Source organism: Martes martes (assembly GCF_963455335.1).
Source record: "Martes martes genome assembly, chromosome: 7".
Taxonomy (NCBI): domain Eukaryota; kingdom Metazoa; phylum Chordata; class Mammalia; order Carnivora; family Mustelidae; genus Martes; species Martes martes.
In genome coordinates, this window is record NC_137894.1 from 60,251,075 (window position 1) to 60,395,253 (window position 144,179).

The following is a 144,179-nucleotide window of genomic DNA, read 5'->3' on the forward strand; positions in this document are numbered from 1 at the left end:
GCGAGATCCCTGGGTTTTCTATTTATCTTGTGTACCAGGTTTGGATCTGAAGAAGTTGTCAAACTTGAAACCAACGGGTACAGACAAAAAAGTCCCAATGAAAGTCCACTTTTTTAAGGCAAAGAACCAGGAAAAGGGCAGCCTGGCCAGACAGAAAATTTTTACACAATACCACACTCCAGCCAAATAACATGGGAAAGAAACTATGGCCTAGGCCACATCCATGCCAGCAAAGTCTGACTTGGGGAACCTAGACTTTCACCCTTGCAATCTATCACAAGGTGTCCTAACACTTCTATGAGATAACATCAAAGAAAGCAAATTAGAGAGCCAGGACATTCATCCAATCTTGGGGTAGTGAGGACTCCTACCCCAAGGCACTGGTGGAGACCATGTGGAGATACAGAACTGAAACCTCCCATCAGCCTAACAGGGAGCCCCCACATTCAGATATCAATGGAAACCAAGTGAAGAACCTGAATTTCTTTTTTTTTTTTAAGATTTTATTTATTTATTTGACAGAGACACATAGAGAGAACGGTAACACAGGCAGGGGGAGTGGGAGAGGGAAAAGCAGGCTTCCTGCGCCGAGCAGGGAGCCCGATGTGGGTCTCAATCCCATGACCCTGGGATCATGACCTGAAGCTGAAGGCAGACACTTAACAACTGAGCCACCCAGGTGCCCCAGAACCTGAATTTCTACCTCCACTTGACAGCAACATAATGGCACATCCCCCTTCCCTTGCTAGAGTGCTGTCAGAGAAGGCCAACTAAAACAGGCTTAAATAAGACCCCAAATCATATTTGAAGACACAGACGAAGATGTCCAGGTTTCAACAAGAATCACAAAGAACCAAAATCTCTGAATGAATGGGAAAAAGGGACAATTAATAGAGCCAACACTAAAATGACAGGGATGACACATTTCCTATTCGGGAAAAATAATTCAGATGACAATTAATTTCTTTTTTAAAAAATTTACTTATTTATTTTAAGTAATCCCTACACCCAACATGGGGCTCAAACTCAACCCTGAGAGCAAGAATAACATTCTCTACTGACTGAGCCAGCCAGGTACCCCTAAATGACAGTAAATTTCTTATCAGAAACCATGGAGATAGGAAGAGAGTGGCACAATATTTTTCCAGTGATGAAAGAACTGGCAACTCAGAATCCTATAGTCAGTGAAAATATCTTTCAGGGTTGAGGGGAAATCAAGGTATTATCAGATGAAAAGAAATTAAGAGACCATGTAGTCATAAGACCTATCCTACGGGCGCTTGGGTGGCTCAGTCATTAAGCGTCTGCCTTCGGCTCAGGTCATGATCTCAGAGTCCTGGGATCAAGCCCCACATTGGGTTCCCTGCTCAGGAGGAAGCTGCTCCCCCTGCTTGTATTCCCTCTCTCACTGTCTCTGTCAAATAAATAAATAAAATCTTAAAAAAAAAAAAGACCTATCCTAAAAAAGTAACTAAAGAAGTTCTCTAAACAGAAAAGAAATTATAAAAGAAGGAAACGTCAAACATCAGGAAAGAAAAAAGAACATGATAAGTAAAAATGTATGTAAGGTAGGGGCACCTGGGTGGCTCAGGTGGTTAAGTGTCTGCATTCAGCTCAGGTCATGATCTCAGGGTCCTGGGATCGAGTCCCACATCAGTCTCCCTGCTCAGTGGGGAGCCTGCTTCTCCCTCTGCCCCTGCAGCTCCCCCTGCTTGTGCTCTCTCTGTCTCTGTCAAATAAATAAATAAAATAAATAAATAAAATCTTAAACATATATATATATGCATGTATGCATGTATGTATGTATATGTACATACATACATGCATATACATACACACACGTAAATATATATATGTGTGTATATATATACATATATATACATATATATGTATACATATATATATATTTACGTGTGTGTATATGGTTTTCTCCTCTTGATTTTGTTTGACTTAGTGTTTGTGGTATGTTTGTCAAACAGATTCCTCCTGATTCCTCCTGATTATGTTTGACAGTTGAAACAAAAATTATAAGACTACCATGGGCTGAATGTTGTGTCCCTCCAAAATTCATATGGTGAAACCTAATGCACGGGGTAATGGTATTGGGTGATGGGGCCTTCGAAAGGTGATTAGGTCATGAAGCCATAGGTCTTATGAATGGAAGTACTAGCTTCATAAAAAAGACCCTCTAGAGCCACCTAGTCCCTTCCACAGTGTGAGGGCACAGTGAGAATCAGTAATCTGCAATCTTCACCAGTAATCTTCACCAGAACGTGATCATGATGGCACCCTGATCTTGGACTTCCTCCAGAACTATAAGAAATAAATTTCTGTTGTTTAGAAGCCACCCAGTCTGGGGCACCTGGGTGGCTCAGTCAGTTAAGTGACTGCCCTCGGCTCAGGTCATGATCCCAGGGTCCTGGGTTTGAGCCCATGTCAGTCTCCCCACTCAGTGGGGAACCAGATTCTCCCTTTCCCTCTGCTCCTCCCCACCCTGCTTGTACTCCCTCTCTGTTTCTCAAAAATTAACAAATAAATAAAATCTTAAAAAAAAAATAAAAACCACCAAGCCTATGGTACTTTGTTATAGGAGTCCAAACAGACTAAGAAAATCACTGTCCGATGTTCTAAATATAGGTAGAGGAAATATTAAAGACAGCAGGAAAAAAAAGCAGAATCCTGGCAGTTCTAGAAGTACTTTATGGCAAGTAAGGGAAATAAAAGGCATTTGAATTGGAAAGGAAGAAATAAAACCATCCTGTTTGCAGATGACATGATTGTCTACATAGAAAAAACAAGGAAAAGAATCTACCAAAAAAATTTAAGAACCAATATGTGAGATCAGCAAGATCTTAGAATATAAGGTAACCATATAAAAATAAACTGAATTTTCATATACTAGTAATGAACATGTGGAACTTAGATTAAAATATAATACCATCTAGATCACTCAGAAAAAAATATTTTTGTATAAATCTAGCTTGTGATCTATGATGCACAAAGTTATAATTTTGATAAAGTCCAATTCATATATATTTTTATTTTTTTTTATATTTTATTTTTAAGTAATCTCTACACCCAACATGGGACTCAAACTCAACTCTGAGATCAAGAGCTCCACCAACTGAGCCAGCCAGACACCACCATGTATATTTTTTCTCTTGTGGCTTGTGCTTTTGATATGATATCTAGGCAACCATTGCTTAATCCAAGGTCACAAAGACCAGCTGAATTACAAAAGAAAATCATTATAAGAAAGATAACCTTTCCAACAAATGGTTCTGGAGTAACTGCACAGCCATAGGAAGAAAAATGAAACTTGACCTAAGTCTCGCACCACATCATGAATTAGCTCAAAGTGGATCATGGACTTACATGTAAACTGTAAAACTACAAAGCTCTCAGGAAAAAAATATAGCAGAAAATCTTTGGGATATAGGACTAGGCAAAAAGTTTTTAGACTTGAAACCAAAAGTTTTATCTATGAAAATAAACTGATGAGTTTTACTTCATCAAAATGAAAAACTCTCGGAAAGTCTTTGTTAAGAGGATGAAAAAACAGACTACAGACTGAAAGAAAGTATTTGCAAACCGCGAATCTGTCCAAGGACAAATATTTTAAAATACATTAACAACTCTCAAAACTCAACAGGAGCCTTTTGCCTTGTCACAGCCATGAAAACAGGATGGGTCACCAGCAGGTCTAATTTTTTTTTTTTTAAGATTTATTTTATTTTCTTTATTTGAAAGAGAGAGAGAGAGAATAAGAGGGGAGAGGTCAGAGGGAGAAGCACACTTCCTGCTGAGCAGGGAGCCCGATGTGGGACTCGACCCCAGGACCCCAGGATCATGATCTGAGCAGAAGGCAGTTGCTTAACCAACTGAGTCACCCAGGCACCCCACCAGCAGATCTATTGAAGCACTCATGGGAATTCAGCCAAGGTGCCTACTCTTTGCCACCTTTGCTCAAATCTGCACAATCTGGTCTGGAAATAAGGGCTCAGTTAAGTGACAGCAATGTTTGCATGAGTGCGCAGAGGGATAGGCTGCATCCAGTTGGACTAAGTGATACTCCTTGAATGGCTCATCCAAGACATCTAGAAACAAAACAAACAAACGAAACAATACCAGCTCAATGAGAACAACAAACTTAACAGTAAATAGGAAACAATCTAAATAGCAAACAGCCCAAAAGCAAAGAATCCATAGACAAAAGACATGAAAAGACATCTCAACAAGGAAGATATACAGATGGCAAATAAACCCAGGAAAAAATGTTCAACATTGTTAGCCATTAAGGAAGTGCAAAATAAAAGCATGATGAGCTACCACCTCACCCTACTCACACTGCTAAAATAAAAAAATACAGATGGGATGCCTGGGTAGCTCGTTCGGTTGAGCATCTGCCTTCCCGGCTCAGGTCATGATCTCAGCGTCCTAGGATCCAGCCCCGCATTGGGCTCCTTGTTCAGCAGGGACCCTGCTTCTCCCTCTGCCTGCCTCTCCCCCTGCTTGTGCTCCCTCATTCTCTTTCTCTGACAAGTAAATAAATAAATAAAGCAACAAAAGAATTATAACATTTTAAAAAAATACAGACAGGGGCACCTGGGTGGCTCAGTGGGTTAAGGCCTCTGCCTTCGGCTCGGGTCGTGATCCCAGGGTCCTGGGATCGAGCCCCTGCTGAGCAGAGAGCCTGCTTCCCTTCCTTTCTCTCTGCCTGCCTCTCTGCCTACTTGTGATCTCTGTCTGTCAAATAAATAAAATCTTTAAAAAAATATACAGACAATACCAAATGCTACTGAAATTTTGAAGAAAATGCATTGCTCATGCATTGCTGCTGGGAATGCAAAATGGTAGAGCCACTTTGGAAAATCCGATGGTTTCTTTAAAAACTAAACATGTAACTATCATACAACTCAGCAGTTGCACTCCTGGGCAGTTCTCCCAGAGAAATAAGGGAATAGGATCACAGAAAAACCTATATATAACTGTTTATAGTAACTTTATGCATCACAGTAAAAAACTGGAAACAACCCAGATGTCTTTCAACATATCCATACCATGAAATACTACTCAGCAAGAAAGAAAGATTGCTGCATGCAACATCCTACATGAAACTCCAGAAAACTAGGCTGGGTGAAAAAGCCAGTCCAAAAAGTTACATACCATATGGTTCTATCTAGATAACTTTCTTGAAACGACAAAGTTATAGAAATGGAGAATAGAGAACTGCTTTCCAGGATTAAGAAGGAGATAGGGTGGGAGGGAAATGAAGGTGACTACAAAAGGGCAACATGAAGGATCCTGGTGATGGAAATGTTCCATACCTTGACTGTATGAATGTCAATATCCTGGTTTTGATATTAGGCCACAGTTTTGCAAGATGTTACCAATAGGGCAAACTAGGGAAAGGGTACATGAAACTCTCTCTGTAATATTCCTTAGGACTGCATGCAACTCTATAATTATCTCACATTAAAAACTTAGTCAGGGGCACCTGGGTGGCTCAGTGGGTTAAAGCCTCTGCCTTCGGCTCAGGTCATGGTCCCAGGATCCTGGGATCGAGTCCCGTATCTGGCTCTCTGCTCAGCAGGGAGCCTGCTTCCTCCTCTCTCTCTCTCTGCCTGCCTCTCTGCCTACTTGTGATCTCTGTCTGTCAAATAAATAAATAATAAAAATCTCAAAAAAAAAATTAAAAAAAAAATAAAAACTTAGTTAAGGGACGCCTGAGTGGCTCAGTTGGTTAGGTGTCTGCCTTTGGCTCAGGTCATGATCCCAGGGTCCTGGTTTCGAGTCCCACACTGGGTTCCTTGCTCAGTGAGGAGCCTGCTTCTGCCTCTACCATTTTCCCTTCTTATACTCTCTTTCTCTCTCTCTCTGACAAATAAATAAAACTTTTAAAAAAAGATTAAAAAAAAACTTAGTTAAAAAATAACTTGCCTAGGGGCACCTGGCTGGTTCAGTTAATAGATATGTGACTCTTGATCTCGGGGTTGCAAGTTCAAGCTCCATGTTGGGCATAGAGCCAACTTAAAAAAAAAAAAAGTAACTTGCGTATATTCTTTCAAACAAAGTCAATGTCATGAAATATAAAGAAAGATTTAGGAACTGATCTAGAATAAAGAAGACTAAAGAGACAAGACAACTCATAATCTTGGATTTTCTTTTGTTATCAAGGATATTATTGAGGTTACTGGCAACATTTGAACAAAGTCTATAGATTATAAAATCGTATTGTGTCCCTCTCATCCCCCGACTTTGTTAAATGTATGCTAGTAGTATAAGGGAATTTCTTGTTTTGTTTAAGTGATATATACTAAAGTATTAAGGAGGAAAAGGGCATCATGTATGCAACTTGACATAATTCAGAAAAAAAGTAGAGAGGGCAAGAGATAAAGCAAGTGTAGGTAAATGTTAACAATTGGAGAATCTGCATGAAGGATATCCAGGAATTCTTTGTTCTATTCTTCTTCATTTTTTAAAAACATTTTATTTATTTATTTGACAGACAGAGATCACAAGTAGGCAGAAAGGCAGGCAGAGAGAGAGAGAGAGAGAGGGAAGCAGGCTCCCCGCTGAGCAGAGAGCCTGATGTGGGGCTCAATCCCAAGACCCCAAGATCATGACCTGAGCCGAAGGCAGAGGCTTAACCCACTGACCCATCCAGGTGCCCGTCATTATGCTATCCTTATAACTTTTCTGTAATCTGAAATTATGTCAAAATAAAAAACATTCAAATCAAAAAACATAGGGACACCTGGGTGGCTCAGTTGTTAAGCGTCTGCCTTCAGCTTAGGTCATGATCCCAGGGTCCTGGGATTAAGCTCCCCATCAGGTTCCCTGCTCTGCAGGAAGCCTGCTTCTCCCTCTCTCTCTGCCTGCCTCTCTGCCTACTTGTCATCTCTGTCTGTCAAATAAATAAATAAAATCTTTTTAAAAAATTAAAAAACATACACTGTGGCATATTCTTCAACAAAAAAGAGCAAACTATGTGTAACAACATGAATAAATCTCAAAAACTACACTGAATGAAAGAAGTCCTACTCAAAAGGTTACATGCTGTTACAAATGACCGATAGACACATGAAAAAATGCTCAACATCACTTGGCATCAGTGAAATACAAATCAAAACCACCATGAGACACCACCTCACACCAGTCAGAATGGCTAAAATTAACAACTCAGGAAAAAACAGATGTTGGCGAGGATGTGGAGAAAGTGGGAAACCCCTTACATTGTTGGTGAGAATGCAAACCGGTACAGCCACTCTGGAAAACAGTATGGAGGTTCCTCAAAAAGTTAAAAATGGAATTACCCTATGACCCAGCAATTGCACTGCTGAGTATTTATCCAAAGGAAAAAAACATAATGATTCAAAGGGGCACATGCACCCCAATGTTTATAGCAGCAATGTCCACAATTGCCAAACTATGGAAAGAGCCCAGATGTCCATTGACAGATGAATGGATAAAGAAGAAGTGGTGTGTATATATATGCAATGGAATATTACTCAGCCATCAAAAGGAATGAAATCTTGCCATTTGCAATGATGTGGATGAAACTAGAAGGGATTATGCTAAGTGAAATAAGTCAATCAGAGAAAGACAAATACCATATGATTTCACTCATGTGAAATTTAAGAAATGAAACAGATGAACATAAGGGAAGGGAAGGAAAATTAAAATAAGATGAAAATTGAGAGGGAGGCAAACCATAAGAGACACTGAACTCTAGGAAACAAACAGGATTGCTGGAGCAGAGGGGGAGGGGAGATGGGGTACGTGAGGGATGAACATTAAGGGGGGCACCTGATATAATGAGCCCTGGGTATTATATGCAACTGATAAATGATTAAATTCTACCTCTGAAACTAATAACTAAAAAAGAGTACATTTTATATGATATGTCTATATGAAGTTCTAGGATAGGCAAAATTAATCTATAATGGAAAAAACAGAAGAGAGGCTCCCTCTGGAGGGTGGGAGCAATGTTTCTGAGAAAGGGCATGAAAGAACTTTCTGGATTGCTCAGGATCTTCTGAATCTTCAGAGAGGTTTGGGGTTACATAGTTGTGTACATTTGCCATAACTCATCGAATGGTACATTTATGATTATACCTTTCATGGTATGTAAATTATATCTAAAAAATAACCAAAGACTGACTACTACTTAATATTACGCATGCTCGAGTGTTTGGGCAAAATGGTCTGTTTTCTCTAACTTACTCTGAAAAGCATCAATTGATGAAATGGCAATTGTAGAATCTAGGTAGGGGATGTAATATTCACTGTAAAATAATTTGTGTCTATTTGACATTTTTATAATAAGATACTGGGGAAGAAGTCACTGGGATCAAATGGCATACATTCCAGATTTCTAAAAACTATAGGATTCAATTGCATACAAACAGGGAAAAAATTTAGCTTTGTTAATATTTTGAGCCAAGATTCTGATGAATTGCTTCACAATTCCAAATCCTGAGAAGGGCTCCAGAAGTGACCTTGTAAACTCTGAGTAGTAAGTTCCATTTTCCCTACTTAGCACTGATTTCTCAAGCTCTTTTCAAATTCTGACTCCTCCATGAAACTTCCTGATTCCTCCTTCTCTCTGTTAACTCTAGTCAAATTGGATCAAATCGCATTTTTATGAACTGCTTCCTGCTTATTCCAGCCCTGGACCCAGAACTTGGTAGGCACTGAGGGCCTGCTACCTACAGATTCTGCCCCATTACCCCCAAAGTAATGAAGACCTTGCCTGGCACAATTCCTGTTCCTTTTCCTCTACTGAGGATGTATAGTCTGCTGCCCTTGGCCTGGTGTGAACAGTGTTGAATGTCTGCAGGAACACTGAATTAAGTCTTTCTGTTTATCCCTCCAGTGTGTATGGTCAGTCTAGACAAAGACCTCCAGCCTGGGTCCTTGATTCACACTCCAGTTTCCTTCCAGGGTTGCCACCTGCCCCCAGAGCCTGTTTTTCAGTCAATGCTCTGACCCCTTACAAAGTTTCTAGACATCCCTTTCTGCAGCATTACTTACACTGACTCATAAGATTCTTTCTCTTCTACTTGTTGGCCAGTATCTGCTGATGAGAAATCCTGTAACCATATCCTGAACCCCTCACTTTGGAACCTTCAGAGATTGACCCCCAAATGATTTGATTTGGATTCAATGATGGGGCTTCATCCCAGCCCCCCCATGCTTCATCCTGGTCTCCTCAATTCTATGGTCCTTACTAGAAGGTCCCAGCATGTGAATCTGAGAGCCATGTCATTACAACAATTACTTCCACACATCTCATTTTTCCATTTGTATGAGACTTGAACATAGGGGTGGCCCAGCTGGCTCAGTCAGTGGAGGATGTGACTTGATCTCAGGGTTCTGAGTTTGAGCCCCAACTCGGATGTAGCTATTACTTAAAATAAAAAAAATAAAAAATTAAATCCTTAAACATAAAAGCTATATCTAATTTATCTCCCCACTTCTCACAATACTTAGCACATTGTTTGCATAAAGTACATAAATAATAGATTGATGGAATATATAATAAATGAGAGGGTTTTGTGACTATTTTCATAAACTGCTAGGGAAAAAAATTCTCATTGCCAGTCAGACTGGACAAGTTGGTATGTCCAAATATACTCTGTGCTTGCTGGACTTGTACCTGTTTTTTTTTTTTTTTTAAGATTTTATTTATTTATTTGACAGAGAGAGAGAGAGCACAAGCATGGGGAGCGGCAGAGGGAGAAGCAGGCTCCCCACTGAGCAAGAAGCTGGATACGGAGTTTGATCCCAGGACCCCGGGATCATGACCTGAGCTGAAGGCAGTTGCTTAATAACCAACTGAGCCACCCAGATGCCCCTACACCTGCTTTTTAACTACATATATTCTCAGGCTTCACCCTAAATACTGAACCCCAGTCTCTGAGAACAGAGCCACAAGTCTGTTTCTTACAGAGGGTGGAAACTTCACAAGTAGCCAGTTTGATGAAGCAAATTTTTAGTGGGGGCTTACTTCAGGGTATCACCTGGAGAGATTTTCAGGGGAAGATTCCTTGAGTCCAGCTCCAGAAACTGATTCAGAAGGCCTTAAGAGGGGCCCGAGAACCTGCATTATAAATTGACACACACAGTGGTTGTGATGCTGTCAGCCCTGGGTCAGACTTGGAAAGCACTGATTTGAGAAGTAATCTTTTCACCAGTAGAAATTTCTGTCACCCTTCCTGACTGGTATCATCAGAGACACAGCAATAGATAAATTGTGGTATATACCAAAAAAGTGAAAATTAATGAGACATAGCCATAACACAACATATAACAACAAAATAATATTGCATAAAAATAGGCCAATACAGGGGCGCCTGGGTGGCTCAGCTGTTGGGGGTTTGCCTTTGGCTCAGGTCATGATCCCAGAGTCCTGGGATCGAGCCCCGCATCAGGCTCCCCACTCAGCCCCGCATCAGGCTCCCCACTCAGGAGAAGCCTGCTTCTCCCTCTCCCACTCCCCCTGCTTGTATTCCCTCTCTTGCTGTGTCCCTCTTATTTTTTAAATAAAATCTTTTCTTAAAAAAGAGGCCAATACAAAAGAACACATACTTTCTAATTCTATGGATATAAAGTTCAAAACCAGGCAAAGCTACTTGCCTGTTGCGGAATTCATTGGTGGATAGTGACCCTGTAGAGAAAAGCAAGGATATGACTGCCATTAAAGTCAGGATAATGGTTATCTCTAGGGGCGGGGCTGTGGCCGGAGTTGTAATAGAAAATGGATACAAGGTAAGATTCTATGGTAGTGGAAATGTTCTAAACTTGAACCCAGTGTTCAACACACTTTAGATTTTTCTTTAAACAATGAATTTTCATTATATAAACTTCTATGTATATTTCACAATAAAAAAAGTTTTTAAAAATTCCCTGTCATTGCTCATTTGTTCCTCTAAGTCTTCCTTGAAATTTTCCAGTTACCACTCTCACCTGGAAATCACTATAAGTTAATTTCGTAATTGAGATTTCACAAGATGCTAAATCAAAATGTTTTACGGATAGCCCAATCTAGAATATCTAACACTTCTCTTCTCTTGTTCCTGGAATTCATAATCCAAAAACCCCCCAGAAAACCGTTCACACCAATCTGGCAAGGTCCACTATTTACAATTCATCACTGTTGTTGACTAGTCAGAATTCCTTCACCCTTTAGAGGCTACATATTTTTCTTTTAAAATATTTATTTCACTATTTTATGTAGTGTTGAGATCATGTTTGCATGATGGTGATTTCCAGAAACATATTTGAAATTCATGTATTTATTCCTCATTCTTCCTTAATCCCTATTATTCATCCAGCCCCTGCAGCATAGACAGAGATGAATGAAAATAACCATGATATATTATTAAGATTTTAGAAAAATTGCATAATATTTAACTGATGTCAGGGCGCCTGGGTGGCTCAGTCAGTTGAGTGTCCAACTTTTGATTTTAGCTCAGGTCATGATCTCAGGGTCATGAGATCAAGTCCTGTGTAGGGCTCTGTACTTAGAGGGAAGTCGGCTTGGGATTCTCTCCCTCTGCTCCTCTCCCCATTTCTGTGCATGCGTGCACTCTTTCTCTCTCTCAAATAAATTAATAAATCTTTAAAAAAAAAGAATATTTAGCCAATGTCATATGATGAGAAGTGGTACTAATGCATGATGCTTTGATTTCCCTGTTGTCCCTAAACATGAGAAATGAGTCATGCAATGTTACTGCTGTTTGTCTACCATCACGACTGGGACTTTTTTTTTCTTTTTTCTTCCTGAAGGGAGATTTTCTTTTATTTCTTTTTTTTTTTTTTAAGATTTTAGTTATTTATTTGAGAGCATAAGCAGGGGAGTGGTTGGGGTGGGAGGACAGAGAGAAAGGGACAAGCAAACTCCCTGCTGAGCGGAGCTTGATCCCAGGACCATGAGATCATGACCTGAGCTTAACCAGTCGACTGAGCCTCCCAGGCACCCTTGTAGGGAGATTTTCTTTTCATTTTTTTTTCTTTCTTTCTTTCTTTTTTTTTTTTTTAAGATTTTATTATTTATTTGAGAGAGAGAGAAAGTGTGAGCAGGAGGAGGAGTTGGCACAGAGGGAGAAGCAAACTCCCGGCTGAGCAGGGAGCTTGACCCAAGGACCCTGAGATCATGAACTGAGCCCAAGTCAGATGCTTAACTGACTGAGCCACCCAGGTGCCCCTGAAGAGAGATTTCAATGTACATTCAGCTTTCAATCATCTGCCTGACTTTAACTTCTTAATTCTTCTTTGGTTATCATGTTTCTTCTAATCTCATTTATAGGCAATCACTCAAAGACCACTTCCTTTCTACCAGTTTCAACTCATTAATATACCACTTTCTAAAATACCATCATTTTAAGTTTTCCTCTTCTAATTCCAACGGCATCTCTGAAAACAGGGTTTCCTTTAGACCCTCAGGCATGACATGGGTGGCAGGCCACAGATCCCACAACAGAAGTCCATATAATATCGTTTCCTGTCTCTGGGAGAAATCACACATGTTTGTGGCAAACACTACAGGTACCCTCTTTTTTTTTTTTAAGATTTTATTTATTTATTTGACAGACAGAGATCACAAGTAGGCAGAGAGGCAGGAAGAGAGAGAGGGGGAAGCAAGCTCCCCGCCAAGCAGAGAGCCCGATGTGGGGCTCAATCCCAAGACCCTGGGACCATGATCCGAGCTAAAGGCAGAGGCTTTAACCCACTGAGCCACCCAGGCGCCCCTCCAGGTACCCTCTTATGATACATCTCAAAAAGTATGTGGTATACCCCTACATCAGTCAGGATCTAATCAGGAAAACAGAAACACTGTTAAGTATTTGAAACACAGGGAATCCAATGCAGGGAATTAATTACACTGCTGATGGAGGAGAGGAGAAGACAACAGTGGATGGTGAGGTGGTCAAGAGATGACCAACACCAGGAATGCTCTACTTCACCTAAGCTAGAGGAACTTAGAGAAGAAGTGGTATTACTGGGGCCAGGATCATTCTTATAGAAGCTGAAACCATGGCGGGCCTGGCAGGCTAGAAATGAAGCCATGGATCAATGTTGGAAACACCACCAAGAGGGCAAAGTGGGGAAGGGCTGTGAATATCTGGGCTTCTCCCTCTCTTTACCTTCCACCAGTGCTTCCCCTTAGCCAGCACCAGCTGTAAAAAAGCACAGGCAGGAGTACAGGGAAGGGGGAAGAAATGGAGGGACCTGGGGGAAAAAGGGGATTCAGAGAAGTCATAACACCTCCAAAAAGTCAAATGGCTATCACTTGGGAGAAGGAAAGGATTTATTCTCCATGGCACATGGGAGGAGGATCAAGAAATCGAAAATTCAGGGGCGCCTGGGTGGCTCAGTGTGTTAAAGCCTCTGCCTTCAGCTCGGGTCATGATCCCAGGCTCCTGGGATCGGGCCCCGCATCTGGCTCTCTGCTGGGCGGGGGAGCCTGCCTCCCCCCCCACCCCCCCACCTGCCTCCCTGCCTACTTGTGATCTGTCTGTCAAATAAATAAATAAATAATCTTAAAACAAACAAAAAAAAAGAAATTGAAAATTCAGTAAAATGAAGTTCACCTCAAAATAAAGGTAAACATTTAAATAAACATAACTATCTAAAAAGGGGAACAGTTTTCCTTAAAAAGTGGCAAACTTCATATTTGTAATTCTGAATATATTTTGAACTACTACAAATAGTATGTTTTCCTCCAAGTCTATACGAAGTCTTTTAAAGCCATAGAAAAATGTTGATAGAATCTAGGCGGTAGGTCTATGGGAATTCACAATAAAATCTTTTGACTCTGCTGTGTGTTTGAAATTTTCTATAAGATGTTAGAAAAACATCCCTGAATTCAGCAAGACATCTAGGCCCACAAAGCGAGATCATCTGTTTATATTTGTTATCCTTCACTAGATCATAAGTTATCCCAAGACTTAGAAGCTTAAAGCAGCAGGGGTGCCTGGGTGGCTCAGTCATTAAGCGTCTGCCTTAGGCTCAGGTCATGATCCCAGGACCCTGGGATCGAGCCTGTGTCAGGCTCCCTGCTCTGCGGGAAGCCTGCTTCTCCTTCTCCCATTCTCCCTACTTGTGTTCCCTCTCTTGCTCTCTCTCTCTCTGTCAAATAAATAAAGTATTTAATTTAAAAAGCAGCAAATATTTATTATTTCACAATTTCTGAGGATCAGTTTACCTGGGTAGTTATGGTTCAGAGTTTCTCATGAGATTTCAGTCAGGCTGTTGGCTGGATAACTTGCAGCTAACTGGATGACTTCGAAGGCCTGAGTGGGGAGGATGCATTTCCAAGGTTACTCAGGTGGTGGTTGGCAAGATACAGTCCCTCACAGATTATTGGCGGGAGTTCTAAGTTTTTTGCCAGGTTGACCTCTCTGTAGGGCTGCCTGAGTGTTCTGACATGACAGCTGACTTATCTCAGAGCAAGTGAACTGAGAGAGAGTGTACCCAAGAAGGAAGCCACAGTATTAGACTTTACAGTGAAAATAAGTATATACCAAGATTCTGGGAAGATGGCAGCAGAGGCTGTCATACCATAGTATTTTATCTTCCCAGATTCCCACACAAAAGCAGAATAATTAAATAACCTTGAACCCTTGAAAATATTTGCAACAAAACTCAGTGACAAAGTATCCTGTAAACCTTACAAGCTGTTGAGGACAAACCACCAAGAGCTATTCGGATCAATGTAAGAAAAAATATTAAAAAAATGGGACATGTGACAGACCTAAAAAGAAACCCCTAAGATAGCCAATAGTTATTCATTAGAAAGTAAGGACCAATTTGAGAACAATGGCTGAAACTGAGAAGGTTTGTCCATTCTAATAGCAAAAGAGGGTAAGGGACCCACAATGTGAAGGTTTATATTGGCTGGAACAGACTAGACCCTATATTCCAGAAAATAACTAACCACGGCTCCCTTCCCAGACAGGGTCCCACAATGAAGAGAAACTTCTAGAAATGGAGTCAAAACTGAGCAGGACATGGACAACAAAAAAGAAAGAAAGAGAAGCTCAAGATAGAAGTGTGGCAGAAAAATAGAGCCAGGAAACCTTAGAAAGAAAATCACAATCATTTTAATGTGATACAGAAACAAGAAAAGAGCGAGCTCTGTAAAGTTAAGAAAACAGTTGAATCAAGCCTCCTACCAAAATTTTAGGAAAACTACTTTCACATAAATACAGGCGACAAAAATCATGCCACTCAAATCCCATACCAGTTTATTATAAGGAAAAAGAGACTAAAAACCAGAATAACATCCTAATGAAATTATGTCAAAGAGACATACACAGAAACAGAACAACACTCAAATGTACCATTGAATAACAAGCTAAAAGTCATTAACAATGTTATGCAAGAGGGGCACCTGGGTGGCTCAGTGGGTTAAGCCTCTGCCTTCGGCTCAGGTCATGATCTCAGGATCCTGGGATCGAGCCCCGCATCGAGCTCTCTGCTCAGCAGGGGGCCTGCTTCCCCCCCACCCCGCCCCCGCCTGCCTCTCTGCCTACTTGTGATCTCTGTCTGCCAAATACATAAATAAAATCTTTAAAAAAAATGTTATGCAAGAGGGGCACCTGGAAGGCTCAATTGGTTAAGTGACCAACTCTTGATTTTGGATCATGATCTCAGGGTCATGGGATCGAGGCCTGTGTTAGGACTCAATCGCTGAGTCTACTTCAGATTCTCTCCCTCTGCCACTCCCCCTGCTCCCTTTCTCTCTCTCTCTCTCTCTAAAATTAACAAATTAAATCTTAAAAAATATATTTTATAAGAGGGGTCCCCGACTGGCCCAGTTGATAGAGCATCTGACTTGATCTCAGGGTCTTCAGTTCAATCCCCACATTGGGCACGGAGCCTAATATATTATACAAGATACAAAGAACATAAGAAGAATTAGAAATATTCAGAAATGAGGTGGCAGAACCTGAAAGAGAATTAGAAATACAATTTAATAAACCATTTTAAAAGTAAAGACTAAACTAGAAGCAAGTCATAAACAAATAAACACAAGTGATGTATCAAGAAAAAGAGGAGGGGCACCTGGGTGGCTCAGTTGTTAAGCGTCTACCTTCAGCTCAGGTCATGATCCCAGCATCCTGGGAGCGAGCCCCACATCGGGTTCCCTGCTCAGCTGGGAACCTGCTTCTCCCTCTCCCGCTCCCCTTGCTCATGTTTCCTCTCTCGCTGTGTCTCTCTCTGTCAGATAAATAAATAAATAAATCTTAAAAAAATTAAAAAATTGAAGAAGAAAAAGAGGAGAAAAGGACAAACGTTCTTTAAATTGAACAGGCATGTAAAAGGAAAGTAAAACGATTTGAAAGAAAGTGACAAATACAAGGACAAGCAAAGACAATCCAACACAAGAAAAATAGAAGGATTTAAAGAATAAAAACATTATTTAAAAAAGAATAAAAACAAAGTAAAGAAAGAGAATATTAAAAATATGACTCAAGAAAGCATTCCTGAAATTTAAAAAAACAAATAAGCTTAATAATACAAATAACAAATAAGCTTAAAGCTACATATCAAGGCATGCTGTAGGGGTGCCTGGTCAGACAGTGGGCTAAGTGACTCTTGATCTTGAGGCTGTGATATTGAGCCCATGTTGGGGGTAGAGACCACTTAAAATCTTTTTTTTTTTTTTAAGATTTTACTTAATTACTTTTTTTACTTAATTAGTTGACAGAGACAGTAAGAGAGCAGGGGGAGCAGCACAGGGAGAGGAAGAAGCAAGCTCCCTGCTTGCCAGTGTGGGGCTGGATCCCAGGACCCCAGGATCATGACCCAAGCTGAAGGCAGACGCCCAACCATCCAAGCCACCCAGGTGCCCCTACTTGAAATCTTCTCAAAAAATTATTTATCTTTTGGGCCCCTGGGTGGCTCCGTTGGTAGGAAGAATCCATTCGGCTTGGGTCCTGATCCAGGGTCCTGGTTCCAGCCCCACATGGGACTCCCTGCTTGGCGGGGAGCCTGCTTCTCCCTCTGCCTGCCACTTCCCCAGCTTGTGCTCTCTCTATCTGACAAATAAATAAATAATTAATCTTTTAAAAAATTATTTATCTTTAAAGAAAAAGAAAAAATACTTTGGGTATCCAGACAAGAAGGCTTTGTGACCTAAAATTAGGAATAATTTTAGGGACACCTGGGGACTCAGTCAGTTGAGTGTCTGACTCCTGATTTCAGCTCAGGTCATGATCTCAGGGTCGTGAGATGGACCCCACCTTGAGCTCCACACTGAACATGGAGACTAGTTAAGATTCCCTCTCCCTCTGCCCCTCTCCACCCCATGCATGAGCATGCATGCATGTGCTCTCTTTCTCTCTCTTTCTCTCTTTTTAAAGATTTTATTTATTTAAATGAGAGAGAGAGAGGGCATAAGCCAGGCGAAGGGAAGAAGGAGAGGAAGAAGCAGGTCTCCCACTGGCAGGGAACCCGACTTGGGGCTCTATCCCAGGACCCTGGGTTCATGACCAGAGCTGCAGGCAGAAGCTTAACTGACGGAGCCACCCAGGCATCCCTCCTTCTCTCTCCTAAGAAAGAAAGAAAGGAGGAAGGGAGGGAGGGAGAGAGGGAAGGAAGGAAAGAAGGTAAGAAGGAAGGAAGGAAGGAAGGAAAAGAAAGAAGTAAGAAAGAAAGTTAGATTAGTATGCTTAGACTTTAATAGAAACATGTTGTTCTAGAAAAAAATGGAGTAACATATTTAAGGTACTAGAGGAAGGAAAATATAAACTAAGGATTTAATATCTAGGGAAACTGACCTGTAAATAGAAAGCACAGATAAAATTTTTATATTATGCAAGAAGCCAGGGAAGGTTGCTTCCATGAGCCCCTGCTAATGAATCTACTAGAAGAAGAGTTTCAGCCAATCAAAATGACTAGAAAGTCATTGACATAAGAGCTGGTAGTAAACATTAATTATACAGTTTCTTATAGAAATAAGACTAAATGAAGACAAAAGAGTTATAGTATGTAATAGCTACATGATCTGACAATGGAGATAAAATACAACTATGAAAAAGAATGGGCAGATTGGGGAATACATGCAGAAAAATAATCTTTGATTTTAGTAATCATAATTTGGTGATGGTAGTGGTACTAGGATCAATATTATAAAATTTGTGCATGTGTAAAGTTGATAAAGCAAATGAGTAGTTACACGATAGTCTAATTCTAACATCCCTCATGCCCTTAGGAAAATCCAGAATTCCTTATGTGGAAGAAATACAGATGTAATACAATTATCAGGATGGTTCTTACTTTGAGAGAGAAGTTAGGGACTGTGACTGAGTTGGGGCATGTGGGGGATTTTCTGAAATGTCTGCCAAGTTCTTTCGCATGACCTGGTTGGTTGCTACAAGAGTGTTTACCTTATTTTACTATGCTATAAAAATGCATCCCTCCTAGGGGGTCCAGGCTCTGTTGGAAGAGCATACAACTATTGACCTCAGGGTTGTAATTTTGAGCCCCATGTTGGGTGTCGAAATTATTTAAAAATAAAATCTTTCTTTTAAAGATTTATTTAGGGGTGCCTGGGTGGCTTAGTCTGTTGAGCACCTGCCTTCTGCTCAGGTCAAGATCCCAGAGTCCTGGGATCAAGCCCTGAGTCAGGCTCCCTGCTCAGAGGGGAGTCTGCTTCCCCTTCTCCTTCTGCCCCCCCCACTCATGTTTATCCTCTCTTTCTCAAGTAAAAAAATAAAATCTTTTTAAAAAATGCATATCTCCTAAAGCAATTATACATCCCAAATATTGGTTGAAGAGGTGCACTTTGGTGGTTAAATCAGTTGAGTGTCTGGTTCTCGATCTCAGCTTGGGTCTTGATCTCAGAGTCGTAAGTTTAAGCCCCAGGTTGTGCTCCATTCTGGGTGTGGAGCTTACTTAAAAACAAACAAACAAACAAACAAACAAAATATTGGTTAAAGAAAGGTTTAGAAAAATTTGTGGTTAATGGTGTGCTTTGAAAAACACTCTGGCAGTTCCTCAAAAAGTTAAACATTTAGTTACAGTATGATGCAGTAATTCCACTCCTAGGTATATATATCCAAGAGAGATGAAAACCGTCCTCATAAAAACTTGTACACAAGTGCTCATAGTAGCATTATTCATAATAAACAAAATGGGAAAACAACCCAAACGTCCATCAACTGATAAATGGATAAATAAAATGTGGTACAGTGTGCCTGGCTGGCTCAGTCAGTGGAGCCTGTGACTCTTGATCTTGGGATGGTAAGTTCGAGCCCCACACTGGGCCTAGAAGTTACTTTAATTAATTAATTAACTAATTAATTAATTAAAAATATGGTACATCTTTATGTTCAAATATATATGACCCTTGGAAATATTATGCTAACTGAAAGAAGCTAGTCACCAAATACCGCAATGTGTATGATTACATTTATATGAAATATTCATACTGGTGATTACTTATGTCAGAGGAGAGGTGCAAGAGAGAAATGAGGAGTGACAATTGATGGGTATGGTGTTTCCTTTAAGGGAGAATAAAATTAGATTGTGTTAATGGCTGCACAGTCCTGAGAATATGCTCCTTAGGGAGTTGCATACTTTCAGTGAGTGAATTGTATAGTAGGTCAATTATATCTCAGTAAAGCTGTTAGAGGTTGTGGTGGATATATTCACAGTAAGTGTGCATCAGACCACAAGTGACTTATCTTCTGGTTTCACGACACTGTTCTAATTTTCTTCCTCTTTGTCTGCTCCTTCTTGGTGTCTGTGTGTTCCTTTCTCTCTACCCTTCTTTTCAAACGTGATTCCCTTCTCTTTCTCTTATACTCTCTACTCAAACCCTAGAAAATATGGTACATGTTCTAAGGCCATTTACCTGGTGATATCTTCCAAATCTCTGTAGCTCAGATCTTTTTCTTGCTCCTTATCCCCATGTATCCAACTGCCCATTAAATGTATCCATTTCAAAATTCCAAATGCATCCTAAATGGCAAACATAAAAATCCCACTTACCATCGAGTCACCATTCCCTAATCTCAATGCATTGTCTGTAATGGCCAACTTCCAAACAGATGTCCAAGAAAGAAACCTGGGAATCAACCAAGAATTCTCCCTCTCCTTTACCACCTGTATTCAATTGATCATTTGGCTCATTCTACTATTCATTCTTTAATATCTGTGTCCCTATAAAAATTCAAGCATATACCGTCTTCCACCTGAAACAATGTAAGAGTTTTTATATTATTTCTCCCTTACACTATTTTTGGCCCTTTCAAATCCATCTTCCAATTTAAACCAGGATGATCTAAAACCTACTTTTCCGATCATCTTGGTTTCTTGTTCATAATTCTTCAATGGTTTTCTATGGTCTACAGGATAAAACCTAAATTCAACAAGACAGGGGCGCCTGATGGCTCAGTGGGTTAAAGCCTCTGCCTTCGATGCGGGGCTCCCGTCGGGCTCTCTGCTCAGTGGGGAGCCTGCTTCCCTTCCTCTCTCTCTGCCTGCCTCTGCCTACTTGTGATTTCTGTCTGTCAAATAAATAAATAAAATCTTTTAAATTCAATAAGACATCTCCTCCATTCCCTTTTCCTTTGGCAGTGCACTTAAGATTTCTTTTGGGAATTACATTTTCCCTAGTGTTGGCAATGTTAGTAGGACAATAACTCAAGGTGACTTAGATGGGTGGGTGCATGACATAAAGTCATTTATATTCTCTCTCAGGATTTTGAATCCTGAGTAAAATTAAGCAGGGAAGGGGGAAAAAATGCATTGGCATTCATTCTCTCAGACAGCTGAGTGGTTTCTGCTGCCCCAAGTTCTACAGCTGGTCTTGATCTTATTTCCAACCCTGATTCTCCAGCTTTCCCGTCAATTCTGTGAGCCACTAATCTTTCCAATAAATCCTCTTTTTGTTCGCAATAGCCAAGTCAGTTTTTTTGCTTTTGACCAAAAAACCTTAACAGACACATGGACCCTGTTTCTCGGCCTTACCTCTCCCCATCATACCCTATATGCTTTCTCGTCTCACAGTAGTGAACTCCTTGTAGTTCTCTTATCCAAAAATCACCCTTCCCTACTTCTTTTTTTTTTTTCAATTTTTTTATTTACACCCTTCTCTACTTCTTAAGAAACCTGTTGACACACATCTCAGTCCAAGGCAAGTGCTATCTCCTCTCTGAGACTATTCTATCTCCCCGACTCCCACCCCCACCACCCGTGCACTGGTACACCTTGAACATAACTATAATTTCAATTATAATACTTTGTATATGTCTCCCACTAGACTGTTCCTTGAGACTAGGGACTTTTTTTTTTTAAAGATCAATTTATTTATTTGAGAGAGAGAGAGATTGAGGGAAAGAAAGAGAGTATGAGCAGGGGGAGAACAGAGGAACAACCAGTCTCCCCACTGAGTGCAGGGCCCCAACACAGGTCTATCTCAGGACCCCTAGATCACAACCCGAAGTCAGATGCTTTCTTTTTTTTTTTTAAGATTTATTTATTTATTTGATAGAGAGATAGAGAGCACAAGTAGGCAGAGTGGCAGGCAGAGGGAGAGGGAAAAGCAGGCTCCCCACTGAACAGAGAGCCTGATCCAGGGCTCAATCCCAGGACCCTGGGATCATGACCTGAGCTGAACACAGATGCCTAACCGACTGAGCCACCCTGTTGCTCCCTGACGTCAGATGCTTAAGTGACTGAGGCACCCAGGCACCCCAGGAGTGTGTCTTTTGATCTCTGATTCCCCAAACCAGGCCAGCGCCTAGCTCCAAAAGACAGCCCAAAATGTGTGCTAATGAATACAAAAACGAACCCTGCTCTGTTGAACACTGTGGAAAGGCGGCTTCACAGCCCAGGCTGATGTTCGATATCAAAGAGGCAAGTGGGAGTACGGGAGTATGAGCTACTCATACATGCAATATTTTCATTTCTATTGTACCTCTTTTACGTACCTATACCTTCTCAAAAAGAAGGACTGAGGAAGTTTCCTTGCCTCTCAAAAGTTTGCTATGTTAATGGCTTCTTAAAAAGCAAAGTATGGATGGCATCCAGACAAGTTGCACAATAACGAAGAGAGCTTTTTCCCTGATCTCCCTCATTCCTGGAACTGGCCAGTTTTGGCTCTTCCTGGGGAATGTTTTCATTAGAATTTGTTTCCATTACAAAGCTTTTATTTAAAACATTCAGGGTTTAGCCATCAGGTGGCTTGTAAGTTATAAACAATAAGCACTCTGGGGAATTTGAGAACTCCAGAATGTGGAAGTTATCTCCTCCAAATCAGAGCGACTACTGTTGCAATGTGGAGAGATGAGCAGCATCGGCATGTTATTGGCCCGTCTGGCTTACATCCCAATTATGGGCATTTCATCAACTGTTCCATACTTACCAGTTTACTCTCTAGTTCACTGGGGAAAGGGGGGGTGGAATTAAAATATTAAAAGTGGATGCCTCTGGGGAAAAGTGCTGAGGCTGGGAAAGGATGGAGCTGGGGGATATTCATTTTCACTATAAGCCCTTCTGTATGGCTTATTTTATAACTATGTGCATATATTACTATTTCTTCTTAAATTTTGTTTCAATTTTATCTGATGACATCAGCAACATAGATTTGCTTCTGTTCATTGACATCATGTAACAGGATGTTGTAATCCTAATGATTATTTCCCCTCCCCCTACTAGACCAGTGGCTTCTAAATGTTTTTAAAATAACATTTTCTAAGATTTTTCATTTATTTATTTGACAGAGAGAGATCACAAGTAGGCAGAGAGGCAGGCAGAGAGAGGGGGAAGCAGGCTCCCCGCTGAGCAGAGAGCCCGACAGGGGGCTCGAGCCCAGGACCCTGAGATCATGACCTGAGCTGAAGGCAGAGGCTTAACCCGCTGAGCCACTCAGGTACCCCTAAAATAAATTCTTGAGGCACAGTTTACGTAGGATAATATTAAAGCACGTACAGCTCAATGGGTTTCAAAAAATGTATGCGCTGGTGTAACCACCATCATCAAGAGATGTAACATTCATCCACCTGAAAAAATACCCTACCCTTCTTTGCAATCAATCCTCAACTCCACCCTCTAGTCCCAGGCAACCACTGTCCTGCTTTCTGCTACCTTGGGTTAGTTTTGTTTTTGCTAGAATTGTGTAGTATGTAAACTCCTTTGCGTATGGCTTCTTTTTCTCAGCAAAATTTTTTGAGAGTTGTCCAGGCTGTGTGTATTGTAGTTTATCCCTTTTTATTGTGAAGTCCTAGTCCCTTGTATGGATATACCACTATTTTTTTTTTTAAGATTTTATTTATTTATTTGACAGAGATCACAAGCAGGCAGAGAAACAGGCTCCCCGCTGAACAGAGAGCCCCCGATGCGGGGCTCGATCCCAGAACCCTGAGATCATGACCTGAGCCGAAGGCAGACGCTTTAACCCACTGAGCCACCCAGGTGCCCCTATACCACTATTTTTTATCCAGTTGCCTGTTGTTGGAACTTTGGATCCCAGTTTCGGGTTAAGAATAAGGCTACCGGGGCACCTTGGTGGAGCCATGGGTTAAGCATCTGACTCTTGGTTTCAGCTCAAGTCCTGACCTCAGGGTCATGAGATGGAGCCTCAGGTCCAGCTCTAAATTCTCTCCTCCTCTCCTTTTGCCCTTCCTGCTTGTGCTTTTCCTAGAAAATAAATAAATGTAATTAATTAATTAATTAATCTTTTAAAGAATTCAACTTTATTGATGCACAAATATCTAGGAGCTGAATTTGCAGGTTGTTTAGTAACTGAATATTGAATGTTTAAGAAAGAGCCAGAACTTTCTCCAAAGTCTTTGTACCACTTTATGTTCCCACCAGCAGTGTGTGAGAGCTCTGGCTGCTTCACACCCTCACCTATATTTGGTGGTGTTAATTGTTTTTGTTTTTGTTTTTTTAATTTTAGCCACTGCAGTGAGTGTGTGGTGGTATCTTGTGGGCTTAATTTGTATTCTCTGATAATGAATAATAATGAATAATACAGTGCTTCCTGGCCATTCTTATTATCTTCTTTTTGTGATATTTCTGTTCAAATCTTTTGTCCATCTTTAAATTAGATTGTCTTACTGAATTACAAGATTTCTGTACATATATTGAAGGCAAATCCTTTGTCAGAATATATGTGTGGCAAGTACTTTCTCTCACTCCATGGCTTGCTTTCTCATTTTCTTTTTAGAATCTTTCAAAGAGCAGAACTTTTAGATTTTTTTTTCTTTCCACATGTCAGCTTTATTCAATCATAAAGCAAAGTTAAATCACAATTATAAAGCAGGTTCAGGATTCCAAACTCAATATCCAATTCCAAACTCAGTATCTCACCTTGTGACTTGGCTTCTTACATAGCACACAGAGGAGAGCATAAGACAAACCACACAACAAACAAGATAATGAAAAGGTGTAGGAAGTTAACAAACTAAATGCTAAGTTATTCTGTGGCACACAGTTGAGATAGGGCCTCTGTCTGGTCTGGTCAGCTCTCAGCACTTACTGCTTATTATATTCAAGCAGTGAAGGATCTTAGTTCTGTGTGGAGATGAATTCTGCACAGCCTTGGGCAGCAGTTGCCTTTTTGAAGTGGTCAGACATAGAGGGGTCAGGTCTGAAGAATCGAATCTGACAGTTTGCTGCCAAAATCCTCCCCTTTTTAAAGGTATTTAATAGGTCTTGGGCCCCAGGAGACTTCCTTTGGTTCTGCTCATTATCAGTTCTTGGTGTCAGCTGACCACTGGCCCTAGCGATAACTCCCAGTTGTAGTAACTTTAACTGCTGTGTCATTACTTGACACAAGCCCCTGCTGGCCATAAGAGACTCCATTTTGTTCTCTAGACACATCCGGAGGCCCCTCGAGTTTTTAAGGTCAGTTGTTGCTTGACAAAACAGACTGCCTAAGAACTTTATTTGAAAAACACCTGGGGTCTGACCCTCCCTCCCATCGTCCTCCCCCTCCCCCCCCAAGAACCCGCCCCAGCATCTCTCCAACCAGTAACTCCTCCACGGGGAGTAATGCAGCCCGTCCAGCGCTCACTCCACAGAATCCCGAGCCTCAGCGATAAGCGCCATGAGCAGCAGAGCACCCCTGTGATCACAACCCAGCCATATTAAGTCTGTGGAGTCAGAACTTTTAGATTTTATATGATATCCAATTCATAGTGTTTTTTTCCCTTAATGGTTTGTGCATTTTGTATCCTAAGAAATTATTGTCGGGGCGCCTGGGTGGCTCAGTGGGTTAAAGCCTCTGCCTTCGGCTCAGGTCATGATCCCAGAGTCCTGGAATCGAGTCCCGCATCCGGCTCTCTGCTCGGCGGGGAGCCTGCTTCCCTCTCTCTCTCTGCCTGCCTCTCTGCCGACTTGTGATCTGTCTCTCTGTCAAATAAATAAAAAAAATCTTTTAAAAAAAATTATTGTCTATTTTAGTGTCATGACGATTCTGTTTCCTCTGACATTTTGGATAATTTTAGCTTTTTTTTTTTAAGTTTATTCATTTTAAAATAATCTCTCCACCCAACATGGGGTTTAAACTCATCTCTTAAACTGAGATCAAGGGCTCCAATTCCTGTACATCCTCAACAATACTTGCTATTTTTGTTATTTACTATGATTTTTATGAAAGTAAACTCCAACTCACAATCCTGAGATCCAGTTGCATAGTCTACCAACTGAGTCACGGAGGTGCCCCTATTTTCTGCCTTTTGAAAGCAGCCATTCTAATGGGAACGAGGTGGTACCTCATTGTAGTTTTGATTTGCATTTCTCAATAATTAGCAAAATTGATCTTTTCATTTATGAAAAGATAAATGGATAAATGTCCATTTATTTCATGGACATTTGTGTATTTTCTTTTATATTTATGAAAAAGATAAATGGATTTACATTTATGAGAAGATAAATGGATAAATGTCCATTTATTTCATGGACACTTACGTATTTTCTTTGGAGAAGTGTCTATTCAAGCCTGTTGCCCATTTTTGAATCAGGTTTTTTGTTTTTTTTGTTGTTGTTTTTTTTTTTTGCTATTGAATTTAAGGAGTTATCTATTCTGAATATGAATCCCTTATCAGATATATGATTTATACATATATTCTCCCATTCTGTGGGTTGCCTTTTTACTCTCTTAATAGTGTCTTTTGATGCATAATTTTTTAAAATTATCACAAAGCCCAATTTGTCTATTGTATTCTTTCATTGCCTAGACCTTTTTTTGTTTAAGACCTTTGGTTTTTTAAAAGCACCTTATTAGGGGCTTTTGGGTGGCTCAGTAGGTTAAAGCCTCTACCTTTGGCCCAGGTCATGATCCTGGTGTCCTAAGATCGAACCCCACATCGGGCTCTCTGCTTGGCGGGGAGGCTTCTTCCCCCTCTCTGTCTGCCTGCCTCTCTGCCTACTTGTGATATCTGTCAAATGTTTCAAAGATACATTTTATCATTTTATCATGAATATATAGACTTACATTTCATTTTAGAGTTCCTATGATTTAAATATTTTACCTATAGTATTGTCCTTACTTAGAAATCAGGGACATTTATTGGGTTTCAAATGTCCCCAGTGTTTATGTTCTCATTACTTTTCATAATATCCAATGCAGGTAAGTTATAAAATATCACAGAAAATCTTTCCATGTATAAATGAAGAGGTTAGAATTTTTGAAAGTTTAAAAGAATGCCAAGGCTCACAAGAAAAAAATCTAATGCTCTCAGTGGTACATCATTGCTATAAAAATTGGAGGTGGCAATATAATTGGTTAACACTTTTGGAAAGTAACTTATCAAGAGCTTTAAAAATTTTTTGTAATAGCAAAAACAAGAAAACCTATATGACCTGCTGTTTCTATTTCTGTAATTTCAGTCTAACATAATGATTCAAAAAATGGAAGAAGTTCGAGATAGCTTCGAAAAAGCATAAAATAAGGAAATGGAAACAAGTTGAATGTACCACACTATAATTAAATAAACCATACATCATTCTCTTAGAAATATTACAGAGTCATTGGGGTGCCTGGGTGGCTCAATCAATTACATGTCCAGCTCTTGTTTTGGCTCAGGTCGTGATCTCAGGGATTGAGATCTGCCCCTCCTTCTGCCCCTCCCCCCACTCATGCTCTCTCTCTAAAGTGAATAAATCTTTTTTTGAAAAAAAAATTATACAGTCATTAAAAATCATTAAAAGGGGGTACCTGGGTGTCTTAGTGGGTTAAACCTCTGCCTTCACCTCAGGTCAAGATCTCAGGGTCCTGGGATTCAGCCCTGCATCAGGCTCTCTGCTCAGCAGGGAGCCTGCTCCCCACCACCCACCCCCACCACTTGCCTCTCTGCCTGCTTGTGATCTCTGTCAAATAAATAAATAAAATCTTTTTTAAAAATCATTAAAAAGGTTGTGTAACAGCATGGAAGAACATTCATAGGTTAGAATATATTCATGTATGTATGATTACAACAATATGGAGGGAACCTATGCATAAACACTGAAATTAATAAAAACGTTACCTGCTTTTTCTGTTGAGTTAGAGAAATAAGAGTAAATTTTTTTCTTATTTCCCTATATTTTCTAAATTCTATTTAATAGTATATAAATTTTAAAATTAAACACCTACTAAAAATGTTAGGATAATGAAATGGAAAAATATATGATAAAAAAGCAAAGTAAGTGTATTTATGTTAGGATATGACTGTTTCAATTGTGGGGGGGAGGGAGGAGAGAGATTGGGACAGAAAGAGAGGAAGAGAGAGAAAAAAATGAAAGATTTAAAGAAAAATGCCGGGGCGCCTGGGCGGCTCAATGGGTTAAAGCCTCTGCTTTTGACTCAGGTCATGATCCCAGGGTCCTGGGATAGAGCCCCACATTGGACTCTCTGCTCAGCAGGGAGCCTGCTTCCTCCTCTCTCTGCCTGCCTCTCTGCCTACCTGTGATCTCTGTCTGTCAAATAAATAAATAAAATCTTAAAAAAAAGAGAGAGAGAGAGAAAGAAAAATGCCAAAATACTGGGAAGGGTTGTATATGTGGGATGAGAGTTATTTTTTTCTCTTTATTCTCTAAATTTCCTATAAGGTATTTATTTGTGTTACTACTATAATAAATGCATTTATGATAAGTATACCTCACTAATCACCTGGAGGCCCCCTACTTTGCCCCAGGCCTCATCTCAGCTTGCTACAGGGACTTGCCTTGGGTCAAAAGAATGAAAGGTTTGTAAGGCATTAAAATTCTATCGTGTCCTATTAGGGTTTACCAAGCCCACAGCCAGATTGGAGGCAAAACTGCTGCAGTGACTCTTCATCATAAAGTTGAAATAACACTGAATGGACCAAAAAACAACACTGGTTTTATTCTCTGTATTTTTGTCCAGGGAAGTTATTTAACTCCATTTCCTAATTCCCAAAGTAAAAGGGCCAGATTGCTTGTCAGAAGCTCTAATTGTAGGTCATGTACATAAAGGTGATATCAGAAGTCAGACCTGAGTAGAAGAGATGCATGAAATTAGTGTAGACTAAAATAAGACCCCAAGAGTTTGGGAAACCAAGTAGTGTTTATTAACTCTCAACTAGAAATACAAAGTAAAGAACTCAGTGGTGGAGTGGGATAAGAACCTAGGATTTCCCAAAATTCTGGGCAAAATTTAGACAAGAAGTCTGAGTAATGGCACAGAGGACTAGCAACAAGGCTTAACAATGCAGGGATTTTTTTACTCTAGCTCAAGCAGAACTTCATGGTAGGAGCTGGGTGCCCACATGGGGTTTAGGTTGGCACTCCAGGCTAGAATGAGGATATGGAGAACAGTCCAGTCCCAGGTATATGAGTGTTTCACCAAGAAAATACTGTGATGAAGCCCAAAAAGGTCATTTAGTTCTGGGAGTCAAAGTACCTCTCAACTAGCACTGTCCAGAAAAACTTCTCAAACAATGGAAATGTTCTTCACCTGTGACATTCAATACAATATAGTCTCCGGGACTATTGAGTACTCGAAATATGGCAAGTGCAAATGAGGAACTGAGCTTCTAAATTTAATTAATATAATTTTAAATTTAAATAGCCATGCATACAACTAGTGGCTACCAAATTGAGCAACACAGCAATGGTCTAACAGAGTCCATTGGTTTTTATTTCTTATTTTAATGCCTTTTTTTTTTTTTTAAAGTAGGCTCCATGCTCAGTGTGGAGCTCAACGTGGGGCTTGAACTCATGACTGTGAGATCACAACCTGAGCTGAGATCAAGAGTCAGTTACTTAACTGACTGAGCCACCCAGGCACCCCGGTTCTTCTCAAATATAGTCAAACATACCTAATGAAACAAGACTTCTTCTTTTGAATATGAAGAGTGTTTTGTTTTTCTTTGTAGCCTTTATGTATATATGTTGTATGCGGCAATTTAATGGTTCCATAGGAAGTTAAATCCGTTCTAGAAATTTTACAAGAATTCATGCACTTTCCAGAGTAAACCTGGATTAACCACATTCTGGGCTCAACCTGAAGATGTATTCACCCAAGACGAACCAGAAACCACCTTGACCCAAAGTGACCTTCTCAACGAAGGACAAGTGAGACACTGGAACTGCAGGGACAAGCTGATGCTCTTGGACCTGCCTTCATCTTTAGTTTAGACAAGATCTGCATTCTGGAGTTTGGAAGGCCACAACTATTTTTCTGGTGGCACTCAGAATCGACAAGTGCAGACAAGGATGTTCCTCATTATAGGCTGTCTCGAAGTTTCCCATAAGTGTAATAAATTAGTCCTGTATGAGAGTCAACAGGTTTTTTAATACTGGACTCCAGACCTAGAAATCCAGACATATTCTTTTATTTTTTTAATTTATTTTTACTTATTTGTCAGAGAGAGAGAGAGAGAGAACACAGGCAGACAGAGTGGCAGGCAGAGGCAGAGGCAGAAGCAGGCTCCCTGATGAGCAAGGAGCCCAATGTGGGACTCGATCCCGAAACACCGGGATCACGACCTGAGCCGAAGGCAGCTGCTTAACCAACTGAGCCACCCAGGCATCCCCAGACATATTCTATCTTATTCCTACTGTGACCAAATGAAGAAAAGAGATAATCCAATGGCACAACAGGTTTATTGGTTATTGTACACAAAAAAATGTGAGCAACTTGCAAGTACTCAATATAAAAATGTTTCAGTACAAGCCACCTTCCTTTCACCCAAAGAAAGAATACCAAACTGGGGCACCTGGCTGGCTCAGTCAGTAGAGAAGGCAACTCAACCTCAGGGTTGTAAGTTCAACCCCCACACTGGGTGTGGAGCCTACAAAAAATTTTTTAAAAATTTTTTTAAACAAAATAACAAAAAGCATACAAACTCCAGGAAAATAGAGGGACTCAAACTTCAAGTTTACATAAAAGATGTACTCAGAAGAAGTCCCTGCTTTGTTACGAAAATAGACAAAACTTTCTAAAAGTAAAGGAATCAAAAGAAATTAAAACTGGGATATTGATTCCTTAGTAACATTAATTTGTGTTTATCTATGATATAAGACAGAAAAAACATTAAAAATTCAAAACTAAAGTCAGTATTTTTTTTTTAGCTTTTTTGAGGTATAATTGACAAGTTAGAGTTAGTATTTTAAAAAAGAAAAATGTACTGGTAAAGTTATCAGGTACCAATTTTTTTAAACTTATTGATACAACTTTTACCAACCCCCTTCAAACCAAAAAATACAACAGAAGTTTAAAAGTAGGGGCGTCTGGCTGGCTCAGTTGGTAGAGCATACAACTCTTAAACATGGGATTGTGAGTTCAAGCCGCACTTTGGGCATAGGGCTTGCATTAAAAAAAAAAAAAAAAAAAAGTTTAAGAGTAAAGATTCTTCCAGGTACTAAGCCTAAGATTTTTCCCCTCTTCAAATTATGAGAAATCATTCACTCTGGAACCCTGGGAACATTTCTGCACAGTGACATAATCAAAACATTTACTTCGTCCATTATTTAACTTATTCATTGCCTCCTAACCAAATTCTGGGCATGCAGGAGTAAGCAAGAGGATATAATTTTCGCTGAAGTCTTACTTCCTCTGTGACTGAGGCAATTCTAAATTTACAACACGACCAACTTAAGCACTGAGGAAAGTCCTTCTGGCACAGGAAATGAGCCACCTTCATGGTCTCAAGAATAAACTGTACATCTCTAAGATAAATTTGGAGAGAGATTTATCCAAGAATCGGTTTTCTCCAAGGCTGGACAGGGAGGGAGTGTGGGAAGCACAGCTTTTCTAAAAGGATGAAAGGTGTCACTTGGAGACACTCTGGTTTCCTGAGGAAGGGAAGGAGACATTGAAACATCTTGTTTTGTGCATTTTAGGTCTTCCTTGTTTTCCAGCATCAGTAACTGTTCTATCTCTTCTTTCAAAGATAAACTTGTCTGAAATTCCTGTTTGGGTATCTTACCATGTTCTTTTTGAATTATTCTCCCCTGGTCCTTTAGCCCCTCTGGCTCAGGGCAAATGAGTTTGTTGACACCATACTCACTGGTTTCTTCCTTCATGGGAGGTTGATGTTGAGCTTCTGTCAGAGTTTGTTTATTTTTAGATTTTTCTTTCAGCAAATTTCCATCTTGATGAGATGTAAAACCTGGAGATTCATCTGGCGTAGAGTTCTTACAAAGCAACGAAACCTCCCCTTTCCCCTCTTTCCCCACTGTCTCTGTCACTGATTTCTTTGGACATAGCCCTGTCCTTATTAGGAGTCCCTGTGAATTCACCCTATATTCTCTTGCAGCTCTCTCTCTGCGCTGCTTCTGGAAGTCCTTGAGTTGAAGCAGTTCTTCTGGAAGCTCCATACATGTAGGCTAAGAAAAGAACAGGAAAATAAGTCCATTCTAACTAAACTACTGAATATGGTCCTTAAAATCACTTCAGCTATACTTAACAGTATTTGGCAAATGAGGATCAATTCAAATGTGTTCTTACAGCTCCCTCTAGCGTATTCAACTATGGTAGTACTATTTCTGATTAAGTTAAATATTTTGAATCCATTTCGTGTGTATGTGTTGTGCATGTGTGTGTGCATGTGTAAAGATTAATGATGAAAAATAAGTGTCCTTCCCAAACTGTTCCCAGTCCCCTTAGCAAGTGCATCTTCTAGAAAGCAGTTTCTCACGTAGCCTCCCAAAGATATAGTCTATGCATCTGTGATTATGTTTGTGTATATATATCTGTTACTAAATGCATTCATTTTCATTTTTTTCACTTCATTTTCATTTATTCATTGCACCACGTTTTTCAATTTTAGCTTCCCCTCAACCTTTTATTTTGATAACTCTTCCTAAAAATCATTTTACACAAATGGTATCATAGTATTATATATATTCTTCTGCATCTTGATTTTTTTTTAAGAGAATTTTTTAAAGGTTTTATTTATTTATTTATTTAGTCAGAGAGGGGTGCCTGGGTGCCTCAGTGGGTTAAAGCCTCTGCCTTCAGCTCGGGTCATGATCCCAGGGTCCTGGGATGAGTCCTGCATCAGACTCCTCACCCAGCAGGGAGCCTGCTTCTCCCCTGCTTGCAGATTGCCCTGCTTCCCTCTGACAAATAATTAAAATCTTTAAAAAAAATTTTTTTTCATTGGCTAATAGCTTCAAAAAAATGTTAAGGTGGTGGCGGTAGTCACAATTTTTGTATTTTTTTAAAAATTTTATTTATTTATTTGACGGACAGAGATCACAAGTAGGCAGAGAGGCAGGCAGAGAGAGAGGGGGAAGTAGGCTCCCCAGAGCAGAGAGCCCGATGCGGGGCTCGATCCCAAGACCCTGAAATCATGACCTGAGCTGAAGGCAGAGGCTTTAACCCACTGAGCCACCCAGGTGCCCCAATTTCTGTATTTTCATGATACTAATGGGAATGCTTTCAGTGTTCTGAATCAAACATTATGTAGACTTCTTGCTTAAGATATGTTTTATCCTGTATTCCAACTTTAATCAGTAATATATACAGAATATTATCACATTTTTTTCAGCCTTAAAAAATGAAAACAAATTACAAAAAGTTATAAAACCCCTTGGTTTTACAATGATAAATGAAAGACATTTAAATTCTCCAACTGAACAGGGTATACAAGGATTTTTATGTTGCTCTTTTTTTGCTAAACAGTGAGAGCAAAATACAGAAAGGTTACATTCTTCTCAGCGTATATGAGATAATCATAAGACTTTCTTTGTTCTAGGAAAATGGAGAATTTCCTAACACCGTATGATGCTTGCAAGCAGAAACCGGCAACACATTAAAAGAGAAGTATAATACATCAAAACAGGGATCATATTAAAAATGTTATTTTTTTATTTAGGATTTTGCTTCAGTATTCCTAAGAAAGAATGGCTAATAGCAGCAATAGCAGCAGATGCAACTTTTTGTTTTGTTTTGTTTTGTTTTTTTAATTTATTTGACAGACAGAGATCACAGGTAGGCAGAGAGGCAGGCAGAGAGAGAGGAATGGAAGCAGGCTCCCCACTGAGCAGAGAGCCCAATGCGGGGCTCGATCCTAGGACCCTGGGATCATGACCCGAGCCAAAGGCAGAGGCTTTAATCCACTGAGCCACCCAGGCGCCCCCTTTTTTTTGTTGTTGTTTTTTTAAACGACTTTACCTTTAAGCAATCTCTACACCCAACACGGGGCTCAAACTCATGACCCTAAGACCAAGAGTCACATGCTCCACTGACTGAGTCAGCCAGGTGCCCCCAGATGGCAACCTTTTTATGTAAGGGGCCAAATGGTAACTATTTTAGCCACAAATTATCTCTGTTGCCTACCATTAAAACCATTAAAGCCTTCTTTCTGACCTTGTAAGAGGCACAAAAGCAGGCTGTGGGCCAGATGTGGCCTTAGGGCAATAGTTTGCCAACTCCAAGTCTATAGTTCTGTTACATTGTGCTGGCTTCTTACAAATTGGTAATGAAATCTTAAATTTGTCCATTTTTTGACAGAGTATAACTTAATACTGCGAAGATGTACTCAAGGAGATGAACGAAGCCCAAGCTATAGCTCCTTCAAAGGTTTATAACGGGGGCGCCTGGGTGGCTCAGTGGGTTAAGCCTCTGCCTTCAGCTCAGGTCATGGTCTCAGGGTCCTGGGATCAAGCCCCGTATCGGGATCTCTGCTCAGCAGGGAAACTGCTTCCCCCTCTCTCTCTGTCTGCCTCTCTGCCTACTTGTGATCTCTGTCAAATAAATAAGTAAATAAATCTTTAAAAAAAAATGTTTATGACCAAGTCAGCCTTGTGGTTTCCCAAAACTGTGAAGAGGGGGTATCATTGTGCCCTCCATGAGCAATGGGGCAGGAAGGGAAGTGCTAAAAACACAGTCTCGGATTGCCACACCTACCTCTGTGCCTCCCAGGCGGTCTGCAGACCCTTCTCGGTAAGTGTTCAGGTACCCATCCACAAGGGTGGTTAGGTCAGACATCATCTCATCCAGGAGTACCAGACGAAGGGGTAGTAGGTACGTAGCTTCCAGGGCCAAAATTTTCAGTAAGGAGGGTGAAAGAGGTCGTGTGAACCACACTTCTGGATTTTCCTAGAGATACCCAGACAATTTTCTCTGAATAATAAGCAAAACTTTAAAGATAACTGTTTATCTAAGGGTCGCTTAACTTAAAACACTATTACCGTTATTTTCTTCAATGACAGTGTATTTCTGAAAATACAGACAAACACACCCCCTTATGTATGTATATTTTAAGTGTGTCTATGTAGAGGGAAAAGATGGGGTGACAGGGAGGGAGTGTGGTAGAGAAAGAGAAAGATCGATCCATCAATCAATCAATCAGAGCTTCTCATTCAAAACTGAAGAGAGTAGACTTAATTATAGGACCAAAACTACAAACAATATGGTCATGATCTAAGTGTGCAGGTGAGGCTAGTAGGAGCTAAGGAAAATTTATCCTACTTTGAAAGAAATAATTGGGATGGTTTTGGTTCCATCACACCGTAAACAACATTCCCAACAAAAACCTTCCCTGGAGGACTGTATATTTATTTCAGAGTACTTTCTGATAACCAACAAATCTGAATCCTGGCTTTTATCAACTTGAAATCACAAAATTCCCATTTGAAACAGCTAAAATTTTGGCAATGCTCATGTGCTTACACAGCTGCCGCCAACTGTCTATGTAATATGCTGATGATCCCACTCACAAAACCCTTGGAAAAATTAATGTCATATGGGACATGCTTCAATACTCACCTGAATCAATTTCTGTCTTTCTTCCAGAAAGGAGAGATATTTAGGGGCTACCTTAAGGTGCCTGATTAAACTCTCCTGTAAAGAACTGATGCAGTTTGGAAGAAAGCCACCTGTTTCCATGGAAAATTGAAGGACATCTGCTACCTGTGGCATAAAAATACAAAACAAAACAAAAACCTGTCTGTAGATTACGTAGACAGCTATCTCATGGCAGAAATATATTTAGAAAAATGTCTTTAAATACCAATCTCCCTAAGGACCCACATGACAGAAAATGCCATCAGAAAAATTGTTCAGTCAACTAATTCTGAAAAATTAGGAAAGAAAAAAAAATGATCACCCAACTTTAAAGTATCCTCATCCACCTTTTCCACTCCTTTTGTTTGCCTGCCTTATGATTATCTATTACTCCTTAGTACCTTTAGGCAATGGGGAAAGTAAGATAAATTTGAGAATTGTTTGTATTACTTATCAGCAACTCTGGCAAAATTTTGGCAAGGAAAACTAATACAATTAAGAATTGGGAGGGAAAAAAAAAAGAATTGGAGAGGCACCAGGCTGGCTGAGTTGGTAGAGCATGCAACTCTTAATCTCAGGGTTGTGAATCTGAGCCCCACGTTGGGTGAAGAGATGACTCAAAAATAATAAGATCTCAGTGCGCCCGGGTGGCTCAGTTGGTTAAGCATCTGCCTTCAGCTCAGGTCATGATCTCAACATCCTGGGATCAGCCCCACATACAGCTCTCTGCTCTATGGGGAGTCTGCTTCTCTTTCTCCCTCTGCCCCTCTCCAATGCTTGCATATGTGCTCGCTCTCTCTCTCTCTAATACATAAATCTTTTAAAAATTGTTTGGTACATCACTTGGCGTCAGGGAAATACAAATCAAAACCACAATGAGATACCATCTCACACCAGTCAGAAGGGCTAAAATTAACAAGTCAGGAAATGACATGCTGGTGAGGATGCGGAGAAAGGGGAACCCTCCTACACTGTTGGTGGGAATGCAAGCTGGTGTAACCACTCTGGAAAACAGCATGGAGGTTCCTCAAAAAGTTGAAAATAGAGCTACCCTACGACCCAGCAATTGCACTACTGGGTATTTACCCTAAAGATACAAATGTAGTGATCCGAAGGGGCACGTGTACCCAAATGTTTATAGCAGCAATGTCCACAATAGCCAAACTATGGAAAGAACCTAGATGTCCATCAACAGATGAATGGATAAAGAAGATATGGTATATATATATACAATGGAATACTATGCAGCCATCAAAAGAAATGAAATCTTGCCATTTGTGACAACGTGGATGGAACTAGAGGGTATTATGCTTAGTGAAATAAATCAATCAGAGAAAGACAATTATCATATGATCTCCCTGATATGAGGAAGTTGAGAGGCAATGTGGGGGGTTTGGGGTGTAGGAAAAGAATAAATGAAACAAGATGGGATCGGGAGGGAGACAAACCATAAGAGACTCTTAATCTGACAAAACAAACTGAGGGTTGTAGGGAGAGGGTGGTGGGGTTATGGACATTGGGGAAGGTATGTGCTGTGAAGTGTGTAAACCTGGCAATTCACAGACCTGTACCCTGGAGCTAATAATACATTATATGTTAATAAAAAAAAATTTAAAAAAAATTTTTTTTAATTGTGTGGTAGGCTAAATAGTGGTCCACAGAGATATCCACATCCTAACCCCTGGAACCTGTCAAAGTTATTTTATATGGCAAACAGACTTTGCAGGAGTGATTAAGACTCTTGAGATAGAAAGATTATCTTGAATTATCTGGGTGGATCCTAAATGTCCCTAAACAAGAGGGAGGCACAGGAAGATTTGGCTACAAGTCACTGGAGGTGATGGGGCATTGGAAGCAGAGACTGTAGTGGTGCATTTTTGTTTTTTTTCTAACAAACAGAAGAACAAATTCTTTATTTGAAAACAAACAATTCAGAATCAACTGAATATCTTTTCTAAAACTTAGAGAGGTTTTTTATTTTTTATTTTTTAAAGATTTTATTTATTTATTTGACAGACAGAAATCACAAGTAGGCAGAGAGGCAGGCAGAGAGAGAGAGGAGGAAGCAGGCTCCCCACTGAGCAGAGAGCCTGATGCGGGGCCCGATCCCAGGACCCTGGGATCATGAACTGAACCGAAGGCAGAGGCTTTAACACACTGAGCCATCCAGGCGCCCCATAAAACTTAGAGAGGTTTTTTAAAGGGGATTCTCTCCCAGAAAAAAAAAATTATGTCATTCTCTAAATATGAATATAATTTTTCTCTTACTTCCTTTCTTGCATATCTATTCACACTTCTCTATGCTAATATCATAGTATTATTAAAAAACAAATGTGCTGTCACAACACTTAGGCTTCAGGGCAATCAGTGGGCAATCCTCTCTTACTGGGATCAATTAAAAAGTTTCAGTAAAAAAGTCGGTACTCTAGAAAACATTTGTGCTAGCTTTCTTCACTTCCATGCAAAGCTCGAAGTTCTCCCAAATTCTTGCTTCCTTTAGCCATCAATAACAGCTCCTTCTTAACCTGCCACCCCCACTCCACTGCCACTGAGCAAAGACCAACAGGCTTGTAAGCACTCAGCATAAATTTAAAATGCTTTTCTCATTTCTGTTTTGCCAAAACTCAACTAAAATACAATAGAATTCTATATACTTATACAGCTATGTATCTCCCTCTAGTTGCTGGCCAGAGCCAAATGTCACTGGGTTTATGTGTGCTTTCTTGGCCCAGCCCACCAAGTGACTACCAGTTTGTGACACAAGCAGTGGCTCATTTTGAAGATGGCAGGAGCCACAAGCCAAAGAATACAGTGACAGCTGAAAAGGCAGAGAAACAGACTTCCCTGAGGGCCTCCACAAGAAAGGAGCCCTGCTGATACCTTCGTGTTAGTGCAGGGAGAATGATTGCAGAGTGCTGACCTCCAGAACTGTAAGAGAGTAAACTTATGTTGTCTTAAGCTACTAAATTTGTGGTGATTTGTTACAACAGCAATAGGAAGCGAATACACTGTGTTAAAGGGAAAAAACTGGAAAAATTCTCAATTCCTGCTTCTTGTACTATGGAAGTCTGAAAAGTAAATACAGAAAGGTGCTAACGTGTTCATATGGGGTCTAATCAAGAAGCCCAATGGTCTCGGGAACAATAAGCAATTCTCTGACATTTTGGAGTAAGCTAGAAATAATCTCTATATAGAGAAAGATCCTGAAAGAAGGTCCAAGGAACATGTCAAAAGAGAAGTGGCATAAAGTTCATTATGGGAAGGTATATAAGAGCAAATTTGAACCATATTTAATAACAAAGTTAAGCTTTTCAGAATTTTTGCTCAAAAATAATTGGCTAAGGGTATAGAGATTACTTAAAAATAATAAAAAATAATTAGCTAATTAATTATTTTAACCCCTCTCCAAAGTCTATCTATAGACTTACGTATTCAACTTGTCCCCTTTGACTGGCATAAACCTAGAAGACTAGAAGAACATAAAGGAGACATAATGAAAGCTAGTGGTTTTACTATTCTCACAGCCATACCAGAAACTCAGATCAGCTCTAAGAGCAAGTTAGTATATACTCTAAGTACTTCTCATTTCTCAAGGATTCTATAGGGCAGAGAAGAACCATATATAATCAGACTATTTTGGCCCAGAATAGGCTTTTGGGGCATATCTAAGACAACCTGCATCTCTGAGCTAGATGCTAACTAGCTATTAGTCTTAACTGGTACATATGAGCTAATGGCACAGATGTGACTGTTACCTCACACTAAGTGTCTCATGTCAGACTTCTGAATGACCTGCCAAATTGTTCAAGTTTCTGAATGCTATACAGTATGGAGCTTGCTCCTCCTCCTCCTTCTCCTCCTCCTTCTTCTTTTTTAAGACCTTATTTATTTATTTTTTAAGTAATCTTTACACCCAATATGGGGCTTGAACTCACGACCCCAAGATCTGTTTAAGCCAGTCAGGTACCCCGGAGCTTTCTGCATTTTTTTTTTTTTTTTAAGATTTTACTTGACAGAGAGAGAGACAGTGAGAGAGGGAACACAAGCAGGGGGAACAGGAGAGGGAGAAGCAGGCTCCCCACTGAGCAGAGAGCCCAATGTGGGGCTTGATCTTAGGACCCTGGGATCACGACCCAGGCCAAAGGCAGACTTTTAAAGACTGAGCCACCCAGGCACCACCCAGAGCTTGCTTCTTATTTGACAAATTCTGGAGCAAAATGAGAGAAAAATTCTTCAATACTTGTTTTATTTATTTGAGAGAGAGACAGCATGTAAGCAGGAGGAGGGGCAGAGGGAGAGAGATAAGCAGACTCCCCAGTGACACAGGCCTCTATCCCAGGACCCCAAGATCATGATTGGAGCTGACATCAAGAGCCACATGCTCAACCAGCTGAGCCAACCAGCCACACCCAAAATACTTTTAAGTAACTTCTTTTTTTTTTTTTTAAGATTTTATTTATCTGACACAGAGAGAGATATATATATAGAGAGAGATCACAAGTAGGCAGAGAGGCAGGCAGAGAAAGAAGGGGAAGCAGGCTCCCCACTGAGCAGAGAGCCCAAGTGAGGGTTGATCCCAGGACCCTGAGATCATGACCTGAGCCACCCAGGCGCCCCTTAAGTAACTATTCTGTAGTGCTTTTATAGTTCACCAAATATTGTCACCTATTGCATTGCATAGACATCTTACATGGAGAAGAATACAGGAATAAGGTGCGCGCACACACACAAAAAGGCTTAATCACTCACCAAAGGGGGCCTTTTTTCTATAAGAGCTATATACCCTGGACTGAATCATGGTTTCCCTGCTTGTACCTGTGTGTCAAAGACATTATTCAGCAAAATTCCATACTGATGAGAGAGGCAATCAGAAAGCCAACGACAATCGTGGATAACCTAAAGAATCAGAAGACAGAGTAATTAGAACCTGGTTGCTAATCTTACTGTCGGGGAAATCAGCTTACACACTCACCTTCAGAATTCTCTTGTCTTCTAATACCATCTGAAGTCCATTGTTGAAAGCACGACTTCCCAGAAGGAAAATGTCAAATAAGTAAACTCGGCTATTTGTGGCCACCTGCAATAGACCATCCAGACACACGTATTATAGGGTAAAAAGGAACTAAAGAAGGGGATCTGCAGTCAAGAAAGATATGTGATAAAATATTTCACATCCTCACTTTTAAAGAAACAACAGGCATTCAGTGATTCTCAGGGAAAACAAGTTCAAATTGATCTTAAGTAAAGCAAAGAAACTACCATTTGTGATCTTGAGAGAGAGAGAAAGAACATGAGCAGGAGGAGGGGAGGGGGAGGGGGAAAGAGAGAATCTCAAGCAGACTCCATGCCAAGTACAGAGCCTGACACAGGGCTCAGTCCCACGACCCCAAGATCATGACCTGAGCTGAAATCAAGAGTCAAACGTTTAATCAATTGAGCCACCCATGTGCCCCTCGCTGTGATTTTTCAAAAGGGCAGAAAGAGACAAGCTGGTGGATTTAGTCTTGTGCTTTTTATACTCCCCAATTTAATGTTTTACAGCTTACCCATGGCATCTTAATACTCCAAGGACTATAGGTTTAAGAGGAATGAAGAGCATTTTGTTGTTAGCAATACAACATGCTATTTCTCTGAGTCTCATGATATACATGGTTGCTTTAGGTGTTGCATAAAATTACTCATAAGAGAAGATCCTTGTTCTCTGGCAGTTTTTTGGTTTTTTTGTTTGTTTGTTTGTTTTTGTTGTTGTTGTTTTGTTTTGTTTTTTTAATCCAAAAGAGAAAAAGAGAGCATGAACACAGGGAGAGGGAGAAGCAGACTCCCCTGTGGAGCAGGGAGCCCGACTCGAGGCTCAATCCCAGGAATTTGGGATCATGACATGAGCTGAAGGCAGTCGCTGACCAACTGAGCCACCCAGGAGCCTCTCTCTAGCAGTTTTATATAGGCAACAAATAAACTGGCACAAATGGTAGGATGTGAGACACCATTTTTTAGCTCAATTTTATACAAACATAAGGATTTTAGACTGTTTCTGGTCATAAAATACACCAAGGTAGTATTATAGCTGGATCATCTACTGAGTCAGGGAATGAAGGCAAAGGGAGATCCTAACAGGTCTAGAGAGCCAGTGACAGAGCAACGTGATGTCATCTTTGTCATTTCAGGAGCAAGTGTTGATATAGCTGCAATTGCCAGACCTGACACCCGTTCTCAGAACTTTCGTGTTGTTTACGAGAACAGGACACCTAAAACAGTCACTCCTTGTTCTTTTTAATAGACACATTAGAAAATTTTGAAAAATAATTCTCTACTAGACTGCAAACTCTGTGAGAGGAGAGATTATGCCAGATTCACCACTGTACATGCATCACCTAGAACAGAACCAAGCCCATGGATAGCTCAGACATTTCTTCAGTGAGCCAATGCATGCCATACAATGTTCCCTTCCATTTTTTATATGCGAACAATGTATATGGCTCTGATAGTATGCATTCCAATCTATATCCTGCTTTCTTCCACTCATAACTTTGCAAAAAAACCTTTTTCTACGTTGCACTAGTCATCAATTTTTGACAGCTGCATAAGATCTACCAAATCTACAGTAATGTCTTCTACTGTTACCTACTTAAATTGTTTCTGATTTTTCACCAGAAAATGATCCTAAGATCACTAGGTTCTCACATATTTTTTTCATATTTTGAATTATTTAGGGTAGACTCCTTGATGTACCCCTGAGAAGTGGGCAGATTGCCAATCCTAACAAAATACATTCTCTCAATAGGTGGAGGTAGGTCCTGACTCAAAGAATAGAAGACATTGGTTGGGGATTCAGCCTGCCTTCTTTGGCCTTCTTTAAAAACTGATGCTGCTGTTGGGTGCCTGGGTGCCTTCGGCTCAGGTCATGATCCTGGAGTCCCGGAATCAAGTTCTGCATCAGGCTCCCAGCTCCACAGGGAGTCTGCTTCTCCCTCTGACCTTCTCCCCTCTCATGCTCTCTCTTTCTCTCTCTCTCAAATAAATAAATAAAATCTTTTTTAAAAATTCTTTTAAAAACGAATGCTGCTGAGTTTGATCCGAAGGTGGCTGTCCAACCTACAGCTATTCGAGGCTCACTACAAACTTTTGACACAATGGGGACCTTCATGTGACATCTCCCAGGCCTAAGAAAATGAAAATGATGTGGAAGAATCCTGTTGTGGAAGGCTACAAACCAGAAGGAAAGATAAATATTCTGCACATAGCGGGGCATGGGTGGCTCAGTGGATTAAGCCTCTACCTTCAGCTCAGGTCATGATCCCAGATCTTGGGATCGAGCCCTGCATCAGGCTCTCTGCTCAGCAGGGAGCCTGCTTCCCCCTCTCACCTCTCTGCCTACTTGTGATCTCTCTCTCTCTCTCTGTCAAGTAAATAAATAAAATCTTCTAAAAAAAAAAAAAAGTCTGCACATAAAAAAAAAAAAATCGGGACGCCTGGGTGGCTCAGTTGGTTAAGCGGCTGCCTTCGGCTCAGGTCATGATCCCAGCGTCCTGGGATCGAGTCCCGCATCGGGCTCCTTGCTCTGCAGGGAGCCTGCTTCTCCCTCTGCCACTGTGTCTGCCTGTGCTCGCTCGCTCTCTCTCTCTCTCTGACAAATAAATAAATAAAATCTTAAAAAAAAAAAAAATCTTCAGTGTGCCTGGGAGGCTCAGTTGGTTAAGCATCTGCCTTAGGCTCAGGTCATGATCCCAGGGTCCTGGTATTCAGCTGCACATCGGGTTCTCTGCTCAGCAGGGAGGCTGTTTCTCCCTCTGCTTCTGCCTACTGCTCCCCCTTCTTGTGCTTACTCTCTCTCTCTCTCTCTCACTCGCTTGCTCTGTCAAATGAATAACTAAAATCTTTTTTTAAAAAAACTTCATATATTAAGATTTTAATTTGGGGGTGCCGGGCAGTCAGTAGAGAGTGCAACTCTTGATCTCGGGGTTGTGAGTTCAAGCCCCACACTGGGTATAGAGTTTACTTAGACAAATTAAATTAAAGATTTTATTTTTAAGTAAACTCTATATCCAACATGGGATTTGAACCACAACCCCGAGATCAAGAATGGCACACTCCATTGACTGAGTTAGATGGCTGCCCCTGAAATTCTTCATATTTCTAAGGTGGGAGAAAAGAGCTGGGAAAGAAGACCTCAAGCAGAGCCTGTGACATAGCAGTGATAATTATAAAAGTGAACCCATGAAGAGGCAAAAGCTCTTTCCTTTTGAAAGGAATAAACTCCATACTAGAAAAGTGAAAAAAAATCCAAACAGGTTATAGGGTAGTGACATTGAGGTGACATAAAGAAGACAATTAAAATCAATTTGCCAGTGAATCTACAATTATTTCAAAATAAAAAGTTGAAAATATCTTTGACCTGAAGCCAACATAGTTTCCCATGACGACACACATTAGCACCTTCTGCTGCCACACTCAGGACACTCTGCTTCTTGATGTGGAGCATCTGGTGAGAAAAAGGAAGAAGATCTCCAGAGAATAAATGTTGCGATTATGACATCATGGATGGCACAAGTAAAAGGCTAGCAATTAACAAAGTGGATAGTATGCTTTAAACTTGGGACGCCTGGGTGGCTCAGTTGGTTGGGCAGCTGCCTTCGGCTCGGGTCATGATCCCGGCGTCCTGGGATCGAGTCCCGCGTCGGGCTCCTTGCTTGGCGGGGAGCCTGCTTCTCCCTCTGCCTCTGCCTGTGCTCGTGCTTTCTCTCTCTCCCTCTCTCTCTCTGACAAATAAATAAATAAAATCTTTAAACTTAAAAAACTTGACTAATCCAAAACACAAGTCAGCTTCTCTTTTTCACACACACACACACACACACACAGCACACCCAATATTTCTAATTTCTTTTTTTTGTTTGTTTGTTTTTTAAAGATTTCATTTATTTGACAGACAGAGATCACAAGTAGGCAGAGAGGCAGGCAGAGAGGGGGAAGCAGGCTCCCCGCTGAGCAGAGAGCCCATCGAGGGGCTCAATCCCAGGACCCTGAGATCATGACCTGAGCCGAAGGCAGAGGCTTAACCCACTGAGCCACCCAGGTGCCCTTGAATATTTCAAATTTCTTTTCAGTTTTTGTAAAGTTATAACACAACTAGAAAATAAATCATTCATATCCTAAATGCTGATAAGAGTTGAAAACTCAGATACCTTGTGTTACCACTAATGCTACAACAAAAGATTTCTATCTTTATGACCAGATTCCTCATGCAAGCAACAGTGCCCTAACACAGAGCAATTTACTGTTCCTGAAGCGAACTCATGTAGTGGCTGAGTCTCATAGTACATACTGTTTAGAATGAGAGAAACAAGAATTCAACAGGTCCCTTAAAGTCTTAGACTCATTAAGTTACTCAAAGCTGATACAGTGCTATTCCAGGAACACATGCTGACCCTTTGATTATCTGTAATCTTATCCTATTTCAAAACATTATACAATTCGAAAATCCTTAACCCATAATCTGTTAAAATATCTACACAATACAAGATTCTCTCCATTTTACAGGTAGATAAATAACTCAAGAAAGAAGGGCGTGATAACTTTCACTAGCATGATATCTTCCTTTAGTGAGCATAGAGGGTTTCTACACTGAGTATTTTCCATCAATGATGAAGAAAGGGGACTGAATTTCAGTTCCGCCCTCAACCAACAGCAAGAAGGCTGTGGAACTGGGAACAAAACCTGCATTTCTTTGTTGACAAGAATTTCCAACTACCTCTTCAAATTTCCAGTTTCTTATCTCATTTTTTGTTGTCATTGGACCCTTTCAAGAATCTGTTGATATATAAAGAATTCTTACAACACAATAAGAAAAATGGACAAAGGAAACACCTGGGTGGCTCACCTGATCAAGTGTTTGACTCTTGATCTCACCTCAGGTCTTGATCTCAGGATCATGAGTTCAAGCCTCATGTTGTGGAGCGGGGGGAGGCAAAGGAGGAGCATCTGCCTGGCTCAGTTGGTAAAGCATGTGACTCTTTATCTCAGGGTTGTGAGTTTAAGGCCCACACTGGGAGTAAAGCCTACTCAAAAATGGGGAAAGGAATAGATATTTCTCCAAAGAAGATATATAAACATCCAACAACACATGAAAAATGCTCAATATTATTAGCCACCAGGGAAATGTAAATCAAAACCACAGTGAGATACCACTTCACACCATGAAGATGGCTACAAATAAAATGACAGATGACAACAAGTGTTAGAATATGGAGAAATTGGAATCCTCATATCTTGCTGGTGGGGATGTAAAATGGTGTAGCAGCTTTGGAAAACAATGGCCAACCCTCAAAATGTGAAACATAGAGTTATTATATGACCCAGCAATTCCACTTCTAAGTATCTATCCCAGAGAAATGAAAACACATGTGCTAACAAAAACTTGTACATGAATGTTCATAGCAGCATTATTCATAAAAGCCAAAAAGTAGAAAGAACCCAAAAGGTGAAAGGATAAATGAAATATGGTATATCCAGGGGCACCTGGGTGGCTCAGTGGGTTAAGCCTCCGCCTTCGGCTCAGGTCATGATCCCAGGGTCCTGGGATCAAGCCCCACATCGGGCTCTCTGCTCTGCGGGGAGCCTGCTTCCCCCTCTTCCTTTGCCTGCCTCTCTGCCTACTTGAGATCTCTGCCTGTCAAATAAATTTTTTAAAAATCTTAAAAAAAAAAAAAAGAAAAGAAAAATTGTGATGGATGTATAGTTCTGTGAATATGTTAAAATCCAGTAAACCCTACATTTTAAATTGGTGAATTTAATATTATTTGGACTATATCTCACTTACGTGGTTAGAGAAAAAAGAATCTGTGGAAAGCTAACTCTCCCTTAAAGAAATGCACCTGTGCATACACAAGCATAAACTCGTATCTACAGGAAGCTTAATGACTCCCGTGAAGTCCATCTGTGAACTGTATGCTAGGCTGAAGAGTTACTGTCACGTCTGAAATTCATACATGACTATAGAGAAATTGCCTAAACAGAGCATGTAGAATGGACTTCTAAAAATAGAAGCAAAAAACTTCTGACTCTCCTCTAAAACTACCAATGGCTTTCCAACCTACTCAGGTCAAACCCAAACTCCTTATAATGTCCAAAAAACCCACCTGATCTGCCTCCTGACCACTTCCATTTCCTATCATTCTTCACTGTAGTCCTGCCTCCCTGCTATTCCTCCATACAAGTTAAGTGTGCTTCAGCCTCAGGGCCTTTGCACTTGCTACTCACGCTTTTCAAAATTTCTTTAGCTGAATATCTATATGGTTAGCTCTATTACTTCTTTCAGATGGCTATTCCAATATCACTTCTTCACAGAGGTTTTCTCTGTCCACCCTACATAAAATAGGAACTCCTTGTTACTCTACTTTTCAAACCACAATTTATTTGTCTTCATAGCACTTATCATCAGTTGATAGACAACTGTTTGTTTATTTTCTTGCAATAAAATGTAAACCCCTTCAGGTTTACATTTCTGACTGGCTGGCTCAGTCAGAAGAGCATGCAATTCTTGATCTTGGGGTTGTGAATTCATACCCCACACTGGGTGTAGTGATTACTTAAATCAATCAATCAATCAATCAATCAATCAATCAATCTTGGGGGGAAAAAAGTGTTTACATTGGTGGTTAGAACTTCCTGGGTGGCTCAGTGGGTTAAGCCTCTGTCTTTGGCTCAGGTCATGATCACAGGGTCCTGGGATTGAGCCCCACATTGGGCTCTCTGCTCCGCAGGGAGCCTGCTTCCCCTTCTCTCTGCCTGCCTCTCTGCCTACTTGTGATTTCTCTCTCTGTCAAATAAGTAAACAAAATCTTTTAAAAAAAGAACTTTGTCTTTACTATTATTTTATCCTAGACTTCAGAATAATACCTAACATTTATCAGGTCCTCAGATATTTTTTTTAAAAGATTTTATTTATTTATTTGACAGACAGAGATTGCAAGTAGGCAGAGGGGCAGGCAGAGAGAGAGAGAGGAGGAAGCAGGCTCCCTGCGGAGCAGAGAGCCCGATGCGGGACTCAATCCCAGGACCCTGGGATCATGACCTGAGCTGAAGGCAGAGGCTTTAACCCACTGAGCCACCCAGGCACCCAGGTCCTCAGATATTTTATTGGGAATTTGTTAGGGAAAGCATCAATGGTCTTATAATAAGAGAGAAATTTATGAGATATAAACATGATACCCATATGCAGACAATACTTGGAATGATCAAGGACAATACTTACTGCAGCACCAAACTTCTGCTGGAACTGATCAATGACTGTGTATGTTACCTCTTCTTCCTCTGCGGGAGAATGATGGTAATAGACATATTTGTCTTCTTTGGCAATAGAATAGCCCTCCCACTCATTTTAGCCATCCGCATAAATTTCTCCACTATTGCAACTCAAAGGTCTAATGTTATTTCACTATTAACCTGTGTCAGCCCAACACACAGTGAACACTCCAGCATCCTGTTTCTCAAATGAGAATGAATAAAAGCCCTACCAATGATAATCTTATGAATTAAACTATTTAATCATTTCCTGTGAACATCCAATAATGTTTCCCTCCTCATAGACTTACATCTTATATATTTTGAGACATTTACTTTTCAAAGGATGTTCATAATAAAAAAATAATAGTTTAAAATAAATCAGTCCAGGGTGCCTGGGTGGCTCACTTGGTTAAGCATCTGCCTTTGGCACAGGTCATGATCCTGGGGTGCTGGGATCGAGTCCCAAATCAACTCCTTCCTCAGCCAGGAGCCCTGCTTTTCCCTCTCCCCCTGCCTGATACTCCCCCTGCTTATGCACTCTCTCTCTCTCTCTGTCAAATAAATAAATAAAATCTTAAAATAAATAAGTAAATAAATCAGTCCTGGAGATGGGCCATAGTCCACATTTTTGGAATTCTCTGGGTCCTTAATTATGGTTTTAAATCATGTAATTTAAAAGATTAGAGGTACAGCATAACATATAGTTTCTCTTCATCTCCAACCTCTAAAACTTAGGCGTGGCAGAGGACACAGTCCGCATACCTCTTTTTCTCTACCTATACTTACTCTCCTGGTAATCTCATCTAGTCTCAAGGCTGTAAAACTCTATCAGCTAACTCTTACATTTGTATCTCCATCTCAGACCTTTCTCCTCCTCTTTAGGCTGACATTCAAACTTCGGAGGACCTAAAGTCTTAATCATCTTCCCAAAACGTGTTCCGCTCAGAACTGTTCCCATGCCAGCTGAATTGCACTCCATACTTCAGGCTACTCACACCCAAACGCCTGAAATCACCATGATTCTCCTCTTTCTTTATTTTTTTTATTTTTTTCTTTATTTTTTTTTATTTTTCACAAGTAGGCAGAGAGGCAGGCAGAGAGAGACAGGGAAGCAGGCTCCACACTGAGCAGAGAGCCTGATGCAGGTAATCGATCCCAAGACTCTGGGATCATGACCTAAGCCGAAGGCAGAGGCTTTAACCCACTGAGCCACCTAGGTGCCCCGATTCTCTTCTTTCACATGCACATCTAATACACCAGTAGACTGGGCTGGCTACACCCCAACATACGTTCAGAAGTCCACCACTTTTTACCAACTGTACTGTTACCACTATGGTCCAAGCCACCATATCAGCTCACCTTAAAATTATTCCAATAGCCTAATAGGTATTCATGCTTTTACCTTTCTCCTTCTCTCAGTATCCATACAGTATCTAGAGTAACTTTGTTAAAACAGAAGTCAGTTAATGTTACCCTTCTGCTCAAAACTATCCAATAGGAAGTAGAAGTATTTTTTAAAATACCATTGATAACAGTATAAAATATGAAATACTTAGGGATAAACACAGCAAAATATGTATAAGACTTATACACCAAGAACTGCAAAACACTGTTGAGAAATTAAAGATCTCGGGACGCCTGGGTGGCTCAGTTGGTTGGGTGGCTGCCTTCAGCTCGGGTCATGGTCCCGGCGTCCTGGGATCGAGTCCCACATTGGGCTCCTTGCTCGGCAGGGAGCCTGCTTCTCCCTCTGCCTCTGCCTGCCACTCTGTCTGCCTGTGCTCACTCTCTCTGACAAATAAATAAATAAAATCTTCAAAAAAAAAAAAAAGAAAAGAAATTAAAGATCTCATAGAGGGATATACTGCATTAACAGATTGGAATACTCAATATTGTTAAGATGCCAACGTTCCCCAAATCGATCTATCGATTCATTGCAATCCCAGTAAAAATACAAGTGGATTTTTTTTTTCAGAAATTGGCAACCTGATTCTAAAATTCATAGGGAAATGCAAAGAACAAAGAATAACCAAAACAACTCTGAAAAAGTACAAAGTTGGAGAACTAACACTACCAGATTTTAAAGTCTATCATAAATCAACAGTAAGCAAAAAGTCTAAAAAAACCCAAAAGAAACAGTAAACAAACAATCTAGTATTGAACATCTACAATGACCTCCATGATATGCCTATGTCATTTCATCTCCAACTACCTCTTCTCTTTGCTCCAACTACACTGATCACACTGATCTAGCTGTTCTTTCAAGATCCTGGCATGTTCCTATCTCAGGGCCTTTATATTAATTCTTTTATCTGCCTAAAGAACATTTCCCCCACATATGCACACAGCTCAAGCCCTCATCTCCTATAGGCTTTGGCTCAAATGTCACCATTTTTGTAAGGCCTGTCCTGAACACCCTAACATTGTAAAACCACCCTCTTCACACACTTCTCTTCCATTTTTTTCCCCTTAGCATTTGGTGCTAGCATGCTGTATGTGATACTCCTTTATCTTATTTAGTGTCTGTTTCTTGCACTGGAGCTCAGTGAGGGCAGAGACTGCACATATAGAACCTTAACTCAGAGTTATGCCAACTCCAAAGAGTTGTGGACCACAATAGAGACCCTAGACAAGTCAGAGCCCCAGTGCTCACCTGATGGGCTGAACTTGAGGTCACTCAGCAGAGAGGTGGTTGGCGGCTCAGAGGCAGGAGAAAGAGACTCACATATGTTCAGGTCTTCACCTTTATCCATCCTGGTTCTTTCTGTATTTAGACTATGCTTACAAAAAACAACACTCAGATGAAATTGTTCTTTGTTGCTGATGCTCACACAGATTTTGCCACAGATCAATGGTAAAGAAGCTAGACCTCCATTTCATAGAGGACCCACTCACCCACTGCTTTTACACTGATTTGAAGATATCATCTAAAGATGGAAGAAAATATCCATCTATTTCTTCTCCCTTCTATTACCTCAGACCATTTGAGAAATTGCATAGCTAATGAATTAGAGGTAAGCCTTTCTACCCTAATGTATGCATTTGAGTAAAATCATAATTAAGAAAATTACTCAAATTATTCCACCATACCTGACAGAAGATGCCTTTTCTCTCATTGCACCTTGTTCCACTTCATCCAGCAGTTCCACTGCAAAATAACCAAATGCCTTCCAACAAGAGTTTCCAATCTGAATGCAGTTAACCACTCCCCTCTCTCCCTCTACCACAGTCTGACTAGGTACTACACACACTAACTTGAAGTGAAATGTTAGTCCATAGAGGCCTTCACTGGCCAACAATAAATATAGCAGAAGAGCCTATCCAAAGTACTGAAGATGTCTAATACTATGTTCCTACACAGCTTCTCGGGTCTTTCGGCAGGATTAGAAAGATCTCTACATGTTCCAAAGCACCTTGCAGTCAAGCAGACACTCAACAACTGAGCCACCTAGGTGCTTAAAAATCTTAAAAAAAAAAAAAGTAGGAGTCCTACTACTACCACCACCCTCACAGCTATTATGAAAAGGTGTTCAAAGGGGTGCTTGGATAGCTCAGTTGGTTGAATGGCTGCCTTCAGCTCAGGTCATGATCCTGGAGTCCCACATCCGGCTCCAGCACCCCCCACCCCATGGGGCTCCCTGCTCAGCAGGGAGTCTGCACTTCTCCCTCTGACCTTCCCCCCTCATGGTTTCTCTCTCTCAAATAAATAAATAAAATCTTAAAAAAAAGAAAAAGAAAAAGTGTTCAAGGGACAGAGTGTTTACAGTAGCATACTCCATGAGAAAGGACCCTTAGATAGCTGTCTGGAACTGTCTGCCTTGAAATAAGTCTGGATTGGCAGTCATCAGTTTGGTGAGAGTTTCATCGCTCTGTTAATTTTACTTCTCTCACAAAATAATCTTTCAAGTAGCAGTGGGTTTTGGCCTACAAGGGTCCTTTCCTTTCCTCATATCTGCCCTATTGGTTAAGAAATGAACAGCTGAGTAAGGTCCCAGATTTCCCGCTCTCCCCACTTCTCCCCCCCAACACTGACCTTTACTCCTCCTTGGAGGGCTTTCTGCCTTTGAGTTCTTGAAAGTAAGAACAGTTCTTGCTGTCCTTTTCTTTTATCCTATTTGGCTTGTCTGAAGCACACTGACCAGAAGAGCTTCCCTATCTACTCTTTCTGGCAAACAGCTGGACCTACTTCTGCTAAGTGGCTTTTGCTGGCCAAAATGAAGACAGAGCTGCATCTTGCAATTCCAAAATCCAAAAATCTCTGAGAACTAAAAATTGTCTCGACCTCTTTTGGCAACAAAACCCAACTGACATCTATTTATAGTCCTATTTTATTTCATTTAGAGTGATTATCCTCACAGTTCCCTGTAGAAATGTGTTTTATTACAGTGTTTCCCAGACCTGTTTGAGATGTTCTATAATATAAAGAGTAGATACTGTGTTAGAGTTCCTAAAAATCTGGATTTCTGAATTCTGACATTTGGCCCCCAGGGTTCAGATAAGGGACTGCGAATGTACTGTGACTCCATAGTGTTAAAATCAATTGCTAAGCAAGACCACTCCTTACTGTTCACATTCCTAACTGCCCACTGGCTGACTCTTTAGTAATGAGCACCAGCAATCCTCACACAGTAAAACCAAGATGATTAAAATTCCCTACCACCATTCTGCTCATAGTACCCATCCAAAAAGTAAGATAAAGGTCAATTCTCAAATACTCAGTCTAAGAGTTCCTAAGAGCAATATTAAAGGCAATACAACATATTTTTGCAAATACTGGAATGAGGCAGAGCAATGAGTTTACTACTACTACAAATCCCAATACGCACAGTCAGGGAACATGCAGCTCTCACCGTTCAGAATCTCATGCCCAAAAAACATCTTCACTCCTGGAACACTTCGACCAGTCTCTACATTCTTCACTGTTACAGAAAATGATTCATTCAGTTAATAAAAAATAGTATTTCCCCAAAATTATAAGAAAATATGCATCTCTAGGGGTGTTGGGGTAGCTCAGTCAGTTAAGTGTCCGACTCTTGGTTTCGGCTCAGGTCATGCTCCTAGGGTCCTGGGATCAAGCCCTGGGTTGGGCTCTGCACTCAATACAGAGTCTGCTTGATGATTCTCTCTCTTTCTCTCTCCTCTGGCTCTTGCTCCACTCACTGACTCTCTCTCTCTAAAATAAAGAAATCTTTTTTTAAGAAGTGCCATATCTGAGTTTTATAAAAATTCCCAAATTATTTTCCCCAAGAAACGAAGAGTCAATAATAAATTACAAAGCTATAGCCTTGAAACAAGTGGGATAAAGAACAGAGGGAACCTGAGAATGGTCCAATGGGAATTTAAAGGGCAGGAATAATATGGTGAACTTAAACTTCTTCCAAGACTATTCTAAGGCCCTGAGGCTCAGGAGTGTTTATTTATTATATTTCTATTGATTTTTACCCCACCTAATTCCAGATAAAATTTTAAGGCTGCTGACTACTTCTAGAGTCCACACCCTGTTTTATGCCATGCTACATGCTCAAAAATACTGTCAAGGACAATAATCCAAATCCTGGCCCCAATATAGGGCTCTTCTGTGAGTAGGTAAGAGAGTTAGGAGAAGTTTAGATGTCGTATCTACAATATAATGTCATTGCTCTAGGTATAAGTGTTCCCAGCGGCTGCATATTTCCATATTGCTCAGCGATCCAAAATAATTTTCACCCTCACTGTTTCACTGAATATATTCCTACTAAGGTCAAAAATCAGGGATGCCTGGGTGGCTCAGTTGGTTAGGCAGCTGCCTTCGGCTCAGGTCGTGATCACAGCGTCCTGGGATCAAGTTCCACATCAGGCTCCTTGCTTGGCAGGGAGCCTGCTTCTCCCTCTGCCTCTGCCTGACATTCTGTCTGCCTGTGCTTGCGCTCTCTCTCTCTCTCTCTGACAAATAAATAAATAAAATCTTTAATAAAAAATCACAACTGCCTATTTTTCTTTCTTTTTTTCTTTTTAATGATTTTATTTATTTATTTGACAGAGAGAGAGAGAGAGATAGAGCATGTACAAGCAGGGGGAGCAGCAGGCAGAGGGAGAAATAGACTCCATACTGAGGAGGGAACCCAATGTGGGACTCGATCCCAGGACCCTGGGATCATGACCTGAGCTGAAGGTAGATGCTTAACCAACTAAGCCACCCAGCACCCCCCCCACCAAAACTGCCTATTATAAGTTATAGTCTTATCACCCTTGGCTCCCATGTATCCTTTGACAGTACTGTTCTTTCATTTCTTCTTTGGCTCATAGGATACTTCAAGTTTAGTTCTTTTCCTACTAATTTCCTAGAACTACCAAACTGAGCACCAACTCAGAGCTAGGCACCATGCTAATTATTTGCCCACATTTAATTCTCCAGTAACATAATGAGAGAGGCATTTCATTATCTCTGTTATGGAGTAATCTGAGACTCAGAAAGGTTGAATAACTTGGTCAAGGTCACACTGCTAATTAAAGACAGAGTCAAGATTCAAACCCAGGTCTTGGGTATTTAATAGGCAACTCTGAACAATGTTATACTGTCTCCCTCATTTGCTCCTTCCCATCTCTTCAACTGTCTCCACCACCTCTGACATCCTGACCTCCCCTATTTCTTTTCTTTCTTTTTTAATATAAGTAATCTCTACACCCAATATAATATAAGTATAATATATATGATTTATATATAATTATATATAATTTAATTATTAAATTATATATAATTTAATAATTTATATATAATTAATAATCTCTATTATATTGGGTGTAATCTCTACATAATCTCTATATAAGTATAATATATATTCTATTTTATATATAATTAATATATTATATATTATTTATATACAATTACATATAACTTAATAATTAATTAAATATTAAATTATATATAGTTTATGTATATATAATTTAATAATTTATATATAATTATATATATAAATTTAATATAAGTAATCTCTACACCCAATATGGGGCTCAAACTCATGACCCTGAGATCAAGAGTCACATGTTCTTTGGACCTGAGCCAATCAGGACCCCCAACATCCAGATTATTTCTCTTAGCTCCACCCATATTTCCAACTGACTAATACCAGACTTACTGTAAGATCCTCAAACTGAAATCATTATCTTCTCCCAGTAACCAACAAACTTCCTCTTCCCATTTCTATCAGTTAATAACAGTACTATATACCTATCTTCTTCTGAGTCATAATCTTCTGAGTCATAAATGTAGTAATGATTTTTCATTGCTATGTATTTATTTAAGAGCATGTGTGTGGGGCTGGGGAGAGGCAGAGGGGAAGAGAAAGAATATTAAGCAGGCTCCATGCTCAGTGTAGAACCCAATTCGGGGCTCAATCTTATAACCCTAAGATCATGACTGGAGCCAAAATTAAAAGTTGGATGCTTAACTGACTGAGCCACCCAGGCACACTTCCGTTGCTCTTTAATTATCTAATTGATTACTAGGTTACTTATCTTACCTCTTATGTATTTCTAAAGTCTGTCTTCTCTTTTTCTACTCCTTGCTGAGCCTTAGTTCTGACCTTAGTTTCCTTGATTGTCAAAATAGTTCTATCTATGCTCTTTGCCTCTAGTTTCTCCCTATTTCAGTCCTTCCTTCACATTGCTGTCATAGTCAAAATACTCCCTGCTTTGTCCAAATAGTACATAAAATTAGTAAACAAGTGTAAAGAAATATGTTCAACTTCTTTAGGAATATTTTTTAAGCACACCAAGATGAAATATCACTTTTTATCTATAAAACTAGCAAAAATTTAGGAAAGATACACATCAGCATTAACAACAACAACAACAATGTTAGGGGCATCTGGATGGCTCAATTGGTTAAATGTCTGCCCTCAGCTCAGGTCATGATCTCAGGGCCCTGGGATAGAGCTCCACCTCAGCTCTGCATTGAGCATGGAGCCTGCTTAAGATTCTCTTTCCCTCTGCCCCTCCCCCACCCTCTCACCCCACTCACATGCACTTTCTCTCCCTAAAAAAACAAAAAAAAATTAAAAACATAAAAAGTTTAGACATTAAATTGACATTTCAAGTAACATGAGAAAATGCTTTTTATCATGTTAAGCAAAAAAAAAAAAAAGATATACCTAACTTATTATGTCAACTATATAAAATCTATGTAATTAAAGATCAGAGAGAAATATACCAAAATATTGCATTTAGACTGAATGCCTTGTTGAACAAGCATGTGGCATATCTTGATTGTTCTCAACTCAATGCCATTTATTCAGGCTAGCAACGTGGTGGTTCCTTGGACCGCCACGGCATCTCTTTAAGGGGATTGACTCAGCTGGGGGGAGTACCCTCCTACCCCTCTTTCCACTTCCTCCTATCTGTAATTTCTACCAGCAGTCACATGATCTTGAAGTTTGAAGCCATGAAGATGGTAGAGCAGAAAGATGGATAATCCTGGATCTCTGCCAGCTCTGGGGCGATTCACAGCAGCCCTGGGAGGCCTTCCTTCTTTTATATAAGAGAATAAACTCCTACTTTGTTTAAGCCATTGGCCATGAATCTGTTTCCAGCAGCTAACTGTTCCTAACTAACACAGCATTAAAAATTTCAGGCAATGAGTCTGAAAATTTAGATGCCTCCCATTTAAAAATCTTTCAAATTGTGGGGTGTCTTGGTGGCTCAGTCAGTAGACCAAGCAACTCTTGATCTCATGGTCAAGGTCTCAACTAGGCCTAGAGCCTACTTAAAAAAAAATATTTCAAATTCCTCTTCATTGTTCTCAGAAGTGTCCAAATGCTACAACATATTAAGGCCTTCTGATCAGTTCCATACCTACTTCTCCAGTCTTAAGTCTCACCACATCTCCATAAGGAAATTTACTTAGGTTTTCTGAATGAACCAAGTTTTCATGTCTCTACATTTTTTGTATATGGTGCTACTTCTATGTAAAACTACGGTTCTCTCGAAGTGTCTTGGGGTGCCTGGGTGGCCTAGTCATTAAGCATCTGTCTGCCTTCTGCTTGGGTCATGATCCCAGGGTCCTGGGATTGAGCCCCACCTCAGGCTCCTTGCTCAGCTGGAAGCCTGCTTCTCTCTCTCCCTCTGCTGCTCCCCTGCTTGTGTTCCCTCTGTCACTGTGTCCCTCTCTGTCAAATAAAGAAATAAAATCTTTAAATTAAAAAAAAAAAAGAAAAGAAGAAGAAATGTAAATTCTTAGGCCCCACCCCAGACTTTTAGAATCAGAAACTCTTGGAAGGTGGCCCAGCAATCTGTGTTTTAATAAGTGCCCAGGTAATTCTGATACACAGATAAAGTTTGAGAACCACTGGCTTAAAACACTTTCCACTCTTTTCCCATCCAGTTAAATCTTACCTTTGGGATGCCATTCCCACTATCCTAACCCTACCACTCCCAGATCTAAATTAACTGAAACTTTGTATTTTCATAGCATCTCATGCATCTCTCTATCAGAGAGGATATCACACTGCATTATACCTTTCTACTTGTTTATCTGTCTCTTTACCAGACTAAGTTTTTTTTTAAGGACAGGGACCATGTTATTCTTATCTATATCCCTGGTACCTATCACAGCGCCTGTGATACAAAACTACCAATAAATGATTACTGAATGAATTACTATTTCAAAAGTCTGATATAGTCCCACCCTGGTCCACAAAGGTCTATTTTAACTTATAACATGGCTTAACAATAACACTAATCTCTTAAATGCCATTTATACATTTCAATTATGAACCTGAAATTTATGCCAGGTAAACAACTACCCTAGCAAGTCAATATTCTAGCTGAATAAAAACTATATATTGGATCTCAAAGGTGAACACACGTAGGAACTAGGAAAGTGGTACACCCAAGGAAGCATGGAAATTCTGAGCTCCTTCCCACAGACCTTGACTTATGCATCTCTTCCACCTGGCTGTTCCTAAGTTGTGGCCCTTATAATGAACAGAACTGAAGCTGGGAGGTATAGAGGCTACCTTGAGACCATGAGAATAATACATTATTCCTGAAGTGGCAAAAACCACAAGACACCTGGTCCCTCCTGGCATCTTTGAGCCACTGCCCTAGCAGCCTACCTCTGGACTTCCTTTGGCATGACAAAAATTAACACCTAGCTGTCTTTGTGAATTTGTCTGTTGAAGCCAAAAGTAATTCTATCCAGTAGAGTAGTTATTTTTAACTGCAATATGCATATAGTAAGAAATTTAAAAGAAGCACCCAATGAAAAACAATCTATACAATAAAATTTTCCACTATCATGTCAAAGTATAAAAATGGGGACAAGGGGTGCCTGGGTGGCTGTCATTAAGCATCTGTCTTTGGCTCTGATCATGATCCTGGGGCCCTGGAATCAAGTCCTGCAAAAGGAAGCCTGCTTCTCTTTTCCCATTCCCCCTGCTTGCATTCCCTCTCTTGCTGTGTCTCTCTCTGCCAAATAAATAATCTTAAAAAAAAAAAAAAAAAGTGGGGACAAGCCCGCTATGTTTACCGGTTAGAGAAAATAGCATTCTAATCTTTCTCTTAACTCTTCCCTAGAATAGGAATGCCTCCCTCTCAGTTGCTAATGAAGCCCCCAGAGTCCTCACCCAAACTTAACTATTAATTTCTTAAAGGCAGAAGATAATGACAAATAAAATGAGACCTTTCTTCAGGACAACAATCTTGTTAGGGTCCACATGCTGGAGAACTCCCTCAAATATGCCAGAAACCAAAGTGAGTTTCACCCTTCTCCACAAAATCTGATTGAGGAAATGGTAGTCACTGGTGGGATCCATGCTATTCGATTCCAAAAGCAGTCTTCAAATAATCTTCTTTAAGTATCCAAACACTTGAAAATAAAAGAGATCTAGGATTTAAAAAATATTTTAGGGGAATGAGGTTCTTTTCCCTTTCCCCATACTTGGAAGGGACAAGAAAAGAAAAATATGAGAGTAATTCAGTTTTGCGCATCTTTTTAGATCAATTATGAGAAAAGGACTATTCCAAGCACCACCTCTATTTTATACATGGGAAACAAAGCTGTAAAACTTCAGGCACTGTAGGTTTGACTTCTTTGTCTATAGAATGGGGCAATACTACCATGCATACCTTAATTAAATGGAACAAGCAAAACATTTTAGAGGCTTTTAAATAGCACATACATGTATCTTTTTATCACCAACCAAAAGGAGAAGAAAAAGAAAGAAAGAAAAGAAAAGAAAAGAAAAAGAAACTCTGAAAGAACAAATGAAAGAAAACCGATCCTGGCAAAATGTCTGCCATAAGCTGCTCACCCAGAAATATCTAGGATTTAAATTCTTCTGGCCTCTTCTACATTAGTAATACATCCAGAATTTGACACTGTTACCAACCAAAGCATAAGTGACCTAGAACTATCACAATTTATGCATGACCAATCAGGCTGCCCTGTCAGTGCATTTGAAGGGAGACAACACTAAATCCGACGAGGGCAGGTTAATCATGAAAAGGACTCAGTGAGACTAGAACCTTGGCCTTATGCTAAGTCGTCAAGCCCTTAGGTAAAGCTTAAAAGTAGTTTAGGTACTAAATAACAGTGGTTAGAGTTTGGTTCTTCCCTATCTCAAACCAGTTATGCATAAAGCAACACTCAGAAGGGTGGGGAGGGGGTGAAAAGGCGCTGAAGCCAGAGGAAAAGAACTGGTTCACGGAGAGAGCTAAATTAGTTAACGGGTGGCGTAAACATTTTCAAGAAAACAAAAATATCATAAAAATAAAATGCAAGATTCCTAATTTTTAAGACAAAATAAGAAACTCCAAATAAACGGCGGGCCATACGCTAGGAATTCAATCTCGTCCACCGTTGTTATTTTTTCCCCGAAGGAAGTTTGGGAAATCCTGTCCCAATTTCAGCCAAATGAAGCTCGACTTCCTACAGCTTCAGTCTTGAACTAAAAAAAGGAGGTACTGCTGTGAAGGAAGAACTCTCGGGGAGTTCCAGGCTGGCGTTGGCGGTTATCAAAGGACAGAAACGAGAAAAACAAGAGAAAAGTATACGAGACTGAAAACCCACACCGAAGAGCGGACGCCAGCCTGGCGGAACCAGAGGTCCCGGCTGTTTCCCAAGGAGCCAATCGGCGCGCGGTCCGGAGGCTGGCTCCCGAGCGCCCCCAGCGGCCGGGAGGAGAGAGGACCTCCAGAAAAAGGAGGGGGTGGAACTCCCAGCATGCAGTTCCGGAGAGACACACCCTAGCGTTGCCCCAGGAGACGTTTGGTCTATTTTTATAGTTTCTCTCTGCAATCCCTGCCACCTGTGGGTGGGATTTCCACTTTTAGAGTTCTGTAAGAAACAGATTGGCTATGCTGCCTGCCTCAGGTTAGCTCGCTGTAAAGCAGTGGGTCTATGGCGTTTCCCTTTTAATTGCGTTCGGTAGAGCGTGGCATTGCCTTTTTAAGGCCGGTGGCATCATGCTTCCGGGGGCGTGGTCCGTCCTTAGGAATACCCGGCCCAGCGCTGGGCTGATTCATTCGGGGGCCGGAGCTGCAAGCGCCGACGTCGGCTCCTGCGCGGGGAGCAGACTCACTCCTCATTGGCTGGTTCTCGGGGACCGCCCCCCCCTTGCCACCCCTGGGTTCCCTCTCGGGTCCGCCGTAGAAACACTGCCCTCTCGGTTCTTGACCCCTGGGCCTTTCTCCCTTCCCTTCCTCCCTCCCTCCCGCCGCGGTCGCTTCAGACGCCCCTGCTCCCGAAGGAGCTCCTGGTTCGGTGATGGGGTCTCGGGCTTCCACGTTACTGCGGGACGAAGAGCTCGAGGAGATCAAGAAGGAGACTGGCTGTGAGTTCGGGTAGGGGGTGGGAAAGCGGCCGGGCCCCTGTGAGTGTCCTCAGAACCGACGGCGGCTTGTCGTTGAGGTCCGTTGTTGGGGTGCTCGGAGGTTGCCCGGTACTGAGCAGCCTCCAGCGCTGGAGCTTCGTGGCCGAGGGCTGGAGAACCTGTTCGTAGAAGCTGGGCTCTGGCCCCTGTGGGGCTGTCCTTCCCCTCAAAGGCAGGAGTCGCGATCACCCTTAGAGCACAGGCACCGCTCTTTTTTCTTACCCCTGCTCATAAAAGTCCCCGAACTCCTTTCTTTTATCTTTCCTCTCGCCAACCTCGAATTAAGGAGCTGTGGATGGATTCTGTAGAAAACACAATCCGTTCCTATGACGTTTCTGGGCAAGCACTTAAAATCACTGTCAACTGTGGGAAATCACAAATAAATTCTTTCCGCAACTGGAAAGATGAATCCAGAAAGCAAGATCCTATAGTAAGGCTTTGGAAGACGTGACCTGGTGACAGCAGACCTTTAAACAATGAGGGGTCTGAGAGTATGAGACTTCATTCTGAACCTGTGGAGAAAAAAGCACAGATACTGTGACCACCAGTTTTTTACTTACACTGAGGATACTTGCTGTCCTATTTTCAGATATATTGATTTCTACTATGCTGGTGTACTTTATGCAGTCGCTATGGAAATTGGATGTGCTCCAAAATCTCAGTGCGAGTTTGTACTAGGCACTGATTTCTTTTATAGTCCAGTCTCTTTCTCATTAAACCGAACATAGGGGAAACAGGGTTTGGGGAATTCAGAAGCTCTGTGTAACATAATCACACAATTTTGTATAGCCCTTGATAATGCATACACTATTTTTTCAGCAATCCATTATGACTCTTGTATTTTACGTAAGTTATGTAACTGTCTGAGCTCTGTCTCTTCATGATAACCTGTCTTTAATGATGAGGTGACCAGTAATTCAGTAGTCCATATACAGATAATATTGAAGGGTGCTGAGGGAACTACATAATTGCACAGTGGTGGCCTGAGAGAAACGGAATGCTGTCCTGTGCTTTTGACAGATTTAGCTTTTAGAATCTTCAGTGTGGAAGGGATATTATCTAGCCCCCACCCTTGGCAGTTTGGTTTACTGCTTTTAGCATCCTCTAACAGATGGCCCATAGCCTCTCCATAAATACCTTTAGGGGTGATAAGCACACCACCTACTGATTTTGCATGAAAGACAGAAAGTAGTTAGCTGGTTATAATGTATAATACTTGTTTGACAACTTGACCTTATGGTCATTTGATGACTCATTTTGACTCTTTAAGAGAAGAAATAAAGGCAGTTGGGAGTCAGCAATCATTTTATTAAATTTTGTGGTCATGACCTCTGGCCACACTTGTAAATATAAGAACTGCTTTAGGTCTAAGGTGACACCAGAGTTAAAGCATTCATACTTAAAATAGAAAGTCAAATAATGAAGTGCAAGCCATAGTGAGGATGAGAAAAAGCTATTTTTGCCTCAAGATGAGGGAGCACTAATCCCATTTGGGCATATTTACGTTTGAAAAAATGGAAAGACCCTGGACTCTATAGGACTGGAGTTATTTTACTGTGTGGCTTGTGGAGGAACAGAAGTACATACTCCTGGAAGAGCTGTTTCCCTAGTTGCCAAAAAGTGAATCAAACCTTGAAGGAGATTCTCAGCCACAACCAATGCAAACAGATGTTAAGCCAAAAGCCTAATGAACAAGTAGTTACGAATTTTTGCATTATCTGTATGCTAGGTACTCAAAGCAGATGGTGACAAAAGATGCCCATAGGAGTTAGGATTAGCATTACGACATAAGGTAGCTGAAATTGTGTGCCACGCACCTTCAGACTCAGGGAAGACTGAGTCTGTGGGCTGGTCTTGGAGAGAGCAGGAGTTGGGCCCTGATCGAGGAATGAATGAATTAGGTTTAGATAAATTAATTTGGGACATTTTGGGTGGCTTCCATGAGCATTCTACTCCAGCCTGCTACACAGCCATCCCTTTATCTGGTTAGTGTCCATCACTAGAGTTGATTTTTAAAGTCGTAATTTTATCATGATATAAAAGGTTTAGAAGACTAAAAACAGATACCCGAGGGGGGAGGTGGAGAAGTGGGATTTGTCCAGTTTTCATCTGCTTCTTGTTCCATTAAGAGTTTAGGGAACTATCAGGGGCGCCTGGGTGGCTCACATGGTTGGCCATCTGCCTTGGGCTCAGGTCATGATCTCCAGATCCTGGAATGGAGCCCCCTGTCGGGTTCCTGGCTCAGCAGGGAGTCTGCTTGTCCCTCTCCCTCTCCCTCTGCCTCTTCTCCAGCTCATGCTTTCCCTGTATCTCTCTGTATCAAATGAATAAATAAAATCTTAAAAAAAAAAAGTTTAGGGAACTATCAATCAGAAACACTTCAAGTTAAGAACAAGTAATACGTCTTACTACTCCCTTTGCCAGTGAGAAAATGTGGCATAATTGAGGAAAACTGACTTTATATTCAATATGAAAGCTTTGCATTGGAATTGATTGTATTTAAACATATTTTCCGTAAGTTTAAATTGAGTAGAATTCTTGCATGACTGGCTTAGCCAGTATTTGAAATGTGATCTCTCAAGTATTTGGCAAACTAATTCTAGGTAAGAATTACCTGTAAGCCTCAGTTTTGTCATCTGTAAATGGGAATAATAATATTATCTACTTCATAGGATTCTTAGGAGGATTAAATGAGATAAATTATATAATCTACTTAGAATAGTTCCTGATATATAAGTATCAGGTAAGTATCAGCTACTGTTTTGAACCATAGATAAGAGTCATCTTATTGGGAAAATATTTGTATGATCTAGTTACAAAACTAGGTCTAGGGCTATGTAAGTGGAGAGGTGATAGCATTTTATGCTTTTCCTATTTTCAGGGAGCATTGGACTAGAAATCAAGTTGTTTTCCCAATTCTACAGAAATAAAACTTTTAAAGGAATCAACATCTTAATGTTTATAACAGTTTAAAAAAACATTGTCTAAAGAAAATTAAAACATTTTTCATTAAAAATTTTTTTTTTGAGAGAGAGAGAGACAGACAGAGAGATTGGCAGTGTGGGCCAGGGAGGAGCAGATGGAGAGAGAGAGAGTCTTAAGCCGGCTCCATGCCCAGCTCAGAGCCCAATGCAGGGCTCGATCTCACAACCCTGGGATCATGACCTGAGCCGACGATCAAGAGTCCGATGCTTTACCACCTGAGCCACCAGGCATCCCTTAAAACATTTTGTGTTGGCATAAAACATTTGCTATATTGTCTTTGTCCTATTACCTTCTTTCACACATCAGCATTTTCATATATTAAAGCCCAGCTGAATACCATTACCATTGGGGGGAAATCACAACGGTCTTGGGAGTTTCTGTAATCTCCACTCTTAGTTCACTTAACTAACTTAGTTCACTTAACTGGAGCAGTAAACTGGCTGTGAATTATTTAAAACCATTTTTTAAAAAATAGTCATTTAATCTGTGGGAAATAATTCAAACCAGTGGAGTAACAATAAATGCCTATTTAACTTAATTTAATTATTATTTATTATTATTATTATTACTATTATTTTTTACATTCATTTACTTTTAGTCTCTAGTTCTGGTGTGTGTCATGTGGTATGGGGATGGTGTTGAACAGGTTTAGGAAGTAAGTTTTACAGGCTGGTGAGGTTTTGTTTGAGAAGGTATAGTGATGATAAGAATAGTGGGGTTTTTTCTGTGGTTTCAACAAAGAACACAAGCCTGGCAAAGGCAATTGCTTGAGAACAAAATATCTTAAAATGCAAGAACCCCTTCACCTGCCAAGCCATGTTGTCTGAAGGTGGTATCTTCTGGCATAGGAAATCACATATAACTAACACCTTTAGCTGATTTGGGGTTAAGGGATTTTGTAAAGCTATGTACTTTTCCTCCCAACTTACTATGAAAGATTTAAAGTGCACAAAAAAGTTAAAGTAGTGTAATATCCATATACCTTTCACCTCAATTCAGCAGTTAACATCTTGCTTTATCTACATATAGATAAGTATATATAGCTTTAGCTGTGTATTTGCTTTATCTATTTATATGTGTATATCTATTTATCTTTTGGTGAACCATTTAAAAGGCAGGTAACAGAACACTTTGCCTCTAAGTATTTCTGCATGTATCTCCTGAGAATAGGGATTTTTATTTCCCTACTTAACCTCAGTACTATATCACACCTAAGAAAATTGACAGTAATTTAAAAATATTATCTACCATTTAGTCCATATTCAAATTTCCCCAATTAGAAGAAGGTGGTTTGTTGTTGTTGTTTTAATATCTTCTAAGTGTCTTTTAATCTATAGGTTCCCTTAGAGAGTAGGCCAGCTCTTGAAGCCCTCTGTCAGGGGAAACGGAAAGTGTTGAAGTGTGGAATGGTTGGGATTCAATCTTTTATCTGGAGTTACCTTTGGTTGTCCTAGTATTCTTTACCTAGGTTATCAGTCTGTTCTGTATTAAGATTTAAGATAATGGTAAGGGAAAAATAACTTTTCTCTTACTCCCTTTTCATTTTATTCTTCCCTTTGTCATTCCTGCCTAGTCCTTGGTACTTCTCTGAAATGCCTTTGTCCTCTGAGCATGAGGCCTCATGATAGAGAGTTCTGTAGTCAGATTGGCAGAGTCTTTCAATAGTATAAAATAATTATTTGCCCGTTAGTGGAGAAAAATATAGCTTCATTCAAGACTTGACCATGTCCACACCCTTTTCGGAGAGGTCAACTCCAGAGACTTCCTTACGGTTACCAAGAATTGGTGCAGGTTTGGGGCACCGGTCCTGTTAGCCTAGTGCCTTCTGGTGAGACTAGTTTACTGGAAACCTTCTGGCCTTCTCTTGTGGCAGTTCCAATACTTTTCTGCACCTTGAAGTTGCTGTGAGCTCTGCGCCTTGGAGATTGCTTTATATTCTCTGTCATGGTGGATTTGGCACCTAAATTGAAGCTTGCTTTGCTCCTCCTCCTCCTCTTTCTCCTCTTTCTTCTTAATAAACATTAGTTCTGGGGATGCCTGGGTGGCTTAGTTGATTAAGTGGCTGCCTTCAGCTCAGGTCATTATCCCAGGGTCTTGGGATCGAGTTCCACCTTGGGCTCAGCAGGGAAGTCTGCGTCTCCCTCTCCATCTGCCTCTGCTCATGTTTTCTCTCATTCTCTCTCTCTTTCAAATTAAATAAATAAATAAAATCTAAAAAAAAAAGAATAAATTCTGAAGTTTAGGACATAGATTGAGATTTGACCATATTGAGTTGTATTAAAAGTTGACATTTGGTTGTACATTTCTCTACTGATTTCCATATAGCCCCCTTCTGCCTGGAAGATAGCAGGTTTATGGTTCATGAAAATTTGTGAAGCATTCCATATGTTTTTAAAAAGATTTATTTATTTATTTATTTGAGAGACAGAGAGGGAGTGTGCATGAGCATGGGCGCAGGGGTGGGGTGTGTGCAGAGGGAGAGAATCTTCAAGCAGATGCCCTGCCCCCCAGCTTGGAGTCTGATGCTGGGCTCGGTCCCATAACCCGTGAAGTGATGACCTGAGCGGAAACCAGGAGACTCTTAATGGATGGAGCCACCCAAGTGCCCCAAGCATTCCATATTTTTAAGGATATCAGGCATAAGCTGATCTTTTTTTCTGAAATATGGGATGTAATACCATACCAGTACTTGGTAAGGAACTTTTTAGAATCATACTTTAAGATGTTCTTTGAGATAATCTAGATTAGAAAGATGTCTGATGGCTCATTTGTTAGTTGAAGGGGGTTGGACTAGACGGCAACATTCCTGCCAGTTTCAAAATTGTGTCAGTAGCTATACATACATACACATATATAGAATTTCTAGAAGGATTCACAAAAAACTGGTAATAGTGTTTGCTTCTGGCAAGGGAAACTGGGGAACTTGGTTGTTAGGGAGACTTTTCATTGTGTACGCTTTTGTACTATCTGTGTTTTTACAATGCGTGTGGATTATTTTCTCAAATTGCAAAAAAGGGGCACCTGGCTGTCTTAGTCCATAGAGCATGCAACTCTTGCAGGGTTGTGAATTCGAGTCCCATGTTGGGTGTAGAGATTACTTAAAAATAAAATATTTTGGGGGCACCTGGGTGGCTCAGTGGGTTAAAGCCTCTGCCTTCGACTCAGGTCGTGATCCCAGGATTCTGGGATTGGGCCCTGCATCGGGCTCTCTGCTCAGAGGGGAGCCTGCTTCCCCTCCTCTCTCTCTGCCTGCCTCTCTGCCTACTTGTGATCTCTGTCTGTCAAATAAATAAATAAAAATCTTTAAAAAATAAAAATAAAAAAATAAAATATTTTTAAAAAACAACCTAGTATAAAAAGAAATACAATTTAATGTTTTCCTGTTAAAAGGAAAGTAATCTGAAGTATGTAATAGTCTAGGTACTAAAAACTGACCCAGTGGACTAAATATTCTGCAGTTATTAAGAAGGACTCCAAAGCAACACAGAAAAATTATGAGTGAATAAACGAGAAGGTATTCCAACTATGGAAAGTGTCCACGTGGGTCGTATAGAATGGTTATATACATTTCTTTGTATAAGAAATGAAAAACAGTAGTGTTGAGATTATGAACAAGTTTTGTTCTTTCAGAAAATCTTTTGGAAAAGTTGGTCATTCTTTAACTGACATATTTTTGTTAAACTAAACGGACCTTCAGTTCTAGAGCATCCTTTGAGGCCAGAGGCCAGAGCCAGGGTAAACAGGTCAGGTTCCTGAAGAAAATGGCTGTAGCTGCCAGAGAGGAGAAAGGTGAAGATTAATTAGTGCAACGGTGAAACTGTACCCAGGCTCACAATGTGAGGATGGTGATGAAAATAGTTAACCTGGAGTGTTTACCCTGTACCAGACGCTCTGCCAAGTGCTTTCCTCTCCTGGCCTCACAGAGTTCTCTCCGTAGTCCTTTTCGTTCACCCCTCACTGAGTAGGCAGGCGGTGGTGCCATGAATCGGATCAGTCTGTTACCTGACCCCCACCAGAGAGCACGGGTTGGCAGTGGGTCCCCAGCTGCCTCCTCCATGCCTGGCACCTGCGGGCTCTGGGCTGGCTCTGTGCTGGCTGGGACTGATTCTTCTCTGCGCTCTTTGGAGAGCTAGTACCCACAGCCCAGCTTGGGGTGAAATCTGACGCTGAAGAATTCACTGCTGCCTCTAGCGTGCCTTCTCATCCTAGCTCCAGGCCATTCACTTCCTGCTTCTCCCGCTGTGCCCCGGTTTACTTTGTCCCATTGTTCCTAAAACTGCAAGTAGATTTTGTTGAGCTGAGGGAGGAGGGCTACTGTCAGCATGCCTCAGCCATCCCTTTTAAACCCCTGAAGGTACAGCCTAGGACAAAGTCCACACTTACCACACCCTTTTTGGCTCCTGTCTTTTCCCCTTTGATAACTGTCCTTTTTCTCCCCTCCTACTTCCCATCAGCCAGGAAACTAAACTACTGCCCAGAAATTTCTTTATGCATTTTCAAATTTTTACTGTGTACCTGCCGTTACTACTTCATTTTAATTGCCAGTTTATGCTTGAGTTAAAAAAAATTAGGAGGAGGGGCGCCTGGGTTGCTCAGTTGTTAAACGTCTACCTTCGACCCAGGTCATGATTACAGGGTTCTGGGATCGGAGCCCCGCATCAGGCTCCCTGCTCAGCGGGGAGCCTCCTTCTCCCTCTCCCACTTTGCTTGTGTTCCCTCTTTCGCTCTCTCTGTTAAATAAATAAATAAATAATCTTTAAAAATTAAAAAAAAATTAGGAGGAAAATAGCTTCCTTGTAGATACCATCTCTTGATAACCTGATCTTTTTACAGATTGCCTAATTTGCTTTCTGGGTTAGGGAGCTCAGTGGACCTCTTGCAGTCACAGAAAAGAAGCTGACCTGACCCTGTGATCTTTTACCTAAATGTCAGTTCTGAGGGAAGAGAAAAGCCACTAAAGCTTGGTGCAGGAGCAAACAAGATTTCCAATGAATCATCCAGGTGCCCACAAACCAGATTTTATAAAAATAGAATCTGTCCCAGGGCACCTGGCTGGCTCAGTTGATGGAGCTTGGGACTCTCTAAGTTCAAGCCCCATGATGGGTATAGAGATTACTTAAAAATAAAGTCTTTAAAAAATAAAATAAAAATTGAATCTGCCCCAATCTTTTTTTTTTTTTTTTTTGCCCCAATCTTTAAGTACAAGTTAACCAACCTGGCATTGCCAGCCTGAAACCTCAAACTGATTAATAGGTATGTGTTTTTGATCAGAGCATACAGTTAATAGCCTCTAAATCATGTGAAGAGGTGTAAAGAATAAAAAAGGTTAAAGTTTCACAATTTCCTTTTAAACTAAACTTGGCTTTGTTTTGCTAAATCTTAACAACTTGACTTTTAGTGTATAGTCCTGATGAAGCCCAGATTTCATTCCTGAGAGTCCATTTTGATCGCTCTTAATTTGCTTATTTTCTAACTCCTTTCATTAGCTTTTAAAATTTATGTTTTGACACTCTAGAAATGAGTGAGAGTTGAGGCAACTCCCCATTTTACTCTCTTTGAAGTGTATGGTGGACTGGGTGGGACCAGAAAGGCAGTTGACTTCTGAAGGGCCAGACTCAAGTTCATTTCAAGTAGAGGGTGACTTCGCCAACTGGGACTAATTTTGTGTTCTTCAGTTTCCCACAGTCAGATCACCCGCCTCTACAGCCGATTCACCAGCCTGGACAAAGGAGAGAACGGGACTCTCAGGTAGGCACTTGCCGTCTTTATTTTTGGGCAGTATCTGAACAGGCGCCTTTATCCCCAGGTCACAGGTGATAGGCATCTAGAGTGCAAAGGGCAGGGACCAGTTCTTCACTGTCTTTGAGCATCATGCATTCACCAGGGAGAAAAATGGTATTACATTCCTCACTTGGTGCTTTGTGCCTTACTCTTAACTCCCCTTAGTTTGGGTGGCCATTGTTCTGGTCCTAGGAACGTCCTTTTAAGATTTTTCAACTTTCTTTGCTTGAGTTTTCCCGTGGCCCTTTCCCAGACACGTTAGCCTTCAGGAAGTCAATCCAGGGCAGTCCAAGGTGGTCTAGATTGTTTTGCCCTCTCCTCTCATTTCCCAACCAGCCCCATAACCCTAAGGTACACCACTTTGTATATGTTAATGTTAGATAAGATGTTCAGTGTTTTAGTCTAGAGCAGTGGTTCTCAATTGAGGGCTCTTTTGCTCCTAGGCAACAAAATATCTGGAGATGTTTTCAATTCTCAGGATTGGGGCGTAACGTTGATGTCTGGTGTGTGGTGGCCAGGAATGCAGCTAAATGTGCTATAATAGACAGGGTAGGCGCCCCCACAACAAAGAATTATTCTTCCCTAAATATCCAACATGCCAAAGTTGAGAAACTCTGCTCTAGAGTTAATTATATAATTTCAGAGTAATGGGATTTTGTACCACTTCGAATTTGTAATTGTCTTATCATAGCCCAATGAAATATCTCCTTACCGTTACCTCCCAGCCTAACTCTCAGTGGCAGGCTCAGCTTTAACTAAGTAATAGAGAATGAAGCTGTCAGCTTTTCTAGTGGCTGGCAGGAAGCAAGAAGTGGTCTAGGAATTCTTTGAAGGCTTCTAGCACAGTGGTGGGATATGGTCTAAAGGGGGAAGGAGTATAGTTGCTAAGCCTTTGTACATGATCCCCAGGCAGAGTAGCTAGAGAATGCTGGTAAATCCATAGGGCCATGTTTGTGCAGGGCAAAATCTGCTGTCAGTAGAAGCTGGCATGGACTCAAACCATGTTGTGTAGTCATTAATGTCAACAACTGTAATACCTACCATGTGCAAAGACCACACTGGGTGCTTTCTCTTCTTTTTTATTTTGAGACAAATACACATAATATAAAATTTACCATTTTAAAGTGTACAGTTCATTGACATTAAGTGCATTCACAATGTTGTATAACCATTACTGCTATCTAGTTAGAGAACATCTTCATCTCCCCAGATGGAAACCTTGTACCCAGTAAGCAGTCATCTCCCACTTCAGGGGCAGGGACAACCACTAATCTACTTTTTTCTCTCTCTGGGCATTTCATATAAATGGAATCATATAGTAGGTGGCCTTCTGCGATTGGCTTCTTTCGTTTAACATGGTGTTTTCAAGGTTCTTCAACAATATAGCATATACCAGTACCTCATTCCTTTTTATGGCTGAATAATATTCCATTATATGCATATACCATGTTTTCTTTATCCGCTGGTAAGTTGATGGGCACTTGGAACATTTTTGTGTGGACATATGTTTTAATTCTCATTGAACTTATACTAAGGAGTAGTATTGTGTGTCCTATGGTAATTTTATGCTTAATTTATTGAAGAACACCGAATTGTTTTCCACAGAGGCTGCACTGTTTTACATTCCTACCTGCGGTATATTGAGGGTTCAGACTTCTCCACATTCTCACCAACATGGACTGTCTGTCTTTTGATACTAGCTATCCTGATGGGTGTGAATGATAATATCATTGCGGTTATAATTTGCAGTTCCCTGCTGGCTCTTGATACTGAGCATCTTTTCATGCTTGATCATTTGTGTATCTTCTTCAGAGAAGTGCCTGTTTAAGTCCTTTGCCTATTTTTTAATTGGTTTGTCTTTTTGTTGAGCTGTAAGAGTTCTTCCTATATTCTAGGTATTAGATCCTAATGAAATACACAACTTGCAAATGTTTTCTCCTGTGGATAGTCTTTTCACTCTCTTTGTGGTTTTCTTTGAAGCACGAAAGTTTTAAGTTTTGATGAAGTCTAATTTCTGTAATTTCTTTTTTGGGCTGTATGCTTTTGGTGTCATATCTAAGAAACCATTGCCAAATCCAAGGTCATGAAGATTTACCCCCAGTGTTTTCTTCTAAGAATTGTATGGTTTTAGCTCTTCTATTTAGGTCTTTGACTCATTTTGAGTTATTTTGTGTGTGTATACATGTACTATATATATGGTGTTATATTAAAGTCAAATTTTATATATTTGTACTATATATGTACTTTAATATGCATACTCTAAATGTACTATATATATGCATATACATGTATATAGATGTACTATATATGTGTATATATATATTATATATATATGTGTGTTTTGTATATGTATATGGTACAGTTAAAGTCAAATTTTATTTTTTTTGCACTTGGATATCACCTGTCCCAGTACCATTTGTTGAAGAGACTCTGTAGATTTGCACTTGAAAAAATAAATCAGGGGTGTATGGGTGGCTCATTAGGTTTAACAACCGACTCTTAATTTTGGCTCAGGTCGTGAGATCAAGCCCTGCCTCTGGCTCCCGGCTCAGCTTGGAGTCTGCTTGTCCCTCTCCCTCTGCTTCTCCCTCCACTTGTACCTGCTCTCTCTCTCAAATAAATAAAATCTTTTTAAAAAGAAAAGAAAAAATAAATCATACTAGAAATCTTATTTTTTAAGGTTTTATTTTTAACTAATGTCTATACCCATTGTGGGGCTCAAACTCACAACCCTGACGTCAAGAGTCGCTTGTTCTCAAGCCTGAGTAAGCCAGGTGCCCAGAAATCTTTTTTTTTTCCCTTTCAGCTCTAATACTTGAATAATTTACTTGAGTTTGGGGTTACATCTTCCCCATAAATTCAGAATAAAATCAGTAAAGATACAGAATTCACATTCATTTTGAGTCCTTTTCTTTGTGGAAACAGTGCTATGTAAATGTGTGTGTGTGTGTGTGTGTCTATCACTTTCGTTATTTGCTGAAAAACAGTGGAAAGACTTTTATAAAAGGAGCTGTCTCTTAGAAAGAATGAAAACTTTGTAGGTGTCAGCTGGTATTTACCTGTTGATTAAAATGTAGCTAAGATTTGCTCAGTACCTAAAACACTGTTTCATACTTAATGGAAGGCCAGTGGGCTAATTGACTCATTTGATAGGTATTTATTGACTACCTGTGATGTGCTAGGCACTGTTCTCAGCACATGTTTCTACACATTCTTGGGGAAGAGGTGGTGGAAAGTGATAATTTTTTATTTCATAGCTACCTGGATCTAACTGATGTTTCGTACTCAGCTTTACAAAGCACTAGGTCCTAAATTTGTGCTTTGATCTCCAAGTGGTGTGGATTCAAACAGAGGGAAACCCCAGGCCACCTTGAGAACAAGAAGAAATTACCCCATTGTACTACACAGTAAACAATGAGCATATTATATGTAAATCATTTTGTTGGATCACCCACTATCAGGATTTCAGCTCTGGTTTTGCTTCCTGACAACAGCCATCTCTGCTTCTGGCCGTGTGTTAGATTGTCTTACCCTCTTCCTCAGCCAACAGCGTCTTCTCTCCTACTCCGTCCAGCCTTAGAGAACTGCTGGACTCTAAAATCTTCTATAGTACAGTATGATATAGCTCCTTCTAGCCTTTACTGCCAAACCCAGCTCAAGTCCTGTCATGACATTTCCAGAACCCATTAGGGTGCTTGGCCAAATGCAAGTGACCAATCTTGTGTTGACTGGAACACGGGCCCCACTTTCTTAAGAAGGCTTTTAGCAGAAATCATTTTCTTTTTACATTTTCCTCACTTTACCCTTCTATGATGCCCCTTGTCTGGGCCTGAAGCCAGATCTGCAGAGCAAGAGGCTACCAGGTACCCTCCACTGCATTTGTGTTCCTTTGTAGTGTCAGTCCCGGAGGGAACATACAGCAAAAACTATGGAAGGCTTTGTCTAGAAACGGAGCTGCTCCAAAGTGCTTTCAGAGATTTGCCCCAAAGTATGTTTAATAGGACACTAGTTTTTTGGTCTACCAATAGGTGTTTATAAAAAGCAGAAAAAAAATTACCGACTAAGCTTTATGCAAAGCTTTGTGGGCAAGGGTTAACAGGCTTCTTTTTTATGGCATTTCCTGGCATCTTTAATATGCTCAAATGAATTAGACCTCTTCAAGAGGGGAATATTGTAAACAGTATTTGTCAAATTATTTGAAGTTTTCCTATAGACTTTCTTTTTATATGGGTCCTCTTCCAGATTGGTATTTCATGAACATAAAAGTGTACTGTAATCTCACAAATCTTATTTTCTTCAGATGCTGTTATTTGGGTAAAATGTTTCTACCACTGCTGTTGAAATTGATCTTCCTGAAATGGGCATCTGACTTTATTTTTTTTTTCTTTTTTAAGGTTTATTTATTTATTTATTTATTTGAGAGAGAAAGAGAGCACACAGAGGGAGAGGGAGAAGCAGACTTCCCAGTGAGCAGGGAGCCCCATGTGGGACTGGATACCAGGACCCCGGGATCATGACCCAAGCCGAAGGCAGATGCTTAATGAACTGAGCCACCTAGGTGCCCTGGGCATCTATCTTGTAAAGGGTCTTGCAGTGGTCCTTTTTAGGTCAGGTCAAGATGAGAATCTTGTCAGCATCTGAATACAAAGATGATTTCTTTTGTTTAAGTATCTTCTGTACTGGAGCATCTGGGTGTCTCAGTGGTTAAGTGTGTCTGCCTTTGGCTCAGGTTGTGATCCCAGGTTCCTTGGGATCGAGACTTACATAGGGGGAGGGAGTCTGCTTCTCCCTCTGTCCCCTCTCCCCCTGCTCCACTCCTGCTGGCTCACCATTCTCTCACTCTCTCTCAAATAAATATATCTTTAAGAAAAACATCTTCTGTACTGATGTAATGTATGGTGTTAGAAGTCAGCATAATGATTACCCTTTGTGGAGGGGAGCAGATAGAGACAAAAGGAGCAGGAAGGAGGTGTCTGGATATAGATCATAATCTGTTTCCTGATTTGGGGACTGGTTATAATCTTAACTGGGTTACAATTCATCATGCCAAATACTTGTGATTTGTGCTCTTTTCTGTGTGTATATTATACTTCAGTAGAAGTTTACTTGAAAAATATCTTATTGAGCAATTTTAACATTGACTATTTGTCAGATAATATTTTTTCTGAAGTAATACCATGATGAAAAATATTTCTGGATATTAAATCATGCAGGTTAAGTTGACTACGGGGATAGTGTAAAGCAACTAACATCTGCAAGTACTTATTGCTGAGAAATGCTAGTTGGCTATGTTGTTACATATCATTTAAAAAAACATTACCTGTAAATTTCAGGAGCTTGGGTCCTGAACGGGAGCCATTTATCTGCTTAAACACTGAGTGCTTTTGAGGTTCACCTTCTTGTTTAACTTTACCCAGAGGACAGATGATTTCAGTATCCCAGACAAGCGCTTGCTTTGTACACGCTGGTATCAGTCATTCCAGAATGAAGTTTCCCTGAGAGAACCGTGATCCCAGTCTAATTCTCACTCTTATAGTAGACAATCTTTTTTTTCCCCTCTCTGAAACCTTCAAATAATCTCCTTTTGATGTTCTGAAACTTCACAAAAGCATACCTTTTTTTTCATTATTCATCACTCAGTATTAGATGAACATTCCTTTTTTTTTTTAAGATTTTATTTATTTATTTGACAGACAGAGATCACAGGTAGGCAGAGAGGCAGGCAGAGAGAGAGGAAGGGAAGCAGGCTCCCCACTGAGCAGAGAGCCCGATGCGGGGCTCGATCCCAGGACCCCGGGATCATGACCTGAGCCGAAGGCAGAGACTTTAACCCACTGAGCCACCCAGGCGCCCCTAGATGAACATTCTTAATCTAAAAATATGTCCCTTAGCTGGGAAGTTTTCTTCTGTTATTTCTTTTATTATTTCCTCCACCCTCCTTTCTTTTTTTATCTTTTTTTTTCTTTAAGATTTTATTTATTTATTTAAGAGACAGTGAGTAAGAGACAGAGAGACCATGTGGGCGTGGAGAAGCAGACACCTCACTGAGTGGAGAGTCCAATGTGGGGCTCGATCCTGGGACTCTGGAATCATGTCCTGAGCCCAAGGCAGCCGCTTAACCAACTAAGTCAGGCGCCCCTCTTTTTTGATCTTTTTGGGATATCTGTTGGCTGGTTATTGCAGCATCAAGACTCAGCTTTTCATTCATATTTCCTGTTTGACTTTTTCCTTTGCTTTCTGAAAGAAATCCTTGCATTTGTTTTTCAGTTCTTTTGATGAACTTAATTAGTCCACAGTCTTATTTTTAACTTCTGAGAACCTTTCTTGTTCTCTGACCTCTCTTCTCTCACAGTAGCTTATTTTTGCTTTACAGATGTAAAAATGTATCAAATGTGTTTTGGGCTCCTTCTTAGAATCTTTCAGGGGCTCCGGGGTGGCTCAGTCGGTTAAATGGCTGTCTTTGGCTCAGGTCATGATCCCAGGGTCCTTCCTGACCCTAGGGTCCTGGGATCGAGCCCCATGTAGGGCTCCCTACTCAGCGGAGAGCATGCTTCTCCCTCTCCCTCTGCTTGCTGCTCTGCCTACTTGTGCTCTCTCTCTCTGTCAAATAAATAAAATCTTTAAAAAGAAAAAAGAATCTTTCAGAACTTCAGTGTTCCCTGAATTATCATTCTCTCTGTTCATCTTGATTCTACTCTTTTATGCTATTAATTTTTCCATAATATCTGGTGAGCTTTGGTTGTCCATTCATATTTATGAAAACACCTGCATGGAGTACTGTAGAAAACTGGCATGGATTTATTTGTGATTAGTTTCTCCACAGGTCTTTCCTCGATGGAAAGGCTGACTTCAAGCCCTCTGTTCTCTGAGCAGGGCCAGTAAGTTGGTAGACTTCACTTTAGGGTATGTGGTCAAGGAGCAAGGGGACAGATTTGTGGCCCCCTTCCCCTAAATAAAAGGACTGTGTTCCTCCAAAGCCAACTTCCCATATTTGGTTGCAGCCCTACCCAGGAAGGACTTTCCATTTCTCTCCATAACCCTTCTCCACTTTTCTCCTGGGGACAGATGGTTTTATATTCTTAGGATGGGCACTAGCAGCAGTGGGCAGCTGGCCTATTTAAAAATTCCTTTAACTCATTACCCTGAATGAGTTCATTCATTTACCTGGCACCTCTGAGTGTGGTGCCTTGTTGAGATTCTGCAGGGCAGAATGGCTCTCAGCTCTGCTGCAGCCTTCTCATGGGCCCTCTAACTCTGACTGACTTGTCACTACATTTGCATTCATTTTCTGACTTACAGAATTTGGCACAATCCCTTGTTTACTAGCCCACTCCTCCCACCCTGATTGTTTATGTCAGGGATATGTTCAGTGTGTATGTTTCTGCTGACTTTTCAGGCAGTTTTAAGAGAATGAGAGAAGGTCAGTGTGTATGTGCCCACCATGTTCAGCCAAAAGTCACATGCAGCCTTGCAGCTTAACGGGTCTGGCCCTGAAATGCTAAAACAATTGGCAGAGACATGATTTGGCACCTGTTGACACTTCCATGATTCTATTATCAAGATAACAACAAAATTATATTACTGATTTAATTGAGAATATTAATTAGAAGGGGGTGCCTGGCTGGCTGAGTTGGAAGAGCATGTGACTTTTGATCTTGGGGTCGTGAGTTTGAGCCCCACGTTGGGTGTAGAGATTACTAAAAAATATAAATAAACTAAACTATTAATTAAATGCTTCAGATAATGGAAATTATTTGTGTTGAATCTAAATAGTAAGTTATTTATTTCTATTTTATTACTTTAATATGGAACACTTTTCTTAGTTAAGTATGTCCCTCAAGTATGTCCTTTTAACAGATTTTAATGTCCTCATTATGTATAAGTCATCTCACCATCGACCCTGGGGCTTGAGATATAAACAGTTAACTGAGGCTGATTTTCCAGTCAGAGAAGGAACCTGCATACTGAAGATCAGTGTAGAGGGCTGGCCCTTCTGGTTACTAAAAGTCTCTCAAACAGCCTTTTCCTTCTGAGGGTCTGGAAAACCACTCTTCACTGGGAATTTCTTAGCCACAAAGAATGCTGTTCAGTCGGGTGCCTGGGTGGCTCAATGGGTTAAGCCTCCGCCTTTGACTCAGGTCATGGCCTCAGTGTCCTGGGGACACCCGAGCCCCCCCCTTCCCCCCCCCCCCCCGCCCCAATCAGGCTCTCTGCTCAGCAGGGAGCCTGCTTCCCCCTCTCCCTTTGCCTGCCTCTTTGCCTCCTTGTGATCTCTCTCTCTCTGCCAAATAAATAAATAAAACTCTTTAAAAAAAAAAAGAATGCTGTTATATATGATTCTATGCTCAGACTTGCCGACTTCCAGTTATAATATCTTTTCTTAAAATATTTTTGAGGAAGATTTTCCCAGGTATACTGTAAGGTACAATATAATATTGGCGTGCTTTTTTATGAGTACACACAGATTTTGAGCAAATCTTCTGTGTGTGGGCTGCTTAGAGTATATATTTTTCTCTATTTAGGTTCGCATCAGTGGACAAATTTAAGAAGTTATGTTTTAGAAAAAATTGCCCATGTGATCTCCATTCTGCTATAGAACAACTAATAATAACAAACTGTATTATTGAGCAGTTTATAAACTATTGTTTTTTACTCTTTCATTTTAATCTTGATACTATGAACAGTATTCCTCTTGGTCTTATAAAACTGTATTGTATAAACAATCTCAATTCCAAGAGTAGAGTTTAAAAAAAAAGTGTCAAAGGACAGGTTTAGGTCTTACTGACATTGGAATTCCAAGACTAGATCCCTTTTGAGACTGAAGTTCAGGCTGGATTGTGTACTCACTGCCTGATATTAGACATGGTATTTAAACTGTGCTGTTTCTCAGCTAAAATTACTCCAGCTTGTTAGACATTAAGCTGAGGTATGTGGCTATGCAATTCAAATGAGCCTTAATCTTCATTTAAAAGGGAGTAGTTATTGTTTCTTAACCTCTGTCAAGGAAGAGGAACCACTTTGGGTGATAAGGTGGACTTTGTATTACAGAACAAGTTATGTGATAAGAACTTAGTACATGTTTGTGGAATCAAATAATCAGGACCTCTTTAACTTCCTTTTATCTTTTATCATCTTAAGCAATGTCTTCTTCTGGTTCATTTGTTGATGTAAAAATTTTTACCCTAAGTGATCAAGGAAGATTAGAATTCAGAGTTACTGTTCCAGAGCCCTGCATTTAGTCCCCTAGGTCAGTTTCAACCTGTGTCACCACCAGATGTGCTGGAGATGAACTTCTTCTGTTAATTTAGCACCATCTAAATGTTAAACTATTCTAAGATGGTATTGAAGGCTTCTGGATAAAATAGGGGTTTTTCATTAGCAGTTAGTACAAAGGGGGTAGAGGAATAAGTTTTATCTCTTCTGATAGTAAACATCTTGAAGGCAAGAGTGGGGCTTATTTGAGTTTTATTTTTTATTTTTATTTTACTTTCTTTTTACTTTTTATCTGGAAATACTCATTTCAAAACTTATAGAAAAGTTCCAAGAATAATACAAAAACTTCTACATACCTGAAATTCAGATTTACCAATTGTTAATATTTTGCCACAGACTTCATTGTGACATTCTTGTATCAAAGTCAAGAAATTTAGCATTTTAATATAGTTATATACTATTACATAATTCCATATTCTGTATGGAATTACGTAGCTCAGTAATGTCCTTTGTGGCAATGTTATTCCTAGTCTCGATCATGCATTGAGTTCAGTCGTGTGTCTCCTATGATCTGGAGCAATCTGCCTTTCTCTGTCCTTTATGACATCCATATTTTTGAGGAGTATGGATATGTTATAGACAGTTTTATATTCTTGGCACTGAATATCAACTAAGAAATTTTTAGAAATTACTTATTGAACATTTTTTGGGCGAGCACCTTTCTTTCAGAATGTTTGATATGGGAAAGAAGTGTGTGTGTGTGTGTGTTATTTATTGGGGTGCCCAGGTGGCTCAGTCAGCTGTGTCTGCCTTCAGCTCAGGTTGTGATCCCAGAGTCCTGGGATCAAGCCCCAGGTTGAGCTCCTGGCTAAGTGGGGAGTCTGTTTTTCCCTCAGCCCCTCCCCCTGCTGCTGTGTACGCGCTCTCTCGCTCGCGCTGTCTCTCAAATAAGTGAACAACTTTTTAAAAAAAGATTTTATTTATTTATTTATTTATTTATTTGAGAGAGTGAAAGAGATCAAGGGGAGGGAGTCAGAGGGGAGGAATGGAACCTTGAGCAGACTCCCTGCTGAGTATAGAGCCTGGTACAGCTGAAACCCACAACCCTGGGATCATAACCTGACCTGAAGTTGGTTGCTTAACCAACTCAGCCACGCAGGCACCCCAAGAAGTCTGTGGATTTTTTTTAAATGATTTTATTTATTTGAGAGAGGACCAAGGAGTTTGAGGGACACAGGGAGAGTGAGAGCACGAAGCAGACTCCCCACTGAGCAGAGAGCAGAAATGGGATGCCATCCTAGGACCCTGAGATCTTGGCAGATGCTTTACCAACTGAGCCACCCAGGCACCCTGTGTTTTTGTTATTATTCTATTCTATTTCATTTTATTTTATTTATCAAGATTTTATTTTTAAGTAATCTCTACACCTAACGAGGCACTCAAACTCAAGAGTCGTGCTCTCTACTGACTGAGCCAGCCAGGCGCCCCAGAAATGTGGGTTTTTTGTTGTTGTTGTTGTTGTTGTTTTAGAAAAAAGAACATGTATTTGACTTCAATTTAAATTTAGCCTTAAATCATAGTTCTACCACTTACTAGCTCATAGCACTGGGCAAGTTACTTTAGCTCACTGCCTCTCAGTTTCCTCAGCTTGAAAAGAGTACAGATAAAATGTTGGCCTAAAGAAATGAGATAATGTGTATAAACAGAACAGCACATGATATGTATACGCGAATGGCAGCTAATATTCATCTCAGCATAACTTCCAAGTTGTGAGAGGATGACTGCTCTTTCGGGATCAAGGTTTAAATACTTCTGTGGTCTGAGTCTGTAGAAGGCAATGGAGAAAAGGCCAGAATCAGAGCAAGGAAGTAATGGAAATCACTTAGTTGTCACACTTAATTCCTTCCTTGGACACTGCCTAAGAATTCCTTGCATTTCGTAGATGTTGTAGATCCTAGCAAGGGTCCAGGATTTTTGCTACTATACACAAGCTCTGTGGTGTTGATAGTTGGTGCTGCTGTTCACTCCAAACTTAGTAACTAAGTACAAAATGGTAATGTTCAAAGAATGATTTACAGGGACTGCTCAGTATTTGCTTGTTAGTTTGTTTTATTGACGTAACTTGTGTGCTGAATTCACTGGAATGTGGCATAGTCGAATCTGGCTTCTTCCACTCCTGAGTTGGTGCAAGAAACACTTGGCAGCTACTAAAGTGCTATTCTTTGCACTTATTTGCTATAATTTGCCACAGAAGTAAATTCCAAGAGGTAATATTCTTGCTAGGTTGTACTCTTGCATGACTGAATGAATTCCTGCTAAGGGCCAATAGTCTCTAACTCAAGGTGATTCTCTTGGCAGCCGGGAAGATTTCCAGCGAATTCCGGAACTTGCCATCAATCCATTGGGGGACCGGATCATCAATGCCTTCTTTCCAGAGGGGTGAGTCCCTGCAGTTGTTGGCTTCCTTGCTGACGTAAATCTGGAATAATGTTATTGGTTGGGCCCTTTTAGACCTTGATCCTCCTGACTATATTGGACATCCTTAACTTGGTTGTTTTAGACTATCTCTATTAATAGGTATATGAGCCTTTTTCAAAATTCTGTCTTTAATCTCTGTTTATAATTTCAAATTTAGAGAAAAGTTGCTAAAGTTGAAAATACAAAGAACTCCTGTATGTCTTTCACCCAGATGCATCTACTGTTACATCGTTAACCTTTTGCCTCATTGGCATATGCTATCTGTCTCCCTGTGTTCCAGGCAGTGAAAATATAATCAAGTCACATATGTGATTATAAATTTTCTAGTACCCACATAAAAAAAAGGTAAAAAATAAGCAAGTTAATTATGTCAGTATATATTTTATTATCTGATGTATTTAAAATATTATTTAATATATAGTCAACATATTTAATATATTACATTCATTTTAATATTAAGTCTTTGAAATCTTGTGTGTATTTAACACCTACAGCACCTATCAGCTGCTGTAATACTAATATAAAATATTTGTATTTTGTTCTTTTTTCCAGCTTTATTGAGAAATGTCATATTGTGTAAGTTTAAGGTACATAGCACAGTGGTTTTATATATGTATATATTGTGAAATGATTATCACAATAAGGCTAATGCATTTATCACCTTACACAGTTACTGTTTTTGTATGATGAGAACTTTTATAATCTACTCTTTTAGCAACTTTGAAATAGACAGCACTAGAGGTATTGTTACCTGCAGTCACCATGTTGTACGTGATGTCCCCAGAATTTACTCATCTTATAACTGGAAGTTTGTACCCTTTGACCACCTTCACTGGTTTCTCCCATTGTCTATTTTATTCTAATATATCAATCATATTCCTATTTTAATCTTCCTGATAGTACTTCCCCCCTGTCCAGTACACAATCCATTCTGGGTCAGTTGTCATGGCTCTTCGGCCTCCTTTAATGTGGAATATTTCCACAGCCTTTATTTTTCTTTTAGAATATTGGCTAAGGGTACAGTCCCCTTCACCACACACAGTTTGTCAAACAGATTTGGGTTTGTCTAGGCTTTTGATACGCTTCACTACCCAATACACTGACTTCCAAGTCCTGAGTAAATATTTATAGATTTGATTAGGTACCTTTTTCTGAATAAAGCTTCTTATGTTATTTTAAGTAATCTCTTTAACAGTTTCTTCCTGGTTCCTTGTGACTTACCTGTATGACCCAAAGGACTTTAAAAAGTTCAGTGGTTGCCAATTTCTTAATAATGAGACTCAGTGTCAGCGAGGATATTATCAGATAAAATGGAGAGGAAATTTTAGAACTCTGCACTGAGAGCATAAGAATCTGCAGTTGAGAATTTGGGCATTCAGTAAAGCTGAGTGGCTGGGCTGGGGCTGGGGGCAAGGGGAAGCCTAGCCCCGAATTTATGTGAAGACAGGAATCAAATGAAATGAAACTTGCTCTCCAGATTCATGCTGAGCAGGAGAAATCTCCTGCCCTTCTTCATTTTCTCCTTTTTCTCTCCATGAACTGCGCTGTTGGTTTCGGGTCAGTTTCTGTGCTGAAATCTTGGGTGTTTTTATTTTTATTTTTTTCCTACTTCCTCCTTAGCCGGTACAGAGCATTGACCCTGTCCAGCATTGGGACTTCCACAACTATGCTTCGTATCCAAACCTCTCGTAATGAAAAGTAAAACCAGTGGAGTCATTTTGCCAACATTTTTTTCAGAGTTCTGTAGTAAGCATTGGTTATTAGGAAAAGCAGTTTGTGGGAAGCGGTTTTGACTACAGTATCACCTGCCATCCTGTGCAATGTTCTGCTCAGAACACTAGGCAGGTGTGCATGAGGAAGCCGAGGCCTGTGCCGGGCCACACTACTAAACTCTCGGCAGGGGGCCCTTCTGCTAATCACTCTAATAAGATACAGATACCCAGTTTCTGGGTTTTTTGTTTCTTCTCTCCCTAGTCTTATGCAAGTGGAATTTTTTTTAATGAGATTGGAAAGTGCAGCATTGGTATTCAGTATACCCTTTTACTCAGAGATCTATGGCAGTAATATTTATACTATTTTAATCTGTTGTTCTGGCATTTGCTTCAAATCTTATTCCACATCTTGATTCCCCAGATCTACTGCTCCATTTGCAGTCTACCTGGCTTCAAAAACTAATGGTCATTCCTTTGAGTACAGTGGGCTCATGAGCTAGCTTTTGAAATCCACCCTCAGAAAGACTGATCTCTGTGTCTGCCTGGCACTTAAGAGCCATGACATACCACAACGATTCAGTGGGGCAAAAAAAAGACTGGGATTTACTTTTAAGTAGTCACAGGAACCACGCAACCTGTTCTTTCCATGATTGCCACAGATAAATAACTTTGTCACGTTAGATATTCTTCTTTGAAGTAGGTTGTTCATTGAAGTTTTAGAATGATTTCTCTCAGGGTTACTGATATGCCTGTGGCACGATAGAAAGATTTTTCTCTAGTCTCAAGTACCAGAAAAGCTTAACAAGAGTCTTCCCAACATTATGATCATGAGCAATCTATCCATTTATGAGGGGATAATAAAATCATAAGTAACACAGTGATTTTGGGGACGTTTGAAATCTTTCAAAGTGTTTATATTGGTTGAAGACATGCTTAAAAGTTTAAGAAAGCACAATAGGAAATTTTATATGCAGTATGTTCACAATTACCAAAAAGGCATAGAAAAATGAATAGAAGAAAAGATAGTAATAATTGTAATTGCTACAGGAGTGGTATTTTTCTACTTTTCCCCCCTCAAATTCTAAAAATGTATTTATTGCTTTTATAGCAAAATTTTTATTTTAGATGCTGCATTTCCGTAGTATACTTTAACCTTAAAATATCACTAGGTGGATGTGACTGCAGGGGAAGCATGAGAAGTGGCTGGGGAGTCGTTGGGTTGACATAGCTAACTGACTGCTTGCTTTAGAGTCTGAAGCAGTGAGTTCAGGTTCTGGCGTGCCTGATAATGTAGCCCTTGGTGCTGCTTGAAATCCTTTTTGGGAAAAAAGCTATAAGGAACTTGAGTAGGTAACTCTGCTGAGTTGTTACCTAAGTCTGGTTAATTATTTATAACATGGGAAAAATAATACCCACCTTACAAGGTTGAGGTCACACTTAATAAAATATATCTTATGAGCCCTAAAGAATTATGCATATGGGAAAAGACCTTATTTATTTTTTTTTTAAGATTTTATTTATTTATCCGAGAGAGAGGGAGATCACAAGTAGGCAGAGAGGCAAGCAGAGAGAGAGGGGGAAGCAGGCTCCCCGCCGAGCAGAGAGCCCAACGCGGGGCTCAATCCCAGGACTCCGGGACCACGACCCGAGCCGAAGGCAGAGGCTTCAACCCACTGAGCCACCCAGGCGCCCCGGGAAAAGACCTTATTAAATGGACTTTCGGCCACTCTAGCTAAAACTGTTGTTAGCATATTGGATTCATAAGAAAGAATCACTCTGATTGAGATGGTGTTCTGTTTATTCTCTTTCCCAATCAGAGAGGACCAGGTAAACTTCCGTGGATTCATGAGAACTTTGGCTCATTTTCGACCCATTGAGGATAATGAAAAGAGCAAAGATGTGAATGGACCAGAACCACTCAATAGCCGAAGCAACAAACTGCACTGTAAGGAGATAAAGTTTTCCGGCTTAAAATATTTGCTTTTATTTGCATTTACAAATCATTTATTTTACTCATTCATTCATTGAGCGAGCATTTACAAGAGCTTAGTGATTGAGAGCTCAGACTGTGGAATGACACAGACCAGGTTCGAATCCTAGCTCTGCTGCTTTTCGGCCATGTGACTTTGGGCAAATTATTTAAAATCTTTGGGCCTTGGTTTCGTCTTCTGTAAAATGGGATGTTAAGGGGTTTCGCATAAGGATGTTGTGATGATTAAATGAGTTAAAATACGTCATGTACCTGGCAATAAGAACTTAGCTGCCAATATTATCCTTAAAATTCATAGAATCCTCCCATGCACCAGGCAGTGTGGTGAGTACTAGAGCAACAACAATGAATGAGACCTAGCCCCACCTGTAGGGAAGAGTGGCAGTCTCAGCTGAGCTTAGAATTTGATGGATACTGAATGTGACTTAAATAAGAGTACACAACTGGCTTAGTGCAAGATTTAACTTTTCTCCCCTTGCCTCTTGCCTCCTTTCCTTGGCTATTTGTTAGATTTCCCTCTGCCCTTATTGATTCATGTATGGGATTGCCTAATCCCTTACAACACTTCTCCAGAAATTGAATTTGAACTTCTCTTTTCATTCAACACAAGTTGAAATTGAAGTGGGAATTGTATTGCATTGATTGAGCCTACGTCTCTCTTACAAGAGTGCACTGTGGTATACAGAGAGGTCTTCAAAGCCACAGAATATATGGGGCCCATCAAGTTTGTATTCAATGATTTAAAGAAAAATAAAAGGCTTTTTAATATTGAGACAAATGTAGATAAATCATAGAATATAATGCCAGATTTACACATTAAAAGATGCAGGCCGCCTGTCTGGCTCAGTCAGTAGAGCATGTGACTCTTGATCTCCGAATTATGAGTTCTAGCCCCCTGTTAGGCAGAGAGATTACTTAAAAACAAGAAGAAGAAGAAAGATGGGTACATGAGTCTTAAACTTTTAACTCGTGACCTTTGGGCCACATCGTCAGATCTCCGTGGCTAGGGGACAATGATTTTACTCCTCTCTCGATATTTCGGGTAAAGAGTTTCAGAAGCACTGAGATAAGTTTTGTTACACAAGACAGGGAAGATTTTTGAACCAAAATAGTAAAATACTGTTCTTCTTTACCACAATATCATGTACCTTAATGAGCGGAAAACTTAAGTACAAACAAAGCAATGTAGAAGAAAATAGAACTCCAATGAATTGTTCTCAAATGTATTGAATACTTTGTTAGTGAATTCTGATTTCTTTTTTTTTTTAAGATTTTTATTTATTTATTTGACAGAGAGATAGATCACAAGTGGGCAGAGAGAGAAGCAGGCTCCCTACTGAGCAGAGAGCCTGATCCGGGACTAGATCCCAGGACCCTGAGACCATGAAAGGCAGAGGCTTAACCCACTGAGCCACCTAGGCACCCTGATTTCTTTTTTTTTTTTTAAGTTTTTTTTTTATTTTTTAATTTTTATTTATTTGGCAGAGAGAGATCACAAGTAGGCAGAGACGCAGGCAGAGGCAGAGCAGGGAGCAGGCTCTCCACTGAGCAGAGAGCCCGATGAGGGGCTTGATCCCAGGACCCTGAGACTGTGAACCGAGCCGAAGGCAGAGGTTTAAGCCACTGAGCCACCCAGGTGCCCCATGAATTCTGATTTCTTCTTTCAAGACTACTTGAGACAAAGCCTGTTTCTCAGCGTTTTAAGGGTTTCAGCTCATGTTTAGTACATGTTTGCCTGATTCTGACATTAGCATAATAGAAATTTTCTTACTCGGTGTTGTCAGACCAGGACTAAAATAATAATTGGGGGTGCCTGGGTGGCTCAGTTGTTTCAGCAACTGCTTTCGGCTCGGGTCATGATCCTGGAGTCCCACATTGGCCTCCCATCTCCACAGGGAGTCTGCTTCTCCCTCTGACCTTCTCCCCTCTCATGCTCTCTCTCTCTCTCTCTCTCTCTCTCTCTCTCAAATAAATAAATAAAATCTTTAAAAAAAAATTGGAAAACCCAGCTCTACCATAGAATCACAGAAGAGGATACATGGTTTAATATTTTATTTTACCTTGAAATATTTATTATTTATTTAAATTAAATTAATTAACATATAATGTATTACTGGTTTCAGAGGTTAGAGATCAGTGATTCATCAGTCTTATATAATATCTCATGCTCATTACATCACATGCCCTCCTTAATGTACAGTTACCCCATCCTTCCATCCCCCTTCCTCCCCTCCAGGAACCCTTAGTTTGTTTTCTATGATGAAGTCTCTCTTAAGGTTTTTCTCCCTGTCTGATTTCATCTTGTTTTATTTTTTTCTCTCTCTTCCCCTATGTTCCTGTTTTGTTTCTTAAATTCCACATATGAGTGAGATCATATGATAATTGTCTTTCTCTAATTGACTTACTTCACTCAGCATAATACCCTCTAGTTCCATCCACTTCATTGCAAACTGCAAGATTTCATTTTTTTTTAAATTTATCTTAAAATATTTAAAAACATATTCAACTGCCCGATCTTTTGGTGTGGGACTAAGAATTTTGGGGTTTTATTTGTTTTTGTAAAAGTCTGCTGATGGGAGTTGTATAACGTTTTATATAGAGCACATCTATAATGTATATAGTCTGAGGTTTCTGGTTGCAGTTTCTTTTAAGTGGAAAAAGAGCTCAAAGATACTCATAAAGCATTCCAAAAATAGAATCTTTCTGTTTACATTTTTCCTTAATCTCTTATGCTTGTTCTGCCATACTTTACATTAGTAGCAGGTGTTTGTTTTTTTATTTCCGGTAACTTAATTTTGAGTCTCTCAGAAGTAATTTTCTCAGAAACAATAATTTTGTTTTTATATACATGTTTCACTTTTTGTTAATTATATGTAGTTTTTTTTTTTTTTAAGATTTTTATTTATTTGTCAGAGAGAGACAGTGAGAGAGAGGGAACAGAAGCAGAGGGAGTGAGAGAGGGAGAAGCAGGCCTCCTGCTGAGCAGAGAGCCTGATGTGGGGCTCGATCCCGGCACCCCGGGATCATGACCTGAGTCGAAGGCAGACGCTTAACGATTTCGCCACCCAGGTGCCCCATATGTAGTTTTTACTAACAGTACCGATAGCCCAGTTGTAGGTCATATATACACCTGACTCTTGGAGAGCCTCCAGGGTAGCTGGTGGAGTGGACACTCAGGTGTTGCCCATTAGCTACAAGTACGCAGTGTGCCACCACGTCAGTTGGAACGATTTGCAGAGGGAGGGAGAGAATCCCTGAATCAAGTGAGTCGGTTAAGGAGACCATTAAGAGACGTTCTGTGCTGCTGTGAAAGCACAGAATGAAACTATGCTTGCTTTTCTAATCCAGGATTAGAGGAGACTTTAAAGGTCATCAGACCTAACACATACCGGTTACCTGAATTCCCTCTCTGCATGAGCTCTACTTTTGGGGTTGGGGGGACTCTGTTTGTTTTAAGTCATGAATTTCTTTGGCAGTCTAGTGAATCCTACTGACCCCATCTCAGAATACTTTTGAAACCATAAAAGCAAATACATAGGATTATAAAGGAAACCAATTATATTGAAATGCAGTTGCCAAAGTATTTCTTTTTTAAAGATTTTATTTATTTGAGAGTGAGAGAGGGTATGAGAGGAGAGGAGGTCAGAGGGAGAAGCAGACTCCCCACTGAGCAGGGAGCCTGATGCGGGACTCAGTCCTGGGACCCTGGGATTATGACCTGAGCCAAAGGCAGTCCCTTAACTGGCTGAGCCACCCAGACTCCCCAATTGCCAAAGTATTAAGGCAACTTTGTGACAGAGTAACAGATGTGCTTCTTTGTTATTTATTTATTTCAAGATTTATTTATTTATCTGAGAGAGAGTGCGCGTGTGTCATCCATGAGCAGGGGGAGGGGCAAAGGGAGAGAATCCCCAAGCCAGCTCCCTGCTCAGCATAGAACCTGATGCGGGGTCCCATCTCAGGATCTAGAGATATCACCTGAGCCAAAACCAAGAGTGGGACGCTTAACTAACTCAGCCACCCCGGCGTCCCAATTATTTGTTAAATAATAGATGTAACATTGAAGGCTGTGGAACAGCTCTGTGTCTTTTAAAAATTATTATTATTATTATTATTATTATGGAAGTATAGTTGACATATAAAATAGAAGTTACAGGTGTATCACATAGTGAAACAGGCTTTGTCTCAAGTAGTGTTTAGTCTTGAGAGAAGAAATTAGAATTCACTAACAAACCAGTTTCTGGTTGACTGTAAACTTGGAGGTATAGTGAAGATAAAATACTATAGAATCAGAAGCAAAAGAAATACTGATAGGCTGGAAAAAGTTCGACTCAATCTAATAAAATGAATGCTGTAAGGGATATTCTAGAGTGCTACACTTGGGTCCGGCTGCATGTTTAAACAAGACCTAAGGAATAAATCCAAGATGCAGCCACTGTACACGGTGACTGCCTGACTTGCAGTACCTTGACCCTCACCTCAGAGTCATGTAGTATCAGGCCATAAGAACAGAATGAGCATAATGGTAATCCCACTCTATGCTAAAGAGAATACATTTTAGGAACCATATTTCATTTTGGATCCCAGAAATATACTAAAGCACATTTATGATAAAGTACCTAGAAGTTCAAGGGCACTGAGGAAGTTTTTTTTTAATTATGGTAAAAAAAAAATACTTAACAGAATTCATCATCTTTTTTTTTTTTTTTTTTTTTTTTTTGGTGGGCAGCAAAGCAAAGTTTATGGAGTGTTAGTAAAGTGATGGTACAAAGCTCTTGAAGAGGGAGAAGACCTGAGAGGGTTACCCTAATATTTATCATCATAACCATTTTCTTTTTTCTTTTTTCTTTTTATTTATTTTTTTTTTTGTTAAAGATTTTATTTATTTATTTGACAGACAGAGATCACAAGTAGGCAGAGAGGCAGGCAGAGAGAGCAGAGGAAGCAGGCTCCCCGCTGAGCAGAGAGCCCGATGCGGGACTCGATCCCAGGACCCTGGGATCATGACCTGAGCCGAAAGCAGAGGCTTTAACCCACTGAGCCACCCAGGTTCCCAATCATAACCATTTTCTTTAAAGATTTTATCTATTTTGGAGCACGTGTACATGAACTGGGGGAGGGGCAGAGGGAGAAGGAGAGAAGCTCACTACTTGCCAATCTCAGAGCTCAGCTGGGGGCTCAGTCTCAGGACCATCCTGATCTGAGCTGAAATCAAGAGTCAGGCACTTAATGGACTGAGCCCCCCGGTGTCCCAAAAGGAAATTTTTTTTTTCCCCAAAATCAAGAATCAGATGTTTTTTTTTTTTTAAATATTTTTTTTATTTATTTATTTGACAGAGAGAGAGATCACAAGTAGGCAGAGAGGCAGGCAGAGAGAGAGGAGGAAGCAGGCTCCCCGCTGAGCAGAGAGCCCGACACGGGGCTCGATCCCAGGACCCTGGGATCATGACCTGAGCCGAAGGCAGAGGCTTTAACCCACTGAGCCACCCAGGTGCCCCAAGAATCAGATGTTGTTAACTGAGCCATCCAGGTACCCTGGGAAGAATTTTTAACAAGAGATATTTACATAAGAATAATGGGTAGTTAATTCCCTGTTCAAGAAGAAAAGGACATCTTGTAGAATGCTTTTTAAAAAAAGATTTGTTTAATTAATTAATTGTTTTTTAAAAGATTTTTTTTTAAATAAAATAACATACAATGTATTATTTGTTTCAGGGGTACAGGTCTGTAATTCATCAGTGTTACATAGTTCACAGTGCTCACCATAGCACATACACTCCCCAGTGTCCATCATCCAGCCACCCCATCCCTCCCACTACCTTCCCCTCCAGCAGCCCTCAGTTTGTTTCCTGAGATTAAGAGTCTCTTATGGTTTGTCTCCCTCTCTGGCTTCATCTTGTTTCATTTTTCCCTCCCTTCCCATATGATCCTGTCTTGTTTCTCAGATTCCTCATATCAGTGAGATCATATGATAATTGTCTTTCTCTGACTGACTTATTTCACTTAGCATAATACCTTCTAGTTCCATCCACATCGTTGCAAAAGACAAGATTTCATCTTTTGATGGCTGCATAGTATTCCATTGTGTATATATACACCACATCTTCTTTATCCATTCATCTGTCGATGGTCATCTAGGCTCTTTCCATAGTTTGACTATTGTGGACATTGCTGCTATAAACATTGGGGTGCATGTGCCCCTTCGGATCACTATATTTGTATCTTCAGTGTAAATACCCACTAGTGCAATTGCTGGGTTGTAGGGTAGCTCTGCCTTCATAGAGGAACCTACATACTGTTTTCCAGAGTAGCTGCACCAGCTTGCATTCCCACCAACAGTGTAAGAGGGTTCCACTTTCTCCGCGTCCTCACCAACATCTGTTGTTTCCTGACTTGTTAATTTTAGCCATTCTGACTGGTGTGAAGTAGTATCTCATTGAGGTTTTGACTTGTATTTCTCTGATGCCAAGTGGTATTGAGCACATTTTCATGTGTCTGTTGTCCATCTGCATGTCTTTGCAGAAATGTCTGTTCAGGTCTTCTCCCCTTTTCTTGATTGAATTATTTGTTCTTTGGGTATTGACCTTGAAAGTTTATTTATAGATTTTGGATACTAGCCCTTTATCTGATATGTCATTTGCGAATATCTTCTCCCATTCTGTCAGTTGTCTTTTCCTTTGCTGTGCAAAAGGTTTTTATCTTGATGAATCCCAATAGTTCATTTTTGCCCTTGCTTCCCTTGCCTTTGGCGATGTTTCTAGGAAGAAGTTGCTGCAGCTGAGGTTGGAAGAGGTTGCAGCCTGTGTTCTCCTCAAGGATTTTGATGGATTCCTGTCTCACCTTAGGCCTTTCATTCCTTTTGAGTCTGTTTTCATGTGTGGTGTAAGGAAATGGTCCAGTTTCATTCTTCTGCTTGTGGCAGAAGAATGCTGTGTCCAGTTTCCCAACACCATTTGTTGAAGAGACTGTCTTTTCCATTGGACATTCTTTCTTGCTTTGTCGAAGATTAGCTGACCATAGAGTTGAGGGTCCATTTCAGGGCTCTGTGTTCTATTCCATTGATCTGTGTGTCTGTTTTTTTGCCAGTACCATACTGTCTTGATGATTACAGCGTTGTAATAGAACTTGAAGTCTGGAATTTTGATGCCACCAGCTTTGGTTTTCTTTTTCAACATTCCTCTTGCTGTTCGAGGTCTTTTCTTGTTCCACACAAATTTTAGGATTATTTGTTCCATTTCTTTGAAAAAAGTTAACAGTATTTTAAGATTTTATTTATTTATTTGACAGAAAGAGACACAGCGAGAGAGGAAACACAAGCAGGGGGAGCAGGAGAGGGAGCAACAGGCTTTCTGCTGATCAGAGAGCTCATTGCAGGGCTGGATCCCAGAACGCTGGGATCATGACCTGTGCCAAAGGCAAATGATGCCTAACGACTGAGCCACCCATGTGCCCCACTTTGTCAATTGATTTTTTTTTTTTTTAAGATTTTATTTATTTGATAGAGAGAGAGAGATCACAAGTAGGCAGAGAGGCAGGCGGAGACAGAGGGGGAAGCAGGCTCCCTACTGAGCAGAAAGCCCGATGTGGGGCTCGATCCCAGGACCCTGAGATCATGACCTGAGCCGAAGGCAGAGGCTTAACCCACTGAGCCACCCAGGCGCCCCTGTCAATTGATTTTTGACAAGAGTGCCAAGACTAGTCAGTAGAAAGAGAACAGACAGCCTTTTGAACAAATGGTGCTGAGAAGGTTGGATATCCACAGGCAAGAGAATGAAGTCGGACCATTATGTCAAGGGCAACCACCAGGGCTGAACTGTACCTATGTAGGCACACGCCCAAGCACACATAGTACTAATCTCCTTGTCTCAGAGGAATGGTTCCTGATTGCTTTCCTCTTCAAATTAGGGAGGTTATAATGTCTTGTATGAAATGGACCACCCACCTTATGCGAAGGGAGAGGTCTATGAGCTTCCCTGTCGATGTTGTAATTATTTTCTTAAATTATTGAAGTTTTGTTTGTTTAAGACTTTTTATTTATTTGAAAGAGAACAAGAGCATGAGCAGGAAGGGGGGCAGAGGGAGAAGCAGACTCCCTGCTGAGCAGGGAGCCCAACATGGGGCCCGATCCCAGGATCCCAGGATCCCAGGACCACGGGACCACAATCTGAGCCAAAGACAGATCTTTAACCAGCTGAGCTACCCAGGCGCCCTTGAATTTTTTTTTATAACACATAATGAATGATGTGGGAAGTGAGTCTGCGTGAAGCTCTTTTATTTGGATGATGGGGAATATTGTAAAGTGGAGTTAGGGAGAGTAGTCAAGAAGAAACAGTGAGCAGCATATTTACAACAGCTAAAAGGTAGAAGCAACCCAAATGTCCACCGAAAGATGAAAAGATACACAAAATGCGTTATATACATAGAATGGAACATTTGGCCTCAAAAGAAGGAGATTCTGCTACATGCTACGTGGGTAATGCAAAAAAAAAAAAAAAAAAGCCAGACAAAAAGATAAATATTGTTTGATTCTTCTTATATGAGGTTCCTAAAGTAGCCCAAATTCATAAAAGGTTGTCAGGGACTAGAGTCAGGGGGAAATTGGGAATTACTGTTTAATGGGTCAGAGTTCCACAGGGAAGATGAGAAGTATTTCTTCATCTGGAGATGGTCGGTGGTGGTGGTTACACAACAGTGTGAAAGTGCTTTAACTGAACATTGTGAAAGAGTCAAAATAGTACATTTTATGTGTATTTTAACCACTGTTTTGTTTTGTTTTTTAAGAATCTGATTAAAAGGTAAAAATTTGAGATCATTCATTTGGTCTTTCATTAAGCAAATGTTTGAGCAACTACTATATACCAGGCACTAATTTAGTCCCATGATACAGTAATGCATAAATCAGATAAGGTCTTTGCTTTCATAGAGCTTACAATCTAATAAGGGAGACAGGCTACACTGAAAAAGACAGATGGGGGCGCCTGGGTGGCTCTGTCAGTTAAGTGTCCCACTCTCTATCTTGGCTCAGGTTTAGGTCTCAGAGTCGTGGTGAGTTCAGGCCCCATATTGTGTTCCATTCTGGGCATGGAGCCTACTTCTAAAAAAAGAAGAAGTGACAGATGAAGAAACAAACTTTATAATTGTGGCAAGTCTTGTGAAGGAAATGGATAAGGTGAGGTGAGAAAGCAGTGAGGGGTGCCACTGCATTAGAAGGAGTTATGAGTGAAAGAAAGTCTCTCTGAGTTAAGAATGAGCCAGACATGCAAAGAACAGAAAATAGCTCCAGGCACAGGGAACAACCAGGATAAATGAGTACTTGGAATGTTCAGAGAACAAAGCTTTACCAAGAAAGAACTGAGTGTTGTGAAAGGAGGGGACAGAGGTAGTGGCAGGTAGGTGAGATTTATTAAGCACCTACTGGGTGCCCTGCACTGTTTAGAGTGCTTCTTGTATACTAACTCATTCAGTCCTTACAGCCTCGTGAGGTGAATTCTGTTATCCTCATTTTGCTTACACCTTTTGGGCAACTGAGGCACCAAGAGGTCAAGTAACTTGTTCAGGTTCACACAGCTCATAACCCTCAGAGCCAGAATTCAGCAGAGCCAGAGTCTTAACCAGTGCACGATATCGCTTTGACATCAATGTCAGGAGCTCAGAGGAGACGTCCATGCTGGAGTTAGACATTCGGGAATCACGAGCACTAGAAAGCGTTTAATTAAAACCATGGGGGTGCCTGGGTGGCTCCGTGGGTTAAAGCCTCTGCCTTCGGCTCAGGTCATGATCCCAGGGTTCTGGGATCGAGCCCCACATCGGGCTCTCTGCTCGGCAGGGAGCCTGCTTCCCTTTCTCTCTCTCTGCCTGCTTGTGATCTCTGTCTCTCAAATAAATAAATAAAATCTTTTAAAAAAATAAAATAAAATAAAACCATGGAAGCAGAGATGCAAGAAGATAGCTCTGGATTGGGGGAGTCCAAATCATAGGACCAAGAAGGGGGAGCTAAAAGAGAGATGAGAAGAGTAAAGAGACAAATGTTAAAATGGCTCAGTCATTTACGCACTTGACCATTCGTTATCTTGGGGAAAATGTTTCTGCTGGTTCGGGGCCAGAACTGCCTGATAGGAATCCACGTCAGTTAAGAAACCACTACTAATGCTGCGGTTTTTCTTCAAAGGTCCTATCAGGTAATCGCTGCATTTATCTCTCTGCTGATAGCTTCCTCTGCTCGGGCTGCTGTAACAAAGCACCATAGACTGGGTGGTTTAAACAACAGACGTTTCTCACATTTCTGGAGTCTGGAAGTCTGAGAACAGGGTGCCCACTCAGGTTCTTGGTGAGGGTCTTCTAGCTTCACCCAGAAGGGCCCCCTTTTTCTTCCTGTATCGTTATATGGGGAGGGAGGTAGAGACAGAGGAGGAGAAATTTCCTGTCTCCTCTTTTTATAAGGGCATTAATTCCATCATGAGGGCCCCATTCTCAGGACCTGATCCAAACCTAATTACCTCCCAAAGGCCTCACCTCCTAATAACATTGCACTGGGAATTGAGAGCCAACATGGGAATTTGGCGAGGGCGGGGGGAGGGATACAAACATTCAGTCTTTGGAAGCTGAATTTTAAGAATTACCAGTTTCGGGGTGCCTGGGTGCCTCAGTGGGTTAAAGCCTCTGCCTTCAGCTCAGGTCATGATTCCAGGGTCCTGGGATTGAGCCCCGCATCAGGCTCTCTGCTCTGCAGGGAGCCTGCCTCCCCCTCTCTCTGTGCCTGCCTCTCTGCCTACTTGTGATTTCTCTGTGTCAAATAAATAAATAAAATCTTAAAAAAAAAAAAAAAGAATTACCGGTTTCAGGGGCATCTGGGGGGCTCATTCAGTTAAGCATCTGACTTTTCAGCTCAGGTCATGATCACAAGGTCCTGGGATCAAGCCCTGTGTTAGGCTCCACGCTCAGCAGAGTCTACTGAAAAATTTCTCTCTCTCCCTCGGCTCCTCTCCCTACTCCCACTTGTTCTCTCTCTCCCGCTCTCTCTAAAATAAATAAATAAATCTTAGAAAAAGAAAAGAAAAAAGGGAATTAGCAGTTCAGGCTTCTGTAAATACCTTGGCAGGAGATGTGTTATAACAGTTACCTGATTTAAAAATTCAGAAACAGGGGCTCCTGGCTAGCTCAGTCATACAGCATGGCACTCTTGATCTGGGCATCACGAGTGTGAACCCCACATTGGGTGTGGAGATTAATTTTAAAAAAATGAAAATAAGGGTGCCTGTGTGGCTTAGTGGGTTAATAAGCCTCTGCCTTCGGCTCAGGTCATGATCTCAGGGTCCTGGGATCGAGCCCCGAGTTGGGCTCTCTGCTCAGCGGGGAGCCTGCTTCCCCCTCCCTCTCTGCCTACTTGTGATCTCTCTCTCTCTCCCTCTCTCTCTGTCAAATAAATAAATAAATAAAATCTTTTTAAAATTTCATATAAAAATGAAAATAAATGGTGGTTTAAATAAAAAATTCGGAAACAGATGTTTATGGTTTATATAGCAAACATATTTCCATTCTGAAATCATCCTGTAGAGTGCTTAGTAGGTAACACATTTCATGTATTTTAAACTTGACAACATATACAGGTATGTGTGTGTCTGTGTGTTCACTGTCTGGGGAGTATATTAAACACATATTCCAGGGGCATGTGGGTGGCTCAGTCAGTTAAGTGTCTGCCTTCAGCTTAGGTCATGATCTCTAGGTCCTGAGATCGAGCTTTGCACTGGGCTCCCTGCTCAGCAGGGAGTCTGTTTCTCCCTCTCCCTCTGCTAGTCTCCCCTTCTTGGGCTCTCGCTCTCTTCCAAATAAATAAATAAAATCTTAAAAAAAAAAAATACTCCTTTAGGAGTAGTAATGATCCTTGTCCTCTTTCCTTTGTGATCTAAACCTCCTAAGCATACAAATTCTCAAATTTGATATAAAGTTAATCAACTAACCAAATTAAAGCAAACATTAGAGAAAGTCTCCTAGTTATTTCCCCCTCTGGACTCTTTTTAAGTTTATTTATTTAAGTAATCTCTATACCCAATGTGGAACTTGAACTCACAACCCGGAGATCAAGAGTCACATGCTAAACCAACTGAGCCAGCTAGGTGCCCCTCCCCCTCTAGAATTCAGATATGTACCTTACAGCAAGTAAGTTAAAGTCTTATAAAATTTTTACTTGAACTTTTAGTAGACTCACTCCTTTTTGGCAGAGAAGGGCAGGGAGGAGAGGGGTAATGTTTCAACACTGAGATATTCATCCATGTTCTAATGCCTTTGTGTCTAGTATAAGCTCTGCCTAGAATCCCACCTGTCGTCAGATTTGTCTGTCTTTCAGGACCATGTTTAAATGTTACTTGAACCAGAAAGGCATAACTGCCATAGTTTTTGTTCCCCAGCATTTCATAGGTATGATAACATTGCAAATGTATTAAAGTGAGAGGATCATGAGCTGCAGAGGAGAAGATCTACATCTGTATCTCAGTAATTAGAACAGTGTGTTTTGGCCTTCGAGTATTCATAGCATCGTACCAAACCCCAAAAATCTTAGTAGCATACTGTGATTCTGAGCCTCAAAACCACACTCGATTCAGCTATAATTACAAGGCAGTCACTTCCTCAGTGTGATGACATTCTCACGGTTGCCAGTAAAATCATCCAGTGGTAGGACACTCCTCACCTGGTAGCTCTTCAGCAACGTGGCACTGTCTGAATGATTTTTGCTCTTCTGAATTCTCTCATTCTAGTTTCCAGAAGACTGACATGATATTAAAGGGAGAGAAACATGATAAGGCCAGAAGACCATCAAATTCTTGGCATTTTTATTTGAAAGTGAAGTTCTTCACTTTCAGGGTTCCAACATGGAAGGCCGTTACTTGAAACGTGGCACAGATTTGCCAGAGTGGCCGTTTTCCCAGAACAATACTTTGTGTGGTCAGCTCCTTCGCCTGCAGGGCTCCTGTTCCTGGCTCCCTCCGCACGGTGCACAGTAGACTTGGCGGGTTTTGTGAGATGACCTCACGTATAGAACCACTTACAGATTTTTTTTTTTTTAACATTCTAAGGTTAAAAAAAAAAATTCAGTTGTTTCTTTTTATTAAGTTTTCTGATTTGCCTGAAGAGGGGCCCTATTTTATGAGGGTTAAGAAGTCAGCAACTAGGAGATGCATTTCAGTTTCTTAAATGTTACAATGTCTTTAAAAGCTCTGGAAGTCATGTCAGTTACTCTTGAAACAGTATTTGCTGTCAGTTTTCTATCTAGTCTTCTTTACAAATTTACTTCCTTGAGAAGGGGCAAAACACTACTAATTTCCAGTAACTTCTTGTTTTCCCCTACCAGTTGCTTTTCGACTCTATGACTTGGATAAAGATGACAAGATTTCCCGTGATGAGCTGTTACAGGTATGTTGGAGAGCTGCCATGGTTGTGTACAACTTTTTTGGGCTCTGCCTGCTTGTCCTTTTGGGTGGGAATTGTTGTTTCAGCAAGTGTTTCTTTATAACACCTGCTGGTGCAGAGTACCACCTTAGATATAAGGCAGAGCCCGATGATCCCGGGGAAATGCGCATTGGCTCATTGAGTTCTCGAAAATACATGTTTTTGTTGTTTAAAAGCCAATTTAACGTCTTTTACTTGCACTATTGGAGATGGTCTAAGTCAGATAGTTCCATTATTGTTATATCAGCTTATTGACATCCACGTCATTCTGATGATACTTAGGTAAATGCTGCTGTCCCACCTGTCCTTGAGCTTGACATAGGAGTCAAGGAATTGTTGCCAGGCCGGTGTACAGAGCCGACTGCTGTCCTTTGTTCCTCCTGAGAACAATTCCCTCCCCTCCCACTAGCAGTGACTAGAATTTCATCCTCCTAGCATTGTCTTCCTCTTGTCTTCCCCACTTCCTTAAATACAAGTTTAGAGGGGAGAAAGTTCTCCTTTTTTCTTTTATTTAATATTAATGATTCTGGAGGACCCTAGGAAGCTAATACATTCAGGAATTTCCTAAGATTTGTCTATTTCAATTTACTAAAAAATAAAGTGGGTTCCACTCACCCCCAAATAAATCTGAACTCATTCGGTGTCTTGAGAAGTCTGCTAAGCTGAAAATTACTCAGGCCAGATTAAGGACCAACATTTCTGTGTCTGAGCAAAATTCAAAACAGTCTGCAGGTCAGTGTTAGTGTTCTTTGCTTTTGAATTGGGGATATCCTCATTGAGAGGAATGTACTTTTTGAAAAGGGCTATATATGGACTGCTCTGTTCTGAGGAGAAAAGACAGAGGCAGTCCTTTTGTAGTTGAATGTTTTCATCCTCTGACCCAGAAGATCTGGCTGCCAGAAAGATTTTTGGGAGTGGTGGATTGATTTATTTTCTATTATTAGGATAAAAAAAAGCCAGAGGCAAAAACAAAAAACCAGAGGTGGGGGTGAGGAGATCATATGCCGGAGTGCCAGTCAGTGCCACTAGAGTGTTCCTCAGGCCTGAAGTGACTTTAGGACAAACATGTCCATGGACTGCTGTGATGACAGAGAACTAGTTTTATCCTAGCAGGAAGAGGATATGAGTATCTTAGCAAAGTGAGAAGAAAACAAAGTTTGCCTTGTTAGACACTGCCGTATCCAAAATATTTTATGATGCATAGTTCTTAACTATTCAGTGGATATTTAAAAGTTTGTGATGAGTTTATCCTAAGGGAAGGCTGAGTGGCTATTTTCCTGGTGTAATTTTTATATAAAAAGTCCTGGTTGAACTTTTGGGGATGATGGATATGTCCCTTATCTTGATTGTGGTGATAGTTTTACATGTGTCTACATACGTCAAAATGGAACAGACTGCATATTTTAAATATGTATAGTTTATTTGTTTATCAATTACACTATAATAGGTAAGTTGCTCTACTCTATGAGGCTAGCATAGCTTTGATGTGAAAACCTTGTGAAGACTGCATAAGTAAAGAAAATTACAGCACAATCTCTTTTATGCACATAGATGTAAAACTTCTAAACAAAATACTGACACATTGAATCTAGCAGTGTATAAAAAGGAGGCTGGATTTTAGCCAAGGTGGATTTAAATCAGGAATTCAAATTTAAAATTGGAAAATCAATCAATCAATTTTGCCACCTTACCAGATTAAAGTAGAATTCCGTGGTCTTTTCCGCAGAATAAAAGTATTTGATGGGGCGCCCGGGTGGCTCAGTGGGTTAAAGCCTCTGCCTTCAGCTCAGGTCATGATCCCAGGGTTCTGGGATCAAGCCCTGCATCAGGCTCTCTGCTCAGCGGGGAGCCTGCTTCCCCCTCTCTCTCTGCCTGCCTCTCTGCCTATGTGTGATCTCTGTCAAATAAATAAAATCTTTATTTAAAAAAAAGTATTTGAGGGGCACCTGGGTGGCTCAGTGGGTTAAGCCGCTGCCTTTGGCTCAGGTCATGATCTCGGGGTCCTGGGATCGAGTCCCGCGTTGGGCTCTCTGCTCAGCGGGGAGCCTGCTTCTCTCTCTCTCTCTCTCTCTCTGCTTACTTGTGATCTCTCTCTGTCAAATAAATTTAAAAAAAAAATCTTAAAAAAAAAAGTGATAAAAAAAAAAAGTGATAAAATTCATCATCCATTCATGATTTTTTAAAAAAGTCTTAGCAAGTGCTCACTTCGGCCTCATATATAGTGAAATTGGAACAATATAGAGATTAGCATGGCCCTATGCAAGGATGACACACAAATCTGTGAAGTGTTTCATATTTTAAAAAAAATAGTTCTTAGAAAAACAGAGATAAAAGGGAGCTTTCTTACACTGATATAAAGAATAAACAACAAACCTTACAGACATTAGCAAGTAGTAATAATAGGGGTGCCTGCCTCAGTCAGTTGAGTGTCCAACTCTTGATTTCACCTCAGGTCGTGATGGGGGTAATGGGCTTGAGCGCCATGTCTGGCTCCATGCTAACCAGGGAACCTGCTTGAGATTGTCTTTCTCCCTCTGTACCTCCCCCTGCTTCTGCTCTCTCTTTTCTCTCTCTAATAAATAAATAAATCTTAAAAAGAAAAGGAAAGAAAACAAGTAGTAGGGGTGCCTGGATGGCTTAGCCCTTAAGCGTCTGCCTTCAGCTCAGGTTATGATCCCAGGGTCCAGGGATCGAGCCCCCACATTGGGCTTTCTGCTTGGCGGGAAGCCAGCTTCTCCCTCTCCCACTCCTCCTGCTTGTGTTCCCTCTCTCGCTGTGTCTCTGTCAAATAAGGAAAATCTTTATTTAAAAAAATGTAGTAATAATAAAAGTCCTGTTTGCTAATCAAATTCCCATGTGGAACGCTGAGTAACTCTGTTGAGAGATGACTGGGCACAGAGGTCTGGCAGACAGTGAGGGCCACTGGTTGCTGGGAACTAGATCAAGCCACTTCTAGATGCTCTTGTCCTCGTTAACAGCCTGAATGAGTGATTGTTCAGACAACACCACTCCTCTCCCCACAGAGCACACATGCTCCGTGCAGTTCTCTAATTCTAAAAATAAAATACTTCAGAGAAAAATGGGACTGAGATCTGAAGAAGCTGCTATATGAGGATGAATTTGTCTGGTCAGCCACACACAATCAGGGAAAATGGTAAATGGCTTGGCCATTCTGTATTTTTGCCAGAATTGCCTCTTTTTTAAAAAAAAATTTATTTGTTTTGAGAGAGAGTTTGTGTGTGTGTGCGCACGTGCGCATATGGAGAGAGGGACAGACGAGAGGGAGAGAGAGAATGGGCCCCCCTCAGTGTGGGGCTCCATCTCACAACCCTGAGATCATGGCCTGAGCTAAAACCCAGAGTCAGACGCTTAACAAACTGGGCCACCCAGGTGCCCCAAGGATGCCTCTTTTTATTAATCCTTCCAGTGTCTGTCTTTGTACTCCCAAATGTACAACTTCCAATTTTCAAGAATCAGTTTGTAAAAAGAAATAACCAGTATTGATGCAAATCAGTATTTCAAAAAAAAATTTTTTTTTAAGATTTTATTTATTTATTTGTCAGAGAGAGAGAGGGAGAGAGAGAGAGCGAGCACAGGCAGAGGCAGAGGGAGAAGCAGGCTCCCCGCCAAGCAAGGAGCCCTATGTGGGACTCGATCCCAGGACGCTGGGATCATGACCTGAGCCGAAGGCAGCTGCTTAACCAACTGAGCCACCCAGGCGTCCCGCAAATCAGTATTTCAGCTCTGTTTTTCTTTTCAGAAAATCCTGTGATTTACTTTTTAAAAATCTATGTCATGAGATTGGAGAAGGATGGAAAGGAAGGCCCGTGAACTGCTGGGCCAGAAGGGCTCTCTCTTCTGTAGGAAAGTTCAGCTCTTAGCTCTGAAGACAGAGTTGACTGGCTGCAGTGATGTGAGGCATCACAAAAGCACCCTTCCCCCGTTTCACACCAAAAATCATGTCACTACCATTGCTTATTTTGCTTAAAGTAACAATTTTCAAAGTACATTTACACTCTGAAGATGTTAGCAGAATTGGGGGAAAATTTTTCTTGTTATGTGTGAAGCAAATTTGATGAAACGTGTTAAATTCTCTTGACTACAGTCCTTTAAATGTGCTTGTTGTTTTTCTAAAAAGAAGGGGTTAGCATTTACCCCTTCAAAGATCTTTACGTTTCTTGGCTATGCTTTAGGAGTAGCTGGGTTAATGGACTGCTTCGGAGAGGACTGCATTCCTGTGGGATTCCTAGAAAGCCCTCCCAAACTGACTTACACCAGTAAGGAACTAGTTTGCCTCATGCAGCAAGAAGTCTGGGAATAGATTATCTGGGTTGATACTGAACCTATGTGATGTCCAGGAACTGGGCTTCTGTATTCTTGCTCTGGCGTGCATAACACAGAGGACTTTCACCTCATGGTCCCAGGATGACTGCTGTACCACCAGAGCCTCATATCTATCTGTATTCCTGACAAAAAGTAATGGAAGAGCAAAATGCAAAGGACTCTCCCCCCAGTGAAGCTTTGCCTTCCTATCCAGTGACCTTGCCAGAGAGTTCTGCTCATCTCATTGTCTTGAATGGCCGAGATGAGAAGACAAGGGTTTCTGCTTTCTGGCTGTTATATTTGAGGACATCAAAGGAAAAGAGGGTGGGAGTGGCTTTTTCTTTAATCTTTTTTTAAAAGAGTCTTCCTGGGGTGCCTGGGTGGCTCAATCAGTGAAGTGTCTGCCTTCAGCTCAGGTCATGATTCCAGGGTCTTTGGATCCAGGCATCGGGCTCCCTGCTCAGCAGGGAGTCTGCTTCTCCCTCTGACCCTCCCCCCTCTCGTGCTCTCTCACACTCTGTCTCTCAAATAAATGAATAAAATGTTTTAAAATAAAATAAAAGAGCCCTCCTGACCCCCAGGTCTCCTGTAATTCGTGGCTTTTGGTCCTGTAGGTGCTTCGTATGATGGTTGGAGTAAACATCTCAGATGAGCAGCTGGGCAGCATCGCAGACAGGACCATCCAGGAAGCGGATCAGGATGGGGACAGCGCCATATCGTTCACAGAATTTGTTAAGGTCAGTCAGTCCCCTCTTGGTTTGAAAAAGTCTGAAGAAGTTGGGAAATTCTGTTGCATAGGAGGGAGGGAGAAAAACATTCAGATAAGAACTTGGGACAGTATTTCCTGTTTTGACCTTCATAACCATAATTGGGTTTGGGGTTTATTTTCCCCCTGCAGGTTTTGGAGAAGGTGGACGTAGAACAGAAAATGAGCATCCGATTTCTTCACTGAAGGACTGAGACCAAACTGTTCCCTGCTTTCTAGTATTTAAGAACTGGAACTCAAGAGTCGTCCTATCCACCAGCCCCACCTCCACCCCATCATTCCCCTTCTCCCAAAGTACTACTGCTGTTGCATGACAACCCCAGACATGTCCTGTCAACATAAACCTGCCTTCGGTGCATAAACAGGGCATTACAGAATGGTACCCCCATCCATTTCTGTTCAGTATCATTCGCCAGTTATCTTCATTTCTGAATATCATCTCCCCTGGTTTGCTGCTGAAGGCCATATGTCCATCCAGTCTGAAAAAGTGAGAGAGGGAATCCATGCCAAGAACCAACCAGCAAAGCTCTTTCACTGGATATAGATGACAGCCTTACTGCCTTCCCTCCAGCCAGGCTTCGGCATGCTCCTCCAGCCTTTTTTGTATGTCCTTTGCTTCCTCCTCCTCTTTCACCCAACATACCATTCACTTAGTTCTTCAGTCTCCCTGCTCTTCACTAAGCTTCAGTCCCCCTGTTCTACTTGGCACCCCAAGCTGTGCCAGTGAAATGTATTTCTGACTTGTCAGGGTAGTGCGGCGATCTGGCGGGTTTTGTCTACCTTTATTCTTAAATGGGTCTCTGGGATGTTGCCTCTCCAGGAGCTTTTCCATAACCAACACTTCTCTCTGAAGAATGATCATCTCTTGGTCCCCTGCACTCTGCTCTGTCATCAAAGGACTGTTGGTTAGGTGTTCTTGTTGAAGGGTGGCGGCCTTGGTGCACGGTGTAGAGCCAAGGCTTCTAGATGGCTCGCCCGGGTCGCTCTACCTCTGGCCTCTGGTTCTCAACATACATAACTACATAGCTACTCTTGTTAGTACAGTGTTGACTCCTCAGAAAAGGGCCATATACCTGCAGGTTTGCTTAGTTTGGGGATACCATCACCACCAGAATGGCTGCCCTGACAATACGCTTGGGGAACTTCCTCATGGCTTTTTGATCAAGGAGCCCGGGCACTCTAAAACCCTGGCGTACCCCCATTTCTACACCATGGTTTATGCCTCAGTGTTATGCGCCCTGGAATGTGTTTCATGTCCCATTTCCAAATAGGATGAGCAGTGTTAACGGAAGTGCCTACCTTATCCCAGTCCAAGAGATTTAAAGACTGTCCTCAGTGTCTTGAAGTTTTGCACAAAATTCTCAATGAATTTTACATTTGGCAAATGTTAAGGCTGGAAGCCATAGTCTGCTCCTGAACGAGGTCCAAAGCATTGAATGTATTATTATCAGAAGTCGCCTGGTTACATTGACTTCCTAGCTCCTCTTGTAAACCACTACTCATCTCTTAGAAGCAAGGAGTCTGGCATCAATGGCACAACCTGAGGTGGTGTGACAGGCCTCTGCACGAGCCAGAGCAACTTCTCTACCCCTCCAGCTTAGTATAGACCTCAGCGAATCAGGCTGTTGCGATCCTGTCTTTAGCAGTCTCCTCATCTATATGTTTGCCCTTGGCTGATTGTCTCTGACGCATTGCTTGCTCGCTTCATTGTTTCCTTGCTTTGGAAGGCTATCCAAGATGTGCACTCAATACTTGAGGAAGGGAATTGCTTAAAAACAAAAACAAGATGCTGCAGAGGGATTGGGAAGAGTGGCAAACAGGAGTGGCCAGGCTGGATGACTCAAGTATGAATGACTGAGGAATTCTTGATGAAGTATCAGTCTGACTTTGTGATCAAGTGATGTAATATAGTAAATGTAGAAAGGGGAAGAATTTTCTGACACTGATCTTTTAGAGAGGTACTTCAGAGGCTCCTTGACTTCCATATTTAAAGTTCTTAAGATGTGGCTTTTTCCTCCTTTTGGCTGTATAGCAAACTGTTTTAATCCACGGTTGTGCCTTATTGTTTCCATTAAAATTGTATTCTTTGATCCATCAATAAATACTTGTGGTTAAAACAAAAAACTTTTTGTCCATGTGTCTTTAAAGAATTTTATTTTTTTTTAATTTTTATTATTTTTTATGATTTTATTTATTTGACAGACAGAGATCACAAGTAGGCAGAGAGGCAGGCAGAGAGAGGAGGAAGCAGGCTCCCCACGGAGCAGAGAACCCGATGTGGGGCTCGATCCCAGGACTCTGGGATCATGACCCGAGCTGAAGGCAGAGGCTTTAACCCACTGAGCCACCCAGGCGCCCCTAAAGAATTTTATATAACTCAGTCCCCTCCTACAAGTTTTAAAATCCCAAACCGTGTTTCTCTTACTCAGGTTTATGTCTGTGCCATCAAATACGCACGTCTGCTCTGCTGCTGCCCTGACACACGATGTAGGGGTGTTTATCTAGGGGTCAGCACTCTGTGCCTCTGGGCCCAGGTTTGCTACCTTGGCCACTTCCCACTCACTCCAGGGAGGATTCCATTTCTGTTCTGGACTTATTGGCTTTTTAAATGTAGAAAAGCCTAAAAATGGGTTATGTGTTTATTGCTTGTTACTAAGTCATCCACCCCCTTGTGCATGTGCAGCCTCAGTGACATATTATACCCAGCTGTTATTACATGGCTTTTCACATCTTCAAGATCCAGGGACTTGGGGTGCCTGGGTGGCTCAGTTGCTTAAGCACCTGACTCGATCTCAGCTCGGGTCTTGATCTCAGGGTCATGAGTCTGGGCACCACACTGGGCTCCATGCTGGCTGTGGAGCCTACTTAAGGAAAAAAAAACCAGACTCAGTGACTGCCTCGTCTGCAGGGTGCGAATAGCTTTCTTTAGGGTTAGTGGCATGCCACAGGACTCAGAGCAGTAATAACAGCTGGAATCGGGTCTACAAATTCTAACACGATACCCTCTTTTCCCATCCATCTGCTTCAAAAGTCTGTTACAAATGAATTGCATGGTGTTTAAGCTTTGTTTCACTTTAAGTCTAACGTTAGGATTCAGTGAAAGTGGAAAGTAGATGAAGGACCAAGCAGTCCTTTTTGGGAAAAGCTGAATGTTCCTGGCCATGGCCAAAGGAACAACAGTCTGGTAACTAAAGTAGAACATAATACTGTAAAATTGTTGTAAAAACATTACAGCATTAAATACAGTTTGGGGAAAAATCTCCTTAACCAACTTGATTTCTCTTGTTCTTTCTGGTCTATCCATGCATTACATATTTGAACATAAATGGAACATAACACAAGATTATATCAGTTTTGTTTTTTGTTTTTTTTTAAGGATGGGAGCATTTTTTTTTTAAGATTTTTATATATTTGACAGAGCAAGAGAGCAAATCAGAGGGAACAACAGGCAGAGGGAGAGGGAGAAGCAGGCTCCCTGCTTAGCAGGGAGCCTGATGCGGGGCTCAATTCCAGGACTCCAGGATCATGACCTGAGCTGAAGGCAGCCACTTAATCGATTGAGCCACCCAGGCGCCCGAGATTATATCAGCTTTAAAAAATTAATGTATTGTGGGGCACCCAGGTGGCTCAGTGGGTTAAGCCTCTGCCTTCGGCTCAGGTCATGATCTCAGGGTCCTGGGATCGAGCCCCACATCGGGCTCTCTGCTTGGCGGGAGCCTGCTTCTCCCACTCTCTCTGCCTGCCTCTCTGCCTACTTGTGATCTCTCTCTCTGTCAAATAAATAAATAAAATATTTAAAAAAATAAAAATAAAAAATAAAAAATTAACATATTGTAATATTTCCCTATGTTGCCTGTTCTTCCTCACTTGTAGTAATGGTTACATAACATTTTGCAAACTTGATACAGCATGTAATTATTACCTTGTTTATTGTTTCCAATTTTATGTTATAATGATACATATATAATATGTATATATTGCACACATATATACATATAATGCACACAGCTCTTTTCTTTGAAAAGATTTTACAGGAGTGGGATTACTAGGTTAAGGTTTGGACATATACTTAAAGCTTTTGATATGTTTCCAAAGAAATGAATGCCAAGCTGCCACAAGTAATTGAATTACTTTCTATTACCTTCATTCTTCTTTTTGGAATATTCTTTACAGTCATCTATTTTTTTAAATTGCCTTTAGAATCATGTTATCAGGTTCTGTATTTAAAATACTTACTAGAATATGGGGCACCCAGGTGGCTGTTGGTTAATCAACCCACTCTTGATTTCAGCTCAGGGTTGAGAGATCAAATCCTGTGTCAGGCTCCACACTCAGTGGGGAGTCTGAGATTCTCTCCTAATCCCTCTGCCCTTCCCCCACTTCCTTGTGCTCTCTCTCTAAAATAAATAAATCTTGGGGCACCTGGGTGGCTCAGTGGGTTAACCCTCTGCCTTTGGCTCAGGTTGTGATCTCAGGGTCTTGGGATGGAGCCCTGCATCAGGCTCTCTGCTCAGCAGGGAGCCTGCTTCCCACCCTCCCCCACACCTGCTACTCTGCCTACTTGTGATCTCTCAATGTCAAATAAATAAATAAAATCTTTAATAAATAAATACATCTTTAAACATAAAATACTAGAATAGATTGTGTGATTGATTGGGATTTAGAGCAAAAATTCATTGCAGAGATGCTTCAGAGAGGACTGTCTTTACAAACTGGTCTTCTTAAACTACAAACCAGGTAGTTATCCTGTTTCCTAAACACTGAGAGCAGAGTGTTTCCTAAGAAACAGAGCAGAGAGTATCCTGTTTCCTAAACACTGAGGAAGGAAGTCATTAGTGGACTGAAATTCCCTACATTCACATTATTTTGACTGAGCTTTGAGTCAATGAAAGATTCAAACTGAAGATGGCTGGAATTTTCTGGTATAGATCTGTTTAACAGCTAGCTTAGTAGAAACTTTAAATTGCAATTTAGAGATTCTTTTTCTTTTCCTCTTTTTCTTTTCACACCAAGGAGTAACGGGAGATTTACCTGTAGTTTTATGAGGTACCGCAGGCAGGTTCTTCCCAGCTCTGGGATGGAGCGGACCACAATGAGGAGCCTCCTGTCTTTTAAGATGGAGTAAGTAACTAGCCTGATAATCTTAACCTCAGGTAGAACCTGATCAAGGACTTCATCTTGAGATGCCAAGACTCAGTTTTCGTCTCTTACTCCTCAGTCTTCCAACCACTAGATTCTGACCTCTTGTCAAAATTAGGAAGACTTTGAAGGCATGGTCTTGACACTTCCCATCACCCTTTGCAGTCTATTTAAGAACTGAACCAGGTTAAGTGAATTGGTATATCCTATACCTGAATGTGGCTGCAAAAATAAGAATCAGGTAAGTTCTCTTGGCTGATGTAATAGATACAAAGCACCATTAAACACATTTTTAAGTGTTTCATTTGCAAGAAAATCTCTTACTTCCAAAAACATATACACTACTACTTTAGAAACAATTTTTTAAAAGATTTTATTTTTAAGTCAGGGCACCTGGGCGGCTCAGATTGTTTGGTGTCTGCCTTAAGCTCAGGTCATGATCTCCAGGTCCTGGGATCAAGCCCCATATTGGGCTCCCTTTTCAGTTGGGAGTCCACTTCTCCCCCTCTTTCCCTCTCCCTCTGCTTGTGCTCTCTCTGTCTCTCTTTCAAATGAATAAATAAAATCCTTTTTTAAAAAAAAAAGATTTTAACTAATCTATACACCCAACATAGGGCTTGAACCCAAAACTCCCCGCGATCAAGAGTTATGTGCTTTATCAATGAGCCAGTAAGGACACCCTCTTCAGAAACAATTTTTTTTTTTAAGAGGTGGGGGTAGGGACAGAGGGAGAGGGAGAGAATCTTAAGCCAGGCCCCACACCTAGTGCGGAGCCCAATGTGGGGTGTAGTCTCACAACCCTGAGATCATGACCCGAGTTGGCAAGAGTCAGACACTTAACCAACTGAACCACCCGAGAATTTTTTTAAACTGATTTTTAAAAAAAAAAAAATTTAAGTAATCTCTACCCCCAACGTGGGGCTTGAACTCACAACCTCAAGGTCAAGAATTTTATACTCCTATCAATGGAGCCAGACAGGCACTCCTAAGGAAGAATTTCTTAATAATTACAAAACTATTCAAATGAGGAACAGGATATCGCCAAAACTAGTGTATCCCCTAGCCCTTAGTTGCTAAAATTGCTTAAGCAAAATCTTGAAGGACCGTTTTTGTCAGGAATCTTGCAGAATTCCTAAATTACAACAGAGGTTTACCTAGATGATCTAGAATTCCTGCCTATTGTTCATAACATAATTACTAGGTTCACCATGTACATATATAACAGTATTTTACAAAAATATTTTTTATTTTGGGGGGCACCTGGGTGGCTCAGTTGGCTAAGCATCTGCCTTCAGCTCAGATCATGATCTCAGGGTCCTGGGATTGAGCCCCACGTAGGGGCTTTCTGCTCAGTGGGAGCCTGCTTCTCCTTCTCCCTCTGCCTGTCCCTCCCCCTGCTTGGGCACACTCTCTCTCTGTCAAATAAATAAATAAAATCTTTTAAAAAGTATTTTTAATTTTATTTTTTGTTTTTGTGTGACCTTGTGTTTTGTATTTGTTTTTGTTGTTAGGAACACAGGTACATCTGCTGAATTTTTAAACATGAAGGGCATGATTGTTAATGAAATTAATGAGAAACAGTCTGTATTATCCCAGGTTTATGGTTTGTTTTTGGTTCTTTCCTAGTTGCCTGTGCCCTAGGAAGACAAGCATCTATAATGGGAAGTTATTTTTAGCTAGTGTTGCACTAATCTATCAGAATGTATGGCTGGAGCTTAGTCCTAAAGATAGGACTAGGCAGTAAACCCTTCAGTTGCTGGGTAGAGGGTAAGTCTTAGGGGTCCTGAGTATAAGAGAAGGTAGAAGGGAAACTTGGGTTTAGGGAAATGGGAAGTGTGTAAGTACTTTTAATATTTTAATAACTGAACTACATATCAGTTGACCCTGCCAATATCCTGGAGTGAAGGCACTATCCTTTCCCTATTGAATTATCTTGGCATCTTGGTCAAAAATTGATCATAAATGTAAGGGTTTGTTTCTGGACTCTCAATCCTGTTCCACTGATTCTATAGGCCTATCCTCCTGAATATACTACATTGTCTCATTTACTGTAGCTTTGTAGTCAGTTATGAGTTGGGTAGTATAATTCAGACAATTATTTTTCAAGATTGGCTTAGCTGTTCTTTGTCCTTGGTATTTCCTTATATATTTCAGGATCAGCTTGTCAATTTCTAACAAACACACACACAAAAGTGCTAGGATTTTGTCAGGTATTGCATTGAATCTAACCAGTTTGAGAAATGCCATCTTAATACTGAGTATGACAAACCATGAACATGGAAAGTCTCTGTACTTTAGATCTTCATTTCTCTCAGTATATTTTATATTTTTGGTGTATACATCTTGGATTTGTTTTACTAATTTTTTTCTAAATATTTTTTTTCCTAAATATTTTTTCCTAAATAATTTTTAGGAAAATTTTTTCCTAAATATTTTTAGGAATAAATTTTTTCCTAAATATTTTATTCTTTTTGATGCTATTATGAATGCAGTTGTTAATTTCATTTTTGTTCTTAGTGTAGAGAAATAGTTGATTTTTGAATACTTACCTTGTATCCTGCAACCTCACTAAACTTAGAAATTCCAGTACTTTTGTTTTTGCTCTGTTCATGCTCCTTATGATTTTTAACAGAGGATCACATCACCTGGAAATAAAGGCAGTTTTGTTTCTTCCAATCTGGATGCCTTTTGTTTGCCTTTTTGCACTGACTACACCCTCCAGTACAATGTTGAATAGAGGTGAAGGGAGCCTGTGTCCTTGGTTAGTTTCTGATCTTAAAGGGAAAGTATGAAGGCTCACCACTAAGTATGATTTTTTTTTTTTTTTTTAAAGTAGGCTCCATGTCCAAAGCGGGGCTTGAATCACAACCCTGAGAGCAAGAGTAGCATGCCCTTCTGACTGAGCCAGGCAGGTGCCCCCATTTTAAGTGAAGGTTTTTCCCTTAGTTGCCCTTTATAATTAGCTTCTGTAAAAATAAGACTCCTTAGCTTCATCCGAGGACTTTAGGAATTGGATCTCAGGGAGATGCAGCCTTAGGAATCCATACTTCTAGGAAGCAGCTCATCTGACAGCCTTAGTGGTGTTTGAGGACCGATGTCTCTTACCTGGGAGCCACCGTGGCACCGTGTAATAGCAAGTTCTAATTACCCTACGTGCCTCTCATGGAACAATCCCTTTAGATCTCAAGAGCCCTACAGCTGAGTGTAGGAAGTAACAAAACTGTCAGTTACAACGGTTTGACGTTTGGCAGAAGGATCCTCAAGCGAAACTAATTTCCTCTCCTGTATTGACCAGAGCTGGAAACAGCGAAACAGCGGTCTGACGTTCGGGCCCTTTACAAATGGAAAACGAGTCAGACACAATCAGATACAAACTGGAGCTATTAAACTGTCTGCCTAGGTGTGGTATTATGTCCGGGGTTAAAAGCTCCCGGTCCGAGGATGAAAATATTAGCAGTATAGTTGATTTAAGGTGGCTTAAAATTGTCATGCGGCCTAGCCAGACTACCTTTCAACCAAGTGACACAGCTTCTACGCGGAAATAATTTTGTATTCCTAACAAGCGAATTACAAAAACGTTTTTCCCGTTACCTCAACCCTGGGACCAATCCTCTCCCCCCCCCCCCAAAAAAACGATCTAAAAGAGTGGGGGCAGCACTATTGACAGACGTCCATCCCAACCAGCCTACAGCGGGAAGAGAGTGCGCTTGCGCAAGTCGTTATCCAGTCAGGACTCAGCGGCAGAAGTGGGGGCGGGGCTTGTGGAAACAGCTGCCGCAGGGTTGGCGGACTCGGGAAGGAGCGAAGATGGCGGAGTGAGGCGTGCCGCTGCAAGCCGGCCGTTGGGCCGGGGGCGGCAAGGCCCCCGGAGTGTCCAGTGCTTCTGCTAGTCCGTGCGAGGTAAGCGAAGAAGGCAGGCGACGGGGAACTAGCAGGAGGTGGCGCGGCCCAGCCTGGCCGGGGGATGGGAGCGCGCGGAGCCTGCCTCTGCAGCGGGCGCGGGCCTCGGCCTGGCGCGGCTACCCTTCCGAGCTACCCAGGGCGGCCATGCAAACGTTCCGGGGTGTGTCGCACCAACACTTCGTCCTGTACCCCCCGCTGCCCTTCTTAGTGCCTTTTTGGCTGCCTTTGGGCTTTCGGTTTGTTCCCCGGTGACTGCACCCACGCGGGTGTGTATCTGCCAACCGCTGCGTCGTCCAACGGTTTATTTTTTAAGGGATACCTTTATTGATTTTATTTATATTCTTCACCTCACGGCTTCGTGTCCACTGTTTTGCCTGAGTCTCCGATATCAGTCGAGGCCTGTTGGGGCCCTGAGTAATTTGTGTCCTGGTCCGTTGACCTTGAGATTTGGTTTAACAGGTTCTCCCCCGGGATTTTCATTTGTGTGTATCGTTCACGTTCTCTTGCTACCCATCCATTCATTCCCACTCGCACCCCTCAAACTTTTAAGATCCGAGTAAGCACCTTTGTCCTTGTATGACCTGGTAATTGCTTAATGGCGCATTAATCTCGACTGACTATAGGACTCGGTAGAATTCACAGTTGTTTTCGAGAATTAAAGGAGCCGGTGTACATTTTTATTTATTATTTAGAGAGATAATGAGAAAGAGTTTGGGGAAATATTATTAGAACGTAATTTGTGTGATGTGGGGTTGCCAAATATAATACTGTCAAGTCATTTGTATTCGGTTCTTTTCTATGGGATTTTGTTTATAATGTGGATTTTTATAACTTCTCATTCGGTCTTTCAGTTAAATTCTTGGAAAATTTCCTGTTACTAGGTTTCTAAATTGACGAAGCCTATTTAGAATTGGCTTGTTAGTTGGGTCCAGTTCTACTGACATATCATAATAGGAATGAATATTTCTGGTGTGCTCTTTGCTGGTCCTTGATTTAGCAAAGCTGGAAATACCTGGTAAAGAAATAGCTTCCTTATAAATAAAATCTTTCTCTTGCTTTTGTCAGGAGTATTTTTTTCAGTTTCATCTAGAAGAAGAAAGAAAATACACAGGGCAGAGGAAAGGAACAGAACATTATTCCTTCCTACCTTACAACAGAGGGGTGTGGTCATCTATATTAAAGCAAAGGTCTGTTGAGAGAAGAGGGACCATAGCATCATCAGAGTCTTAGTGGGAACAGTGTACCATAAAAACTTGAGAACCACAGATTCAGGAGTTTGTTTTTCTTTTTTTTTTTTTTTAAGATTTTATTTATTTATTTGACAGAGATCACAAGCAGGCAGAGAGGCAGGCAGAGAGACAGAGAGGAGGAAGTAGGGTCCTTGCCAAGCAGAGAGCCCGATGGGGGACTAGATTCCAGGACCCTGAGATCATGACCTGAGCTGAAGACAGAGGCTTAATCCACTGAGCCACCCACGAGTCCCTCAAGAATTTTGACATCTTTATAAAATTAGTGCCAGTGCAGGTAGAGAGTAACTTCTGACTGTTCCTTTAGAATAGTATTTTTTTTTTTTTTTTTTTAGGATTTTATTTATTTATTTGACAGACAAAGATCACAAGTAGGCAGAGGGGGGGGGAAGCAGGCTCCCTGCTGAGCAGAGAGCCTGATGGCAGGGCTCCATCCCAGGACCCCGGGGACCGTGACCTGAGCTGAAGGCAGAGGCTTTAACCCATTGAGCCACCCAGGCGCCCCTGAATAGTTTTTGATAATGTTTTTTTTATTTTTTTAAAAGATTGTTATTTATTTATTTATTTGAGAGAGAGAAAGCACGGGGGTGGGGGGTGGAGGCAGACTCCCTGCTGAGCAGAGAGCCTGATGAGGGGCTTAATCCCAGGACTCTGGGATCATGAGCGGAAGGCAGACACTTAACCAACTGAGCCACCCAGGCGCCCCGATAATGATTTTTTTTTAAAGATTTATTTTAACGAGAGAGAGAGCACAGGTGTGGGGGGGGCAGAGGGAGAGAATCTTTCAGGCAGACACTGAGACACACACACACACACACATACTGGGTTGAGATCAGAGTCCTACTAGGGCTGGATCACACACATACCCCACCCACCCACACACACACCGGGTTGAGATCAGAGTCCTACTGGGACTGGATCCCAAGACCCATGAGATCATGATCTGAGGGGAAACCAAGAATTGGACACTTAAATGACTGAGCCACCCAGGCACCCCATAGTGATGTTTTTAAAAAATAACTTCGTTCAGGGCGCCTGGGTGGCTCAGTGGGTTAAAGCCTCTGCCTTCAGCTCAGGTCATGATCCCAGGGTCCTGGAATCGAGCCCTGCATGGGGCTCTCTGCTCCACGGGGAGCCTGCTTCCCTTCCTCTCTCTCTGCCTGCCTCTCTGCCTACTTGTGATCTCTCTCTGTCAAACAAATAAATAAAATCTTTAAAAAAAATAATAATAACTTCATTCATTTGAAATAGTTTTCTATGGAGAAGCATATAAGACAAGTGAGGACTGTATTCTTACCGTAATGTTGTTTTTATTTTTCCTTATCACAGGAAGAACATTTCTTTGGCTTCCAGGTGCTTTTATATTCATCTTAAGAAGAAAGCAAAAATCTGAACTCAGGATTTGGTAAGTGAGTAATAGGGGCTGATGCTTCCAGATACTGTTCAAGCAGCTTGAAAAATAACTAGATGGAAGTAGAACAGTAAGCTTCAACAGAAGATGAACATCAAAAATGACCAGAAATTGTTTTTAAGGTTTTATTTATTTGAGAGAGAGAGAAAGAGCAAGCACGAGAAGGGGGCAGAGGGAAAGGGAGAAGCAGGCTCCCTGCTTACATGGGACTCTGTCCCAGGACCCTGGGATCATGACCTGAGCCGAAGGCAGCCGCTTCACCAACTGAACCCCCCAGGTGTCCCATGACTAGAAATTATTTACATCTAAGCAAAATCTTACGTTTTCAACAAAAAGAGTGTATCAAGTATTTTTAAAAAAACTTGATCATTTGCCCAAACCAGTAATTAAATCTGTAATGGTACAGATTTTTTTTTTTTTGTAATGGTACAGATTTAATTAGATTCATGATCAAATGATAAAATATAAATGCTACTAGGCAAATTTTAGAATATATTCACTTGTTTTAATTATAGATAAATATTGATATTTTAATCTTTAATTTCTAAAGCTTTCCAGTACACCTTTAATATTCCTAGGTTTTAGTCTATTCTATGCCAAGTGTTGCTATTTTCTGAATTTACCACAGATGTAAGTATGCTCCGTTGCTCAAAGAGCAAGAGATAATACGTGCTTTAATAATTGACAGTAACCTTATTTGTAAAATAGGGTTCATACTTACTATATTAGTTTCCTAGAACTGCTGTAACAAACTGGGTGACTTAGAACAACAGAAATATATTGTCTCACAGCTTTGGAGATCAAACATCCAAAATCAAGGTGTTTGCAGGGCCATATTCCCTTTGAAGGTACTAGGGAAGGTTGTGTTTCAGGCCATTTTTCTAACTTTTGTTAGTTCCTTGGCTTGTAGCAGCATGACTCCAGTCTTCACATGGCATTCTCCCAGTGTGTGTGTGTCTGTGTCCTAAGTTCTCTTTTATGAGAACACCAGTCATGTTAGATTAGGGACCCACCTGCTCCAGTATGACCTCATTTTAACTAATTATATCTGCAATGACTCTATTAACTCTAATTCCACATAAGGTCACATTTTGAGGTACTAGGGATTAGGACCTCAGTTTATGAATTTGGGGAGGACATAGTTCAGCTCATAACATCTGCTTAGTCATATACATTGATTATATTACATGGAAATCATTCAGTGTACAGCTGCTTTAAGGATTAAAATATTTCATAACACAGAGGTACTTAAGAATAGTCAAAATCAGGGCGCCTGGGTGGTTCAGTGGGTTAAGCCTCTGCCTTCGGCTCAGGTTGTGGTCTCAGGGTCCTGGGATCAAGCCCCACATCAGGCTCTCTGCTCAGCAGGGAGCCTGCTTTCCCCTCTCTCTCTGCCTGCTGCTCTGCCTACTTGTGATCTCTCTCTGTGTCAAATAAATAAATAAAATCATCAAAAAAAAAAAAGAATAGTCAAAATCATAAAGACAAAAAGTAGGATGGTGATTACTAGGGGCTTCAGGAAGGGGATATTGGTAGTTACTATTTAATGGGGGCAGAGTTTCAGTTTTGCAAATGAAAAAAGTTCTAGAGGTAGAAGGTGGTGATACTTGCACAACAGTATGAATGAACTCAATACCACTGAACTGAACACTTAAAAAGGGTGAAGATGATAAATTTTTTATTATGTGTATTTTACCACAATAAAAACAAATTTTAAGAAAAGGTAAGTAAAAAATTCCAACTATACAGACAGTCCCTGATTAATGATGGTTTGCCTTAATGATTTTTTTTTTAAGATTTTATTTATTTATTTGACAGACAGAGATCACAAGCAGGCAGAGAGGCAGGCAGAGAGAGAGAAGGAAGCAGGCTCCCCGCTGAGCAGAGAGCCTGACGAGGGACTCGATCCCAGAACCCCGAGATCATGACCTGAGCCGAAGGCAAAGGCTTAACCCAGGCGCCCCATATTTCAGCTTTTAAAGTTTCATCTTTTCCCTGGATAGCAGTATGTGGTGTGATGCTTTTGTGGTGCTGGACACTGGCAGCAAGCCACAGCTATAAGTCAGCCATGTGATCCACGAGGGTAAACAGTCAGTACACATACAGCTGTTTCTTACTTTCAGTACAGTATTCAATAAATTATATGAGATATGCAGTAATTTATTATAAAATAGGCTTTGGATTAGATTATTTTGCTCAACTGTAGGCTGATGTAGTATTCTAACACATTTAAGGTATAAGCTATGAGGTTTGTAAGTTAGGTGAATTTTTATTTTATTTTATTTATTTATTTGTCAGAGAGAGTGAGAACAAGCAGAGGGAGTGGCAGGCAGAAGAAGACGCAGACTTCCCTGCTAAGTAGAAAGCCTGATATGGGACTTGATCCCAGGACCCTGGGATCGTGACCGGAGCTGAAGGCAGACACTTCACCAGCTGGGCTACCCAGGCGCCCCTAAGTTAGTTGTATTAAATGCATTTTTGACTTAGGATATATTTTCAACTTAGGATGGGTTTTCCAGATCATAAGGAAGATCTGTATTATGATATAGAAAAGGAAAGGAATAAAGAAAAGGAATAAAGGAAAAAGAATAAAAACTGCTGGGACAAATTCAGGTGCTAGAGTCTTTATCAGTATGCCTTTAGAACAGAGGCTTTGTTACTTGAATTTAGAACCTTAATGAAATCCAGGTAGATGGAGGGCCTCTGGGTGGTGCAGTTGGTTAACTATCCAACTCTTGGTTTCAGTTTTGGCTCAGGTCCTGATCTCAGGGTCCTGAGATTGAGCCCCACAGTGGGCATTGTGACGACTGAGATTCTCTCTCTTCCTCCTCCTAGTGTGTGCCATGTGTACACAGACTCTCTCTCAAATAAATAAATCTTTTTAAAAATAAATAAATCCAGGTAGATAGTAATAGAAACTTGACATTGGTATAGGACAGTATTGGTAACAATCTTTTTTTTAAACCTTTTTTTTTTTTTTTAAGATTTCATCCATTTATTTGACAGGCAGACAATCACAAGTAGGCAGAGAGGCAGGCAGAGAGAGAGGAGGAAGCAGGCTCCCCGCTGAGCAGAGAGCCCGATGTGGGGCTCGATCCGAGGACCCCGGGATCATGACCTGAGCCGAAGGCAGAGGCTTTAACCCACTGAGCCACCCAGGCGCCCCGGTAACAATCTTAAGTATCTATCTGCAGGGAACTGTTGTGAATAAATTTAGGTGCTTCTGTATTTAAAGGGTATCTTTGGGACACTTGGGTCACTGAGTGGGTTAAGCATCCGCCTTCGGCTCAGGGCATGATCCCAGGGTCCTGGGATTGAGTCCATGTTTGCCTCCCTGCTCAGTGGGGAGTCTGCTTCTCTCTCCCCCTCTGCCTCTCCCCCTACTCACACTTTCTCGCTTGCTGTCTCTCAAATAAATAAATAAAATCTTTTTTTTTTTTAAGGTAGCTTTAATTCTATTACGGAATGATCACTAATATAATTAATAAAGGGAAAAGCAAGGTGTAGAACATAGTGTATAGTATACTTTCATTTGTAGGGAGAAAATAAATCTACTTACACAGATGCTATATAGCCATAGAATATCTAAAAGGATATGGAATTGGGTGATAGGCAGTAAGGAGCGCAGGTGATGTGATGAGCATTGGGTGTTATATGCAACTGATGAATTATTGGACTCTACGTCTTAAACTAATGATGTATTATATGTTGGCTAATTTAATTGAAATAAAAGTAAATAAATAAAGGATATGGAAGAAACATTGTATATCCTATTGTACCTTTTCTTTTTATGTGCTTTATACCTATTCAAGTAAATAATTTTAAAATTTTCAAAGAAAGGAAGCACTCAGTAAATGTTGAATGCCTGAGAAGTTACATTTTTGCTCAGGCAGAGATTTTACATTAGTAGAGCTATCCATATCTGGGGGCAGAAGCTCCAGCAGGCCCAGCACTATTTTAATGAGACACTTAAAAACTTAACTGGAATGATAAGGATATCCATTGTGTTTTATAAAATGTGTTCTGAATTTACATAGCAAAGTAAGAAAGGAGAATTTTTATTTTTTAAGAAAGGAGTAATTAACTTCCATGACTTACCATTCTTTCTGTTCTGAGAGGAAGCAAAGTGTATTAGTTATTTAATGATGCATAACAGATTACCCAAAAGTTAGTGGATTAAAGCAATAGTAAGCAACTATTATCTGTTTCAGTTTATGTGGGTGGGAAGTTACAGAGCAGTTTAACACTGGGGCTTTCTGGCTTGGGTTCTCTTCTAAGTTTGCAGTCAAGATACTGACTGGCTGGGATGGCAGTTACCCAATTCCATGATGGCTCCTTCACGTGGCTGATAAATTCATGGCTAGTGGTGGAAAGCCTCTGTTCCTGCCAATGTCAGCCTCTTCCAAGGCTGCTTGGATGTCCTCATGATACAGCAGCTGGCGTCTCCCAGAATAAACATTCCAAGAGAACAGTGAGAAGTCACAGCCCCATCTATGACCTTGTCTCAGAAGTCACTCATCATCACTTCCTCCTCATTCAGTTGGTCACTCTTTTGACACCAACTAGTGTATTGCAATATAGTTCTGACACTAAGCATCCAGAGTTAATGCAGACCCCACAAGTCATAGGCCCTGTTCACAACAAGACTGCCCTCCCTTTAATCTTTGTGGGTTTTGTGGTGGTGGTGGTAGTTTTTGTTGTTGTTGTTTTTAAGTAGGCTCCATGCCCAACATAATGCTTGAACTCATGACTCTGAGATTAAGAGTCGCATGCTCTATGGACTGAGACAGCCAGGAGCCCCAAGACTGCCCTCACTTTAAAGATTTTATTTATTTGACAGATAGAGATCACAAGTAGGCAGACAGGCAGGCAGAGGCGGGGGTGGGGGAAGCAGGCTCCCTGCCGAGCAGAGAGCCCGATGCGGGGCTCGATCCCAGGACCCTGGGATCATGACCCAAGCTGAAGGCAGAGGCTTTAACCCACTGAGCCACCCAGGTGCCCCTAGACTGCCCTCACTTTAGAAGACAGCCACACTTAGGAGGATTCCCAGGCCTCCTGCACTTCTGATCAACTGGCTGCAAATTTAGGGGTTCTCGGGGCGCCTGGGTGGCTCAGTGGGTTAAGGCCTCTGCTTTCGGCTCAGGTCGTGATCTCAGGGTCCTGGGATCAAGCCCCACATCAGGCTCTCTGCTCTGCAGGGAGCCTGCTTCCTCCTCTCTCTCTGCCTGCCTCTCTGCCTACTTGTGATCTCTGTCTGTCAAATAAATAAATAAAATAAATCTTTAAAAAAAAAAAAAAGGCAGTGCCTTTGAAAATATTTAAAAAAAAATTTAGGGGTTCTCACAACCCTGGTAGAACTGAATTTTGGTTTCATTTGTTTTCTCTGTTTTTCTTTTCTCTCTATTATTTATGTCTGCTCTGATACCCTGATACTTACTTTTTCCTTTGTTCTGGCTAGCTTTGGGTTTAGTTTATTCTTTAGTTCCTTAAGATATAAAGTTAGGTTGCTGATTTGAGATCTTCTTTTTTATTGTAAGCATTTTTAGCTATAAATTTCCCTCTTAGCACTGCTTTATTGCATCCCATAAGTTTTGGTTTGTTGTGTTGTTTTCATTTATCTCAAGGTATTTTCTAATTCCCCTTGTCATTTTTCTCTTTGACCCATTAATTGTTTAGGACTCTTGTTTAATTTCTTCTGGCTCATTTACTGTGAATTCCAAGGATTTAGAGTTTCCCTCCCAGGATAAAGGCCAAATTCTTTATCATACCCTGATTCATTGTTAGAGGAGACTACAGGAGGATGTGAATACAAGGAGGCCTGGGCATTCTCCTAAGTGTGGCTGTCTTCTAATGTGAGGGCAGTCATGGGGCTCCTGGCTGTCTCAGTCCATAGAGCATGCAACTCAACAATAACTGGGGCCCGTCTTGGAAGCTGACTATACCTAGAGTCATTTGAGGCAGGTCTGGTTAGCCCAAGTAGTACATTAAAAATTCTGATTTCCCTTTTTTTCCTCCCAGTAAGTCAAATTTTCTAATACAAAGTTACTTTATTTGTATAATCAACAGCACTAAACAAGTGACCTCAAAGACCCAAAAGTGCCATATGTAAGTCATCAACTTCATAGGGATATATTTGAAGATTTTGTAGATCAGTGTGTATAGTTTTGGTTTCATCACTTAACTTTAGAACCTATTTACATTTTAACTCTTGTTGGCTAAATGTATTTAACAGCCCTGCTCTTCATTCATTTATTCAGCAAATTTTTATCAAGTAGTTATGTGGGTCACATGCTAGTCTGGGTGCTTGGGATTCATTGGTGAACAAAACACTTTCCTTCCTGATGACACTTACATGTTATGTTACGTTACATTATGTTACGTTATGTTATTTATTAAAGATTTTATTTTTAAGTGATCTCTACACCCAGCATGATGCTCAGACTCATAACCCTGAGATCAAGAGTTGCATGCTTCACTGACTGTGCCAGCCAGGCACCCCTGGAGCTTATATTTTAGGTAACACAGTAAATGAGAAACATAATAAATACCTTATGAAGTAGGTTAGATAGTGTTACATGCCATGGATAAAAGGAAAAATAGATAGGGTAAAGGGGAATGGTAGAAGTGTGTCTGTGGGTGGGATTGAGGGACAGTATAATCTTAAACAGGGCTCAAAGTAGGCTTTACTGAGAAAATGACATATAAGTTAAGACTTGAGGTGAGGGAACTAGCTATGTGGATACCTGGGGAAGGGTCCTCACAAAGGGAATATTCAGTACAAAGGTTATGAGGTTGGAGAATGCCTGGCATTCTAGGAAGAGCAAGGAGTCCACAATGTGGTTAGAGCACATGTTGGAGGAGGAGATAGAGTTGGGGTCAGAAAAGATATGGTGGAAGGTGGTGTAGATCTTAGGGAGAATTGCAGGTCGTGGTCAGAACTATGGCTTTCGTACTAAGCTATTACTATTCATTCACTTTTCAATAGGTTCTACAGTTTGTGATCCATATTTGTGTTTAGAGTGAATAAAATTGAACAGTGACTGAGTGAATGTGAAACTGGTTATTTGGGTTTTTTTGTTTGTTTGTTTTTAAGATTTTATTTATTTATTTGAGAGAGGGAGAAGCAGTCTCCCCACTTAGCAGGGAGCTCAAAGCAGGACTTGATCCCAGCACCCTGGGATCATGAGCTGAGCCAAAGGCAGACGCTTAACCAACTTAGTCACCCAGGCACCTGAAATTGGGCCTTTTGGAGAGAAAACAGGCTTATGATATTCTAGCATTATTGCCTAATATGAAGATATAGATTGGGGGGAAGGTGGGGTTTATATATGATGAATGTATACATTTTTATTAGTAGGTATTGTTGAAGGAATTTGTTTATAAGATAGTTTAAACAGGTTCCCTTTTAGGAAAAGGTGCTCTTTCGTGCTTATTTGGTTTACATAGAATTCTTTTAGCATATTTCCTCCTGGAAGGAACTAGTGTGTATCTTCTTTCCCCCTCAACATTACTGCAAGTTATCTTGCCATTAGAATTGAACTGCAAGGGGGTACCTGGGTGGCTCAGTCCGTCAAGCAGCTACCTTCAGCTCAGGTCATGATTCCAGGATCCTCCTCAGCAGGGAGCCTGCTTCTCTCTCTCCCTCTGCTGCTCCCCCTGCTTGTGCTCTCTTGCTCTTCCTCTCTCAAATAAATAAAATCCTAAAAAAAAAAAAAAAATAATTGAATTGCAGAACAGTCTAATGGCTGGTGCAAGCTTTGAATTGGCCTGAGTAAGGTTCTATAATGAAACAGCTCTATTGCCCATGGTGTTTCTAAAGGCCCTTCTGTGGATCTTCTCTATTTTTTTACTCTTAACTTCTGTTGCTTTTGCAACAAGTGCAAATTCTGTGATTCTCTCTTTTTTTTTTTTTTAAAGATTTTATTTATCTATTTGACAGACAGAGATTACAAGTAGAGAGGAAGGGAAGCAGGCTCCCGGCTGAGCAGAGAGCCTGATGCGGGGCACGATCCCCTGACCCTGGGCTCAATCCCCCGACCCTGGGATCATGATCTGAGCCGAAGGCAGAGGTCCTAACCCACTGCACCACCCAGGCGCCCCTCAGATTCTGATTCTCTTCCTCCTGATTTGATTCTGAATTAGTTTACATTTGCCTTTACTTTAATTCAAGTATAGTTTACATAGTGTTATATTAGTTTCAGATATACAGTAGAGTGATTCAGCAATTCCATACATTACCCGGTGCTTATCACCATTATCCTCCTTAATCCCCATCACTTATTTCACCCATCCTGCCACCCACTTCTCCTCTGGTAAGCATCAGTTTGTTCTCTGTAGTTAAGAGTCTGCTTCTTGGTTTCTCTTTTTCCTTTGCTCATCTTTTTGTTTCTTAAATTCCACATATGAGTGAAATCATAATGTATTTGTCTTTCTCTGATTTATTTCACTTAGCATTATACTCTTTAGCTCCATCCATGTTGCAGGTGGCAAGATTTCGTTCTTTTTGGCTTGTTCAGCTTTTTGGCCTTTTGACTTTCATTCAGCTTATGGCTGAATAATATTCCATTGTGTGTATATATATATACCATATCTTTATCCATTCTTCCATCAGTGAACACTTCGGCTGCTTCCTACTTGGGCTATTGTATATAATGTTGCTGTGCTATAAACATAGGGGTGCATGTGTCCCTTTGAATTAGTGTTTTTGTATTTTATGGGTAGATATCTAGTAGTGCAGTTACTGGATTGCAGGGTAGTTTCATTTTTAACTTCTGAGGAACCTCCATACTGTTTTCCACAGTGGCTGTACCAGTTTGCATTCCTACCGACGGTGTAAGAAGGTTCCCTTTTCTCCAAATCCTTGCCAATACTTGTTTCTTATGTTTTTTATTTTAGTCATTCTGACAGATGTAAAGTGATACCTCATTGTAGTTTTGATTTTCATTTCCCTGATGATGAGTGATGTTAAGCATCTTTTCATGTGTCTTTTGGCCGTCTGTATGTCATCTTTGGAGAAATGTCTGTTCATGTCTTCTGCCCGTTTTTTAATTGGATTTTGGGGTTTTTGGTGTTGAGTTGTATCAGTTCCTTATGTATTTTGGATACTAACCCTTTATTGGGTATGTCATTTGTAAAAAATATATTCTCCCATTCAGTAGGTTGCCTTTTAGTTTTGTTAATTGTTTCCTTTACTGTACAGAAGCTTTTTGTTTAGTATAGTCCCAATAACTTATTTTTGCTTTTATTTCCCTTGCTGTAGGAGACTTATCTAGAAAAATGTTACTATGGCTGATGTCAGAGACATTACTGCCTGTGATCTCTTCTAGGATTTTTATGGTTTCGGTTCTCACATTAGGTCTTTAATACATTTGAGTTTACTTTTGTTTATAGTGTAAGGTTTCATTCTTTTGCATGTAGCTATCCTGTTTTCCCGACACCATTTATTGAAGAGACCATCTTTTTCTCATTGGACAGTCTTTCCTGCTTTGCTGAAGATTAATTGACTGTATAATTGTGGGTTTATTTCTGGATTTTCTCTTCTGTTCTATTGACTTATGTGTCTTTTTTGGTGCCAGTACCATACTGTTGATTACTGCAGCTTTGTGATACTCTTTTTTTAAAGATTTATATATTTGAGAGAGAGAGTGCATGTGAGCATGTTGAGGGGCAGAGGGAGAGAGAGAATTTCAAGTAGAATCAGTGCTGAGCCCGACATAGGGCTCTGTCTTACAACCCTGAGATCATGACTGGAGCTGAAATCGAGTCAGATGCCTTAACTGAGCCACCCTGGAACCCTTGGACATGTGTATCTCTTATTTTATAACACAAATTTTTACATAAATCTAACTTTTTTGTATTGTGCTTATATATTTTTTCTGACTATTGCTTTTCTGATGACAATACTGAATTTGGTGTTATGGTTGGACATTTTCTTTTAGGCAGTGTGTATCTAAAATATATCTAAAATATCTTATCTTTCTATGTGTTTTTAAATATCATCTTTAAAAGTGAGCTCATGCAGAAGTACTTGTCTTAACCTCCCTGTTTTTAATTTATTTTTTATTTCCAGGTATTCTGTGTTATCTCCTTGAGTAGGTAGTCCTTTTATCCAGCCACTTGCCCTATTCTTGAAATGTGGATATCTCTTCTCTGCATGTTTTACCTCCATGTTTTGGATTGGAAAAGACTGCTTTTCTTTTTGTTCCTTTTCTCAGATTCAACATTGAGAGGCTCCTAGGATGCAGTTGTCTTGCCAAGTTCTCCAGAAAGAAAGAAGCAACTGACACGCATGTTCTGCTTTTTGCTTGATTACAAAGAAATTATTTTGGAAGCTGAAGCTGATGTTTAATTTGAAACAGGTGCTTAGATGCTGGTGTATGTTAATACTTTACCTTTTGTTCCAAACAAGAAGACTAAATACATAGCAAGTATGGATGGTTTCAGGGTTTTTTTTTGTTGGTTGGTTTTTGTGGGTTTTTTTTTAAATGTCTTCCATTTTCAGCCACTGTCATAAGCACAGTCGAATCTGCAAGGAGTAAATTCCAAATATGTGTTCTAATATGAAATGAAAGAGATGCTTAAAAACTACAAATATTAAATATTTAAATCGTGACTCATCCTTTGAAGTACATTTGCTGGAAAAGAACAAAACCCAGTTTTGCAATAAAACCTTTGATGTGATAAAGAAGCATAAAGACAAAATGATTCAAGGTTAACAGAGTCTGTCAAATATACGTTTACATGTGCAAATCTACATTTTGGATGAGAAGAGGGATTTTTCTCCTAGAGAAGGAAGCTGTTGCTCGCTTCTGTCTCAGAAGTCTTTGGACATTTCGTGTTTTTAAATGATTTTTCACTTTTCTAAGGAAGGACCACATTGTACATTTGCTAACCTTATGAATGCATGGTTGAGTTTACTGAAAGTTCGGAAAAGGAAACAAAACAGCTTCAAGTCCAGTGATGGAACCCTGTTCACTTCCCTCAGATGAGAGGCTCCTATATTGCAAATTACTCCATTCTTTTTTGTGGATTCTTACATAGCACTTGAGACATGGAAACATGCTGCTAAGCAGGAACAAGTGTGGCTTAAGTGGTTTTTCTGTTCAGAAAATATGGTGGATCCTCTGGTATGACCTGCCTTCAACTTTGGGCATGGAGGAATGGGGAACAAGAACATTTCCAGAGAATTCCTTTCTCCTGAGAAAAAGAAGCAAAAATGCCTTATGCAGCAACATCTGACTTTATGGCATCTTACATTCTGTAGCTCCTGTTTTCTAAAAACATAAATAGCTTTGTTCCTTTGACCCAAGATGGGTACTCAGATGTTTGGTTTATTTTTTTAGGTGAGATGTAATGTTAGGCTGTAAAGGCTGGGACTCAGGTAACATTCCCCAGTTGGAACTGAACTTACTCATCAGAGAATGGACTTCAGTAGCAATGTTCCCAAATTTGTGGTTGATTTAGAAGAAATTCGGGGTCTGGAAAACACCTCAAACAAGAAAAATAGTTCAATAAAAATACGGATCTTCCTCTTCTCTGTAAAGCTTACACCATGTGATGAACAGACTGTAATGTAAAGCTATTCTTGCTTCCACATCAACAGAGGACCACTGTATGAATTGTCAGCTCTTTACATAAGAAGAGGGAAACTGAGTCTTTGTGAGAAAAAATTTGAAACTTCTTAGATGCAATTAAGAACAAATTGCCTTAGGTCATAATCTGTGATTTAGGGAATTTGCCTAGGGTCACTCATGCTGTGATACTAAAAACTTAGGGCAAATTTACCCTAAAAAATTTAGCAGTGACAGAAATGGCCAAAAGTGCTAATTCTTGAGCACTTTTAGTGATTAAATTGGTCAACCTATATGAATTGGCATAAGAAAGCTTTTTAGTAAAAATAATTACATAATATAGATAAATTTCCTTTGAAGGCAAATAACTGAGTGGTACAGCATAGAAATAACTTTGGATAAAGGTAACTTAAATGTTTCTCTAAGTAACTTCTCAGTCAACTTCTTGAGATTTGCTTTTACTATTTTGGAATTGTTAAAGACAGAAAGGAACTTCCATACATGAGTCCCATTGGTATGTTGAGAATTTATATCTTTAGTTGTCTGTTACCCATCTTCCCCATGTCCTTTTTGCAGTGTTTTGGGTAAGATCATTTGGCAGGGGATAGGAACTTTATACTGTCAGCTCCAGTGAAACCATCTCTGTTCCATTTGTTTGAGTATATATCAGACTCATCTTCTCCAGTTGCTTTGTATTCTTTATTTCACAGCTAAAACCACTGTTGAATGCTCTCATTCAAGTTGTTCTTTGCATCTTTAGTGGTTGTCACCAGAAAGCATCTAACAAAATGGGTCTATGCCAGTTGTACTAGCCCAGTGTTTACTTAATATGCTTACATTTCCCCCTTGGACTGTTTTGTTCCCTTCTTGATGGGAAAAGCTGTAATTTTAGGCAGGACTACACCTTGATCAGTAGCTGTGCCTGCCTACTTCCCTTTCCTCATCCATGTCAGCTGGCAGTTTTTCTTTTAAAAAGTTAAAAACGGGATATGTGCAATAGAAATATATATATATGTATATTTTAATACTTGTGGACAAATGTTACAAGTTGTTTAAGAACAACAAAATCACCAATGTCTTCCATTTTGAGATGTGTATAGTTTTGTAAGCATTAGTGCTTGGTAGCATATTGTAGTGCCATGTTAGGGGTTAGTGCATGAGCCTAGTAATAATTTAAACTCCAGGATGAATTATTGATAATAACCAATAGTGTAAAATGAGTGGAAAATCGAGACTTTTCTTTTTTCATAAATATCAGAATCATGATATTCTCCCTGGGGAAAGGAGATTAAGGCCAAAAAGACTCATTTGTGAATAGAACTGTGGGATCACAGTGTAAAATACCATGTCTAAGGAGAGTGAAGCTTTCTCTGAGGTAGCTGGAAACCAGCTGCCTTCGTGTCTTATGAAACCTCTTATCAAAATGAGGCCCCATTTCATGATTCTGCTTTGTTCTCTTAGTTTGAGATGAGGTTGTTCTTATGCTGTTTTCACATGGTGTGTCTTGTAAATTTATTATTTAATCCACTCCTTTTGCATCAAGAAATTATTTTTTATTTTACATGTGTTACTGAGATGCTGTGTTAGTCACGTACTTTTCTAACCTGCAGACCATTTACATTTCCTGTCTGCAGCATGCTAATTGTTCTGGAAGAACGCTGGTCAGTAGTTCAGTGTCCTACATTAATTTGTCATGGGCTTTTCCTGTTTGACAACCTGAATTGTGTGTTGATGGGATTCCAGACCTTTTCACAAGAATTGGAATGTAGCTAGATGGAGCCTGAGTAGGTTGTCATGTAATAACTCTCTCTTGCTTGGTTATAGTAAGCCACCTCAGACAGCTTTCACTTTTTCCTGCTTATAAAAATAAAAGTTGTTTTGTCCCGAAAGCGTTGATAGCTTTCTATGGAAAAGAAATTCCTACCTCTAAAAGCTGCATTGAGAACTTGGAAAGGGCAGTTTTCTGAGGTGATTTTTAAATCTCAGTATTAGGAGAGTTCAGGATTTATTGACACAAATTCTACAGTTACCATGATGAGACACAAAACTAACGTGTCTCCAGTACACAAGTAGTTCAAGCAAGTAGACTCTGCAGTAGCAGATATCCAGGGACCCCGGTTTAGATCAGAGTGTACTTAAAGTAGTTGTACTCTTGGCTGTAGTAAGTAGTTCAGCACCTGGGAGAATCCATTTCCAAAAAAGCATTTAAATATTTTGAAAAATACCTCTGAAAAGATAATGAATGGAGAATAGCACAGTATATAGGAAAGGATATTTCCTATTGCAAAAAAATAAAAAATAAAAGCCATAAAACGAATAATGATTTTCAAGAGGTAGAATCTTAGTAGCAATAACAGTTTTGCATGTATAGCAAATTGTATTAGCAATGTTGTACAATAGAAATAAATATTACTACTTGAGTTGGTGAAGCTCTGTGACCAGCAGAGTTGCACCAAAGGAAGATGTTTTAGGCAAAGAACATATAAAAGGTACTTTAAAAACTGAATGTATATGAATATATCATTGTATGAGAAATAGCAACTTCTGTGTAAGTTAAAGTTTAGAGACCCTATTTGTTTCCTAAAGCAGAGGGTTAGAGCCATTGAATGAAATTTTTCTAGTGGTTAATTAACCTGGAAACAAATGTACTCCTACTGATGTAGCCCCACTGACGCCATCGAGTGGGGATTTTGCTTATGATGTACTTTTCAGCAACAGGCGTTTATAGAAGAACCTACTTTGTGCTCTGTCACCTTTTCTTTTCTCCTTTAGTTCTCTGGGTGCATTTTAAGAATGGAAAAGTTTGGGGGAGGGGGTGTGCTTGTGTGTGTGTGTTTGGGTTAAAAACAAACCAAGAACTTGGATAGCTGGCTTTTCCTTATGCCTGTGGTTAGTTTAGGGGAGTTAGAATTTAAAGATGTAAAGCAAAGGATTGAACAGAACAGCCAAAGACAGCATGTTGGTTTTATAAACCTTGTCTGATGTACACGTGCTGAGGATTTTGGTCTGTGACTCTTTAATAAGAGCCCAGCAAACTAGTGTTTTGATCCAAGGAACCTCACACCTCCCATCAGGATATAATAGTAAAATGAAAGCTGACTTTTTACTCCCTTTTACCTTGTGTTCATTTTGGCCATTTAGCACCTTGAAGGTGCCTGAAAAGATTGGGTCTATGTTCCCTTGTTTTCCCAGGGGAAAAAACTAAAAGTAGAATGGATTTTAAAAAATAGTGCCTCTTGAATATTTAATTCTTCTATGGCAACTCCAGAGGATAGGGAGAAGGCTATTATATTAAATTGATTATAGCTCCTCTTTAAATGTCCTACGCCATCAGTTGGTGTTAGAGACATGGAATAACCAAGCAATATTCAGTCATCTGCACGATCATGAGGACACCGCTGTGTATTATAGTGATGTCAACAATTTACTTAAAACAAAGACTACCCTTAACAGCCACGTTAATAGTTGTAAATGCTAAAATGTGCTACGAGTTTTTGTAGTCTCTATGCGGTTATTACTTTTCAATGTTGTTGTAGTCTGATGTTTACTCTTTTGTGTACCTGTGATATGCAAAATATGAAGAGACCCTTGGCCTCCAGGAGTTTACATTCTCATGGTGCTGCTGGTGCAAGCAAATTGCTTCTAGTTTATTCAGAACATTGCTTGGCTGTTAACCATATCCTATTTGGAAGAATCCCTTGGCCGATAGTTTTCAAAAGCAGGAGTCCATGCTAAATTTCAGGGCATTGATTTTGAGTTTACATATATCAGCTCTGCTGTTCATAAACTTCTTTTCCCCAGGAGCTGTGCAGATAAAGTTCATTATTGTGAATCAGAAACCATTCTGCCTAAGAGCATCTTCACCATCTTTACACAACCTATGCTCTTCTATGCTATAGCTGTCAATAAATGGCCAAGAAAACTTACTGCTCCAAAAGACTGTACATCTCTCAATTCTGTTTCTTTTCCCAGAGTTTTTACATCATTCTCTACCCAAAAGGGCCAGCATTTGCAACTAAGCCTTTTGTAATTAAGTAGTGGTCCTCATTTTAACCTTTTTGTGCATGACTCTGTACCTCTGTTCTGAAGCAGCATTGTGATGTGGAGCACCTGCCCTGCCTGCATTTCTAAGCATTCACTTTCTTAACCCACATTTTCAGTTGAAACTTGCATGCATCCTTGTTATTGCCCCTAATTCCTCTGAATCGGGGGTCTTTTCTGCATGTTTCTTAAAACTGGGTCTGAACAAAAGTGCAAGCAATAGTGGCAGGCCCAGAACTCTGATTTTAGAGTACTGCTCTTCTAATGCATGGTTGAAAATGTCCAGTGTTACGTGGTGACTAGTAGATATATTTATGCATTTATTAATGAAGCAATAGAGACTTAAACCAATAGTCTGAATTTACTGTTTGGATGATTTTCATTTTCTAATTAAAGATTATCTTAACTTCCATTGAAAATGGAAGCTAGAAGATAAACAGGGGCAACCACAAGACATTCAAACTGTCAGGAATAGAGAGCATGACAGTGCTCACCCTCTAAACCTCTTGCCTGGTTCCCTTAGTCCCCAAGCATGTTTAAAAGCAAAACAAAGGCACAAACTAAGCATGTTGAATAAATAAGCTGCTATGGCTATATTAATCAGAAAGGTGCAGAGTTTCAGAAAGAGTATGAAAGTAGGGAATTAGCAGTGTAGAATATATAAAATAACGAAGTATGGACTTTGATAAAATTTACGTGGCTTATGTTTGGATCTCTTAAAACTCGTATCTTGGAAGTGAATGGAAGCAATACACACATATTTCAGATGTTCCAGCATTTTTGGATAACCAGCCAACTCTTCGGGATGCTGCTGGTACCAACCGGCCCGGCCATGAAGGTTCCCTGCAGCAAAGGAGACTACTCCATTGTGTGGAAACAGTGCTAAAAATACTGACAAATCTTTGGCTTGGGTTTTCTTTTGTTACTGTATTATAGAAATCATTTGTTGCCTAATGCTTCTGATGCCAGGTAAACTGCGGGGTTTTCCACTTTTGAAAAAAGGAAAAACCTTGCCATTTATTTCCTTGCTTGATGAAGAAAATAGATCAGTTTATTGTGATAGCTCAAAATTTTTTATTAGATTCCTGACTTTGAAAATAACACTGTTAAGTGCAAATGATCATGACAAATAATATACAAATGGAATTTGTAGCTGAATGGCATAAACAGAAGAGAATTCAGAGTTAGATCAGGTGATTCATACTAGGCCCCTCCCAGGTTTCATGTTCTGTGATTGAAAAATAATTTTTCTTAAGCCATTTTAACCTGTTCTCTTTGCTGTGGGATTTCACTCCAAATGCCTTTGGGAATATTTAAGTGTAAGTGGTAACTTTCTAGTAGTTCAGAACTGAATTAGACTTAGAGTCATTGCAGTGTTCAGTGTCCACTTAAGTATAGGCAGTGAGATAATTATTTCCCATTTGTAAATTTGCTGCTTGTCACTTACTGATTACATCTGCCAACCAACAAAACCAGTAAAGATATAGGGAGGAGTTTCTCTCAACTCTGTGCCCATTATTCCACAAAAGCATATAGTTAAAAAACCAAACATCACAGATTTCTCTAGGAACTTTTATGCCTAAACCTCCTTTAAAATCAAAATAGGTATTGTAAGGTTACTGACAATTCAAAAGGTTTTTTTTCTCCCTTGCTGATTGTATGCCGTGCCATCAGTTTTCCTCCCAGAGATAAGAATGGTATTCTGGCAATACATTATGGTCAGTCCTTAAATAACAGTAAGAGTCTTGGCACTTACCTTAAAACCACCTGTCACTTACAGAGTCATACTATATTACACTATCATTCACATATTTTTATTTACCATCCTACAAGTACAGTTGCTACCTATTTCTACTTGCTGTTCTGTATTTTCTTCATTACACCATTGGTATACAATGTTAGGAATTTCACTGAATGTTTATAAAGTATTACAAAAGGCAGCTTTTTAATCTATGCATCCTTGGGATTTCAGAAATTTTATTCTTTGATGTAAAAGGGAACTGCTATACGAGTTGGAAACTCTGCACCTGTGTGTGTGTGTGCGCGCGTGTGTGTATATATATTTTGGCAATAAAGCAGCATGGGCTGAGAATGCACTGAAACTTCACTGTGTTTCTCATTACTTGGAATGGGTAATTTTTTTAAACTAACTTTTTAAAAGATTTTATTTATTTGTCAGAGAGCGGGGAGAGAGCATATGTGGGGAAAAGCAGGCTCCCCGCTGAGCAGGGAGCCTTATGCAGGACTCGATCCCAGGACCCTGGGATCATGACCTGAGTTGAAGGCAGATACTTAACCAACTGAACCACCCAGGTATCTCAGAATGAGTAATTTCTAATAATGCAGTAGATTATTGAGATGGGAGGAGCCAAACCAGAGATCTGGGGAGGTAGGCTCCAGATGTCAGGAAAGACCAAAGATCTGAGTGTTGATACCAAGTTGTAGCAATCTCTGCTGTAGACCAAGGGAAGTGGCATCCATGTGAACAAAGAGACATTCCATTTAAGCTTAGGTCATGCCCTATCTTTTTTTTTTTTTAACTTTTTTAGGTATTTTATTTATTCATTTGAGAGAGAGAGAGCACAAGCAGAGGGAGAGGCAGAGAGAGAGGGAGAAGCAGACTCTCCACTGAGCAGGGAGCCCGATGCAGGCTCGATCCCAGGACCCTGGTACCATGGCCTGAGCCGACCCGACACCCAACCGACTGAGCCACCCAGGCATCCCTCATTCCCTGCCTTCCCTAGTCCCTCATCCCTCATTCCCTAGTATAAGGGCTAGCCTTATACTAGGTATGAGCAAATATTTAGTTTTTTAAAGATTTTAGTTGAGAGAGAGAGAGCACAATTGGTGGAGAGGCAGAGGGAGAAAGACTGCCCATTCAGCAGGGAACCTGACATGGGGCTTCATCTTGAGCTGAAGGCAGTCACCTAATTGAGCCACCCCAAATGTTTAGTTTTTGATAAGGAAATAGCTAAGTATAATAATGTTTAAGCTATTGCAGGGAATCCTTCCTATCTAAAATATATAAACCACTTTAAATGCTTTGTATTGAATATTAGCTATCTTGACTAAAGAGGCTTAACACTTAATTGAGAAGAGAGGAATGCCTGGGTGGCTCACTTGGCTAAGCTGCTGCCTTCGACTCTGGTCATGAGCCTGGTTCTCCCTCTGCCTGCAGCTACCCATTTGTGCTCATGTGCTCTTTCTGACAATAAAATCTTGAAAAAAAGAGAACCTCCTTGGGGAGCCTGGGTGGCTCAGTGGGTTAATTGTCTGATACTTGATTTCAGTTCAGGTCTTGATCTGAGGGTTGTGAATTTAAGCTCCACGCTGGGCATAGAGCCTACCTAAAAAAAAAAAAGAAGAAGAAGAGATCCTTCCTGATTCAGGAGAAAGTTTTTAAGTTTAAAGTAAGAAAGTACGTGTTACAAACTTCCTTGGGATTGGCTACTGTCAGGTAGAGAGGAACAAAAGCTACGTGGGTTTTGTAGTATGATTACTAATGTAATAATAGTTCCTTCCTGTGATTTATGACTAATCATTTAGCAAACACTGATATACTCCACTCCCAGGTACTGTGCTAGATGTTAGGGTTACAAAAATGGAGATAGTTTCTGCTGTTAACTCAGGAGTTTTAAAAGTTTACAACTCAGGAAGAACTTTAGTATGCAGTTTTACTTTTCTTAAAACTATGGAATTTTGAAAATGCTTTTATTCAACATATACACAGTGCTAAATTATTTCAAACTGTAGCAAAGTAGACTTAGTATCTGTTACTATCAGTCAGTCATTGATGTTTGAAAGACTTTCATAGAAACTCTTATACCACCACCTGAAGGTATCCTTTAAAAGGATTGTTTAAAAAGTCACCATGTGTGAGACTATCAATTAGTCTCATAAATTAACATTTATGGAAGGCATAATATCAGAATTATAAATGGACATGCCCTTTGACTTTTCCCACTGTAAGAATCCTACAGAAATACCAGTACAGATCTGTAAAAATAGGTATAAGGATCCAATATAAGATGGTTATATTCTGATATATTCACTTCACTGAATCATGTAGGTAGTTTGCGTATGGGCTAGTATGGAAAGTTGTGACATTGTGTAAAAAGCAGGTTACAGAATAATATGAAAAATGGAACTGCCTTTATGTCTATACATGTACATCCATATGCATAAAGATTATTATTTACTGAGCACCTAGTATGTGCTAAGTACTGCTGTAATTATATTAGATACATTCATTAATTCATTTAATCTTCACTGTACCCGTTTTTCGTTTTTGTTTTTTTAAGATTGATTTATTTATCTCTGCACCCAATGCGGCGCTTGAACTCACAACCCCGAGATCAAAAGTTTCACGCTCTTTTTGAATTTATTATTATTCCAAGTAGCTTCATTTTTTTTTTCCTTAAAGATTTTATTTATCAGATAGAGATCACAAGTAGGCAGAGAGGCAGGCAGAGAGAGGAAGGGAGGCAGGCTCGCTGCTGAGCAGAGAGCCCGACGTGGGGCCCGATCCTAGGACCCTGAGATCATGACCCGAGCCGAAGGCAGAGGCTTTAACCCACTGAGCCACCCAGGTGCCCCAAAGTAGCTTCATTTTTAAATTTAGCTTTCCAACTCTGTTTTTGTGCCTTCAACACTTTTGCAATGATTTTCTTCTTCTCACTAAGGAAAGCACACTTGCTTCTGCACACATGAAACTACCCCAGGCCCTGCTGATGTGTTTTCTCGTTCTAGACCACCTAGTAAGAACTGCAGGTCTCACCGAATTGGCCTTCCTGAAGTCAGCCTATGCATATCCCACATGTGGATTTGGGTGCTTTCGTAAAGATAAACAATTCTATTACCAGGGATTTGGGACAGCCTAGTTTTGTTAGAGGCTGTATTGTAGGACAGCCTTCAACGGTATGTCAAATGCTGCACCATTCTGAATGCCTATGGATGCTGTCCCCAGAAAAGTAGAAACCAACCCTAGTTGTCAATCCCTATTTTACAGGAAGAGTTGAAATAAATTCTTCATGTTCATGGCTAATATGTATCCAGACCACAATGTGAATCCAAATAGTTTGGCTCCAGAGCCTGCTCGCTTCCCAGCATGCTCTCCTATGCCTCTCAAAGATGGAAAAGGAAGTGTACCTTGCACCCTTTATTTTGTCTGTCTTACATCTATGAAATTTTTTTCTAGAGTAAGCATGTAATTTCTATTGGGGGGGGTACTATTTAAAACCAGCCAGCTTAATTTGATGTTAAGTTTAAGCATTTAACTTTCCATTAAATTTTCTGCCAAATCAGCAAATCCACAGTTTAAGCAAAACAGTTAATTAAGAACGTACCCACAGACAATAAAAACCCCAGAATGATTCAATATAGTATTAACTTATTAGGTCCATTCTTTAGGAGTAGAAAGCAAGAGTTCTTCTTGTACTGTTTGTTGCCAGAGTCTTCACCCTTATTTATGGAATCAAATTTTGCAACTCAAAAGCATAAAGCAAATCAGAATTTCCTTGTTTAAAATATTTTAAAGGGAAATGGCCTTAAGGCAGTATAAAGTGGAAAGAATGGAAAGAATAAGAAAATGGCTCCTAGCTACATCTGAACCGAGTCCAGTTTTCTATGCACCAACGCTTGGCTAGACCATGTCTGGATTGTGCTCTTGCCAGCCCCTCAGTGGTCTGCCTGCTGCCCCTATAAACCCATTCTCTACAACCATAACGAAGTTCTACACAAGTGAAGCCAATCCTGCTGTAGGTGGTTGCCTCTATAACTCTGCAAGGGCTCCCATTGTTCTTGGGACAAAAACATTCTTCAGGAGGCCAGTAAGTCCTTGCACCCTCTGGTTTCTGGCCACTGGTGCACCTCCTGCACGTCTTCCTTTAAGGGCCTTTGCACAGGTTTCCCCCTCCATTCCCTAATTAACTCCTACTCTTTCAGACCAAGGCTGAAGTGTCACTTCCTCAAAACAGCCTTCCCTGACCACCACCCCCCTACCAGGTCTGTTACCTCCCATAAATGCTGGTAGCTCTATGTCCCTTTTCTTCAAGACAGAGTAGTAATTTCACATGTATTCATGTGATTATTTGAATGTCCACCTCTAATGAGGTTATAAACTCTGTGCAAGTAGAGAGTGGCTCTTTTTGCTTTCTGCCTACCTTTACCCCAGAAGTCAGTATACTTTTAATAGATGAATAATATAATAACGTACTGAACCTAAGTGCTGCATAAAGCAAAACATGAAAAAACAGCATTTTGGTGAATGTCTGATGTTTGGCATTCCTCGCATTATCACCGAGTTACCACTCATTGTCATTCCTCTCATTATTACCTACTTTAGAAATGAAGAGAAATTGTACATTATCCAGTTAGTTTATTGAATATTATCTACAGAATATGTATGTACCTATATTTTATGTAAGAAAAAAAATGGTTTCTCAGTCTTCACCATAACTGCTCCATGTAGAAATAACAGTAGTCAACATTAAATACAACTCTATTTTTCTAACAACCGTGCATCTTTATATCAGACCATTCACAGGATATTACTTCCTAATCAACCTAAATTTGCAGTAAAATAGGTTTTCAGAAATAAGTATTTATGACATTGACAAGCTAAAATAAGTTCGTAAGGCAAATAGCTATAAAATCCGGACAGAAGCTTCCTTAGTTTCTCATCTTATAGAAGCAGCTTCTCAAATCATTTGGTAAATCAGCCTAGAGGTAAGCACAATAAGCCACAGTTCCCATCCCTTCTTAAAGCCGATCTTTCTCGAGAATTGATCAAATAGCACCTGTTGATAGACGATAGTAATAAGGCCTGAACCTGATACTTAAGCTTTAATTCTGGATCAGTTTTCTGACTTGGGCTGGTCCGGAGTTACTTCCTTCAGAATCTTCATCAGTGAATATAAGTGAGTATGTGCTAACATTATCTTCTCTTTCAGCTGAGAAGGAAAATGAACAGGTATCAGGGCATTCTTTTTTTTTTTTTTTTTTTAGATTTTATTATTTATTCATTTGACAGAGAGCAAGCACAAGTAGGCAGAGTCGCAAGCAGAGGGAGATGGAGTAGCAGGCTCCCTGCTGAGCTGACAGCCGATGTGGGGCTCGATTCTAAGATCCTGAGATCATGACTTGAACCGAAGGCAGACACTCAACCGACTGAGCCACCCAGGTGTCCCAGCCACCTTTTAAACTAGTGATTGAGAACTGGCAATGTCTGAACACTTTACATAAATACACTTTTCCTGTTTCTGAAAGAACTTTATGTAACAAACCCAGAGCACAGTAAGATCCTCAGATACAAAGTTTCATATGAAAAAAGAGAGCCACTGCTGAGCATCACTGCTTCTCTGTCTCCTTCCTTCCTACGGCTTTTCACCAGGTCTAAATGGCAAGTATTAGGAAGGAAGACAAGAATAAGGCGGGTAAGAACGTTTGTGGAGAGCAGCATCAACTAGTCTTCCCCTCCTTTTCTAGTAGCAAGAATCTACTTTTTTTCCTTCTTTGTTCACAGTAACAAATGCCTTTCTTCAATATTCTGCTAAAGGCCTTCCAAAGTAGCGCTGGTTGTTGGGTTAAGAACCTGTGTTTATTAAAAAAAAAAAAAAAAAAAGAACCTGTGTTTGTGGTAAATAGGTACTTTTCAATAATTCTGTTGAATTATAGTTCTGTTGAACTATTGAACTATAGCTAGTTCTATCTACCTAAATCAAGAACCAAACTTAATGGTATTATTTAGCATACAACATATGCTTAGGAAATAAAGTTATCACTGAATATAGAATTACGGATAACAATCTTATGTTGAAATCAGGTTAACAACAAAAAATCTTATTTTTTTTTTAATTTTAAAGGTTTTATTTATTTATTTGACAGAGAGAGATCACAAGTAGGCAGAGAGGCAGGCAGAGAGAGGGGAAAGCAGGCTCCCTGCTGAGCAGAGAGCCCGATGCGGGGCTCCATCCCAGGTCCCTGGGATCATGGCCTGAGCCGAAGGCAGAGGCTTAACCTACTGAGCCACCCAGGCACCTCCAAAAATCTTATTTCTGACATAATTTGCACCATACACTAAATCTTTTTATTATCACACATGATACAAAAATAAAAATGAAGAAATGCTGCTTAAATTAAATAGGTAACTCTAGAGCCTCTTAGTCATATTGGAGTACCCCTGGATATGGTGAATCATTTCTCTGTTGCCTTTAAGATTTTGTTTCCTCCTCATTTTTATTATGATGTTTTGGGGTATGTATCTCTGTGTTTATCCTACGTGGACTTGTTAAGGTTTTGGATATGTAAATTAATGCTTTTCATCAAATTTGGGAATTTTTCTACTATTTTTTCTTTGAATATCTTTCCTACTTCTCTGTACTCCTTTGGTATGTATTTCTTTTATCAAAGAATATTTAGGCATGCTTGATGGTGCCCAAGAGATATCTTAAACTCAGTTCATCTTCCTTCATTCTTTTTTCTTCAGGTTCCATAATCTCATCAATCTATCTCTAGTTTACTCATTCTTTCTTTGGGCAACTCAAATCTGTTGTTGAGCCCCTCTAGTGAATTTGTCATTTTAGTTATTGTACTTTTCAACTTCAGGATTTCCAACTGGTTGTTTTTTATTTATTAAGATTTTATTTATTTATTTAAGAGAGAGAATGAGAGAGAGCATGAGAAGGGGGAGGGTCAGAGGGAGAAGCAGACTCCCTGCTGAGCAGAGAGCCTGATGTGGGGCTCAATCCCAGGACTCCAGGATCGTGACCTGAGCAGAAGGCAGACGCATAACCGGGCCACCCAGGCGCCCCAACTGGTGCTTTTTTTATAACTTCTAACTCTTTAAGAATATCCTCTATTTGATGAGATATTGTCATCGTACCTTCCTTGACTTCTTTAAGCAGTTTCCTTTAGTTTTTTGGACCTATTTCTGCTAAGTCCAACATGTGGGTCCTTTCATAGGCAGTTTTAGATGCCTGCTTTTTATCCCATATATGGGTCATACTTTCCTCTTTGAGTGTTTTCTGATTTTTGAGTGTTTTCTAATTTTTTGTTGCAAACTGGATATTTGCCCCCCCAAAATTTTTTTTATTATTTTAAGTAACCAGCATGGGGCTCAAGACTGCAAACCTAAGATCGAGTTACACATCCTCCAACTGAGCCAGCAAGGCACTCTGCAAACTGGACATTTTAAATAACTTATTACAGCAACTCTGGATACTAAATACCCACTCCTCAGCTTATTGTGTCTTCTTATCTGTTTCAGTGGGTGGGCTAGGCTATTCAGTGATACCTGTCTTCCCCACCATATGAGACTGCTGTCAGTCCTCAGAGAACAGAACCTTGAGCATGTGCAGTCACCTGGAAGAACGTGGGTTCAGCAGGCTCTTTCCGTGTCTCCTTGATCTTCCCTGATCTTGTGTCAAGCTGTTCGCCTTCACTAATTGCTGGACTGTTGCCTTAGAGCTTTTGACAGTGCCTTGGGACATAAACTGCTCAGTCTAATCCAATTAAATTCAGGACCCCCCCCTCCCCGCATTTGCAGGGGTAGTCTTTAAAAGATCCCAAGCCATTCTTTTTGTTGTGGTTCTTACCCCAGGAGGTCTCTTCTTGGCTGTCTCTTCCCCGATTCTGTCCGGTAACCTTCTAACTAATCTATGGCTTAGCTTATTGCTATCATGGAACTATCAGCTTTCTCTTAATTGCTTACCTCAAAATCTCCACTGTTTTGGGCAGCAGTTCCCTTGTGTGGTGGGGGGAGGGGAGCAGTTTTTACAATCTGCCTCTTAGTCTAGGAGCGTCTCTGAGAATGACACCCTCGCTTTACAAGCAGAGTGCTGGGTATAGGCGACAACTTCTGTTCTTGGCTTACCTTGGCCATTGTGACACCTCTGCCCTATATGTAAGCTGAGGGAAGGGTGAATAGGCTCCTAGTACTTAGCCTGCTGTGCCGGTGGTAGAACTTGCACCTGTTAAGTGGCCATTCTGATGAGAATTACTGATAGCCTGCCCCTCCTGGGAAGATACCACACCCCTCAGCTGGAAGCTAGAGTAAAAACCATCCCTGTGTTCTTGGCTACAGCTGCTCAGAGCCTCCATTCTTCTGAGGCAGAGAGGCATAAGAGGGAGCAGGCTCAAATGCCACAGGTTTCACTATTCTTACAGAGGTTTTGTAGGTTTTCTTAAATAAATGTCTCTTCACTTGCTTTATGCCTTGAGGAAAATTTCTTAAGGCTTAAAATGGTTGTTTCCTTTGTAATTTTATTCAGTTACGGCAGTTTTGCTCGGCGTGGAGTGGTCACAGAGTTCCTCAGGCTGCCATTCTAGAAGTTATCTCCCATACTACTGAAAATAGTTACTGACCCCTCTCATCAACTTGGGTGCTTAGAGCGACAGTTGGCTCAAGGTGACAGGATAACCTGCTGCCCATTTATGTAAATAAAGTTTTACTGCAACCCACCCACACTCATCTGTTTCTATATTGTCTGCAGCTGCTTTTGCACTACAAGGGCAGAGTTGAGTACTTGAGAATGAATGGTCACAAAGCTGAAAATATTTGTCATCTGGTGCTTTATAGAAAAAGTTTGGGGCGCCTGGGTGGCTCAGTCGGTTAAGCATCTGCCATCTGCTCAAGTCATGATCCCAAGGTCCTAGAATGGAGCCCCGCATGGCATCAGGCTCCCTGCTCAGCGGGAAGCCTGCTTCTCCCTCTGCCTGCCACTCCCCCTGCTTGTGTTCCCTCTCTTGCTGTGTCTCTCCCTGTCAAATAAATAAATAAAATCTTAAAAAAAAAGAAAAAGAAAAAGTCTGTCAACACCTGGCTTAGAACATGGTTTCATGAACTTAGCAAAACAATACTCCCAAAAATCACTCTTCCCCTGTCCTAAAAGATACTTAAACTTTGGAAAATACATGCCATTGGTTACAAAATGTATAATGAGCAAGGAATAAACAATTAACAATACTAAAAACAAAATGAACAATAAATTCTAAGGTTGTTCTTCTGAGGGTAATAAAGTTACAGTCAAATTTCCTTCACTAGAAAGAGAGGACAGTAAGCTACCAAAACAAAGTTGCTTTCTTCAACTTCGAAACTATCAACCACCTAGGAAAATCCATTTAAACAAGAATTCCTGATGTTTCACCACTCTTTCCTGAGACAGGTAAACATGAAGTGCCTACGGAAAGGACAGATCTGAGGCACCTGGCTGGCTCATTCAGCAGAACGAGCTATGACTCTTGATTCCGGGTTTAAGTTCAAGCCCCACGTTGGGTGTAGAGACTATTTAAAAATAAAATCTTTTTAAAAAGAGAGAAAAAGAAAGAAAGGACAGACAAATCTAAGAAAGATAATGGTGTCCATTTCCAGCACAGAGGTGAAAAGTATGGGACATGCAGGAGCTAAGCAGCTTCCTTCTTCTTCTTGAACTGGACCTTACAGTATCTGGCTTTGTGTTCAAATTCAGTGAGGAGGGGCGCCTGGATGGCTCAGTTGTGGGATGTCTGCTTTTGGCTCAGGTCATGATCCCAGCATCCTGGGATCAAGCCTGATGTCGGGCTCCCTGCTCTGCGGGGAGTCTGCTTCTCCCTCTCCAGCTCCCCTGTGCTTGTGTTCCCTCTCTCGCTATCTCCCTCTGTCAAATAAACAAAATATTTAAAAAAAAATTCAATAAGGAACGTCAAAGCAGGCATAAAGGATAATTGGAGTATTACACCATTTCATCACCACCATATTCATTGGAATAAACTGCCAAGAGTTGTCTATACAGGCATACTTCATTTTCTTGTGCTTTGTTTCATTGCACTTGAAAGATACTGTGTTTTCTACACATTATCTTTGCAGCAACCCTGTGTGAGAAAGTCTATTGGTATCATTTTTCCAACACCATTTGCTCACTTCATGGCTGTCTCTTTTGGTAACTTTCAGAATATTTGGTAACTTTCAGAATATTTCAAATTTTTAATTAATATTATATTTATTAGGGTAATCTGTGATCAAAAATTACAACTCCCCAAAAGCTCAGATGATGGTTAGCATTTTTAGCAATAAAGTATTTTTTAATTAAGGATGTATATTGTTTTTTTAGACATAAGGCTATTGCACACTTAGTACACTATAGTATAGTGTAAACATAACTTTTATATGCATTGGGAAACCAAAATAATAATCTAACTTGCTTTGTATTAAGGTATTTATTTCACTGTGGTGGTCTGGAACTGAACCCACAATATCTCTGAGGTATGCCTGTATTACAGGAAACATCCAACCATCATGAAATTTTACCTCTGCAACTTTTTCTGGTAGAGACAAGTTGTGAATGTCCATCTCAGATGCATTTACTATGGCTTTTGTTTTTAACTGATAGCTGGATAGAAAATATATAGAGGAAATATTAGTATCTTACTACATACAAGATTATCAATGAACCAAACTTGTCCTCTAAAGCAATGTCAGGCAAAGACAGCCTCCTTACAGATTTTCATTTCAACATTTATATTATATTTTGTAGGAAAAACAAATTCTCGATTAAGAAATCATCCGAGACTCTGTGTCTCATCTCACCCCTTGCCAGCTGGGAATACATGAGAAAAAATTATCCCATGACAAACTAAACACATAAACCAGGTCACATGAATAACTAAATTGTATAGCGGTTAGAAGAAAAGTAATCATATGGTGACAGACACTGTTGGTTGCCTACGCCAGTAGCCATTCCTAACTTCTTTGTTGTTAACAGAACTCAGATTTTGTTTTATTTTAAAGGATTTTATTCATTTATTCATGAGAGACAGAGAAAGAGAGGCAGAGGCAGAGGGAGAAGCAGGGAGCTTCCTCCACACAGCAGGGAGCCCCATGCGGGACTCAATCCCAAAACCTGGGGATCATGAACGGAGCAGCAGGCAGATTAACTGACTGAGCCACCTAGGCGCCCAGAACCCAGATTTTGTTTAAGGCAGGAGTATGTTCAATCATAGGAGATGAATCAGAACTGTTCTAAGCCAAATGCGGCAATCTTATTCCCTCCTCTCACATATTTGCTTTCCCACCTTAAGGCAATCATGTGACATAGTTTTGGCCATAATAAGGACATTTTTGATGATAAAATGAGACCATTCCCTGTGTTCCCACTTCCCATATCCTTTTCCTTCTGGTTGGGGATGCTATTGGCTATGGATATAACTGCAGTACCACCCAAGAGGAAAAGGCCAAGAGAACCAGAGATGCTGATCCAGAGCCCTATTGTGGCTGAGCCACTGGAGGACTCCTAGAGTGGCCAATCACCCCACGTCTTACTTCTTAAAGCCACTGTCAGTCATGTTTTCTTTTGCTCGCAATTCATTCTGATGCACACATAGATTTATTATCTTCCCGGACTCAGGCTAGTTATATTGCCTAATTTCTACTTAAACAAAAAGAATATACTGACCTGAGTCCCAACTCCTCATTTTAAAGCTTAAGAAATTACTTAAATTCCTATTATACTTTAAAAATTTATATTAAAAAATTTTTGTTACAAAAAAATTAACTTCCCTAAGCAAAAAATCAATTAGAGCTCAACTGGAACAACTACTTGTAACTGTTTTTAAAGAAGATTTGAGGTTACTAATAGCACACATTTTTTTTTTAAAGATTTTATTCATTTTATTTACAGATAGAGATCACAAGTAGGCAGAGAGGCAGGCAGAGAGAGAGAGGAGGAAGCAGGCTCCCCGCTGAGCAGAGAGCCCGATATGGGGCTCGATCCCAGGACCCTGAGATCATGACCTGAGCTGAAGGCAGAGGCTTTAACCCACTGAGCCACCCAGGCACCCCAGCACACATTTATAAACACTTTTCCCCCCTC

The 144,179-nt window shown here is 40.5% G+C and overlaps 4 protein-coding genes across 7 annotated transcripts in view; 2 read left to right on the top strand and 2 right to left on the bottom strand.

Moving 5' to 3' along the window:
* Positions 1–30,063: 30,063 nt before the first annotated feature.
* On the bottom strand, positions 30,064–58,275 carry EXD1 (exonuclease 3'-5' domain containing 1; the record flags this gene model as incomplete). Of its 2 annotated transcripts, XM_080807449.1 has the most annotated exons (11): positions 30,064–31,800; positions 34,328–34,519; positions 35,189–35,332; positions 40,022–40,102; positions 40,179–40,283; positions 43,599–43,685; positions 47,454–47,512; positions 50,139–50,260; positions 50,576–50,633; positions 52,336–52,404; positions 58,143–58,275. In XM_080807449.1, 11 exons carry the CDS (start codon positions 58,273–58,275, stop codon positions 31,141–31,143), a joined length of 1,710 nt encoding a protein of 569 aa, XP_080663575.1. In that variant the 3' UTR covers positions 30,064–31,140. The 2 variants fall into 2 exon arrangements, with proteins under 2 accessions (XP_080663575.1, XP_080663576.1); XM_080807450.1 differs by lacking the exon at positions 52,336–52,404.
* Positions 58,276–59,979: 1,704 nt separating this feature from the next.
* CHP1 (calcineurin like EF-hand protein 1) lies at positions 59,980–105,148 on the top strand. Its single transcript, XM_080809200.1, has 7 exons — positions 59,980–60,294; positions 68,994–69,066; positions 80,671–80,751; positions 84,320–84,447; positions 97,838–97,899; positions 102,873–102,995; positions 103,157–105,148. Exons 1-7 carry the CDS (start codon positions 60,228–60,230, stop codon positions 103,208–103,210), a joined length of 588 nt encoding a protein of 195 aa, XP_080665326.1. The 5' UTR covers positions 59,980–60,227; the 3' UTR covers positions 103,211–105,148.
* A 6,793-nt stretch (positions 105,149–111,941) lies between these two features.
* The window catches only part of NUSAP1 (nucleolar and spindle associated protein 1), a 72,733-nt gene continuing 40,495 nt past the window's right edge, over positions 111,942–144,179 (top strand). Inside the window, exons 1-2 of the mRNA XM_080807452.1 lie at positions 111,942–112,063; positions 114,643–114,718. The gene's annotated coding sequence lies outside the window, so the exon portion shown is untranslated. The remainder of the gene's footprint in view (positions 112,064–114,642; positions 114,719–144,179) is intronic.
* Positions 136,694–144,179, bottom strand: part of OIP5 (Opa interacting protein 5) — a 15,326-nt gene continuing 7,840 nt past the window's right edge. For 2 of the 3 annotated variants that reach the window (XM_080807458.1, XM_080807456.1), the window contains 2 exons: positions 142,619–142,700; positions 136,694–137,285 (listed from right to left, as the gene is read on the bottom strand). In XM_080807458.1, coding sequence (XP_080663584.1) covers positions 137,190–137,285; positions 142,619–142,700 — 178 coding nt within the window. In that variant the 3' untranslated portion in view covers positions 136,694–137,189. Of the gene's footprint in view, positions 137,927–142,618; positions 142,701–144,179 lie in introns of all 3 variants that reach the window. The other variant, XM_080807457.1, reaches the window with a different exon arrangement.

What these genes read in the sequence shown, in the direction of transcription:
- CHP1 (XM_080809200.1), top strand. Translation starts at nt 60,228, where the DNA reads ATGGGGTCTCGGGCTTCCACGTTACTGCGGGACGAAGAGCTCGAGGAG. An exon ending in GATCAAGAAGGAGACTGGCT is followed by an intron (nt 60,295 to 68,993) that starts GTGAGTTCGGGT and finishes TGTGTTCTTCAG; the next exon opens with TTTCCCACAGTCAGATCACC. An exon ending in CCGAAGCAACAAACTGCACT is followed by an intron (nt 84,448 to 97,837) that starts GTAAGGAGATAA and finishes TTCCCCTACCAG; the next exon opens with TTGCTTTTCGACTCTATGAC.